At 35.7% G+C, this 144179-nt stretch overlaps 8 protein-coding genes and 3 long non-coding RNA genes across 18 annotated transcripts in view; 6 read left to right on the top strand and 5 right to left on the bottom strand.

The window, feature by feature from the left end:
• LOC110465557 (GON-4-like protein) overlaps positions 1–26558 on the bottom strand; it is a 47429-nt gene extending 20871 nt beyond the window's left edge. The window contains exons 1-21 of one of the 2 annotated variants that reach the window (XM_021521471.1): positions 26278–26558; positions 25026–25659; positions 24491–24731; positions 23122–23256; positions 21882–22001; positions 18745–18888; positions 18129–18215; positions 17747–17915; positions 16916–17038; positions 16358–16469; positions 16042–16150; positions 14350–14439; positions 12384–12636; positions 11522–11711; positions 9028–9178; positions 8094–8213; positions 7179–7304; positions 6379–6533; positions 4517–5986; positions 3729–3840; positions 2566–2703 (exon numbers count right to left, since the gene is read on the bottom strand). In XM_021521471.1, coding sequence (XP_021377146.1) covers positions 2566–2703; positions 3729–3840; positions 4517–5986; positions 6379–6533; positions 7179–7304; positions 8094–8213; positions 9028–9178; positions 11522–11711; positions 12384–12636; positions 14350–14439; positions 16042–16150; positions 16358–16469; positions 16916–17038; positions 17747–17915; positions 18129–18215; positions 18745–18888; positions 21882–22001; positions 23122–23256; positions 24491–24731; positions 25026–25450 — 4470 coding nt within the window. In that variant the 5' untranslated portion in view covers positions 25451–25659; positions 26278–26558. The remainder of the gene's footprint in view (positions 1–2565; positions 2704–3728; positions 3841–4516; positions 5987–6378; positions 6534–7178; positions 7305–8093; positions 8214–9027; positions 9179–11521; positions 11712–12383; positions 12637–14349; positions 14440–16041; positions 16151–16357; positions 16470–16915; positions 17039–17746; positions 17916–18128; positions 18216–18744; positions 18889–21881; positions 22002–23121; positions 23257–24490; positions 24732–25025; positions 25660–26277) is intronic. The other variant, XM_021521473.1, reaches the window with a different exon arrangement.
• An 8428-nt stretch (positions 26559–34986) lies between these two features.
• Positions 34987–39605, top strand: LOC110465553. The gene is made up of 2 exons (XR_002464623.1): positions 34987–35188; positions 36232–39605. It is a non-coding gene; the product is annotated as an uncharacterized LOC110465553 (long non-coding RNA).
• LOC110465552 (thiamine biosynthesis multifunctional protein ThiED-like) lies at positions 39021–45450 on the bottom strand. 3 transcript variants are annotated; one of them, XM_021521465.1, is made up of 6 exons: positions 45353–45450; positions 44021–44089; positions 43128–43263; positions 41701–41827; positions 41395–41581; positions 39021–40699 (listed from the first exon to the last, which is right to left on the bottom strand). In XM_021521465.1, the coding sequence occupies exons 2-6, from the start codon at positions 44069–44071 to the stop codon at positions 40511–40513; spliced, it is 690 nt and encodes a 229-aa protein (XP_021377140.1). In that variant the 5' UTR covers positions 44072–44089; positions 45353–45450; the 3' UTR covers positions 39021–40510. The 3 variants fall into 3 exon arrangements, with proteins under 3 accessions (XP_021377140.1, XP_021377142.1, XP_021377141.1); XM_021521467.1 differs by lacking the exon at positions 45353–45450 and adding an exon at positions 45233–45327; XM_021521466.1 differs by lacking the exon at positions 45353–45450 and adding an exon at positions 45229–45316.
• Positions 45451–45564: 114 nt separating this feature from the next.
• LOC110465551 (aminopyrimidine aminohydrolase-like) lies at positions 45565–57020 on the top strand. Of its 4 annotated transcripts, none has more exons than XM_021521463.1 (6): positions 45565–48508; positions 49357–49425; positions 50694–50866; positions 51451–51577; positions 51882–52068; positions 52593–57020. In XM_021521463.1, the coding sequence occupies exons 3-6, from the start codon at positions 50743–50745 to the stop codon at positions 52929–52931; spliced, it is 777 nt and encodes a 258-aa protein (XP_021377138.1). In that variant the 5' UTR covers positions 45565–48508; positions 49357–49425; positions 50694–50742; the 3' UTR covers positions 52932–57020. The 4 variants fall into 4 exon arrangements, with proteins under 4 accessions (XP_021377138.1, XP_021377137.1, XP_021377136.1 ...); XM_021521462.1 differs by having other exon boundaries at positions 50671–50866; positions 52593–57019; XM_021521461.1 differs by having other exon boundaries at positions 45565–49425.
• An 8813-nt stretch (positions 57021–65833) lies between these two features.
• On the bottom strand, positions 65834–72473 carry LOC110465547. The gene is made up of 6 exons (XM_021521453.1): positions 72432–72473; positions 72232–72298; positions 71681–71869; positions 71436–71577; positions 67654–67840; positions 65834–67269 (listed from the first exon to the last, which is right to left on the bottom strand). The coding sequence occupies exons 2-5, from the start codon at positions 72280–72282 to the stop codon at positions 67713–67715; spliced, it is 510 nt and encodes a 169-aa protein (XP_021377128.1). The 5' UTR covers positions 72283–72298; positions 72432–72473; the 3' UTR covers positions 65834–67269; positions 67654–67712.
• Positions 72474–76831: 4358 nt separating this feature from the next.
• Positions 76832–82442, top strand: LOC110465568. The gene is made up of 3 exons (XR_002464625.1): positions 76832–76918; positions 81966–82070; positions 82301–82442. It is a non-coding gene; the product is annotated as an uncharacterized LOC110465568 (long non-coding RNA).
• Positions 82443–90503: 8061 nt separating this feature from the next.
• On the top strand, positions 90504–96907 carry LOC110465566 (aminopyrimidine aminohydrolase-like). Its single transcript, XM_021521487.1, has 6 exons — positions 90504–90607; positions 91529–91593; positions 92422–92605; positions 93273–93399; positions 93977–94163; positions 96495–96907. Exons 2-6 carry the CDS (start codon positions 91543–91545, stop codon positions 96687–96689), a joined length of 744 nt encoding a protein of 247 aa, XP_021377162.1. The 5' UTR covers positions 90504–90607; positions 91529–91542; the 3' UTR covers positions 96690–96907.
• Positions 96908–99196: 2289 nt separating this feature from the next.
• Positions 99197–100300, top strand: LOC110465567. Its single transcript, XR_002464624.1, has 3 exons — positions 99197–99290; positions 99525–99875; positions 100071–100300. It is a non-coding gene; the product is annotated as an uncharacterized LOC110465567 (long non-coding RNA).
• A 1-nt stretch (position 100301) lies between these two features.
• LOC110465565 (WD repeat-containing protein 41-like) lies at positions 100302–116122 on the bottom strand. The gene is made up of 14 exons (XM_021521486.1): positions 116022–116122; positions 114863–114975; positions 114060–114108; positions 113491–113619; positions 112313–112375; positions 111238–111352; positions 110042–110110; positions 109003–109119; positions 107934–108088; positions 105379–105503; positions 104274–104405; positions 101693–101777; positions 101258–101326; positions 100302–100513 (listed from the first exon to the last, which is right to left on the bottom strand). Exons 1-14 carry the CDS (start codon positions 116082–116084, stop codon positions 100439–100441), a joined length of 1359 nt encoding a protein of 452 aa, XP_021377161.1. The 5' UTR covers positions 116085–116122; the 3' UTR covers positions 100302–100438.
• Positions 116123–118707: 2585 nt separating this feature from the next.
• On the top strand, positions 118708–133948 carry LOC110465549 (fructose-1,6-bisphosphatase 1-like). 2 transcript variants are annotated; one of them, XM_021521458.1, is made up of 8 exons: positions 118708–119026; positions 122934–123096; positions 125538–125630; positions 126356–126367; positions 130018–130161; positions 130871–131008; positions 131717–131833; positions 133120–133948. In XM_021521458.1, exons 1-8 carry the CDS (start codon positions 118854–118856, stop codon positions 133306–133308), a joined length of 1029 nt encoding a protein of 342 aa, XP_021377133.1. In that variant the 5' UTR covers positions 118708–118853; the 3' UTR covers positions 133309–133948. The 2 variants fall into 2 exon arrangements, with proteins under 2 accessions (XP_021377133.1, XP_021377134.1); XM_021521459.1 differs by lacking the exon at positions 126356–126367 and having other exon boundaries at positions 118709–119026.
• Positions 133949–139752: 5804 nt separating this feature from the next.
• LOC110465554 (myosin-1B-like) overlaps positions 139753–144179 on the bottom strand; it is a 52774-nt gene continuing 48347 nt past the window's right edge. Inside the window, exons 38-42 of the mRNA XM_021521468.1 lie at positions 143270–143361; positions 141930–141998; positions 141304–141506; positions 140605–140683; positions 139753–140158 (exon numbers count right to left, since the gene is read on the bottom strand). Of these exons, the coding sequence (XP_021377143.1) occupies positions 140111–140158; positions 140605–140683; positions 141304–141506; positions 141930–141998; positions 143270–143361 (491 nt within the window). The 3' untranslated portion in view covers positions 139753–140110. The remainder of the gene's footprint in view (positions 140159–140604; positions 140684–141303; positions 141507–141929; positions 141999–143269; positions 143362–144179) is intronic.

The following is a 144179-nucleotide window of genomic DNA, read 5'->3' as shown; positions in this document are numbered from 1 at the left end:
TTACAACCTAATTGTCTGCTATCATATGATGGACCTGTAATAAATGTTACAATCTTTGATAAAATTAAAAAATATGCAAGCTTCACCTTGACAATATGCTTCTCTTTACAAAGCTTATGAAATGATTATACTTGTATCATGTTGTATATTGACTGAATTTGTTCTATCATATATATAGGGAGTTTTCTTGCTTTTCTGTGATGCTCTTATACTAAATGGCCTTTTTGTGTATGCTATAAATAAACAAGATTGAATCAGTAGATTTAACAGCCTCCTGAGTTGTATTCCATTTTTTGCTGTTGACACAAGAAGCCAAAATAATCATAACTCTTTACACAACCAAAAGACAGTACATTACCAATAATGTCAACAACAAAAACATTTTTGTTATTTTCACTTATTTCAGTAAAGAAAACCTCACACCCAAAAGCCAAATGGTGGGACACAGGGGCATAGTATTAACAACATGAAGACACTACATGCCTCAATTATCATGCTGAAAACTTTATTTCTTGGTACTTTCCATCATAAATAAAGACACACAAAAGAATTATTTTCGTGTAAACTACACTATATAACACCCTCTGAAGGGGGAATTCGTTGACCTAGGGCTGGGGTTGAAATTAACACATTTTGATAAAGTAACATCAGATATTTCCATCCATAAGGGCTATTTTAGGTAAGCTGGCACGGTAGTCTAGTGGTAGGACGCTGGGCTCATGACCAAAGGGTTGCAGGTTCGAGTTACGGCACAGCACTGTGTTGTATCTTTGAGCAAGATACTCTACTCTGCTTGTTCCAGTCTACTCAGCTGTAAATGAGTACATGATTGGGCAGTGCTAGAATTGTTGAACGCTAGCTGTGAGCGCCAAAATGGCAGCACCGGCTGTATACTCTCCACGGAGTTGAGAAAGATATTGGCTGGTTGCAGAAGCCCTATAACCACGGATACAAATTTGTGCACCACTTTGAGTCTATGAGATGACCTATGAATTCGAACAAGGTTGTGATAAAGCGGTATATAAAAACCTCAAATTATTGTTTTTTTGGGTTTTTTTGGTCGAGCTAAAGATTCTTTTTAAATCAACAGCCAATTTCCCCAATTCATTCCCTGCCCCAGGTAGTGGTTGAAAATGTTTCCATTTTTAAATTTGAGGTTTTTGGCAGTGGTTCAGAGTTCTTATTAGAATCTATTCAAGTAATGACTTCAAATGGTAGACATCTGTCTTTTATGGGGTTTTTGTAGATCTATGTTAGTGTCATTCTGCATGTTGGTTTTGAGAACAAATTTTGATGCGAACATGTTTAATTTCAGGGTTTTTTCACAATTTTCAGTCCAAAAAAATACCTGTGCAAATTACACTGATTTTAAGGTACCATTTCACCTTCCTACGACAGCACTGGCATATACCCTGGTATTTACTAGTGGTGACTTAATATCCTAGGTCTTTTCAATTTAACACAGGTACATTTCTCCTTTATTTTGAAATGATGTTTACTCTCTCTATATATAAAGGTAATGTTAAAACTAAATCAAATTTTAACCTTCACCTGATTATGGAACAAGAATTACACGTAATTATATGTCTCGTCGTTACCGGATTTGTGTTTTCACACACAATTTATGCTTATAGCATTTTCAACTAAATTCTGTCAGAGAGGAGAATCTTCATAACCATGTGGTAAGCTGCGAATACAGGTTTTACCACTGGATTTAAGGAGTAAGACAGCAGTGTTTCCTATTGCTACTGTTTTTCATACCGTAATAGATATACCCAAAAAAAATCCATATGAATTTTAGTACGATGTATTTGATTCCAAGCTCAGAGGGGATTGGGTAAATTTGGTGAAATGAAATTAAGACAACTTTCGTAAGCATCCATGAAGATTATTGAATGGTAGCAATTGTAATTCCATGTAAGTTTGAACTCAAGTGTTATTTCCCTAGCTATAAGTAAAAAAATCTTGACTCCCTCTTCAAGTGACAATGGATCCCAGAGTTTAAGAAATTTACAATTCTGATAAAGCACCCAAGAACCTTGTACACCAATGAAGAATATTTGATTCTTGGACATCCGAGTCTAAAGAATATGTTTGGAAATTTCCATCAATTTTCCTCCTTTGGACCCCAACTTTATCTTACATTTTCAATACCTTTCATACCTTAGTTCCATTCCATCATAATTCGAACCAAGTCAAATGATTTTACCTAGACTTATTTCCATACTTAAATAATTATAAACTTTATAGTTCGTAAGAAGTCAAAAATGTAGAAAGTTTACGCACAACGGATGATGCACACAGCGAGACTAAAAATGTTGGCAACATGTTAGAAATACCAATTTGTAAGTTTGAACTCACGTGTTATTTCCCTATAAGTCAAGAAATCTTGACTCCCTCTTTTAAGTGAGAATGGATCCCAGAGTTTAAGAAATTTACAATTCAAATAAAGCACCCAAGAACCTTTTTGGCAACATGTTAGAAATACCAATCTGCTGCAACATGCTTTTGATAGATGTGATAATTCGAAAATTTTAATAAAATAGTAAGAACAAATGAGCTTACTTTGACTGGGGAGAAGTCACTCTTGCCGAAGTCATACAACAACTTAAGGAATGCCTCATACGTGTCATCATCTGTCTTCAGCACCTCCCGAGCACGACACAGATAAGCCTGGGCGAACGCCGTGTCCCGATCATCCTTCTGATAACAGGTAAAACGCACAGGTTTAATAGTTTGAATACACATATAGGGAAAAAACAATGTACTGAGAAATCTCAAAATTTCAGGGGATTTTTAATTTGGTTGATTTCGTATGTAATCTTCATCCACAAATTCAAAAGTCCACGAAATAATTATGATTTTGATATAAAGCAATTCTCCATTTGAGTAGGTCCTCAAAATCCACAAATTCATGTACCAATGAAATGTTGTTTTGTAGGGAAACCACGAAATTTGGGCCCCACGAAAATAACTGATTTCACCGTCGTTTACTTTCAGTTCTAACAACTCTTTTCTTTATTTAATGATCATGTCTTATATTGGGCACCACGATACATGTTATATTTGCCGCCCATAGACCTTATTCGTGTACAATGCTCTTTCGAAAGTCTCATCCATATTAAAAACTACCTGTAAGTGAGCTGTGTACTACTGACTTGTCTGGGATGAACTATGGTAGCTTTGTCAGGTGAGGGTACATATTTGCATGCTCATTTTGCATATTTGTTTCCACATGCATCCAACTGGCAGAATAGGACACTGCATGCAGTGTCTTAAAAAATATGGCATCGCCAATCTTGTTCATGAAATCAAAATGAGCCATGCCACATCATGTAAATATGTTTGCATGTGAAAAACTTCTCAATTATACCAGGTAGGCACTGATATCAACACAAAACAACATTCCATTACATCTCGATGTGGTCGTAGAGAGATGAAGTGAACATGTTTGTATATTACAAAGAAATATGGAAGGAGAATCACTGATTTTCTAGCAGATATGGTCTGTGTCAAATCTCTGTTTTATTTTCAACATTTTCTCTAATATATATTTCTACATAATATAAGACAAATATTGATAATTTCTTAAAGATCTCCTTGCTGACAATGTGAAACCTGCCTCACACTGTATTTTGTTACCTCGTATTGCCCAGAATATAGTAACTGGTTCACATGAAGTATGACTGGCTGAGAGGTCAGAGTTAACTGTGGAGAGCTGTGTTTACCTGGGGGTCAGTGTTCAGTAGGTCCGGAGCCAGCATGGCTAGCGCAGAGTCCTTCCTCTTCTGAGCTTTACTCCTATTTTTATCTTTCAGCCCTCCCTTCTTCTGGGCAAACCTGTTCAACGACAAGTGTTAGTCAATCAAATACAATCTTACTTCAGTCGTTTGATTCAGTGTTGTATTCATACTTTTTTTAGATCCTTAAATTCTTAAACACTTAGTTTCTTAAACTGCATGCAAAAATGAGCTATTTCTGGCACTTTAATTATTCATTGTTAGAACTTCATGAATAAATCAGGCATTTAAAAAGGAGGCCTAGAAATTGTTAATAATAATTTGGTATCCCAGATTTTAACACCAATTTAAATTTATTAGTATTACCGAGTTGAATTCTCTATCAACATAATTTGCTAGTTAGGAAAAGAACATTTTATAATAAGACCATAACAGAAAATAAGCTAGTGGATTAACATCCAATAAAATGGTGATGAATATTTCTGCAGTTAGTTGCAGAAATCAGAAGTTGGTTCTGGTATGCCTTTCGTGCCAGAATGTCATTGAATTCTATCCCGCCCAGTCTAGGACCAGATAGATATTTCTTTTTAAATGAAGTAAGTTGAAGCGAAATTTTGACAATGCTAACATTAAAATCATTATTACAGAATTTTCTGCATTTGAATGAGAGACTCCAGTCTTGAGCTGGAGTCATGACCTTACTATATTCTCTTTTGACACCTTCCCCATTCTGGATCTGACAGACATTAAACTGTCATTTAAATTTTGATACATACCCTATTCTGGAGCTGGCAGCCATTAGTTCAGCCATGTGATCTTCATCATCTAAATCCTCTTCATCATCATTCTGACTGTCATATAAATCATTGCCATCTTCATTCTCACTTTGAGTGTCATCACTTTCTGGCCGCGCCACTTTCTGTCTTGACTTCTGATTACTCTTATTTCCGCTCCTCCCTATCTTTCCTCTTGTCTTTTCACTGTTTACAACATCGTCATTGTCGTCTGACAGATCCTCAGATTCTATCATATCATATTCACCTTTCTCTTCATCAGAAAATTGGCTGGATTTCTTTTTACTGGAATCAGGAGACCGAATTTTGATTTGCAGTTCACTTCTTGGAGAGTTTCTGGGTAAAATCTTTGGAATATTTCTCTTTAAAACTCTGTGAACAATGTTTGTTGCTGCCTTTTTCGATGGCGAGACATAATTCTTTAATACAAACCCCTTTGGACAAATAGCCTGAGCTTTCTTGGCCAACTGTTTTCTACGAGGACTTTTGTCCTTCCCAAGGAATGGTGACACAGTCTTTGTAGGGGAGGAAAAGAACGGATTTGGGGCCACTGGGCGGTACCGGGGGACAAAGGCAGAGGACTTGGTAGGAGTTCTTTCCTGTGACAATTGGATAAGTTCCGAGAACTTTTCTGGAGACAGGGTGTCTGATTTGAGGGGAGAATAAATAAAAGGGGCATAAGATGCCACGATTTCCAGAGCTGATTTGGCTGGTGATTCTTCAGAGTGACGAACATTTTCTGGTGTAACATTTCCATGTGCTTTAGCCAGCAACTCTTGAGAGCTGTGAACATTCTCTGGTGTACTTTGTCTGAGTGGTCCAGAAGGCGATATTATTGTTGTAGGGGAATCTATGCATGATTGGTTTGATTTTAAGTTGCCATCTTGCTTAGAATCCCTTTTAGGAGGCGTTATGAGAAGTTTCCCACCACCAGAGAGTGGAAGTTCTACAATGTTTGACAGTGTTTCTGTTCTCTTTGGTGGGGTTCCAAGGGCTCCTGTTGTTCTGGCTTCCAGAACACTTGGAACTACCCTATCACGGCAACTGACCGTCTTGACTGGAGTTATTCGCTGACCAGCTACTGACACACTACCCACACTGTTGACCACCAGGAAAGTGGGCTTGGCACAGGTAACAGGGGGCTTGCCCTGCACAATCACAATGGGAGACACAGGTAGTGCCCTCACAGAGTCAGGTTTGTGCGGAGTTATCTGCTCCTGGACACCCTGACGGGACTTGGGTGTGCCAGGGTTGGATAGGGTTGGGTGTGCAGGACTTGCCACACTGTGTATCCCTGCAGGGCTGGGGACACTGTCAAGAATACGGATGTTTATAGGACTAGCAGGCTGTCCATCATTGTCTAATCCTGAGCACTGGTCAAGGGAGATAAATCCAGGCACTGGAGATTTCCTGGCACTCTGTTGTAATGACTTCTTCCAGCGTGGCTGGGGGCTGTGGACAAGAAACATGGCTATAAATATCTAAACAAATAAGATAAAATGTGACATTGTGAATGATAATGTCTATTCATTAACCCAACTTTGAGAATGGTAGGGCTAATAGAACTTAATGTAAAGCACGGAAACAGAAAAAAAATATATATAAAAAACTTCAAAAATATATAAAAGACCTCAATTTTGCATGAAGAATTCATAGTTGATACAGAAAAACATTCTTCTTGTCATAAATAACACACATGAACCTACAGCATACGAACGGAATAAGAGACACTTGTCACAGTTACATAAAACTATACCTTTATTAATTATCAAACATTCTGGGTGGTGTTTTTCACAGTGAAATATATTTGCATACCACTTTGCATACCACAACCAACAACTTACCTATTGACCATTACAATATCTCTGCTCAGTGTTTTGAATTCTGTATCCAATGACGAATCTTGTGTTTTACTCATGATGGCACTCATGGACAAGCTATCTACCAAGTCAGGATCCGCAGGCGTGGTCGGGGCAGACCGCGTCTTCTTCAGCTGTGACTGTGCATGTAAATCCAAAAACAATATCATGTTATTGCGTAAATATTTGTAGCATCATACTCAAATGTAATTTTCATAGTGATATCCTAATTTTCTAGTTAAGATTGGATATTGCCATTGTGTACTCTGGACAAACTTGATAAACATGGTTAGCTAACCATCAATCCTTTGGAAACCTTAATGTATCCACATGGTGGCCATATTGGATTTCAAATCAGTCAAAAACTGATCAGAATCATGCACTACAGTAGACCCTAGGTACTTCAAGAAGATAGAAAATATTTGTTTCTACAATAAAAACAATAATTTTGTATCTAGTGATAGATCGAACACTGCTTAACTACTACGCCTCGACTTAGTATAACACCCTATCAGTACAGAGTGTGGGATGTTCACATTGTAGCGCAGACAAAACAGGTAGAGTGTATTGTCATGATACTAGCATGCTTACAATTTGTTACTATCATCGCGACCAGGGCATCAATCACCGATTCATTAATCAATGAGTTACCTCTACAGCTGCAAAATAACAAAAAATTGGTAGAACCGTACGCTTATCATTCCCATTAAGGTTTTTGAAATTGCTTTAGTAGTATATGAGTTTAAATTCCAAACAGATTTTCAAAATGGCTACAAAATGTTTACCTTGCTTTTGTTTTCTTTCGTCCTAATAGGCAGGTTTACACTGCGAGCACGTCTCTTCCTCCCCACCATAGGTCTATCCACACTCACTTCCCCACTTGTGCCAATGATCTCCTTAATCTTCATCTCCTGTAAGGCAATGTATATATAGCTTCATTTAATTCAACAATTCAATAACTTTAATTATTTATAGTTAAATAAAGCAAGTCTATCTTTGGGTCTACACCAGTAAAACATCAATCCCACCGCAGGACTCCAGGTTTTGTTTTAGTGATACACTGTATGACCTATAGACTTAGAATATTTGTAAGTAGGAAGCCAAACCCTAGGATAGACGTGATCTATTTTGAGATCCTGGGGTCTGGTAGATTGTTTACTTGAATTATTTTCTTTGGAATTCTTTATTGCCTACGGTCAAAGAATATGAAACATTCGAACAAAAGAATGAATTTCAGGCAATAAATTTATTAGGGCAACCCTTGTCCATATTTTAAAACAGAAATTTCATACCTGGTAATATATGCATCTTTCTTTTCAATAAACATTTGCTCAACACTGTAACATAGTGTATCAATAAGTTAAGCTGGATGCTACTTACCTGTGTTACAAAAGATTTTAAATATAAATTTTATTCATAAACAAAAAAATTCAACTTGAATTCATCATTCTTGTTGTTGGCCCAGAGGAATCACAGAGGGTCTTGATGCAGATTTCATAGTAAAAGATTTACCACATGTGTATCGGCTAAGCACTACTTGCCAGTTTCAAGGATTTTTATTGTGTACATAGTAATTTATTTACACAACTAAAATGTCAACATGATAAATAAAAGGACTCTGAAACAGTAAACTATTTGTGTAAATCTGTCTTGTGTTGTCTGTTGTGGTTTTTTAAGAATAGACACTCCAAATAAGTTACCTTGCACCAGTAAGGGAAATTTCTGTTGATAAGTTGATCCTTTGGGGCCTTCATAAGACTCTCTTCCCAGTCAAGGCCATACTGGGGAAACTCTGGCAGTTGCTTTGTGCGTTTCAGTTGCTAAAATAATAATAAACAAAGTAAGGAAGGCCTCACATAAATATAACTTCCCCCCGTCTCCTACCACATCGCATTAGGATATCAAAATTGGTCAAGTGCAATATTTGACTCTGCAACCTTCCCCAATGACCACTAAAGTTTGTGTAGTCTAGAATTAAGTGATACCAAACTATTGTGTAGATATAAATAAAATTTGTTGAGAGGTTTGCAAGATCTTGTGCACAAGTTCCTTTCACTTAAAAGTGCTCAAATGTGACCTTTGACCCTCTAACTTTGACCGATGACCACCGAAATAAATTCCAGGTAACCTAACTATGGTACACTATAAATTCCATGTACCCTAACTATGGTACACTATAAATTCCATGTACCCTAACTATGTTACACTATAAATTCCATGTACCCTAACTATGTTACACTATAAATTCCATGTAACCTAACTATGTTACAATATAAATTCCAGGTAACCTAACTATGGTACACTATAAATTCCAGGTAACCTAACTATGGTGCAATAGACACAAGAATCTGTTGAGGGGTTCTTGACATATCTTTTCACAAGATTTTACTATGGAGAGATAGATGAGAAAATGCACATACAAAGCAAATATTATATATCCAGCTTAACTTCATAGGAGAGTATAAATATAGGGCACTGGGGTGTAAAATTATATATAATTAACTTGCCTGAGGTACAGGAACAACCCTCTTTTTCAGTTTGAACTAGTGTAGATTTTTAAACTTTTATAGACTAACCATTCAGGAAATACTTTTATCCCAATTTGATATTTATGAACAAGGTTTCCACTCTCACCTTTATAACATTATCACCAATCTTGCTTGCTGACAGGTTCTTGATTCTGATTTTGATTTGATCCGGTGTTTTACACGGTAGCAGAAACTTCTGTATCAACTCCCGATGGAGTGGAAACGAAGAGAACTGATCGTAGCCAAGGGCCAATAAACTGAAACAACAAACTACACTTGTCAAAGGTCATCAAAATCAAAATACTATGATAATACTTATTAAATATTATATAAATGCCACATGTCGGCCTACCAGGAGATAGAATAAGGAAGACTTGCTTTACTGTTTTAAAGATCTATATTCCTTGTTTCAATGTGCTTGAAAGAAACATTTCAGAGATATTTTATATCTTTCAATTTTGAGATGAGATTTAATGTTTCACTGTTAATGCCAATTACAAAGGAGTTAACACTCAAAAATCAAATACACATAATTTGTTTTTAATACTTCAGTCAATTTTATAAGAGTGATTTGTTTTACAAGTTGTATTGCTTGAAAAATTCTGCTCTGGAGCAAGTCTGTGTTTTTGCGGTTACAGTGGAGTAACATATCGTAGTACACTGAACATTCCTACAAATTCATAAATTTTGCTTAAGCTTATGGACACATGCCAAAAGTCTGTAAATATTAAGCTTATCTGTGAAAACATGCTGTCAAAGTACAAGCAAAAGTTTCCCATTAGCTGTTACTGTACAAATCACAGGGAATATTAATGACTTGACTTACTGAAGCTACAATTGAACCACAAATTGAAACCTAGTTATACTGCCAACATTTGTCAAGCCAATTCTTGGCATTATGAAGTGGTTAACCGATATATTAAGGGAGATGTACAAAGGAATTTTGCAAGGAAAAAAGAACATGAAGTATATGAGCTGGCACAAGAAACAAAGACTGTTACATGATGATGTTTTACTTCACACAAAACAAGGATTGTGTACAAATCATCTGAACATGTACTAGCCTGCTATGGATTTTGTTTTAATCTATACAGCATCATTATAATAGTTTGAAAATGTACCAGCAGATGTTTAAGGTTGTATACCGTAAAAACCCATGTAATTTGCGCACCTGTGTAATTTGCGCAGGTACTTTTTGAGGCTGAAAATCTGGAAAAAAGCTTCTACTCGAATATTTTGCGCACCCAAAAAATCTGGAAAAAAAAAGATGTTCATGCTCCGAAAATCGATCTCCGAATATATTTTTTTTAAATATATTTCTATGATTTTTTTTTCATTGATGTAAAATGATATTTAAAACCAAGAAGAAACTACGTAAAATGTGTATTTTGTTGCTTGTTTTCTTTGAATTATCTGATCACACATGACACACACGTGTGCGCATATCGGCATACATCAATTCATTTTAGCAATATTTTACATAAAACATTTACTTGCTTACAAAAACATATCAATTAATAAGTAATTCGATGTTTAGTAACCGCTGGTGCATATCTCCTGGTGAAAGACATAATTAGATACCTTTTATTGATCATAATTACGATCAGTGAGAAGGGCTCATCATGACGGCTTGGGTTACGTCACTTCAAACCAGGTCATGTCACAGTTCAGTTTGGCCACGGAATTAGATTATCTAAGTCCGTGGTTTGGCGATATTTTTTTACAAATTACAATGCAGTAATGAGCTAACACTATCTCTGTGATTACCCGTTAACAATAGCTCTACTAATTGAAATGATTTGCAGTCGCGATCGACGGACCGTGTTGTTGTTTTTTTCACTCGCCAACACGTGGCGTGAATTACGAAGCCCTACTGCATTGTCATAACTACAGACTGATTTGACTGATAAGGGATTATAAAAAATATGTTTATACTAGAAGCGTGGACAATCAATACATCCTTTTCAAATCTACTCCAAGGAAAAAAATTGGTTAACGCAGACTATTTTTACGATGCTTCATTTAATAAATATTGAAATAATTCACGAGGTTATTATCAATCACGTGTTTACGTAATGTTAGACGCGAGATCAGCATGAAAGTGAGCCGGAAAAAAAAACATGCTATACGTATACGCATAGGCGATTTGAAAAAACTTACAGAACTTAAATAGAACGGAGCTTAAATCGAACAACTACATTTTCGTAATAGTATGGGGAAACGCACCGAGATGTCGAAACGTAATGTCTTGAAGTTGATCGGCGATTCTCTGGCATAGGAATTTGGCTAAACTTTTTTTGTTAACGGTTACCTATTTATTAATACTTTTCACATAAACTCACATAACAACACATTATTTATCTTTTATTAATGTTTGACATAAATAAATTTGTTGATCGTCATTTGTCTTAGAGTTCCGTGTACCAAGGGACATAATCCAAGATGGCGATCCCTCAGAATCGTCGATCTTTTCCTTAAAAAAAACTTGAATTTTTCTATACCTGTGTATTTTACGCACCTCCCACTTTGGGTATTAAATTTCTGAAAAAAAAGTGCGCAAATTACATGGGTTTTTACGGTAATATAAACAAATAACTCACTTATCCTCAGCCTCTGTGAAAGTGATCCGCTGTTTGACCTTGGGAACAGAAAGGTCAAATCCGCCAATCGGAAGGAGGTTCGAGCAGAAGAAAACATCTGAGTTCCAGACTGTCTCTTTTTGTTGTCTGGTGAGCACAGGCAACGGAGACTTCGGACTGGGAAGGGTAGCTGGGTCATTCAAATCTCTACCTGTAAACATATTCAAGAATCATCACCACCCCGGTAACCATACAAAACCAATACAGATTTCATATCACATAGTACTATTTATGTGAAATAGCAACAAAATCTGCTGTGTTGAATTGTCAGTTTGAAGTTTGTTTAGCTTGTATTATATCATACCAGATATGTTTCATGAGTGCTGAATAGGCAGATTCACCTTTATACACAACAAAAACGATGAAACAACAGTTTACCTGTTTATTACAATTCGAGATATTTAAATGAGGCAGATAGCAAGATAAAAAGAAAATACAAACTTATACTTTGGCGTAACAGGGGCTACTCACTCAACACTATAAGCTAACTATATACAATACTACAAAAACAAACGTGTACTGACGAGGTAGCCTCCTAAGCAAAGAAAGAGGCCACAAGGAAAAAATATATTCTCAGCAAGAGAATATATAGTGTGTGTTTGGGGATGGGGGGGCAAATATAATCGATAAAAGTTGGGGTGCAGAGTGATGCTTATAATTCAAAATATAACAATGGAGAGAGAGTAAAATATCTGTCAATATTTGTATAGTGGGCTTCAGGGGATTAATTCATGTATTTATATATTCTAATCTAGAGAGGGAGGAAAATAAAGAAATTGCTACATTAATCATCACCAAAGTGACATACAACTGTACACTCTACCTTTTTGATCACTGTCCACCACCTCCAGTATACGGTCCTTCTGGTTGCTGCTGAGGTTGGTGTAGTGTTTAGCCAGCAGGCTAGTGAGTGACTTCTCTGGGGAAGGTATTCGTCCCTCAGGGAGTTGGCACTGCCCCCAATCCTTCGTCTCTGATACCAATCTCAAAGCCCCATCCAGGTTATGGGCATAAAATGCAGAACGTCGGTCAGGGGTAACCAGTGAACTACTGCTCGCAAAACATTTGATTTCCTTCTGCAAAAGTTCATTTAAAAAAAATTAAAACTGGTATTAAGCAATACTGTCGTAAATCCTGCAAAGAACTTATCCCCCAAGATTATTGTTTAGCTGTCTGATAGTTTCAGTTTATTACTTTACAAAGAATATATAAGAACATGGTCGGGACCAAACAAACTATTCAACAAAAAGGGGTATTCCAGTATATACGAGTTTAGGTAGGTGGGGTTTCACTGTAATATATACGAGTTTAGGTAGGTGGGGTTTCTCTGTATGTTGATTTTCAGATCTAGTAATATATACTAGTTTAGGTAGGTGGGGTTTCACTGTATGTTGACTTTCAGATCTAGTAATATATACGAGTTTAGGTAGGTTGGGTTTCACTGTATGTTGATTTTCAGATCTAGTAATCTATACGAGTTTAGGTAGGTGGGGTTTCACTGTATGTTGACTTTCAGATCTAGTAATATATACGAGTTTAGGTAGGTGGGGGTTCACTGTAATATATACGAGTTTAGGTAGGTGGTGTTTCACTGTATGTTGATTTTCAGATCTAGTAATCTATACGAGTTTAGGTAGGTGGGGTTTCACTGTATTTTGATTTTCAGATCTAGTAATATATACTTGTTTAGGTAGGTGGGGTTTCACTTTATGTTGATTTTCAGATCTAGTAATATATACGAGGTTAGGTAGGTGGGGTTTCACTGTATGTTGATTTTCGGATCTAGTAATATATACGAGTTTAGGTAGGTGGGTTTTCACTGTATGTTGATTTTCAGATCTAGTAATCTATACGAGTTTAGGTAGGTGGGGTTTCACTGTAATATATACGAGTTTAGGGAGGTGGGGTTTCACTGTATGTTGATTTTCAGATCTTATAATATATACGAGTTTAGGTAGGTGGGGTTTCAATGTATGTTGATTTTCAGATCTAGTAATTTATACGAGTTTAGGTAGGTGGGGTTTCACTGTAATATATACGAGTGTAGGTAGGTGGGGTTTCACTGTATGTTGATTTTCGGATCTAGTAATATATACGAGTTTAGGTAGGTGGGGGTTCACTGTAATATATACGAGTTTAGGTAGGTGGTGTTTCACTGTATGTTGATTTTCAGATCTAGTAACATATACGAGTTTAGGTAGGTGGGGTTTCACTGTATGCTGATTTTCAGGTCTAGTAATATATACGAGTTTAGGTAGGTGGGGTTTCCCTGTATGTTGATTTTCAGATCTAGTAATATATACGGGATTAGGAAGGCGGGGTTTCACTGTATGTTGATTTTCAGATCTTGTAATATATACGAGTTTAGGTAGGTGGGGTTTCTCTGTATGTTGATTTTCAGATCTAGTAATATATACGAGATTAGGTAGGCGGGGTTTCACTGTATGTTGATTTTCAGATCTAGTAATATATACGAGTTTAGGTAGGTGGGGTTTCACTGTATGTTGATTTTCAGATCTAGTAATATATACGAGTTTGAGTAAGTGGGTTTTCACTGGATATATTGATTTTCAGATCTAATAAACTGTATGTTGATTTTCATATCTAGTTCAAAGTCCATCTTGATTGGATATTTGACTTTTATGAAATCAAATGTATTCCTTCAGGATATTTGCTCATGGAAATAATCTGTGCAGATAATAAATAAGGAGTGATTCCAATGTCATTTTTGCTTCACTGGTGACACAAAACTATTTAACAGTTTAAAAGTAAAGCTGTGATGCACTCACCAGCAGAAAGGTACAGTCAGCAGCCACCGATCCGTGAGTCTCCTGGGAGCTCTGTGACAACACGTACTGCTGGGAAAGTAACTGCACATGCTGCAAACACAACACATGGTCCAAACTAAGTTATCACAAATTAAATATAACATTGTTTAAAGTCAGAAGGCTCAATGTAATACAGCATTCAAATAACTAGAAACATCTTGTCAAGAAATGTAGAAATGAAGGAAGAGTTATTGGGTAGTAAAGTTGTTTTTGAGTTCAAATGTGTGGGTTGTTCGTGAGACAAATTGGTTGATATGTACACAGTTACACAACTTAGATGTTATTGAGAGCAGTGAGTTATTGAGTTCAAAGAAAGGCTGTTTGGAAGACAGGTGAGTTGGTTGTTGGGAAGACAGGTAGGTGTTGTGTATATAGGTAGGCAATTTAACAAGAGGCCCAAGAGGGCCTGTATCGCTCACCTGAATATTTAAGCAGTCATAGCAAAATATTCTCATTAAATATTATATTGCACTAAAAATATTTCCCTCGCAAACTTTGTTGGCTCCATCTGTTAAAACCACGAGCAAAATATTATTATAAGATTCTATGCTTTTTGATTCTTCTTCAGAAGTTGCTCGACATATTTTTCCCTGTGACCTTGTAAGTAGGTCAATGTCATTTTCCTTTTCCAATTGGTTATCTCTATTCCTTAAAGCTACTATATTATATATTATAATTGTATGCCTTTTTATTCTTCAGAAGTAGTTTGAACTATTTGACACATTTGATTGCTGTGACCATGAAAGTAGGTCAAACTAATTTTCATTCTCAAACTTTGTTGGGCTCTATCCCAGGAAGCCACCAGCCAAATATAAAGATTCTTTATCTTTCAGTTCTTCAGAAGAAGTCGTTTGAAGTGTTTGACACATTTGACCCCTGTGACCTTGAAAGTAGGTCAAGGTAATTTTCATTCTCAAACTTTGTTGGGCTCCATCCCAGGAAGCCATCAGCCAAATATGAAGATTCTATACCTTTTAGTTCTTCAGAAGAAGTCGTTTGAAGTTTTTTTACATATTTGACCCCTGTGGGCTGTTTTAGAGACATGTGGCTCATTGGGTCAACACTTAATCTGTTTTAAAGACAGATGGATAAGGAGACAGGTGGATTATTGACCAGTGAGTTAGTGGGGAAACATGTGAATGTTTAGAAAACAGGTAAATTTTGAGGAAACAGTTGAGTTATTGAGTACACAAGTAGACAGATAGGAATACAGGTAAATTATTTAGGAGACAGGCAAGATGCTTGAATAAAAAGGTGGTAGCGGTGTAACGGGCAAACAGATAGGATTGCAGGCATATTGATGTAGAGATGGGTAGAAAGAAGGGGTAACAGGTAGCTAGTTGTTGATTGTAGTAGACAGTTGGATTAACAGAACAATTATTCGTTTGTTGGGTAAGCAGGTAGGTTTTTCGATCCATAAGTAGTTCTTCAGGATAAAGATGAGTTGTTGGGTAGACAGATGGTATTATTTGGAAGAAAGGTGTGTTTTTGTGGACACTGGTTATTGTGGGGACAGGTGTTTTGTTGTGAAGACATTTGTAGTGTTGTGGAGACAGGTGTAGTGTTGTGGAGACAGGTGTGTTGTGAAGACAGGAGTGTTGTTGCAGAGTCATGTGTATTAATATTGGAACACATGGGTTGTTGGAAACAAACCTTTCTCATTTGATCCTCAACCTGCAGTCGTTCGGATTCTGTCATTTTGAGTGCACCTGGGGCAGATGAGGTTACAACTGTCACAACACGTCTCTCCTTCTTGTGTGATCTGCAAAATACCGTTCTTTCATGCATTCTTTCATAATCACTATTTTAATATTAAATTTGCTGTTCAAATAGATTTTGCAGCATAAAATTTATCATTATGAATTTCAATAATCTGCCCTCCCCCTATATGATTGCTTCAGCTGTTAATATGAAGCAAAAGAATCAACAGATCTACAGTGATCTTCCCACAATTTAGTGTTCTACATACTTAATGAGGTTGTTTCTAGCCATTTTCTTCATCTTTTGTTTCTCTGCTTCCTCAAGTTCCATATCTTCATACACATCAAACAGCTCGTCCATGAGTTGGTTCATCTCCCGCTCTGTAGTACAATTACACCATATTCATGATAATAAAACCTAGTGATGTTAAAGTCATTGGAACCATGAAAAGCTTTCACCTAAATTCTACATGAACTTTGGCTACGAAATAACCTCTTGACTAGTAAAAATAGATGAATTGTAGAATATTTAACTTAAAAAAACCTTTATTCAGTTGAAGAAGTTTTAATGATAAAGGGATCTCAATAGTTTGGTAAAAGAGTTCTTCATTATAATATTTTGTCACTACAGATAAATCATATGAATCATACTTAATGCACAGTACCCTAACACATTGGCCTGTGCTTGTATTTTGACAAGCTGATCATGAATCTTTAAAACAAAAATATTATGAGCTATGGTATTAATAGCATAATAAAAGATCTTATAATCATAATTTAATGTAAATTTGGATAAGAGAGGTATCCCACTAGAAGTGCATACATACTTGAGACCTGGACGGCACGGTCAGAACGTAAATCCTCCCTGTCCACCTGAGACTTGGCCGCATCCTCCAGGTAGTCGTACTCAGGATCCTCCTCGTCACCGCCATCATTGGTGTCTTCTGTTTCTGAAACAATGAAAAAATATTAACACTAAAGTCAAAATCTTAAGTAAATCATATAATAATTGGATTAGAATAAGGATACTGACCACATGATAGACAAGTGAGGTGAGGACATTACAATGAGGCTTGACCAGTGAATTAAGGATTTGACCAGTTAATAAGAGTAAATGAGGATACTGACAACAAGGGTTACCATTTAAGGGAGGATAATCACAAGGCCTGACTTGTTAAGTTAAGATACTGGCCATAAGGTTTGACAGATAAAGTTAGGATATTGACAACAGGCTTTAACCAGTGAAACAAGGACAATGACCACAGAGTTAATTTTGACCATTAAAATGACAATGTTGACCACAAGGTTTGGTCAGTGAGATGAGAAAAATGACCGCAGTGGTTCAGCAATGAAGTGAGGATACGGACATACAAATTTTACAAGCAAGGTGAGAAAGCTCATTATTACATTTCATCAGTTAAGGATACTGACCACAAAGATTTGACTAGTGAAGTATAGACACTGACCACAAGGTTTGATCGGTGAAGTGAGAATATTTTTTCAGTAAAGTGTGGATATTAACCACAGGGTTTCATCAGGTAAATAAAGATATTGACCAAAAAGTTTTACCATTGAAGTATGAATATTGACCTTAAGGATTGACCAGTAAAGTATGGATACTGACCACATGGTCTGACCAGTAAAGTATGGATACTGACCACAAGGTTTGACCAGTGAGGTAAGGAAAGTCTGCCAGTCGTTGTCATCACACTGCGTGTCATACATGTCCGCTGTGATGTCAGGGGCCACAAATGTAGATTCAAGCTCTGTAAGGGTAGTTTCCGTTAAGGACAGCTTCGATCTTGTTCTCAGGGCAATAGTTTCCTCCTGCCGGATCAATCATTCAAAATTTAATGTAACATATCCAAAATGAATTCAGAAAATGAATTCAGAAAATGACAATTTATATTTAGAATTACTGCATACTTTAAAACACTTGTTAATAACATTCCATCTGTACATTATTTTTATTTCCTCAATGTTCGTAAGAGATGCCTGTTCTCTAAACTCTCTTGTTTTGAGATGTTTTTACTTCTATACCTCTGTTTTGTCTGAAGCTGCCATAGCTTCCTGGTATTTTCTTCCTAACAGGTGTTTCTGGCTTGGAGGTCCCATAGGACTCCACCCCTGTCAGCAACAAACACATTCCACAGTAGTACCAACAGATAATTAACAACAATTAGCAAGTACTGTTTCTTTCAAAATGATTTCATTGAAAAAATGCAAGGTAAGCTGTAAATGATGTGTAGTTGTGTAATGGTTCATCAAAGTTTGAATTACAATCAATTTATTTCGGTTGTTTCAGTTCTTATTGAGTATATTCTGGATTTCAATTTGATTTCTAGTTAAATATAACTAGCTTTAGAGTCAAATGTAGTACAAATTTTAAGTTTGGTGTTCCAACTTGTTTGTTCCTTTTTGTTTGGCGTGGTTTAAGTATAATAACCATTAAAAACTTCAACATTTTTTTACCTTATAGAAAAGTTTTGTGTTGCTCCATTTAACTTCTTTGTATGTTTTTAGGAGACAATTAATTTATTGAATCTGCTAATAGAAAAATATCATAAAGAACTGCAATAACAGAAAATCATATTGAATCTGGATCCATGTGCAATATTACAATCCCAGTATGTACTACAGAAGTAAAGATACTTACATCCCTGTTGGTGGGGGTGATGCTGAAGTCAGACAGCCGATCACAGGACCGTGGAGTTTTAGGAGTGGAGGGTGCTGGGGAGCCAGTGTCACTGACTTGGGATGATGTCATACTCTCAGCGTCCTCATCACTGACAGGATCAGGCTGCCAAACAAACAAGCGCATTCTGTACTGAGGCTATACTTAGGTGGGTAAAGCAGGGCAAAGAGTCAATTCTTTACACTAGAGGCTATACTAAGGTGAGTAAAACAGGACATAGAGTCGATTCTTTACACTAGAGGCTATACTTAAGTGGGTAAAACAGGACATAGAGTCGATTCTTTACACAAGAGTCTATACTCAGGTGGGTAAAACAAGGCATAGAGTTGATTCTTTACATAGAGGCTATACTCAGGTGGGCTAAAACAGGGCATAGAGTTAATTCTTTACACAAGAGCCTATATTTTGGTGGGTAAAACAGGGCATAGAGTTAATTCTTTACACTAGAGGCTATACTTAAGTGGGTAAAACAGGGTATAAAGTCGATTCTTTACATAAAGCCTATACTTAGGTGGGTAATACAGGGGATAGAGTTAATTCTTTACACTAGAGGCTATACTTAGGTGGGTAAAACAGGGCATAGAGTTAATTCTTTACACAATAGCCTATACTCAGGTTGGAAAACAGGACATAGAGTCGATTCTTTACACTAGAGGCTATACTCAGGTTGGCTAAAACAGGGCATAGAGTTAATTCTTTACACTAGAGGCTATACTTTGGTGGGTAAAACAGGGCATAGAGTCAATTCTTTACACTAGAGGCTATACTTAGGTCGGTAAAACAGGGCATAGAGTTATTTCTTCTCACTAGAGGCTCTACTTAGGTGGGTAAAACAAGGCATAGAGTCAATTCTTTACACTAGAGGCTATACTCAGGTGGGAAAAACAGGACATAGAGTCGATTCTTTACACAAGAGTCTATACTCAGGTGGGTAAAACAAGGCATAGAGTCAATTCTTTACACTAGAGGCTATACTCAGGTGGGAAAAACAGGACATAGAGTCGATTCTTTACACTAGAGGCTATACTCAGGTAGGCTAAAACAGGGCATAGAGTTAATTCTTTACACTAGAGGCTATACTTAGGTGGGTAAAACAGGGCATAGAGTTAATTCTTTACACAATAGCCTATACTCAGGTTGGAAAACAGGACATAGAGTTAATTCTTTACACTAGAGGCTATACTCAGGTTGGCTAAAACAGGGCATAGAGTTAATTCTTTACACAATGGCCTATATTTTGGTGGGTAAAACAGGGCATAGAGTTAATTCTTTACACAATAGCCTATACTCAGGTTGGAAAAACAGGACATAGAGTCGATTCTTTACACAAGAGTCTATACTCAGGTGGGTAAAACAAGGCATAGAGTTGATTCTTTACATAGAGGCTATACTCAGGTGGGCTAAAACAGGGCATAGAGTTAATTCTTTACACAATAGCCTATACTCAGGTTGGAAAAACAGGACATAGAGTTAATTCTTTACACTAGAGGCTATACTCAGGTTGGCTAGAACAGGGCATAGAGTTAATTCTTTACACTAGAGGCTATACTTAGGTGGGTAAAGCAGGGTATAGAGTCAATTCTTTACACTAGAGGCTATACTTAGGTCTGTAAAACAGGGCATAGAGTTATTTCTTCACACTAGAGGCTATACTTAGTTGGGTAAAACAGGGCATAGAGTTGATTCTTTACACAAGAGCCTATACTCAGGTGGGTAAAACAGGACATAGAGTTAATTCTTTACACTAGAGGCTATACTTAGGTGGGTAAAGCAGGGTATAGAGTCAATTCTTTACACTAGAGGCTATACTCAGGTGGGAAAAACAGGACATAGAGTAGATTCTTTACACTAGAGGCTATACTCAGGTGGGCTAAAACAGGGCATAGAGTTAATTCTTTACACGAGAGGCTGTACTTAGGTGGGTAAAACAGGGCATAGAGTTAATTCTTTACACAATAGCCTATACTCAGGTTGGAAAAACAGGACATAGAGTCGATTCTTTACACTAGAGGCTATACTCAGGTTGGCTAACACAGGGCATAGAGTTAATTCTTTACACTAGAGGCTATACTTAGGTGGGTAAAACAGGGCATAAAGTTAATTCTTTACACAATAGCCTATACTCAGGTTGGAAAACAGGACATAGAGTTAATTCTTTACACTAGAGGCTATACTCAGGTTGGCTAACACAGGGCATAGAGTTAATTCTTTACACTAGAGGCTATACTTAGGTGGGTAAAACAGGGCATAGAGTTGATTCTTTACACAAGAGCCTATACTCAGGTGGGTAAAACAGGACATAGAGTTATTTCTTCACACTAGAGGCTATACTTAGGTGTGTAAAACAGGGCATAGAGTTAATTCTTTACACAATAGCCTATACTCAGGTTGGAAAACAGGACATAGAGTTAATTCTTTACACTAGAGGCTATACTCAGGTTGGCTAAAATAGGGCATAGAGTTAATTCTTTACACTAGAGGCTATACTCAGGTGGCAAAAACAGGACATAGAGTCGATTCTTTACACAAGAGTCTATACTCAGGTGGGTAAAACAAGGCATAGAGTTGATTCTTTACATAGAGGCTATACTCAGGTGGGCTAAAACAGGGCATAGAGTTAATTCTTTACACGAGAGGCTGTACTTAGGTGGGTAAAACAGGGCATAGAGTTAATTCTTTACACAATAGCCTATACTCAGGTTGGAAAACAGGACATAGAGTTAATTCTTTACACTAGAGGCTATACTTAGGTGGGTAAAGCAGGGTATAGAGTCAATTCTTTACACTAGAGGCTATACTTAGGTCGGTAAAACAGGGCATAGAGTTAATTCTTTACATAGAGGCTATACTTAGGTGGGTAAAACAGGGCATAGAGTTGATTCTTTACACAAGAGCCTATACTCAGGTGGGTAAAACAGGACATAGAGTTAATTCTTTACACTAGAGGCTATACTCAGGTGGGTAAAACAGGGCATAGGTTATCAATGTTTACAAAAATTGTAAAGCTCTCTGTGACAAATCTACAGACTAGCAGCATAATATTACTTGATAGACTGAACCACTATGACTAAGCGTCAGAGATTAGGAAGGGTGGTTACCTCTTTAGATGGATCATATTCATCATCCTCCTCCTCATCATCTGAAAAATCCACCTCCAGGAAGCTGGCCCCAGAGGGTTTAGATTTCTTCAGAGGTGACAGTGGCCAAGGATGCAGCACCTGAATCAGGAGAAAGTTAAAATAAATGTTAAGGCTACAGAAACTGAAACAAATCAGATACCTGTTCATAAAATAAAGAATCTTTGAAAACATAGCTAGTACAACTATGAAATACCATGTTTTCCCTTCATTATATAGATCTGATGTAAAACCGACATTTTGCATGATGTTGTTCAGTGATGTTTGCATTGTGGTATTAAAGACATAGTGGTTCCTTATGTATGTTATGCAATTTACACAGTTACTGGATGTAAACTGGTCATGGTGTATAGTACTATATGTTGGCTCTTCACTAATCAAAACAACACATACATTAACATATAGGGTGGTCGGGTGGTGCAGTGGATAGCGCACTTGGCTTTCACCAAGGCGGCCAGGGTGCGATTCCCAGATCAGAATTGAAAAGGTTTAGGGTCACCTGCCCTATCACGTGGGTTTTCTCCAGGTTCTCCGGTTTCCTCCCACATTAATATAACACCACCCGCACGCTAACATGAGGGCCAACAAGAGTGATTAATATATGTTGAAATAACTTGTTTCATAATTGTTGTAAAATAAATAACGTTTATTTTTTTTACATTAACATATTGAATTTAAATATTGTCTGTGCTGATATTTCATCGTGAAAGATGCTGTAAGTTCTTTTTCATTCCAGTGATATTTTGACCAGGCTAATCCTTGACACATGCTTCTCCTGAAGACTCTACTTATATCTCTTTGTAATGTAATGCCTTGACATTTTGGTGAAAATGGAAATCGGGACTGGCCTAAAAACATTTTAAAAATTCTGCCGAAGATTTACTGGATCATTTGTCACTTCTATCACAGTTCCCTCGACCCCAGTAGCCAGAATAAGCACAGCTAATATTTTCGATTTTTCTGCCTGTAATATCGAGTTTCCGTTGCAGTTAAACAATGAGTAAAGAAAAAGACTGAAGTGCCCCTGGGGGGAAAATGTAAATATATTATGATGGAAATTTTAAATGTGTCTTGGGATAAGACCGATTCTTTCTTGAGTCTTAAATGAAAAACATGCCTCCTGAATGACGTACAGCAACCACCCAAAGACATCATCAATGCAGCAATTGTTACGTTAACCACAATTAATCTTTCAACTTACATCCCCCTCTTCTTGTATGATATGCTTGACCTTTGACCTCGTCATCTTGGGTTCATAGTGAGCTTCAACCTTCTCATTCTCTGCAAGCAGGGTGTTCTTTACCATGGCCACCACATGTTCGTTGGTAATGACTTGCTGGATAAGACAAAGTAAGAATAGTAATTAAGACAGATTGTTACGATAAAGTAAGCATAGTAATTAAGACAGATTGTTAAGATGATCTTTCTGTTTACAAATGAAGTTATACTGAAATTACATAATGGCATATGTGACGTTTATTTAGTATATTCTCCGACAGACCAAATGAACTAGAAGATTAGTACATTTAACAGAATAGAAAATCTTGTTTAATTCCACTTTAGTACTGATAGTAAAAAGAATGCCACTCAATATTTTTATTTGATAACATTTTGTTTTGGTATTGATACAAAGTGTCCATGATTACCAGTGGTCAAAGGTGGCAAACAGACACCGTCTTGAGGAAATATGATTGGTCTATTTCATTTGTAAACATACATATTTATACACAAACCAAAACATTTGTGGACCATAATCCATTTGTCTGTGACAATATAGAGCATAATTTTTTCAATCATTTAGTCATATTATTGAAAATTTCTCTTAACAATCAACCATTTACCATAAAATACCAAATTGTTAGTGCAACCCGGGTTTTTAGCCAGCTTTTTTCGGAAAGGGCCCTTGAACTACTATTGGGAAAATATCAACAACATTTGGCAAAAATAGAGAAATATCATCAGTGTTCCCACATTTACAGGTTTGGGAAAATATCATAAGTTTGGAAAAATTAAAACCTGCAATGTGATTAGCAAAACTTTTTCTCTGGCTGTTTCTCACAGTAAATATAGAGCGATAAATAAACATATAAGTTTTCAGAGTTTTTTTTTTTATTCAATTTTAAATGTTTGTTATCTATGTATTTTGAATGCTCCTTCATGGACGGTAATACTTTGAATGCTGCACATATAATGACTAGAAACTTGCAATTGTATAAACATGCTGTTTAATCCAATTGGGAAAATAAAGACTGACATTGGGAAAATACAGGGTCATACGTATACTTCAATATGGAATGGGTCCCTGTACCGGACCCTATAAACACCTGGCAAAAACGCTGGCAACTGGCAACCAGACCTATCTTTGATGAATGATTTTTGTTTCTTTTTTTATCAATAGTAGATGTATCAATTCATCTAGATCTAATTAACCATAAAAGACTTGACATTCAATTAAATACCCATGTTGCATCACTATTTTTAACATCAACACATTTAGGTCTATACTGACAGTTGCAAATGCCAGGTTCAGACACTGGATATATAAGAGAAATACAAAACTGTAAGCCTACATGCAAAAGTTTTTTAACATTGGATGCTGTGAGGTTACTTCGGAGCACATTTTCCTCAAGGGCTTCATTTATTGGTGCATCTGTATCAGACTCCTCCAAGATCATCCAGTTATTATCATCATCTGAACTTTCATCCTCATCCTTTGCATCATCCTTGTCATCCAGCATGTTTACTTGGTCCGATACACTCTGAACCTCCAAGCTCTGCCTTGCAACTTTGGGTCGGTTAAGTGTCAGCTTTCTGAAATCATTTTGTTTCACATAGAATATGATAAAACAATATTACATTAATTCCATTTTCAAATAGAATCAACTTGTATGAGAATGTGGATTTTGACCTTAAAAATAAGAAGTTATTTAAGAAATATTTTGATCTGGACTAAATGTTTTATAATGTTAACATTATGTCTTTTGCACCAGGAACTAGAGTTTTTTTTAAATTTCAATTACATGTACCATTTATTTTTGTTTCTTCCAGCACAAAATACAAAACTGATGTTTAATTGATGCTAAAATTGAGCAACTTGTTACATACCCAGGACTCCTTTTAACCCCTCGTCCTTGAATTTGGGCAAAACGTTTGGCTGGGGATTTGTAGAGTTCCCTCCTTCTCATACCTGAATCCCGGCTTTTTTTGGCAATATCCAGTCTGACCTGCTTGTTAGACCTGTGAATGGTGGTGGCAAGTTCTCCACTGGCTTCATTCAGGAAGCTTAACTGTTCATTGATAAAAGCTAAGCTCTCATCCTCATTCCTCTCAGATGGTGAAGTAAACATGTTATCAGCCTGAGGGGGTGTGGTCATTTTATCCTGGTCTGATTGGTCAGGTGGTGTTAATTTTGATGATTGTGACTGATTTTTCAAATCTTGATCCTGGTCATATTGGCCTTCATCAATAATTGAGCTACTACCATCATCAGACTTTGAATGTCTGGACTTGACGTCCTGATTTTCACTCATTTTGATTTAAAATATTGCTCATTAATAAAACACTAACAATACTTGATACAAACCTATCCCCCCAAATTGATATTCCAGTCAAAATCACATTGTTTTATCATATTTCACCACACATGGTTATTCTTCTTCACCATAGACATATTCCTGCTGCTTGGAAGGCCTACTTTGTGCTGTATACATCTTAAATCATGTGAGGTTCATATCCGATACTGTAGAAATAAACAAGATCACAAATTATAATCACTGTTACTTTTCAAATCACGTTTTTTCAAAATTACCTACACCAGCAACAGTTTTTTCTCCCGCCTCAACTGGGACTCAATCAGTTATTGTGAATTTTCAGGTATTTTTGGAAATATTTTGAAATTGTTATCTCGAGAGTCATATTACATGATAAACAGATAAATGAAAATTATTGTGAATTGATAGGGTAAAATAATTAGTCTAAATAATTCTTTAGTTCTCCGAGAACTGATCAGTATGCATCTGGACAAAATCAAGCAGAAATATTTAATAATAGCAGTTCAAATATGCTATTTCAAAACTGGCTTGGGAAAAGTCGCAGCAGTCCCTGGTTCTATGTTTTACAACGTAGTTTGTTTTAACGTTAAAATACTGTCATTTTATTGAAACTAGCTCTTAAGTAGCACCGAATTAAAACTACCCGGTACGAGACGTTTAGAAATTACTTGATTTAATTTTTTAATTTATGATAAATTCTATAAATTTCTCTGTTTATTGTCAAGCTATACAGAAAGTACGTTACCCGTGATTCATTTTTATTATAAAGAGGAGGGCGGATGGGTAAGTTCAAAGAAAAGCATCACCTTCGTCCCGGTACCGCTTCGTCCTTCGACTGCCATCCATTTTTTCATTTAATTTGCATGAATAATTGTGCACATGTATCTACAGTTTAAACACAACGATATTAATGCATGGTTAAATTGTTGACTCTGCGACTTGTTAAGTAATTATGGCGAAAACATCCCGAGCCCCGCTTGAATATCACAACAAAAACATTTCAGTCGGAGTCGGTTGTGCCTGCGGAACTAGCGCCATTTTCCTTCAAAACATATGGTTGAAAATATTTCGGAATGCTGTTTTTGTATGAAAACAAACGAAACATATTCGATATTATCGTCACAGCAAAACGAATAAAATCAACAGAAACACCTAAGTATAACACAGAAAAGATTAAATAATTTACTGCGTCGAAATATTATACAATGTATTACCGCTTACGTCATTTCATAAACGTAGATCTACTTATTATACCTTTGGTCTGTAATCGTAAAAATCGACATTAAAGCGCATTCGCTGATGTAACACGGGTTTAAGGATAAATGACTCGCAGAAATGAAGAGTAAACCAAACACAAAATCTTTCACTTTAGAGCTTGGTGAAGCTGTGAAATTTCACAATGGGTTCATTATCAATGACGATATTTTGATTTTATATGTTTCTGCAAAAGGTACTCAAAGTGGAACCCTCTTTTAAATAGAAAATGAAAATGAACTCTTTCCAGCTATGTTAAAATTACATAGGAGCCCGCGCCCCCTCATAACTTATGTTTCAGAAGTGATACGAGATTTTTGCTGCTGTTTTAACCTTTTTCAATCCCTTATACATCTAGAGTTATTACTTTGAATAAGTCTATTAATGATTTAGATTATTAATTATCCTAATTACAGCATGGGTGTCGGAAAATGGAATATTATCCTGAAAGTATTTTTCTGAAAAAAATCGTATTTTTTTGCATCGTCATACTTGGGAAAGAACATTTTCTTTCATGAAGTGCTTTAATAATATATTTATCATCCAGAATGTGAGTTTAATCAAACATTTTGTGAAAATTGTAACGTAAAATATATGATTTTTCATTCTTATTAATCTTGTATACCAAACATTTTCATAGTATGAATTTAGCAGTGGTGTTATTTCAAAGATGTATGCGAAAATTTAGTCCAAAAAGGTGATGGAAAGTATTCATTTCGCACAACAAAGTACACTGTGTACTCAAAAAGGTGAGGGCCTAAGACACCTCCCTGGCATCCACCAAAAGCAATGTACCTGATAACAGGTAATGAAATTCGACACAAGCCTACAATAAACCTTTCAGTTTATTTTAGGTCACAAAAATTCCAAATTCAAGTTTGCTTCATCAGTTAGCGTGATTGATAAAGTTTTTGTTAACAATCAATTTAGAGATCAAATGTAATATCCTTGTCACTTTTTAGAATTTGTTCTTATACATTTTGTTTTCATTTATTTTTTACATTTTATCATCAGACTTTTGTTTTTACATTGCTTTTAGGGGATATTTCATACTCATTTGTTAATATTCATCTCATAATGAAGAGTAAATGTATTGGTGAAGGTCACCATCGCATCTTCGCGAAATCTCGTAAATGTTAAGGTACACGAAATCTAAAATGAAAAATCCATAACAAAAATGGCTACTAATTAACAACCAAGGAGCTGTTTTACGGGTCCTGTTCACATAAAAAGTTTTTTTTATTAACAATTTTAATTCAAAGGGAAGCAAATCCACACTTCTGCAAAAATGTGCCAGGCATCAATTAATTTTCACACAAAAAATTGTGGTGTTCCGCGACATCACGTGTATGCTCATTTCATATTATTGGCAATGACCTGAACCCTTGTGCACAGGTTATCCTATAATGAAGAGAGTCTTTGAATTTTCAATTATGAAGTAGGTTATCCGAAATATTTGATGGCCTTTTAGAAGTGCCGTACATCTTATCAAAGAATCAATCAGCCTTCACCCTCAATTTTTGTCTCTTGGATGACACTGGCTGCAAAGCATGGACAGGTTGGTCAAAGAACAGTTTCTCAAACTCCATTCGTACTTGGTCCCATTTCTTTCTTCTTCAGTATATACCGAAACTACACAAAATGCTCTTTTACTGTTTTGGGTTAAGATGAAAACTGATATCTCTTGTAATTAAGTGTTCCGATCTTTTTGGTATTCCCCTGCCTAGTATTTCAAAAACCTTTCATTCTGTAGTACAAGCATTGAAGGTCCTGACCATCTGAGTAGGGGACATATACTTTCACACAATACTTTATTCTCAGAAACATTCTTTGGAGACAAAGTGACAGCCTTGATAGATTTTGGACACACTGTAAGGCCATAATCTGGAAGCCAAAATGATGCAAGCAGTACAAAAACATCATAGACAAGCTCACATGGTTGGAACAAGACGACAATGTAGTCGTTGGTCGTGGTTTTAGAGATGTCCTGCCAATGTTAGAGGCATCTGGTATTAATACCAGTGTGCACTCATATCTTAAGACTGGGCTGAGACAACACTCTGATCTACAGGCTAACATTGGCAGAACAGTTACTAAATCCCGATGGATTTTCATGGCCGTCATAAGCATTGGATATTTTTTAGAACTCAATCAATATCAAATTGCTTCAGTGATATAATTGAGGAAGTGTTAAAAATTGTGACTGCATGTCTCGATAGGATACAGGGACCAATTTATCAAAGATCACCCGGAAACTGACAGAAAATACAGAGAACTCGCGCATCAAATGAAGTTTCTATTTACAAAATTAACTTTTCAGGATTTTGACTCTAGTTACGAGGCTCTATTACAAAAGTCAAATTCAACTATGTTTAGACATATTGCGAAAAATAGCCATAGAAATTTTAAAAATTATTCATGAAAATTGTCCAACATATCTGACAGGTCTAATTCATGTTAATATTGATAACTCCTCTTTCAGAAACGGAAACATGCTGAAGCTACCATCGGTAAGAACAGAAAGGTACGGCCGAAACAGCTTTTCATACATACCAGCAAAACTTTGGCGAGATCTATCAGAAGATGAAAGAAACGCAGTTTCAAAAAGTGTATGGAAGGTTGGAATGGCCTTACCTGTAGATGTTCGTTCATCTTGCAAATTTACTAACAAAATATAGTCTGGTTTACGTGTATTGTGTACGCTTTTTTTATATATATATTAGTCTAGTGCTCGATATATGTATGTATGTGCTCTAGCAAATAAGTGCATGGTAGATAGTGTATATATGTGCAATGAGTTTATCAAAGCAGGAGAGCTTGCTGATAGGGATTGGTCCAAAAACTTATAAAAACATTAATATTTTATACATGTATTTTATATATGTGCTAACAAACTTTTTTTATTTATGCATGCTTGTTATGTTTCTCTAAAATGTTACAGCGTTTTTCTTTTCATGTTTAAGAGTCGGTTGTAAAAGCCTTTATAACAGCCTTGTGTTATCATGTTTAACTATGTACCCACTTATAAATAAAGCTATTTACCAGGGACTGTTCATTGATGCGGAACAACCTCTACGTCCGTATTTAAATGTGACATTTTCGTATATAAACACTGGCGGACCTGCAAACGTTTATACAGGCCTTGCGAGGCTTTATAGGTCAATAATAAGTTATCTGGGGGTCCGACCATGGGGTATTTTTTTCATTCTGGGTCATAGGAACGTGTCAAGTCCCCGTGTGTTCAACCGTATGGATTGCGATAAACGAATACGGCCCGTATGATTCCAACAAATAGATTTGTTTTCAGCGGCTTTTAAGAGAGCACGATGATTTTCGAATTAAACCTGCCAGAAAACCAGAAAAAAAACAAAGTATGTCGACGATATTTTGAGGATTTTGAATGGGGTATAAATAGGCAGGTGCAAATGTTTAAATGAAATAAATAAAAAATAAAAATAACAACTGGAGTTCTGTGACGTTCATATTTCCTTAGATATTCTCTTGAACACTTTTTTCTTCTATATACTGTCTAGTAGGGAAAAAAATGTTCGAAAGAAAATCTATGGAAGTATGAACGTCACAGTACTCCATTTCGTATATTTTTTAAATCTTAAATAAGCATTTTGATGAAGCAATATCTGCTTTCATTTGATGTATTTCTTTGGTATTACCATCGCGTAAGAGCTCATTTAACTATTCTATTCCGCAAGATATATCTGTTAAAACAAAAACATCCTAATTGGCCAAAATATTTCGTCCAGTCGAAACTCTTTAAGTAAAGTAATTAAACTGTTGCCAATTTAAGGCATTGTTTTTTCTTGTTACCCGGCCTTGTATCTCGGTAATGTGCCCTCTATGCACTAGACAATTGACTCTCTGTAAACCGGCGTCAGATTCCGTTCTGGTATAGTGCGGATGTTTATACATTGTTATACATGATCCATTTCAGATCCGAGGTACATGTATTTTGTGAACCTTAGTTTCTTTAATTAAATACATTTTATTCTATTTGATGAGCATTTCAGATATTTCAACTGTAAACCATGTTTAGCAACAAAACACTTTATCAAACTTGCCTAAACAAGGAGGATATAAATGTGCACAAGTGTAGCATTAAAAACTGCAAATCTTTCCATTTTGAAATATCAATACTCATCAAACTACTGGATTAATACTCGAAAATATTGTTCATATGCATCGATGTTGTCAAACATATTCTGATCAAGCAGAATAAGATGAAGTCATATTCTGAAATATAGTTTAAAACTGAATGCTATCAAACGGTAAATCAAAATAAGTCCATACGTTTTGCCTTATTTTATGAACAAATTACTAGCCAATAATACTTATAAAGTCTTATCTACAACTAATTTTGATGTATATGAAGTATCTTCATATTTTATAAGACAAATAAAATACTATACTTTACTGAATTGAACTTTTAACTACTTAATTCAAATGCATGTTTTAGACAGGATGCATTATTTCTGTCCGCCAAACAACGCGTGATCATCCATATGCATATCAGGCAGTACAAACCAGTTACATAATTTACCAGAGAAACTATGCGAGGCCTCTGTTTGTAATGGGTGCGTTCTGGGAAAAGTTATTAAAATTCCTCTGTAACTATTATCCTGAAATATCATATATTTGATTAATTCTTGACCATACACGAGAAAGCAATATTGATTTGTGACAGAGGGGAAGTTCACTAATATTAGTTTCAAATACCGTAAATATAACTGCATCAAGTATTTGTTATTCCACAACAATGTGCCCCACGTATTGCTTTCCTTTTTGAAGGAAAGCAACTTGTACGTGATATGACTGTGTTGACTCTGAAGTAGACGTTCAGCCTTGTAAATGGAAATGCAGGTCGCTAATTGTTCTCGTTGTTATGCAATAAAGTTACACACTGACCGGAAATGAACTTGCGAATGGACGCCGCATTCCCTGGACTGTCCTTTTGTCGTCTGCTCAATGCGAATGAAGAGTCACTAATTTTATCAGCCTATGCTCCTTTTGAAAATCCTTCGGATTACGTCCCCTGATAACACTGATATTAGGCTATAGACTAATCGTGACAAGTACCTTGTTGATTTGTATTGTTATAGTTTTGATTCAAATTATCTAGTAGTCAGTTCCGGAATGCCCAACTGGCAGCGTGTATTCCATTGGTGTTCTCTATGGCAACATCTGAAAATGGAATTATTATTTTTGATGTCATCTGTTTTCTGAACGCACCAGAAATGAAATGAATTTCAGGGGATACCCTAGTTAAACTTTCTTTACAAACTGCAACTGAATCAAAAGCATCTTCCAAACAACATCTCAATCCTCGTTATAAATGAGTAATCTGTTTTACGTTTAAGCCTTACGTTGAGCCCTCTCTGACTTTTCAGAATCGACCAGAGTACAACCATCCCAAACCTCACATGCATATTCTAAAACTGGTAATATATAAGTTTTGTAAATTCTTAAGAGAGCATCCCGCTTCAACATATATTTGAGTTTTCGCAAAATATTTATTTTTTGCATTACCGATTTATTGATTTCACTTACATGATCTGACCGTTTTGCATCTGAATTGAATGTAACTCCAAGGTGCCTATGCATACTGTTAAAATTCAAAATATTTCCATCAAAAATCAGTTCAAGATCTTCATCTATATCATTTGAATTTGATATGAAAATAACTTCCGTCTTATTTGGGTTGAAAGTAACAAGCCAAGTGTTAGCCCACCTACTCAAAGCTTCCAGGTCCCTATTCAAAACTGTTGGTATATCTAGACAAGAAGATGAAGTGCTTTTTAAAGACGTATCATCAGCAAAAAGACGTGTTGTAGATTCTAATACTTCGGCGATATCATTTATATAAATTAAGAAAAACAATGGTCCAAGAATTGAACCCTGAGGAACTCCAGCACATATCAAACCAGCCCCAAAAGAAGAATTATTTATAAACACTTTCCGTTGTCTGTTGCTTAAGTTGTTTTCGATCCAAGAAAGGAAATTTCCTGAGATACCATATGATTTTAACTTGACTAATAAACCATTATGCCAGACTCTGTCAAAAGCTTTTGAGATGTCACAGAAAACTAAACAAGTATGCTTCTTTTCTTCTAGATCAAGACAAATAGTATGATATAATTCGATTAATTAATACACAGCTGAGTGGCCAGGCATAAATCCTGATTGGTATTGATAAAATAGAGAATTTTCAAAAAAATAATTATGCAAGTACAAAAAGACAACCCTTTCAAATGTTTTACATACCGTAGACAAAAGAGAAATCGGTCTATAGTTAGAAGGAGAATGCCTATCACCATTCTTAAAAAGCGGCATGACTTTAGGAAATTTCCAAATATCAGGATAAATACAAGTAGATAACGATAAGTTAAAAAGAAGTTCAAGTGGTTTACATACAGTTTTTGCAGTGTACTTCAACATATGGTGGCTGATTTCATCCATGCCTGAGGCTTTGCCAAGTTTTAAATTCAACAAGACATCACATATTTCATTGTAGTTAATCATAGGAGATTCAAATGAACTCTCCGTTTTCGGTTCTAAAATAGGAATATCAGTATTATTATCATCTATGTTAGTGATACTGCAAAAATAATTATATAATAAATTTGATTTGTCCTTATCGTCAACTAATAAACGTCCCGATGTTGAATCAACTAAAGTAGGAATAGACTGCGAGGTCCCTGAATTTCCCATCAATCTCTTGATCAGTCGCCAATATTTTTTTAGGATCAGATGAGTAATAAAAATCAATAAGATTTCCAACATTTTCATAGAAGGATTTTCTAGCATGCTTTTTCATGTTATTAACTTTGTTTCGGTGTTTTTGAATTTAGATATATCCCGTGGATGTTTAGAATGCTTGGCTGTTTTTCGTAATCTATCGCGTAGTCTCATATTTTTTCTCAGGTCTGAATTCATCCATGGCTTATATTATCGTTAGGTCTTATAGTAACTTCTTTATGTGGTATTGTTCTTTAAGCAAAATCGATAAAAAAAAAAAACAACTCAGTAAAGCGTTCGCTAGCCGAATCAACAGAGTTACATCTAGCAAAAAGAGTATTCCAGTCATATTCCTCGATAAGGTGATTAAATAATACATTTTCACCTCTTTTATATAACCAAATTTTTCGTTTGTAGACGGGTTTAATAAATAACGGGACAGAAATATATGCGACACAACCTTCGTGATCAGTAAAGGAGTTTTCGGTAGCTATGACGTAGGAGTCGGTGCAAGACAAAGATTCTGACACTAAAATTGGATCACGTAAACTGGACCTGGTGGGACCTATTCGTGTAGGTTCATTTATAACATTTTAAAATTAAAAGTATCAATAATGTCAGCAAAAGCATGATTCTCGGACATGGTTAGCATGTCAACATTGAGGTCTCCTATCAAAATAATATTTCTCGATAATTCTACAGCATCGTTTATTGAAGCCCGAAGATTATCCCAAAAATGATTATTGTGACAAGCAGAACGGTATGCTGTCCCGATTATTAGACATTTGTCAGGAAGAAATACCTGAAACCATAATACTTCGGTGTCGGGGACTTCGAGGTCAACCAGCCTACTAACTTTTAAAGCCTCATTTACATATACTAAAATACTCCCGCCCGCAAAATTTCTATCGAGTCTAAAAGGAGAGTGGAAGTCTTCTATCAATAACTCACCTATGGGGACCTCAACATCAAGATGCGTTTCGGTGAGACAAATTATATCATATTCACCTGCAATGTTTTCTATGTATTCAATTTTATTCCTTGCACTCCTAATATTTAAATGAAAAATAGAAAGCTCGCCATCCACGGGACCAGGATTCGACTCAACATCCATATGCTGTAATACTAGCAACAGCAAAATAAACAGAAAATCGTTATTGTTCACGTGCGTTATAAGCGTAATAATCATTCAACAATTTACAAATTTTGCTATGTTTTTTAAAACTATGCATAAATAGGCAAGCAAAGTGAAATGTAATAAGAAAAAATAGAAACGGTACATTTTATATCCGTATGCTTTGGCATAGAAAGTTCCGATTGCCACCCTGTGTGACATATAATCATTACCCATTGTCAAAAATCAAGCAATTGTGTACAAATCTATCAGGGTGACAAATCAGAGTTATTACAATGTAGTGTGCATAGATCCAGTGGTAGAAAATGACTAATACGTGAAAAACGATACAAAAAGTATACACAAATAAAATGATCAATATATCTTCTTGGTGCAACATAATATATAATATATAAAACTGACCGTGGGGTAACTATGGTCAGAAACGTAGTTTTGTATTAACGTAAAGCCGGGATGTATCATGTTTAGACATGACAACAGGTGGCGCCGTACAAAACGCACTGCACTCTAACAGACGCTCTCAACATCGCTAGCAGACGACAAACAATTAAACTACAATGACCGGATAACAGCTTCAGGTAAGAGCTTTTATATAAAAAAAAAAACACTTACAAAGTAATTACAGGGAATTTATATCTTTCGAATACACAGACTATATTTTTTTTATATAAAACATCAGAATTTGTTTCACACGAGTTTAGGAGTACCGATAGGAAATAGCGAGAAACATCCCACATAACAACCCATACAATACCACTGGCTCGTCTATTTTAAAATAATGTGCGAGACAAGTTTTATTTTAACCTGCAAACAAACGTGCACGAATGAGTTGACGGGGATGGGTCACATAGTATGACAATTTAACGGTACAATGCAATGCAATAATATTGAATAATAATAATATTAATAATAAAAAACAACAACACCAACACAAACCCCAGTTAAACATAACTAAAGTTGTATAAGCCAATGATTACTATGTAGGTAAAGCAAACCATTCATTATATAGTACTGTACACTGCTAATGAAATAAAATAAATTTCATTTAACGTAGTACATTTTATCAGGTACAAGTATATTTCATTAAGTGATGTTGTCTCTAACTACACGTGATGAAAGCTTGGGGATGGTGTGGATAGGTCGTATATCAGGGCCAGACCATACCAAGTAAAATGTATAAAGCTTACGTGGATACTTTAACATGCGGTTGATGTGAGTGGGGATAGGGGGTAGCAATTCAGACATAGTGTAACATATGGTTTACATCCGTATTTATAAGCATTTGCTGAGAGTGACGGATGGGTGGGTTGGAAGTGAGGGTAATATAAAGTGTGTACCATGCATACATAATATAACATGTATGAAGTGTACATGGACACTTGCACCTGCGTTTGTTGGGGCGGGTTTAGGGTTAAACAAGCCATGCCTAGTATAATATCTGTAGCATGTATGTACAATTTTAACCGCTGATTGCTGGGGGTGGGGCTGAGGGTGTTTGGGGATTGTGTCACTAACCACACATATTATAACATCTGTAATTACATGGATATCTGAAAGTACATTGTTAATTCAAACATGCAAAGAATCACTTTAAACAAAACTCCAATTACTCATCTTGCAGCTGGGTGACAGCATAATCGTTCGAGATAAGGATCTTCTGATCATCACGAGACTTTTTGACAAAGATTGAACCGTCCCTGGTCCAGAACATGTCTATTTTCCCGGCGTGTTTGAGCTGATTTAGACGATTTACCATGGCTTGCCTCACCTTGGTCATGGCTTCAACTATCATAATGCCAGAGCCTCTCATCAGTTTTTTGGCACCGTACACTGATTGTCTGTCATAATAACGGACGAAGCGCACTGTCACGTTTGCTCGACTGTCCCGCATACCCCAAGGATGTGACAACGAGATATGGCTGAAAGCTGAACCTTAACTTTCAAAGTTTTGTTACAAATGTCAAGAATGTTCGGCGGGAATACTGTTCCTGCTGCTCGAGTATAGAGGCGTGCTCATCTACCCTCCTCTCCAGAGTGGCAATCTTAGATGAAAGAAAATCGATTTCTACTGCCTGTTCTTTGATTTTATCTTTCAGGGGATGGATAACAGCAGAACTCATAGCATCACTTATGATGTTTTTGAGTTTCTCGTCATTCGACACGATTTCTGACACTTTCTCCATAAGCATTGGCTTAATACAGTTTAATATGGTAACATTTACTGATTCTCTTACAATCACTGATACAGGATCCAAGAGGCGTTGTACAAGTTCCTTTATGAACGTATCGTTGGTAGAGCTTTGGGCCGGGGGGATACTTGGTCGCCGACAGGGGATTTGAATTGGAGAAGTTTTTTAGCGGCCATATCTATAGAAAAATCCGGTGATGTTTGGTCTAATGTCCGTTTATTTGATACAGGAGTGGTGGCTACCAAGGCTTGCTCCTCAGAAATTACATGGATAGGACACACACTGCTCACCTGTCCATTCTGGTCAGTATCGGCCATATTTAGTAGAAATCACGGTACACTATTTTGGAAAGTGTTAATTTACAGCAACAGCAGTGACTTAAATCTGATAAATAATTGATAAAGATGTTCAAAGAAACCTCACAAAGCAACGATCCAAAGCTCAATATTCAAAATTCAGAACTTACATTGAGAACTCAAAAAAATACCCCACAGTAGGACGACGACCAGTCTATCTCATCTATGACGTCATTTCTCCTTTATTGGATGAAACTGACCACACGTGACGTTGGCTTCAGGTCATGTCATTATCAACTACGTAAACTTTCGTTAGGAGATATGTGTTTTCAGTATCGACTCGATTTTTAGGATGTCATTTGACTAAATATCCCCTTGAACTATTCTTTTTCTGCAAGATACATGTTTATGTTAAAACAAAAACATCGATCCTAATTGGCCAACATATTTCGTCCAGTCGAAACTCTTCTTTAAGTATAGACTAGTAATTTAACTGTCGCCAATTTAAAGTCTTGTCTTTTGTTGTAACCCGGCCTTGTATCTCGGTAATGTGCCCTCTGTGCACTAGACAATTGACTCTCTGTAAGCCGGCGTCAGCTTCCGTTCTGGTCTAGTGCGGATGTTTCTACATGGCTATACAGGATAGCTAGTTTTTGAGTAAGCTTGATCTGAGAACGAAGTTATAAACAGACTGTCATCAAATAACTTCCCCTTCACAAATGTTTTAATTTCATATATTTATTAACTTTCTTGCAACAGCTAAGACAAATGGAGACTGGTGCCTACAGAAACAACGTCGAGAAAAGGAGTAAGGAAGTGAAAAAACGGAAAACAACTATACCAAGTGTTGCTATGGGGGCAGTGTTACTATGGGAGCAGTGTAACTATGGGAGCAGTGTTACTATGGGGGCAGTGTTACTATGGGAGCAGTGTTACTATGGGGGCAGTGTTACTATTGGGGTAGTGTTACTATGGGAGCAGTGCTACTGTGGGAGCAGTGTTACTATGGGAGCAGTGTTACTATGGGAGCAGTGTTACTATGGGAGCAGTGTTACTATTGGGGCAGTGTTACTATGGGAGCAGTGTTACTATGGGAGCATTGTTACTATGGGGCAGTGTTACTATGGGGCAGTGTTACTATGGGAGCAGTGTTACTATGGGAGCAGTGTTACTATGGGAGCAGCAGATCGATTCTGGAGTTCTTTAAATGTCTCCTAAATAAACGACACAGTAGAATGTTTTCCATTTCCAGTTGTTTATATACACAGGTATAAACGTAACTCTGTTATTGAGATATCATTTGTATTTTACATTAAGTTATCAATCCCCCAGATTACGTCACCTGCTATGCATATAGACTGCCCTTCGCGTGAATGACCCAGTCATACTGCGAATGTTAATGCATTTGCTTCATAGTATATCATATGAAGATTTTCTATTTGAAAATTATTATTTTTTCATTCATCAGCCCTGATTCTATTTGAACACCCCCACCCCCCACCCTTATCCCTTATAGCTTCGAATCATAATAGTGTACGTTCATGCGAGACCCGCACAGGTCAGGATTCGTGAAATTGTCTGCCTTCGCAATTTGTATATTAGTGTTACGTTTCGAATTTTAGTAATAAACTCAATCTATCAGTTTAATATTAAATATATTACAATCGCTAAAAGGCAACTTCACTGACTAACTAGCAATATGCCTACTCCCTACAAAAAGTCTCTACTGAGTATAGAATTCGTGCAGGGATGACAAATCATCATGACGTAACATACCATCCTCTAAATATGTATCAGAAGTGTAAATATATTAAGAGAAAGAAGTTTCTTACAACGACCCGTTGGAGCTAGGAATAAATTACCGGAGAACGCTGTACGTTGACATACTCTGAACTGTTTAAAATAAGAACGAAACAACTAAAGCCCAGGTAAACCATGATTTATTATGCAATAAAGCAGGTATATGAATATTTGCATATAATGGTAGTTATAATGAAGTGTACAAACGTAGTTATAACTGCGAAGAAGAGTTCCATATTCTTCATTTTCTTAGGAGATGAAGAAACTAAAAAGAACTCTTAGAATTACTGCATTCTACACTGATTTGAAACTACGGGGTTCAAGTGTTTTCATACCTGGTTACATATTTCCTGGAATTTACAGCAGACACCATGACGGATGGTAAATTGAATTTAGAAAACGTTGACCATTCAGCAGCATATGGTATCGTCACTTTTTTCCTTATCATGCTCTTGCGTATAATGTATGTAGTCTATGGTCGTTCTTTCTTCGTGGGTCGACTTTGAGTACCGAGTTCTGATTTATCCATTGTTGTTGGCTCTGCGGTATGTCTTGTGTGTTATTGTAGTGGAATTTGTGTGATAAAATCTACCTTAGATTACTGGACATCTTAAGAGGAGAGAAATGTTAATGTGTGAGTATATGCCAGTTAAAATTTAAATGAACACGACAATTTGGCTTTGTTGACATGTACTGAATGCGTAAAAAAACCCTATTGCGTTTATATGTTTGTCCTCTTGAATCCAAATCCTTAAACTTTACATGCGAAAGTAAAACCTCGTTATTCTTCCATTATCTGTTTAGAAAAAGTTAGGCTTATTAGAATATTTTGGCAATACATCGAGGAAGGTGTATAAGAGAATTTAAGAAACCAAGGAAAAGCAGAACCTTGAAATTTTCGGGCAGTAATCGAGACGGCAAATTCAGCGAGGGGTGTATATTGCGATCAAGGTTTTACTGCATTTCATTTGGGATATTCATCTTTTAATCATCCAGATAATATGTGATATGAGATCAATCACAATTATTAAAAATAATCAAATATAGGTTTGTGTACATTGCTGGACTCTATTTTTGATATGCCCTTACGACGTCAAAATATTGATGCCCCTAAATAATAAATTCGTTATTTATAGCTGATATTGATCTGTAATCGTATTGCATGGAACATATTTACTAGTAGTGTGTACAATCGTTATTGTTGTAGCTTATGAAATATGCAGATTACCGTAAACTTATGTGGTAAAATATCATTTAATATTTGTACATGGCATAACAATAATCATTACAATTAGTTTACTATAACAGAATCAAGCACATTTATAACTTTGATATCTAGATACCGTCACAAAGATGAAGCCAGCTTAGTGCTATAAAGATATGATCACTGCATACGTTCAATGTCCTTCTGTCATGCATATCACTACAGGGTGAAGGTCCGGTAAGCAGCATGGTCTTCTACCATTCGGAACACCTCGCCCGATTCCAGTTCCTTCCGTATCGGCCCATTCGGAACACATCGCCTTTGCTATCTTTGCTACCTAGCATAGTTTCGTAGAAAATGACGAAAGGGTATTCCGAATGCGTATCGGCCGACAAGTTCCGAGTGGGTCTTCTACATCATGAGTTGAGCCGAGTTGAAAAACTCGTATTCACCTTCCATGCACCTGCTGTACACTTTTAAAGCCGTTTCCTTATCAATAGTGGTCCCTGCGGTATCCACAAATTCGTCTAGCTGCTTATACCCGTCGTAGGTAGGATCAAAATTGGCGTTGTACCAGTCCGTATATACACCGTGATTAAACTGTAGTATTATACAAATAATCGTTTTAGTTGAAAAGTGTTAGAAAATACTTAAATGCTTAAATAAACTTTGTTTACATTATTTACCGTGATTAGCCTGTGGTATTATACAAACAATCGTTTTAGTTGAAAAGTGTAAGAAAATACCAATAAACGTTGTTAACATTATTTCCGAGAGCTTGGCTAACGAGCAAGACTCCTTAGATACTAAAATACAATACACAATCTAATGATGATTATATGAAGTAAATCTACGCATGGTAAGTTTTTGTACATATTTGCACGTATTGAGAGTAATGACGACGGCGACATCATTTTGATACGTACCTGCTGTCTGAATTAATAAATACAACTTATTTATATCATGAATGTAATGTAAGAATTCCGATTGGGGGAAAGAACACAGACATACTTGCCGATTGATTGTTTGGTTGATTGATTGAATGAACGAATGAATGAATAATGAATGAATAATGCACTTTTTTGACTTCATCAGTGTTTGTAAAATATACTTCAAATTCAATATTTTCTTTGATATTGAGACAATTACGTGTACTATATTTTCTATATGTCAAATTAAACAATTAATAATTAGATACTTGTTGATTGAATAAAAAAAAAAAAGGATTAAGATTTTGAATCTTATACAACGATATCTACGTGTTGATTTAACCAATAACTACAATATATACTTGCCGTTTGCAGTTGCTGTCCAAGCCAGGGCCACAACTTCATGCATGGAATCATTGCTACTATCATGTAGATGGTGTCCTTTGTAGAAGCGACCAAATGCTCGTACTCTGCGTAGGACTGACAGGCCGGATCGAGGTCGATACCTGTTGCGTCCTTGATGTGCCACTTTGTAAAGAGATCTTGGTAATAACTGCAATGATTGAGTGGTGATGCATCATTAGATTGTAGATAAATATTATTCATGAGTGTGTGCTTTTTATGCATTTTAATCTACATTCAAACTATTATTTATCGTAATATTATACTTACCTTTCATAACTCCCCGACTCTTTTTGCAGATACGCTTTAAGGTCTCCTTCCTGGGCTCTACTAGCAGCCACATCAATAGAGCCTTTGGCCTTGTAACAATAGACAGAGTCCTGTACCATGAATCCCCCTGTGGGTTAAAACATGTAATGATATGTGTAAATCATTTAATAGTCAATAATAACAAAAGGACATCAGTATCCAAGCAAATCTCATAACAATGAATATCAACACAACTTTGTTTTACCTGTAATGTGTGTATGTTTTACCTGTAATGTTTACAACAACATCAACTGTTTTCGCCGCTACATCGATTTGTGACTCATGAATGATCGCACCTTTAAAATTTATTGATATATAAAGTTTGCCAAAATAAGTAACACTGCATCATACAGCTGTTTTGTCCTTCTAGGTCTCATTGGTGAAGCTAGTGGCCGAAACATTTGAAATTGGTCTGAACTACTCGTGAATCCGGAGCAAGTGTGTAAATATCTTGATTGAAGAATTAAAAAATGTAGGTGAGTGATGGTAATTTTTAAATTAAATAATTTGTAAAATGTTTATATCATGAACAGTGCCACTACTCAAAAGATATTACTGTGGCTATCGAATTACGGCAAACCTCGAAGCAAAAACTAATAAATCCATCAGCAGAATCTACCTCCTTGTATTTTGTAAGACGAACGTAACACGAACAAGTGCCTGCACCTTTAAATTTTGCTGACATTATATAGTATGCCAAAATAAAATAAGCTGCATCGTGCAGATGTTTCGTACTTATATTACTCATTGGGGATTCTAGAGGCTAAAAGTTGGAAAACCAAATAGGTCTAAAACAAATGAGGTCGTTAATTCATTATTAGGACATTACAATATTTAAATGATACCTATGGTTTAAGTAGATGTTTCCGTTAGTTACAACTAAACACAAAATGTACCAGATTTAGTAGTTATGTCGGACATGAACGTTTCAATTGATGAAAATCCCATCAGCTATTTTAGAGGCTAAATTGTTGGAGTTATAAAACCTGTGCGGAAAGTATAATTAGTAAATTTTGATATTCGTGTAAGGGATAAAAGTATTTTCTTCTCTTCTAAGGCAAACTAAAAACACGATGTTTTGAGAGATTCAGGTTGATAACATATATGGACAGGTTTCATGGTCGCCATCACGTTCTCTGTGGGAAATATTCTATTTCCTTGTACGATATGAAGGTGTTTTAAACTATAAATATGCTCATTAGTGTGCCTGGTTGGCTTGTTGTTATAACCCCGTTCGTAATTTTAAGCAAATGAATGTACTTGAATTCGAAAAACATTTACATGACGGGTATTGTCAATGAAACAGAAAACGCCTACCATTCCATGTTTTTGCATTCTACAAATGAACAGGTTGATAGATCAAAGTTAAACTTCAAGACATAACTCACCAAAGGCTGTTGGATTCAAGTTTCCTTTGCCTACTCCCTGGACAAAATATGTAGCTAATGCTTTTTGTCTTGTGGACTCGGTCTGTTCCCAGAGGTACTGGGATAACGGTTCGAGGTCAGTCTTAACTACCTTTCTCTTAAATAAAACAAATGATAGAATTACTAGGAAGTTTTCAATCATGCAAGTAATTATTTCAAATGCTAAATGCAGAAATGCCTTAATGCAAGAACAAGCAGGTAATATGCAGTCGAATTTCCGTCAGTGTTTTTTTTTTTATAATAGTAATCATGATTGTTGCTTTAGTTTTAGGTTTAAATAATAATATCTTTCGATAAGTGTATCTGAATTATTCATTGATTTAGAGTTTTTCTAAAATGGCAGTACATGAATTTAACAATTTCATATATGCTATTCCATTTTGTAATTGTGATAATTGAAGTCACTTTAATTTTAGGATTTAAAATATTCTTTCCATAAAGGGTATCTGAATTAATAGTTGTGAGATTTTTAAAACTGGTAGTACATGAACTTCAAAATCACGAGAATCACGAATAATGGAAGTACCTAGTCGAAGTAGTGAGATAAACAATGTGAACATTTTTTATCTCAACAAATATAATGGATTTAATTATCGCATGCTTAAACAACCTTATAACGAAAAACCAACATTCAACTTCTTAAATATTTACTGCTTCATATGTGTATTGCATTACGTCCATTGAGGACAACCAAGTTGTTCTTAATACTAACAAAAATAAAAATGCATGTCAAGTGTTTCAAAACAAATGCAGAAATGCATCAAAATGGCAAATGTGCATATGAAACACTCATAGTGGAAATGCAGTCAAAATATAGATATACTGGAGCCATCATAATTATATCACAATTGTACCTTTGCTATATCATGAACATGGAGAGACAGTCGCGGATTCCGTAAAGCCATGGTACGTCAGTCGGTCTTCTGTTTAAAACAAAAAAAATCTGTAATTTTTACACTGAAAATGTTACTGCCACTTTTGAATAATTAGAATAGTGTATTGTATATGATGTAATAAATGACGTAAAGTAAAGATATGTTTACTTAAACCCGGAATCAATTTCCTATTGTATTATATATTGAATAACTGCAAAAAGTGTATTGAATATGATATGATGTTTGACGAAAAAAATCCGCAAATTAAGCGTCAAAACAGTTGGGCAGAGTCAAACATATAATCGAAAAGACAACATCGATTGATGCGGCATCATATCATAAGGAACATGAGACCAAAAACTTTACCAATCGTAAATTGAAGATTAAATGGAACCATTTATTATCTTATTCATTTTTCAACATGGCACATATGTCTCTTTAAAAAGCTGTCATTTCGTATATGTTCAGGATTATCTAAGCAACAGTAAAATGTAAACTTAATACTCAAGGCTGGCATGGTACTACAGAGGAACAGAGAAACGATCGAGAATTTACGTTTGTTATAGAGCCTGTTTGTAAGATAGACATTGTTGTGATATTGAAAATAAATGTCAAAATATGGAGCTATCGTTAAGTATCTGGTGCCGTCAATTTCATTTCAGGGCAAAACATTAAAAACACATTAACTGTATGCATCGTCGAAATCCGGGGGTTCCGCGCATATACGTTCTCTGCACCCATGAAAAATGTCATGGCAAAATCAGTGGTGCATTGGCCGAATTAGGTATTTGATTGGTTCCAGGTAAAAGAAAACCCTGACCAATCGCTAGGCTGATACCTGCCGTTTGAAAATAACAGAGGATCGAGCGACAACCGATTTCAAAGCCGATCAATATCACGTGCATACGACATAACGTATGAAAGTAAATGAAGTCAAATCAATCAACAAATTTTACAATCTTTGTTGTTACAGCTTCTTCTTGTCCTACATGAGTTTACACATGTTCTTCACGAAAAATGTACTATGCATTGTGATCTTTATTTATAAAAGTTCTACGGTCGTCTTGTGATAACATATATAAATTGAAAAAGAAAATGTTGTTGAATTATGAATGTTTGATTAATTATTTTTAGTTATTATGTTACATGTTTCATATCAATAATGTTAAAGAAAATGAATCACGTACTTACTTCATTGTTTTATTCCAAGGAGTGTGGCAATGCAAAATAAAACATTCAGCAAAATTACAGTCATGATTTTTTTTTATCAGTTATGAACAGAATTACATCGAAATAGAGAAAACTACTTGCGCTTTAGCAAATACAGGATGTCTGGCTGTCCTTGTTAACGCTGTTGTGAAGTACACTCATCCAAAGCAATTGTAAACTTTGTATAATCCTGTTTTATATACACACACCAACCAATGGCTGACCTACCTGGATGCATGAATGCACATCTGTGATGCTTACTATGCACATTTTTAATGCAAGTACGACATGACAAATCGAAGGCAATGGGCGAGCTTTTTTTGTTGGTTTCGACCAATTGCCAGGCTGATACATGCCGTTTGAAGAACACAGCATATTAGACACGATTAGGATGCAGCCACGTGTTTGCTTGATGTTATTCTGCACCATTTAACAATGTTATCAACTAACACGCATTGGTCTAGTAATCATTATTACTTCAGTCACTGTTTGCAGCGAGGTTGATTGTGTAACTCATTTTAGAAATTATGATAAATAAATAGCTTGTATTACAAATGTGATACTCTGCTTTCAAAACGTTACATATAAGATATATTTCTTAAAATGTCAAATATTCTATTCGTTCCAACGGTGTGCTGAAAACAGGACAATTTGGAAGTGTTTTTGAGGGAAAGCAACAATTACAGGTTTTCGAGATCGACTCTACATATACGTTCACGATGTTATGCTAGAACTAATGACACTATTTATTTGCAGGGGCTGCTAAGCTGACTGTCTTTTTATAAAATGAAAGAAATGGGTCTGAGTCATTTCACACGACGAGTATCCGGGTTCTTAAGATACACATTAACCGCAAACCTGTCAGTTCTCCTCCCTGTGGGTCAAGATAACGCAATAGCTTACACCGGTAATACCTCTCTTACGAAAAACTCCTTTACGCTAACAACAGAAAATGACTGTCACTGGTATAAATTATCAAGATTGTAAATGCCAAAACTAAGTTCAAGTTCACTCACGACAAGATCAAGGTCAAAATTTAATATATTGTTTACTACATTAGAATTTATAGAAGTATTATTGAAGATAAGAGATAAGAAAATTGCCACTTTCTTTGTATTTCAGTTTTATTTTAGTTTTAATTTTTAAGGGAATGCGGATTTTGAATAATTCAAAAAAACAATAGTTCTATCCTGGGCATATTCTTCCTTCAAAATGTTTCTTCAAACGGAATATTTGAGAAGTTCTTTATCAAAAAAATGCAAACGACGTGATAAATGTACTTATTGCGCATTACAAGGCGAATAACAAAACAAAAACCAATATAAAGTATCACTGAGAGTATTATTGAAATCGTCGTTGACAGTTTAAATAAGGTCACTCTATGTAACTTAAATAATTTAAAATTGAATATCTGTCGGCAATGTTACTTTTAATTATCTATTAACAAATACAACATATCACAATATATGTGAAGGGGTTCATACTTGCTTTTTAGTCCTCTGTTTATTTTCCATTTCCGTTCTCAGTAGAAATGTGCTGATGCTCCATATGACAGATTAACCGTAAAATCGACCATGAAAGGTTTTTGTTTGATAAAGGAAAAGGATGCAGTGCATCTACTAAAAAGTTTTTTTTAACTTCTCAACTTCTAAGCTATTACAAAATGCATACTAAATTATGTACAATACAGCGTGCAAACATACATGTATAACGTAAAAATAAATTGCATTTAAATTTAGGAAACTATATTTTATGGGTTTCTCTTGTTCACTAGCAGTTATCATTTGACATGTTAAAATCTGTGAACGTTTCACAAACCCACTATATATGAATTTAATTAATCTATCAATTCCGATTATTGCAACAAAGTTAACTACGCATTGTGCTCTTTGATTTCTAGTAAGAACCACATTGTTGTTACATTTTCACATATCAATTTAAAATAAAATATGCTGATTCACGTATTTATTTGTTTTATTCCAAGAATAGCTGTAGTAAAGACAGCAAAACAAAACGGACGTTCATTAAAATTCAACAGGGACGCAGAGAAAATTCCTTGCTTTTAACAAAAACAGGATGTCTGGCTGTCCCTTTGTTAACGCGGTTGTAAAGTGCACTTCGTGTTTTATAAACACGAGACAGCCGGTGACCGACTTTTACCTGGACTTCACATATGCACATATGCGATGCATACATTGTATTATGCACATTATGGGATGTACATTTGTGATACATCTTTGCTCATTATGCGTTATTCACATATGCACAGTCGTGCTGCACATATACTAAGCACATATGTTAAACATCTATCTAATTCATATATACGCATGAGGCCACACAAATCATCCAAACAACAATGAAAGTATATTTTGATGATTTCTAAGCGGTAGTGTGTTCAACTAGGCCAACCATGATATTTCTACCTGTATAGTTTTTATTGTCACAATTCACTGTTATGGATTAGAACATTACATTGGCGAACTATTTCGAGTTGATTGTAAACATTTAACGTTTAGATCAATGGTCAAAATGTATATAGGTTTATGATATCAGTTTTTATGCAAAGATGGCTAGGTGAACTAGAAAGAATAGTTCATTGTTGAGAAACATTTTCCGATTCAGCCTTTGGTTTAACAATATTATAGTTGGGTATTAGTACATCAATTATCGATAAGAACACATGAATCATAAAGTACGACCCAGAGTTTAAGTCAAAGAAAACTATTTGACTGTAGCACATTTAACAAATGTTACATACCACACCGAACGACACCATTACCATTACAACACTACACCTCCATCAGTGGTATAGTGTGACCATTACAAACACTACACCTCCATCAGTGGTATAGTGACACCATTACAACACTACACCTCCATCAGTGGTATAGTGCGACCATTACAACACTACATTTACATCAGTGGTATAGTGTGACCATTATCTCTTAAGTTGTCTATTTTGACCATTACATGGCTTCATTGGGATAGATTTTGATTTATTGTTTGTTAACTTACATCAACATTTGTCATTTTCCTGGAGATGTGAATCATGTTTCTCTCTCACGTTGGTGAATCAGAGGAAATCTTATGTTTTGGGAAAAAATACTTGATTCATTTTACGCCCGTTTTCTGTCATACCGTTAATCATAGCAATGTTGAGTGTTTCCAAGTAACTGTGGCATTCAGTTCATGTCAGACATATAAAAAGTTCGGCAATCGCTAAACGTGACAGCCAGCAGAACAGCATATTACGAAGAGGTAAGTCATTTTTAATATGTATGTATAGATCACAGCGATTGTAATGGTACTGTTTTTGAATAGTGCGTAAGGTCGTTCAAATTAGAATAGATCGTAGATGGCAAGTGTAACGATGAAATATCTTGTATAATTCGTAATGTGGTAGATATATTTAAAATATTCATGAAAAAATGCATTATTTTGATTTAAAATAATTTCTTCATGTCATTTGAAAAATATGCCGAATCGCAAATATTTCTAGCTTGAAAAAAACCACCATAACAATTGTTAAGTACGGTTTGCAAAACTTTGTTGTTTTATTGTCAATTCAAATTGAAGTGTTTAAACTCATGATAAAATTCATAATTTAGACTCCGATTGTGAACATTTCCCTTTCTTGATATTAATATTCCTGATTACCCAAATACGGTGTTTGCATGTCGCGGTCAATTCAATATTCATCTTATGGTTGCAATCTTGATCTTATTGGTAATTAGTTTTCCTTGTGTCAAATGGGGATCGCTTTCTTTCATTATGCTTACTGGTGTGCCGTGCTTTTTTCTGTCCCTACCAGAGTTTGTTCTTTGAGGACGTGACCTGGCTAAGATTTGATCTGGAATTTTTATGGCGAGAGTCGCCGATAAAGCAGACGACACTTGCCTTTCCTGATAATTTTGTCTAATTTTCCTTGTCGTATTCAAAGGTCTATGTCCAAGTTTCCTTTGTCCGTAATAACGGTTTCGTTAACTGATTGTTTTGTTGTTGTTTTATGATGCCTACTGATTGGGGACGTTTAACAATATGTAACAAAATTCGCTGTACAGATACATGTCATCGTAATGTTTAGTAATTATGTTCTATTTGAACAGCAAACAGATACTTGCACTATGGCACTACGGAACCCAAGACAGTCCACCAACTTGGAGAGTATACACGAAGTACAGTAACAATTTGTCATTTTTATTTCTCCGTCCCATTTTCTTGTATCCAACTTTGATAATGGCTGATAAAAAGTAGCCGCATTGTGACAAATTCAACCATGAAGCAAACTCTCTATGTGTACCTCGTAGTAGAAGTAGGTTTAATTCAATTAGTACAATTTCAATATACTAATCTTAACCATGATCTAATGCTTTCACTATCAGGAGAGTTTTTTAAATGCTGCAAATCAAACCCTTTCTTCTCCAACCTATTTTTTTCAAAACTATTGTTTTCATGTGTATGTTTAATTATAAACGGAGTCATAGCTGAGAGTTTGTTGTTTATGAACACATTGAATTATTCACTAATAGAAATATTATGATGGTAGAAAATCCAGTTAACAAACAAGGTACTAGGTTGTATACAATTTAAATAATGAAATTTACGTCTTTGAATCTAAATAGTTGCGTTCTTGTCAACACAAGACAAATGCAATTTTCCGAGAATTTCTTTTTACATTTTGAGAAATGAGCAAGCTTTTCACCAAACATTTTGCATGATAAAAAATTAATTTCAATTTTCAATGAATTCCTTTCCGACAATCGTCCGAACTTCCATTCCTTCGGAAACCATTTTGAAATTTCCTAAAAATCCAACCTGCGACACTATCGAAATGAGAGAGTTCTAGCTTAATTTATGCAATTATCAGGTGTGCTGTATCTTGTTTGTATACATCAATAACAATTTTAGTTTGTTTGCTTACATACAGCGACTACAACGAAAATGTAATATTGTAACAAAAACAAAATAAACAATAACTATGCATAATTATGTGTAAACCTCATTGAGTCTTGAGAGAGATCTAATGTGTGCAATTTTTATCCTAGTAAGATGAATATCTGTTTTGTATTGTTTACAAAGTTATTACAATCAATCATTGATTACAATAAAACATTTTAACTCATTTTATTTCAATCGGAAACATCTGCAAAAATAATTTGAAAACAATCTATAAATGGAACTACTTATCGGACGTATTCATACGACAACTGGAAAGTTTATGGAAAAGTAACTCTTTCATAGGTATACTGAGTCCAAGCTCAGTATAAATGTTAATATGACAGCGTGAATGATAATGACGGAGTTAAAGTTAGTCTGTTTGTTTAAATATGCAATTACAACCGCTATCATTAACCGATTTTATGACTAGGTGATTGCTGTGTCTATTTTCATTTTCTTAGCATATCTATTTATACTTAAAGCCTACATATATATCTACTGCAAGGGTGCTAGCAGTATGCCTATGGTTATTATGCATACAACAGCAGATAAACATGACCGGCGCCGAACCGCTATCTGAGTACCTCTGGAAACAGACCGAGGCCATTAGGAACAAGGCATTATACACAAATTTTGTACAGGGAATTGCAAATGGAAGTCTGAATCCAACAGCGTTTGGTGAGTTTTATGCTGGGGGGAATTTTGACCCGTTAGCCAATATTATTGTGCACATGGTTTTGTAAATTATAAATTTATCAAAATTAGCACAAATTTCCAACCCATTAAACAGTTTTAAGAGTCCTTTTGGTTTACCAATGATTATTGCTTCGCAAATAAATAGAGATTCATGAAACTGATACAGACAGAAATATAGATTTGTTTTCTTTTATATATATTAAGGTATTAAACAGAAACACAGTTTACATTGTATGTTCAAATTAAGATATGAAAATGTGTCAACATGTGTCGAAGCATGACGTTTTATACCGTTCGATATTGTACTTTTATCTACATTTTGCTGGCTCATTAAGACAGCGTAGCTTTAAAAATCAATAGTATGTCTGCCATATATTTCAAATCACACCATATCATCCACTTAATACAGTTTCCGTTTCCATTGGATTTTAAATTATGTCCTGATTATATTTTGATGTTGACATCGTTTCACATTTTCAAGAGAACACTGTATGTAATTTTGACAGATAAGATACCATTCTTACGAAGTTTCTTTAGTTTTATCCATGACGGTCTTTTATCCATAGGGAGCTACATGGTACAGGACGCTGTCTACTGTTACAAGGCCAAACAATCTATCGACATGTCTGTGAGTCGAGCACCTGACGGAGAACTCAAAGATTATTTGCGAAAAGAGTCGACCAATTATGAAAGGTATCTTAAGATTATTACAACTTGTACACGATCACACAATTTGAAGCAGGAACAAAGGGATTCTCTTCAAAATAACATTTCCCTTGCTTGCTAATAACGCAAATATGGAAACTGAGAAGTGTACACTTAACAATATTTAAGATTAAGTGCAAACCAGTCGCTCACAAAATATTCTTCAGATACGCTACAACTCGGCATAGAATATGTTTGTTTACTGGACTATATACCATCCTTAATAAACTGTATTTCATTATAGTTTTTATAGAACTATAAACGATAGTTCCTTTTTTAATATATATTGCAGATACTACCAAGTGTTATTTTTAAAATGGCACATTATTGACCCAGTGGGTGTCAATATGAGCGAGGCCTGCGAGTCGTACGCAGACTACGAATACCAGATCGCTGCTACAGAGGACACCATCTACATGCTTGTAGCGATGCTTCCGTGCATGAAGTTGTGGCCCTGGCTTGGACAGCAAATGTCATCGGTAAATATATCTCGTATTCATCGGCTAATTCGACATCTACATATCAAATAAAATTATTATGTTTTTCAATATTGTATTAATTTATTCAATGGTCAAGCATTTACTTGATTCCTTAATTCATTCTGCGACTATCATTGATCTTAATGATACCATTGGTGTTCTTGTTTTGATTCATTAATCAAATCAGCATTTTTCATTAATAGGTTAACAAGTTAAATTGTTTACAATTATATTCAAGCGACAATTACTCTTTAACATAATTAAGCTTCCCATACCCAAAAGACGGACCGTCGCAATACCACTGTCGTATATGCCTAATAATGCGTTTATATGATTATACTCAGGGGCAAGATTAGAAAAGTTTCAATGTACAATGATTCTTTTCAGAATCGCTGTTGCGATCATTCCTAGCTAATTTCACTGGAATTTGTATGGTATTATTGGTTGCCTTCCAACGAATTATTGTCCTATTTTGACGAAGTTATTATTAAAATTGAAGTAATATACCGTGTTTTATGCTACAGTTTGACCATGGTGTTTACACAGAGTGGTACAACGCATACTTCGACCCTCAATATGACGGTTATAAGGCGTTGGACATTTTTGTTGATGAAGCTGATGCCAGTAAGACTATCAACCGGACGAAAGCTTTACAAGTGTTTACGAGATGCATGGAGGGTGAATACGAGTTTTTCAACTCGGTACAACCCATGCAATTACCTACCACGTCACTTCCTGTAGATGACCACGTCACCTCCGGTTCTGTTTCCTGTACTAGATGGACATTAATAATCTCAATGTACATTGTTTATGCTGTTATGTTTTTCACCAACTGTGTTTTTGAATTGTCTGCCTTTTTGTAATTGAGCATATGTATCGCTTTGGACAGATAATAAACCAATCGCGTCCTCGTATTAAAAATATGATTTCATTTAACACAATGATTTTTATATAACAACAATGATGTCAATGCATAACAAATGCCGTTCGCAACACAAAAGCAAAAACAAAAAATAAAAACAAAAATAAAATCGATATGCCATTTTGTTGGTTCACTTGTTGCACATTAAATACTATTCCACCTTCTATCTTACTTACGTGTAGGCATGTCAAAAAGTAGTGTTACTAAGTTAGTTCATTATTAGTAGACTACAGACTAGTTAACCTGTACTTTTCTTATTTATATTGGTGTTTTTCTTTTACATGTACATTATTACGCCATAAGCTAACAAGTCAGTTCACTAGAAGTGTACAATTTTACACGTATCCTTGTTCACACGTTTCCAGTCATGTCTTAAAGACAAATCTTAACATGAGTGATTTTGTTTATGAAAGTAAATTGTTTTAAAACACTAGGTTTCCATTCTGTTTTACATAAGACAAAAGTCCTCCGCCAATAGACAGACTTTGTCATATTACCAGTTTGGGAACAACTGCGATATTATAATGTGTAATACGCGTCAGTGTGTGTTTACTCAACCAGTATTAACATTTGGCACTTGTTTGCACACTTAAAATATTCAATTTTCTGTACATCATTTTCCGACTTTTTCACAGTACTTGTTTCTATATGTGAAACTTTAAAATGATTTAATAAGAAGTAGTTTCAATACATGTTGATAACTTTGCTTACTTAATATGATGTATAGTATATCATTCATGTTTATTACTGTGCTAGATTTATTTTTGTTACAATATGTTAAGTGATAAAGTTTATCGCTATTACTACAACAGAAGTGTAAATGGAGGAGTCCGAGACATATTTACTGATAACTTTTTACTATAACGGAAATATGGAAGTTTTTGTTTCGAAAGATGTATGATTTTTTCCTGAATTTTGTAAGATCTAATAAATGTTATTTTGAATTAAATTACATTTCTAATTCAATGTAGCAGTATAATGGGAGTAGTATTACTCAAATAATAATTGTCGAAACTCGCCTCTCTCGTTAAATTGATCATGCGCAAAATGCATTCTCTTTCAATCTACATGCTTATTCAGACTTCAGAAGCTCTGCACATATTGATTTTCTAATAAAACTTTGAGAACGAAGTTTAATTAGAAATTTATTAAGGGAATTTTTTTGTCTTTCATTATGTTTTAATGAAAAGCTGTTGAAGCCGTCTGAAAATCAGAACATTTAGCGAGCTCCTCCACCTTATAAGTTGTTTAAGAATTGGAGGCAGACGCCATTTTCACGAACGTTACTCAACTAAAGAACTTGAAAAAAATTCTATTTTTCTCTGTTCTATATTTGTTATACAGCATATTAGATATATTATACAGCATCTCATTTAATTTCTATATAAGATATCTCATATACTATATAAGATATATATATTATATGGTTTTATTAAATTCGGGAACGACAAAGCTCTTTGAATAAATGTTAAGTTGGCTTGCATATACCTATTCTGTTGGCTTTCCTATTTTACTGTTTTACCAGTATTTGTTTGTCATAATTTTCTTATTTGCTACTAACACAGACCAAGTTAAATAAACAATGTGCTTTCTATAACGAATACTATAAATTCATATAAAGTGCCTCCATTATATACCGGTATATATTTGGTTACAGATAACATCAGTTGCATTTCTTCAGTTAACAGACATCTAGTATAAATCTAGTATTATTAATTATCGATAAGCATGTGTAAACGCATTAAGCATTATTATATTTTCTTTATATGGACATTGTGGACATATCTATTTTCCAGGTTTAAGATATTCTACAGCATCAATTCACACGAACAAACATTTTATACGCAAAAAGAAAGTACAAAATATTTGAAATAGTAATAATAGCGTTACTCAAATTATTATGGTCTTGCAAGTCATGTTCACCTTTTTCTTTAAGAAAGGTAAGAAGCTTCTTGGCAGAAAGCACCCCACCACACTTTAACCGTCTTAAAAACACACTTGTAAAAACTGTCGCGGATCTTAGAATGTCAGAAAGGCAACTAAAATGATTTATCTTTTACAGAATTATTTAGGTGAAAGATAAATCAACCTAACTGCCGTTCTGATATTCTATGATCCGCGACAGCTTCTGACCTTTCTTAAAGAAGTGAACAAAATGTACAAGACCAGAATAACTTCAGCAAATGTAAATTCATGCAAGCACCTATGCTGCCTACTACTCCGGTATCCTCTAATTAGCCAATTTTGCAACATACATAGCTTATTTAAGCTCTCTGCTGACAATATGAACAGTACCTACACATGATATTTGTGGTACATATATATTATCTTCTCAACTTAAATGACATTGTTTTTGATCATTTTGACAATATATCAACGAATTATTACAATCCTTTTACGAGAAATGCCATAATATTAGTCTGCTTTAAAAACTGGAGGCTAACACAGACCAATTTTCCATACGTTCAAGCCTGCATTTAACTAAAAGACGACGAGACCCGACAGTTGATGCATTAAACATGTATATGTATAAGCTTAAAGTAATTTTGGTGCATTTTGACACGTTGATGGATGAAGGGGTCTAACATGCGAAATTATAAGCTAAGAATCATAAGTAAAACGATCTTATAAATAAACTAGTGTTTCTCCAATACAACTCTGAACCGTCTCAACAATATTTAGATATCTATCCATATTATCGTTTCATTTTCTTCATGTAAAGAAGAAATAAATAGAGAGTTGTCTTAGATTGGAATTAAATAGATTTGAGCTCCAATTACTTGCAGAATTTCCCAGCTGGCAAATCGCTATATCATTTTTTAGACATATTATGATATGAGGGTTGAGCATCAGTATCGGATAAAAGTAGACATTTCCTTTTTGAACTCGAAGAGAAGTTAAGATAGGATTGTTCAATTCTGACATAGTTTTTGTAAAAAAAAAAAAAAAAAAAAAGTGTATTGTATAAATGCGTTTTTGGTATTGGACATAAAATAGTAAATAGTGTTATCGAACATTGTAATTTTAAATGTTACTGATATAAGGTTGCATTAAGTCCGCTAAATGAGATGGGAGCTTATAGGTAGGCCTACTCCCAAAAGCCAAATGCCACTTCTGTATGGAGGATTCTTTCACGATTGCCTCCACCGCAGGAAAATCCAAATGCATGCGAAACGGAAATTACAAATCCGATGTTAGAGGCGACTTCACCTCATTTAGCGTCACAGTCCTTCCTGAAGCATTTAAACACCTGAACAACAAAACATGGTTTGTAAGACATCATTTAGTTTCTATTCACTAACAGACCTTCCTACAGGTTTGTACCTATTAGTGCATTTAATTTGTTAGCTATCATATATCCTTAACAAGTGCCAATTATCATTTATTGTTTTCTATTACAGGAAGAAATATTGCAATTTAATATTGTATTTTGATTGCTTAATTTAAATTCAACATGTTTTAGTGTCAGTTCTCGTTTAATATATGTTTACTGTATCCTATGTCTCTGGAGGCCCACATTTGTTAAATATGACGGTAGATACGGTGACCGGTCCTATGTACCGTGGTATCGCTATTGTTGTTTATAATATTTTGTACTTTCTTTATAAGATTTTTGTTCGTGTGTATTGACGCTATTGAATAGCTTAAACCTTGAACTTATATATGTCCGCAATTTTCCTTTGATGAAATTGTAATTATGCTTAAAGCGTTTACACATGGAACAGATAAAACTTACCCTTTTTATATTTTAATTGCATTATTTATCATTCCTTGATTTCTGTTGATTCAAAAAATGTTACAGATTCTTATGTGATATGTTACCAAATAAATACCTGTATATAATTAAGGCAGTTCTACGTCGGTTCGTTATATTTTGCTTATAAAAAATACCCTTACATGGATTTAAACTATGTATAGAAACCACATTGTTTATTTAACTTGATATGTGATTGTAGCACATGGGAAAATCATTAAAAAAACACCTGGTGCAATAGTTCAATAAAAATCCAACAGAAGAAGAAGCCCTATGTCCGCTTACATTCCGTAACCTAAGATCATTTAACTGAATTTTTTTCATTCGAAATTAAGTGAAATTTTCTTAAGATTTTCCTTAACTTTGCAAATGTTTTCCCGTGAAAAAAAGTCAGTTTTGATTTTTTTTCAAGTTCTTTAGTTGAGTAACGTTAGTGAAAATTGCGTCTGCCCCCAATTCTTAAACAACCAGTAAAGTTTAGGAGCTCACCAACGCTGTGGGAGATATTTTTATTTCATATTTATTTACAGATATACACACAAGTGTACTGATTTGCTAACGGTTTAACATCTTTTCATTAAACATAATTTTAGACATAATGAATTTCCAATTAAACTTCGTTCTCAAAGTTATATTGGATATGTGCAGAGCGTCGGAAGTCTGAATAAACATGTAGATTGGAAGGGAATACATTTTGTGCATGATCAATGTTACGAGAGAGGCGAGTTTTGACAATTATTATTTGAGTAATGCTCATTCTATTCTACTACTGCTTTGAATTAGAAATGTAGTGTAATCTACACATTATACTATACGAGGCAGTCAATTTCAATTTGTATTGCCTCAATAACCAGTATAAGTATAATGCTATACAGTCGAACCTCGTTATCTCGAAGTCGACGGGATCGTTGGGAAACTTCGAGTTATCCGAGTATTCGAGTTAAGAGAGTTCCTATGTTTGGCATAAAGATTGGTAAAGTGTATTTATACAATGACAAGCGAACGACAAGCAAGTTTAATCTTTGATTTATTTATCTGAGAAATATTGGTAAACGGCAAAGTCGTTTGAATTTGCAAAATTACATTTCGTAGGTTATGCAAAATACAGGCAAACAGTAAAACATCTATCGAAACAAAAATTTCCATATTTCTGTTATAGTAAGAAAGTCGTCAGTAAATATGTCCCGGACTCCTCCATTTACACTTGTAGTAATAGCGATAAACTTTATCACTTAACATATTGTAACAAAAATCAATCTAGCACAGTAATAAACATGAATGATATAATATACGTGATATGAAGCAAGCAAAGTTATCAACATGTATTAAAACTACTACTAATTCACTGACTCAAAGTTTCATATGCAGAACCAAGTACTGTGAAAAAGACAGAAAATAATGTACAGAATATTGAATATTTTAAGTGTGCAAACAAGTGCCAAATGTTTATACTGAATGAATGAACACACACTGACGCGTATTATAAATTAAAATAGAAAACTGTTCCGAAACTGGTAATATGACAAAGTTTGTCGATTGGGGGAGAAATGTTGTCTTATGTTAACAAAAACAGAATGGAAACCCAGGGTGTTTAAACAATTTACTTTTATAAATAAACAATACTCATGTTAAATTGTGACTTTTAGACAGACTTTTCAGACTAGTGAACTGACGTGTTAGCTGTTGGCGTAATACTGTACATGTTATGAATAAACACCAATACAAATAACAAGAATACAGGTTAACAAGTGTGAAGTGTACTAAACTTACCCAATGACACTACTTGTTGACATGCCTACACTTAAGCAAAAGTACAGGTAGAATAGAATGCAACAAGTGAACCAACAAAAAATAGCATGTGGTGCAATAGTTCAATAAAAATCCAACAGAAGAAGAAGCCCTATGTCCGCTTACATTCCGTAACCTAAGATCATTTAACTGAATTTTTTTCATTCGAAATTAAGTGAAATTTTCTTAAGATTTTCCTTAACTTTGCAAATGTTTTCCCGTGAAAAAAAGTCAGTTTTGATTTTTTTTCAAGTTCTTTAGTTGAGTAACGTTAGTGAAAATTGCGTCTGCCCCCAATTCTTAAACAACCAGTAAAGTTTAGGAGCTCACCAACGCTGTGGGAGATATTTTTATTTCATATTTATTTACAGATATACACACAAGTGTACTGATTTGCTAACGGTTTAACATCTTTTCATTAAACATAATTTTAGACATAATGAATTTCCAATTAAACTTCGTTCTCAAAGTTATATTGGATATGTGCAGAGCGTCGGAAGTCTGAATAAACATGTAGATTGGAAGGGAATACATTTTGTGCATGATCAATGTTACGAGAGAGGCGAGTTTTGACAATTATTATTTGAGTAATGCTCATTCTATTCTACTACTGCTTTGAATTAGAAATGTAGTGTAATCTACACATTATACTATACGAGGCAGTCAATTTCAATTTGTATTGCCTCAATAACCAGTATAAGTATAATGCTATACAGTCGAACCTCGTTATCTCGAAGTCGACGGGATCGTTGGGAAACTTCGAGTTATCCGAGTATTCGAGTTAAGAGAGTTCCTATGTTTGGCATAAAGATTGGTAAAGTGTATTTATACAATGACAAGCGAACGACAAGCAAGTTTAATCTTTGATTTATTTATCTGAGAAATATTGGTAAACGGCAAAGTCGTTTGAATTTGCAAAATTACATTTCGTAGGTTATGCAAAATACAGGCAAACAGTAAAACATCTATCGAAACAAAAATTTCCATATTTCTGTTATAGTAAGAAAGTCGTCAGTAAATATGTCCCGGACTCCTCCATTTACACTTGTAGTAATAGCGATAAACTTTATCACTTAACATATTGTAACAAAAATCAATCTAGCACAGTAATAAACATGAATGATATAATATACGTGATATGAAGCAAGCAAAGTTATCAACATGTATTAAAACTACTTCTAATTCACTAACTCAAAGTTTCATATGCAGAACCAAGTACTGTGAAAAAGACAGAAAATAATGTACAGAATATTGAATATTTTAAGTGTGCAAACAAGTGCCAAATGTTTATACTGAATGAATGAACACACACTGACGCGTATTATAAATTAAAATAGAAAACTGTTCCGAAACTGGTAATATGACAAAGTTTGTCGATTGGGGGAGAAATGTTGTCTTATGTTAACAAAAACAGAATGGAAACCCAGGGTGTTTAAACAATTTACTTTTATAAATAAACAATACTCATGTTAAATTGTGACTTTTAGACAGACTTTTCAGACTAGTGAACTGACGTGTTAGCTGTTGGCGTAATACTGTACATGTTATGAATAAACACCAACACAAATAACAAGAATACAGGTTAACAAGTGTGTAGTGTACTAAACTTACCCAATGACACTACTTGTTGACATGCCTACACTTTAGCAAAAGTACAGGTAGAATAGAATGCAACAAGTGAACCAACAAAAAATAGCATGTCGATTTTATTTCTGTTGTTGGTTTTGTTTTGCAAACGTCATTTGTTATGCGTTTACATCATTGTTGTTACATAAAAATCATTATGTTAAGTGAATACCACTTCTATGTCCACATAATCTAAATCAGTTTTCAATGCAAGGTTGGTTCATTATCTCTCCAAAGCTATACACATGATCAATTCCAAAAAGGTAGACAATTTAAAAAACACAGTTGGAAACAAAACATAATAGAAAAAAACAATGAACATGGAAATGATTGATGTCCATCTAGTACAAGAAACAGATCCGGAGTTGACGTGGTCAACTACGGGAAGTGACGTGGTAATTTTTTTCATCTCGTAAACCCTTGTGAAGCTTTCTTCCGGTTGATAATTTTCTTGGTCTCAGCTTCATAAACTTAAACGTCCAACGCATTATAACCATCATATTGAGGGTCGAAGTATTCGTTGTGCCACTTAGTGTAAACACCATGATCATACTATAGCATAAAACGCAGTATATCTGCATCAATGCTAATAAGAATTTTGTCAAAACAGGACAACAGTTCGTTTGCAGGCATCCCATAATACCAAAACAAATTCCAGTGAAATCGTTTCTGGGAACTTTGCCATATCTGTTAATAATGTGTAATATCAAAGCACTTTTCACCTGCACGTTTTGCGCCATACCGAATGAGTTATCAAGTAAGTTACCATATACGTTTAACTGGCTAAGAATAATCTAAGATGTGATTCCGTAAGTTATTATCGTACATGGAAACTTCTCTAATCTAGACTGAGTATTTCGACGTCCTGTTTAATCCATCATAATCATATAAACGCATTATTAGGCAAATAAGACATGGGTATTGCGACGGTCTGTGTTTTGGGTATGTCATCTGTAACAGCGATCTGGCATTCGTAGTCTGCGTACGACTCGCAGGCCTCGCTCATATTGACACCCATTGGGTCAATAATGTGCCATTTTAAAAATAACACTTGCAAGTATCTGCAATATTAAAACCTTTTTATATTTATCAACTAAAATAGGATTTTTTCGTGTTTAGTTCTATAGAAATGATAATGAAATACAGATTATTAAGGATGTCATATAGTCCAGTAAGCAAACATATTCTATGGCGAGTTGTAGCGTATCTGAAGAATATTTTGTGAGCGACTGGTTTGCATTAAATTTTAATAATTGTTATGTGTACACTTCTCAGTGTTTATATTTGCGTCGTTGTTAGCAAGCAAGGAAAATGTATTTGAAAGAAAGTATCCATTTGTTCATGTTGCAAATTATGTGGTCGTGTACAAGTTGTAAATTAAATAATCTTAATATAACCATTCATACCCTGTCGACTCTCTTCTCATATAATCTTTAACTTCTCCATCACGTGACCGACTGACAGACATGTAGATAGATTGTTTAGCCTTGTAACAGTAGACAGCGTCCTGTACCATGTAGCACCCTATGGATAAAAGACCGCATGAATAAAACTTTGTAAGAATGGTATCTTATCCGTCAAATGTACACAAAGTGTTCTCGTGAAAATGTAAAACGATGCCAACATCAAAATATACTCAGGACATAATTTAAAATCCAATGGAAACGGAAACTGTATTAAGTGGATGCTAATGCGAGATTTGGAATAGATCGCACACAGAATATTTATTTTCAAAGCTACGCTGTCGTAATGAACCCGTGTAAATGTAGATAATATTACAATATCAAGCGATATAAAACGATTCAGATTAATCAATATCTATTTTGCGAAGCAATAATCATTGTAGACACACTTAAACCAATTTTTATCTCTAAAACATTTAATGGGTTGGACATTTGTGCTAATTTTGATAAATTTATAATTAACCAAACAATGTGAACAATAACATGAGTTAACCTGTCAAATTACCCCTAAGAATAAAACTTACCACACGCTGTTGGATTACGACTTCCATCTGCAATTTCCTATACAAAATATGTATATAATGCCTTGTTCCTAATGACCTCGGTCTGTTTCCAGTGGTACTCAGATAGCTGTTCGGCGCCCGTCATGTATATCTGTTGTTGTATGCATAATAACCATAGGCATACGGCTAGCGCCCTGGCAGGCAGTAGATATAGATGTTAGCTGAAAGTATAAATATATATGCTAACTAAATAAAAATAGACACAATAATCACTTCGTCATAAAATCGGTCAATGATAGTGGTTGTAATTGCATATTTCAACAAACAGACTTATTATAACTCCGTCATTATGGTTCACGCTGTCATGTTAACATTTATACTGAGCTTACCTATGAAGGAGTTACTTTTCCATAAACTATCCAGTTGGCGTATGACTACCTCCGATAAGTAGTTCCATTTATAGACTGTTTTCAAATTATTTTTGCAGATGTTTCCGATTGAAATAAAATGAGTTTAAATATTATGCTGTAGTCAATGATTTATTGTTATAACATTGTAAACAATACAAAACAGCTTTTAACCAGGATTACATCACACACGTTAAGCCTGTCTCAAGTCTCAATGAGGTTAACACATAATTATGCATAGTTATATATATATAAATATATCTATAAAAATATCCGGCTGATTTTTTGTATGTCCGTTGTTTCAATATAACATTCTCATTGTAGACGTTGTGTTAAAGCAAACAAACTAAATTTGTTATTGATGTATACAAACAAGATTCAGCACACTTGATTATTGTTTAATAACTCATTCAGTTTTCGGTTAGTCTTCTAACAATTCTCTCATTTCGATAGTGTCTCAGGTCGGATTTGTACGGAAATTTCAAAATGGTTTCCGAAGAATGGAAGTCAATGGAATCCATTGAAAATTGAAAATGTTTTTTTCCTGCAAAGTATTTGGTGAAAAGCTTGCTCAATTATCAAAATGTCTAAAGCAATTCTTGTAAAATTGCATTCGTCTAGCTTGTGTAGATGAAATCTTGCGAATGATTGAGTTCCTGGTTGACTGCAGGTATCCCTTTGCCCCTTTTCTAGTTTTCGTATGATGCTGTTTTTAAGAGGTAATCAGTTTCAATTCTAAATTCAGATACGTACTGTACGACGTGCTGTCAATCAATTCAAAAATAAAAATGCATTGGCCATGTCGATCAGCATGTCAAACCAACAGTGATGGCTAACATATAAGCTACACGGCAAGCGCGAGGATTTCGGTTTTCCAGATCTTGATCTTTCTCCCTATTGATAGTAACATCACCGCTTTACCAACATACACTTTTAGTATGCCGCAATTGATTCGGTTTTTATTAACTGTTTTTTTAATTTTTATTTCCATTATTGATGTCGACTGCTGACAAAAAAACGTACAGCACATGGTTTCCGTCGATGCAGGCTGATAAAGACTTTTGGAATGCTTTATGGTCAGTATCATGATATCACCCGGAAACATCTTACATCATTGTGAGGTATGAAGGTAGATGTTTTCGTTTTGCGCATAAGTGTGTCTTGTTCGTTTCATTGTCACTGCGGCGGCTATCCCTTTGTGGACGTTTGTTTTGACCTAGATTTATATGATGGTTGTCGTCAGCTGCGCCTACCCTTTCTGGAACATATGATTTTGTACTTTTTCAAGGGTTTCTGAGTAAATTTGTCTTAATGATTTTTATAATCTATATTCATCGGTTTTGAACTGTCATTTTGGATTCGTTACCACTGCGGTAATCTCTCGTATTTTTTTCTATTTTGTTTTGTTTGTTCTATATATATACTATTTTTAACGAAATCTGACTAACCTTTAGTGAAGAGACTTAATATATTCTTTGATACAAAATTTCCAGATAATAAACATAACATCCATTAGACCATTATTAAAAGAACAGATAAAGTTTGGGAAAGCAAAAATCAATATCTTAGTGTCAAGATGATAGATATGCAAAATAAAGCAACACGAATTCTTATTCAAGGCACTCAATTACGGAATCTCGTCCATCATACTAAGTACAAATTTGCAATTATCACTTAACAGTCAGAACTGTTCTCCTTAGATGATAGTACAAACCAAACGAGTTAGCATCCGGGATCGCAGAATTTTGCTTTTTGGAATAGTAGAAAAAATATTAAGAGAATATACTACATTATCGTTCGGATTTGTAAACGGGTTCATTCAATTGCTTTTATAACTTTCAATAGCAAATGGAATTTTGATGATAATATATTTTTTGATAGCACTAATAAGTCGGCATCAGATCCGCGCTATCACAAGGAGGCAAGTACATCAATATACAGTTGTTGCGGCCGAGAGAAACAGTTCATCTGGTGGGTCCCAACTCCGAGGGAAAATGGTTTTGACTGTTGACTGATAAGGCATGAAACAACTGTTTTGTTACTTGATCAATGAAAAACTTAAAGTTGAGTAAGTCACAAACCAACATTTAATAAAAAAAACACTTATTAAAACCTTTGAGGTGCTCATTCAATGTTTGTACTTCTGCCGGCTCAAAGTCGGTTATTGGTATTTCCTTTGCGTCACAGTATGCGGTTAAAATTCTGACGGCCCCCTTTATAATATTCTTCGTGTTAGCAGAGTCACGGTTCTCAATCAGTTGAAGTAAGGATTCATCACTGATTTCTTCAAACCAGTCCATGTCGAATGAACCGACAGACGACCGTCAACAATCCAGTACCAAAAACGCTTGATCATCGGGGTGCTTGTAATTATAGGTGCGTTCGATTACCTAACACGTGACCAGTCAACAGTCGTAGGGTAGCAATCACTAGTTAATCACGTGACCAGTCAACTGTCGTAGGGTAGCAAGTACCGGCTCATCACGTGACCAGTCAACAGTTTTTTGGTAGCACACATTAGCTATAGTTCGTTTGGTGAATTGTCTGGGAAACAGTCGAAATTGATTAATATGTATTTACATAGTGAGTCAGGTAACAACAAACTCTGTCTCCAGCACACATGCACACATGCAACTTTAAGCATCACACATGGAGGCATGTCTTTAAATGGTCTTATCTGTTAATAGAACGCTAAACAAAATAATTCTTTTTTTTTTTAAATCCTTCCTCGTACATTTGATTGAACATTATTGATGTTTAAAAGTAAATAATTATTTTCAAAATGTGATTTGAGTACATGTAGGTGCTAGTATTTTCTTCTCACGACTTGATAAAAATTGTGACATTATGTTGAACTTTTCGTTCACATTTTCAAAACGTAAGAACGTATTATCTCGGTAAATGTTGTTTAAATCAGTGGCATTTTCAACATTTTATTACGTAGTTCAAACATATTTATGGTTAGTAATACCATGTTTTAAAAAAAATGTACCATGAAAATATTTCAGTATGTGCAGATTTCATTATTGAAGTTCTCACACTCTAAATAATGCTTCCAAAACATCATTATTGTTACACATAAATGTACATACGCTTTAACGGTGACGAATCAACTTATCAAATTGACTTTAATCTCGTACATTTTAATATACATCCGTTTGACTGGTCATTTCCATGATGAAGGTGACAGAGAACGTAATGTGATAGTCATCTAAACATTACACATACACAGTTCACTGGTTGTGCTGTATGAATCTGTATAAAATAAATTAATAGTTCAGCAAGCATTTGACGAAATTGGTGGTGGCTGTTCAACCTGTAAAGGGGTGTACATGCAGAATGCGCCCTATATCATTAGAATGTCCAAATATATTTAAAAACAAATCAAAAACAGAACTTGGAACTCATTAGTCTTTTTTGCAACTATATTTATTTTCCTTCCAAATGTCTGAGTATACAAAATTATACTTGGTATATATGTGGGTCAAAGACGTTATATTGACAGTAGCTTCCGAAATAACACTGGCTCTTTGCAAACGTATGTGTGTAGGATAGGAATTACTTAAAATTGGTATATGGTACAAGGAAGTTATTCTAACAGTGTAGACAATATGAGGTTGTCGAATTTCGAACAAGTTTTGTTTAACTATATCCTATTATAGTTCTAAATAATGTTTTTATTTATTGTAATTGTTTTGTGGGTTTTTTTCTGTCTCGATAAAGGAGCGGAATGCTCCGAAAATTCAACGTCATATTGTCTACATTGTTAGAATTATTTCTGCCATATGCCTTTCAGACATGTCGTGAAAGTTTGGCTCCAGATTATAATAGAATTTATCAAGAACATGTCAAAATGTTTAACATGTCACTTTATTTTTCAAAATATATCCTCGACAATTTCCATTGCATTTATAGAACAAATTAAACGGCATCAAATTGTACAATATATGTATAAATATATATATATATATACATGGTTTTGGCGTGTATGTAGTAAACAAAACAACCTTGATACTTGCATTGAACCAATATCACTATCTTTCAAATATTTTAAAAATGAAGTCCTTTATACAAAGTCTGAAACATATTCACTAAAATATAAAAGAAGCCACTTTAATTTGAATCCAGGCAAAGTTACTTTAATTGATGTAATAACATGCTAATACATGTTTCTACAAGGTATATGTACGATTTTGTCAACAGTACATTTTTGGAAATAATAGAGTAGCTTAACACTATTTACTGTTTTATGTACGTTTATCTTAGTCAGGAATAAGCACCATTTATTTTTTTTGTCTAAAAAAGGTCATTCTGTTTAGCATTTGCACTTATTTCTGTCACATGTACAAATCTATACAGCCAAGTGAAAAGCACAAATCTGACATCCAGATTTCCCCAAAGGAAAATCTAAAATATTGGTTTGATATAAGGATACAATCTTTATACTTTTCCTATAGACGAACATATTATCAATATTGTCAATTCAGTCAACAGGTCCGGAAGCGGAAGTGACGTGGACATATACATAATGCGGCGCTGTAATCTACTTCATGTGTTGTGCCGAGTTGAAAAATTCGAATTCACCTTCCATACATCTTAAAAACACTGAGGATGCCTTCTCCTCATCTATAGAGCCTTTGTGGTATGCCTCGTTTATGAAGGCGTCCAAGGTTTTGTAACCTTCGTACGTTGGATCAAAATTGTTGTTGTACCATTCTGTGTATACGCCGTGACATCCCTGTAGCATTGAATAAACAAAGTTGCTTTCCCTCACCTCATTTAGAGAATAAAACTTCCAGTGCTAAAATTCGTCTATATTTTAGTTAATTATATGTAGGGCGTGTGTTAAAAAACATTAATGAATTTATAATATTTATGGTTAAAAGAGTAACTTTACTTTAAGACATTAAAACCAATTTAATATTTAGAGAAAATCGTCAAACATTTCCAACAAAACAGTTTATTGCATTTGAGCTGAAAATACAAATATGATATGCAGTTACATTTTGCATCAAAGACTGTTCACACTATATAGGTACCGATTGAATAAACATTAACCTGCCGATCAGATCAAGGAGTAATGTATATACACAGTGTATCAATTAATGCAAAGTATACTTGCCGATTGCAACTGCTGACCAAGCCAGGGCCACAACTTCATGCACGGAAGCATCGCTACTATCATGTAGATGGTGTCCTGTGTAGCAGCGATCTGATGTTCGTAGTCTGCGTACGACTCGCAGGCGTCGCCAAGCTTAATACCTGCTGGATCTTCAATGTGCCACTTTGAAAACAGTGCTTGGTAATACCTGTGACAAGAAGACGCTGTCATCAATATCCATCTCTCAGTAGGCATGCCAGGAAAAGATGCCCAAGTTACGACATAGTATACTTAACAATTGTAAATGGTATACAGCGGTATAATTGCTCTATTCTAAAAGAAGCATTCAAACCAACTGTATACAGCGATAGTACAAACATAAATAGTTTTTTGGCGTTGTCCCGCTTAACACACAAATTCAGATTTACTAAATTCCAGAGAACAAAGGGGAACGATAGATGGTGAGTTATGGTCATTTATAATGTACTTCGATTTAACACATACAAAAAATTACGTAAATATTTTCTGAAATTATTTTTTTTGGTATGACTTTTAGAGTAACATGACAATAGTCTGAAGAAGAAATGTTCCAACTATGTTTCTTGTTATGTCTATAAGCACTTAATTACGTATACATAATCGATGTTACTCAATTAATAATGATTTGTTTATCTTTACCTATTTGTAAGCTACTTTATACTTATCTTTCTGTGTTGGTTAACGCATACTTTCCTATGTTTTACTGCATGTATATAGCTTATGCTACGCATAAATGATTTTATAAGTGTTAGTTGACTCCATTAATCTATACTTCATGTATTTTTCGAAATGAATACAAATTGCACACAATTTAACCATTTTACAGTAAATTTATTGGAATTAAGAAAAAAGGTTTAAAGATGGTTTAGATAAAAAGCAAAAGATAGATAACAAAAAAATACTTTAATCTAAATTCTTAAATCCAATCAATTAAATAAGTTTAAATCTAAATTAATATCACTTCACGTTAATACTTAATGTGAAAGACACTAATATACTTTTTGAAGAGTCTTCCCTTTAACTTTTTTTGCCATTTATGCAGTTATCAGTATGAGGGTAGATAAAGATCTTGACATTTAGTATTATGTTTCCTGTTCAACATTATGGACGTTTCAGCCTATTGCTCGAACTCAATTATTGTGTTGGTTAAATAAGTAAAAAATCTCTTTTGCATATTATAAATGGCACATGACATGTAATGTGCAGCCATATTTAGAAAACAAGAATTAGATTTTGGACTTTTATACACTCCAATGGTTTCGTTTTTGGAGGGCAGATCTCATTCAAATCTAACAGCACCAAGATAAAAATGTTACTAGTATTACGTCCGATTCATTATAAAAAGGAATAACTTATTAACTTACGACAATCAGTCATGTTCTTTATATCTAAAAAAACTTTGTATATGAGCAGGTTTCAGTACACTCCTTCTAAACTTAAAAAGTACCAGAAAAGTTAGCTATGTGAACTTTACAAATTCATCTACAATGTATATTTCCATATTTTTAACATCACGTTTCGAAATTTCCGCAATGTATTTCATTATATGTGGTAAAAGGAACAATACATGTGAATTCTAGTATTTAAAAAGTGTACATCTTCCAATTGATTTTCCAAATAAATTCAGAATTTTATTTTATTTCAATTAAAATTCTAGTTGAACGTATACGAGTACAAGACAATCAACTTGCAAACATGAAACTCATCATATAACAGACGATTTGTTTTTAAGCGTGATATGAGGGGGATATTAAGGAAGTCACTGATGCCTAAAATAGGTCGAGTTCACCGTTTGCTACATGTGAGATAAAAGCGACCCTAGCTGCATCATCGATGCAAGTGTTATCTATGTAACACCTATAAATTCGTTATGCGATATGTGAGGGAAAATTAATGGAGTCACTGAAGCATAAAAATAGGTAAAATACAGCATACACAAAAAGCCATCATGGATGCAAGTATCAATGATGAAGCACATATTATTCCACAAATATTTATATTTTTCTTATGTGCACGGACGGACGGACATCAAGTCCACATCAAGTATCAAGTGATTCCCCAACTGACTTGGATAAATTATGATCCAGTAGTAATACTTCAATGACATTTTAAGTATCCTTCAATGTTAACAGCTTAACTTTTATTATTATAGCTATTTTTATATCATTTAACAAGAGGCCCAGAGGGCCTGTATCGCTCACCTGGATATCTAAGCAATCATGGCAAAATATTTTCCAAATAAGATCAAAGGGAATGGGCCAGAACCCTTGGCCAATCCTTGTAGCATACATGTATCATATTTTTCATGCCCAGTAATTTTATGTATGGATATGAGGTCGGGACCTAAACTGTTTCCAAGCTGTTACTCACAAACTAGGTCCCTAAGGTTTTGGCCAGACCCCGGGGTCTTTTCTAATATCTTGACTGCGTTCGTTTCTTTATGCCCAGCAATTGTATATATAGTTTATGGGTAGGGATCAAAACCATTTCAAACTTAATACCCTGGGGTTAAGTCTGCAAGGGTGGGGCAGACCCTTGGGTCAATTCTAGTATCATGATTGCATCTGTCTCTTTATGCCCAACAGTTGTATATAGTTATACGGTGGAGATCTCAACCATTTCCAAGTAATAAACTATGTTTGGCCCCAACCCTTAGCCCGGGGGGTCTACCCCACCATTTGTTCAATTTTGAATCCCTGCCTTTCATGAATGCTTCCAATCAAAAATGATTGATATCCAGTGCATAGTTCTACAGAAGAAGTCGTTTAAAACAATATAGCCTAATCACCCACTTTTGGCCCCGCCTCTCAGCCCCCTGCGGGGTCACTCCCACCATTTGTACAATTCGGAATCCCACAACCTAGAGATGCTTCCAGTCAAATATGGTTGATATCGATCTCTTAGTTCCAGAGAAGAAGTTGCTTAAAGCAATATTGCCAAATAACCCTTTTGGCCCCGATCCCCAGCCCCCTGTGGGTTAGCCCCACCATTTGTACAATTTTGAATCACACTACTTAGGGATGCTTCCAGTCAAATATGGTTGATATCCATCACTTAGCTCCAGAGAAGAAGTCGTTTAAAGCAATATAGCCAAATTGCCTTCTTTTTGCCTCGCCCCCCACCTAGGGATGCTTCCAGTCAAATATTGTTAGACTCTAATCAGTGGTTAAGAAGAAGAAGACGTTTGAAGAAATTGTTGACGTACGAACGACGGAAGGAAAAAAAGACATTTTCCAAATGTCTCGTGTAAAATCCATGCAGGTGGATTCTAGGAACTGAAACTCAAGCTAAAGCCAAAGCTGGAAAAAACTCTACCCAAAAGTTGATGTATCACATGCTATACAACTCCGTTTCCTAATATGCGCTATCGTGCATAATGTAATATGTTTGAACTGGGCTGTGAGGCATAACATACTAATGTTCAAATAGTTGAATGAGAATTATTAAATAAAATGTCATTATTTCTCCGCTAATCGTATGGCTGTCGGACAGCTTACAATCTCTCGGAATGAAATAAAGTACCTAAAAATGCAATGGAATTGCCTCATACATTAAACTTGTAAACTACAATGTATATTTAGCCATTTATCAAATAAGAACATAAGAAAAACAGAGTGAAATGCATTGATGTACCATCTATAAGCGTACTAGTACGGACATTTTTTTTTCTCATTTACCGACATTTGCTGTTGATTTAAAAAGAAAAAGAACAACTTTACAAAGATAGGTCTCCAGGTTACTATAAATTTAATAATTAAACTTACCAAAGGCTGTTGGATTCAGACACCCATTGGATATTCCTTGAACAAAAAACGTTGACAATGCCCGCTGTTTAATTTCATTGGCTAACGGCGAATCCCAGAGAATCTCGGATAACGGTCTCGCGCAAGTACTTTGAACCACTGGCTGCAAACATATATATTATGAAACACATTATTTAGAAAACATGAGGCATAATGTAATTATTAAGACATGCATATGTAATTCTGTATAAAAACATCAGACATACACAAATTACTCCAGCAGTAGTATTTGGGGCTGCGTCGGCCGAGTAGTTAAGGCGTCTATGATCACTAGCCCTCCACAACTTGGTCGCAGGTTCGTGGCCTACGTGGGGCAGTTGCCAGGAACAGGTCGCATATTGGTTGTTTTTCTGCGAGTACTCCGGTTTTCCTCCACCACCAAAATCTGTCACGTCCTTAAATTACCATAGTTGTTTATAGGACAACAAACAAAACAAACCAAACGTGTTGCAATTAAATGTGTAAACAAAAACAAAACAAAAAAACAAAAATTATTTCGATAGGATATTTCACAAATACAAGGTAAAAATGTGAATTTATAGAAACAGGAGGCACACAAAAACTACTAACCTCAATAGATTTTATTTTTGCACGCTATCGATATGTAAAGAGACAGCGAATGTTACGTACTAGTAACTCCTCTGTAATGATAGAGATATGTGGAACATCTGGTGTGATTTGATTCGTTGACCATCATTACTCGTATGCACTGTCTTCGATTCTAATATTTAGAGTAAATGACAAGTTACTATTGTACCTTGCTTAAGCCGTGGACATGGGCAGACAGTCTCGGGTTCCGTAGAGTCATGGTTTGTTCGTATGCTCTTCAAAAGAAATAGAAAGCGTATCTTCAATGCAATTAGTGGTTTGTATCTAACGCATCGACCTAATATTCATTTTAAGATTTCGCCATAAAGTACTGTAGATTATCACACAAAGACTTATAAAATTATTTACCTTACTTTTCTGTACTTATTCACGAGGAAATTGTTTGCACTTCGATTGAATTTAATAGAACAAAAACAAAATTTAAAAATCTTTATACATTTGCATCATCACAAACCACAAATAATTATATAATAGCGTCAACACACAATAATTTAAACCTTAATTATAACATAAACTATTTATCAAATAGCGTCACCTATCAACTTAAATTTGAAAAAGTACATATAATAGCGTCAGCAGTCAATTATTTGCATTTTAATGAAAAAAATCAATGAAATATATAATAATATATTTATATATGTAAATATACATAGAAAGGACACATAGAGTACTAACTTCTCTAGTACTTTCACACCTTTAGAGGTTCATCAGGGGATGTGTTTATTCATGTTGACAGGACATTTATATACAATTGCGTTAACAATCAATATTTTACTGCCTCTCCTAAGTGATGATCGGCCTTTTATATGCCCCTGCAGGTAGTTCTGTGCAGGTGTTCATTTTCGGAATTTCCACAACGATTATTTAGTCTTACCTGAACGATCTAACAAGGTCCACTGATCCGCTGCGGAGGCGACGTTATCTTTCTCCGTGTCCGGGTTCGGTGCATTACTAGTTCTGTATCTTTATTTTGATCATGTCATTTTTTTATGGCGAATGGCCAAATAATGTGGTAAACTAAATTCTGTCAAACCAGCCAAGTGGAAACATCTTTTTGGCTCATTTCAGTTTTATCTTATTTACCTATTACAAATTCTGTTCAGGGTTTCGCGAGTATCAGATACTTCCTGTTTGGCAATATCTTTAGTAGATTTAGGCATTCCTAAGGGACCAAACTGTGCTCCTCGTTTGGCACACTTACATTTTTATTTGAGGCTGAATTTATTAGAGAGCTTGTCAGCACTGCTAACATACACCTATCCAACCCTTTCAATGTCACACTCGACTATAAGTTGTCTTTAAATAACAAGTAATGTATTGACCTCGTCGATCATACGAGTTTATATCCCCATGAGCTTGAAAATGAGGACACTACAGACTTCTACTGCATCCGCTATCGATCTTCATTTACAACATGGCCAACGGGGACGGATTACTACCAAGCTGTACCATAAGCGGGACCATTTCGAATTTCCGAATGTGATATTTCCCTTTCTTGATAGTAACATCCATGGCTAACGGCGAATCCCAGAGAATCTCGGATAACGGTCTCGCGCAAGTACTTTGAACCACTGGCTGCAAACATATATATTATGAAACACATTATTTAGAAAACATGAGGCATAATGTAATTATTAAGACATGCATATGTAATTCTGTATAAAAACATCAGACATACACAAATTACTCCAGCAGTAGTATTTGGGGCTGCGTCGGCCGAGTAGTTAAGGCGTCTATGATCACTAGCCCTCCACAACTTGGTCGCAGGTTCGTGGCCTACGTGGGGCAGTTGCCAGGAACAGGTCGCATATTGGTTGTTTTTCTGCGAGTACTCCGGTTTTCCTCCACCACCAAAATCTGTCACGTCCTTAAATTACCATAGTTGTTTATAGGACAACAAACAAAACAAACCAAACGTGTTGCAATTAAATGTGTAAACAAAAACAAAACAAAAAAACAAAAATTATTTCGATAGGATATTTCACAAATACAAGGTAAAAATGTGAATTTATAGAAACAGGAGGCACACAAAAACTACTAACCTCAATAGATTTTATTTTTGCACGCTATCGATATGTAAAGAGACAGCGAATGTTACGTACTAGTAACTCCTCTGTAATGATAGAGATATGTGGAACATCTGGTGTGATTTGATTCGTTGACCATCATTACTCGTATGCACTGTCTTCGATTCTAATATTTAGAGTAAATGACAAGTTACTATTGTACCTTGCTTAAGCCGTGGACATGGGCAGACAGTCTCGGGTTCCGTAGAGTCATGGTTTGTTCGTATGCTCTTCAAAAGAAATAGAAAGCGTATCTTTAATGCAATTAGTGGTTTGTATCTAACGCATCGACCTAATATTCATTTTAAGATTTCGCCATAAAGTACTGTAGATTATCACACAAAGACTTTTATAAAATTATTTACCTTACTTTTCTGTACTTATTCACGAGGAAATTGTTTGCACTTCGATTGAATTTAATAGAACAAAAACAAAATTTAAAAATCTTTATACATTTGCATCATCACAAACCACAAATAATTATATAATAGCGTCAACACACAATAATTTAAACCTTAATTATAACATAAACTATTTATCAAATAGCGTCACCTATCAACTTAAATTTGAAAAAGTACATATAATAGCGTCAGCAGTCAATTATTTGCATTTTAATGAAAAAAATCAATGAAATATATAATAATATATTTATATATGTAAATATACATAGAAAGGACACATAGAGTACTAACTTCTCTAGTACTTTCACACCTTTAGAGGTTCATCAGGGGATGTGTTTATTCATGTTGACAGGACATTTATATACAATTGCGTTAACAATCAATATTTTACTGCCTCTCCTGAGTGATGATCGGCCTTTTATATGCCCCTGCAGGTAGTTCTGTGCAGGTGTTCATTTTCGGAATTTCCACAACGATTATTTAGTCTTACCTGAACGATCTAACAAGGTCCACTGATCCGCTGCGGAGGCGACGTTATCTTTCTCCGTGTCCGGGTTCGGTGCATTACTAGTTCTGTATCTTTATTTTGATCATGTCATTTTTTTATGGCGAATGGCCAAATACTGTGGTAAACTAAATTCTGTCAAACCAGCCAAGTGGAAACATCTTTTTGGCTCATTTCAGTTTTATCTTATTTACCTATTACAAATTCTGTTCAGGGTTTCGCGAGTATCAGATACTTCCTGTTTGGCAATATCTTTTTTTTGCCATGGTTTTATCGATTTTGAGTTCGATTTACGTGTTTGGTGACCCTCTGTATTATCTTGTATCATTTCATCATTCGTAAGATTATATTTAAGCGATTTTTTAGCACTTACTGCACAAGTAAGTCGGTAGAATACAGATTAATGAAATACACGATTCTAGATACATACAGTGACTGAATTCCTAATTACACTAAATCGAGAGGGAAATCGAAAATCGACCGCGAATTAAAATGTTCAAATCTTTATTCGAACACAAGCTAACAATTGCTGCCCTTTGGAAAAGAAATCTTCGGGAAAATGACTTTGGGGTAGTTGTGAAATAAATTTCGGAAGTTAGTGTCAGGTATACCGGATTATGTGAAAGCGACAACCGTTTCAGTGTTTAGTGGAGGATATATTACGAGCTGTACGGCTTGTGACAGAATGATGCGTGTTTCATTGATATCAGATTTGAAAAGCCACAACAACACTATGCAAATAACTCAGTAGTAAAGATAAATATCAAGCCGCAACCGGTTTTTACCGAATCCATTTACTTCCACGCCTACATATAGTCGCCGAAAGAATACAGGATTTACCGTAGCAGTATTTGTCTCGTCTATGTATAGATTCAATAGTCATTTCCGAGAAAAGCAAACATCTTTCTTACGTATGTTAAGTACACTATATAAATATATGTGTATACGTATGGAATAGTTTAAGCGATCAGACTTGTTCAAGAGAAATGTTGAGATTTTATTGATAGAGTGCATCCTGTTTTCTGACAAATAACTCAACCATGATGTTCTACTTGAGAGACTGTAATATGCGCTTAAGAAGTTTTATTGTCGTAATCATAACTAATTTTAGCTTCTTTCTGAAAAATAAAGAGAATATGCCTATTTGTGCTGTTGACTGCTAACCTGTCTTGTGGGGGAGGCGGGGGTTGAGCTTATCATCCAGTGCGAAATTCTGCCATTTGCAATTATGCACATATATTTTGTAGGCTTCGTTATCTGCTCTGCATAGTTTTTGGTTTCCATCTGACGAATATCTTTCGATTAAGTTCATTAAAGTGACAATGACAGCATCTGTCAACAGTCACTTATATATCTGCATGCGTTGTCAGATGTGCATCGTGAGAAAAAAAGGCACAATGCAAATAGACACTGTTCAATTTTATTTGTACATCAAACTAAATATTTCTTCATAAATGGAAAGGTAAATATATATACCAAAATGATCGCAGGATACCTCCTTCGAGTAATGCATATGCTTTTCAATAGTTCTCGGTACTGAGTGATACTAAAATGAATCAATTGCACAACCTTCCAGAAAAAAATGACTCATCTTGAATACATGTATCTATATTTAAAGCGTTATGCTAAATATATCGCTGTTGACTATCCCCGACGTAGAAAAAAAAATATTCCGTAATAACAACAACAACACATTTCACTTACAAGCTGTTTCTTAGAGAGAAAAAAGATATATTAAGGATCGTATATAATAGAGACATGTCTGCAATTATTATATATAGGTTGAGGTTGTAGTAATATCTACGTAAGTCGATATCTAGATAGCTAATTCAAGGGGAACGACACTTACTCGTTAGGCTGCAGGTAACGTACACCTTGTGTTAGTGATTGTGTTGAATTGATATTTCATCAGATATATTTTTATAAGGGACAAACATATCATGTGGACCATAGGATGTTAATTCGTGCCAAGTCCCCCTGCCAGGTTCAATAATTTGAAAGTTTAGATAACAAGGCTAAATTCGCTAAGGTTGAATACATGAATATGTGAATACAAAATGAACGCTTGGCTAGTAAAGATGAGATGTTACAGGCTGGACAGATAATGACAACAAAAACTGGCTGAAAACATGTATTGAATGTGTATTTTTTAAGAGAGGCTGTATCAACACATTATGAATAAGTAAAATTAAGAAGGCCATTTTACCCGAATTACCTGACGTTATTTTCAATACCTTCAGTTCATCTATATTTCCACACTGTTCTCTGTATAAGGAATAGGAATCAGTTTGTTTTTTGAGTATTATAAATCCTCGCAACCACTTTTAAGTCATACATGTATGTATTAGAAATGTCTGCCAAATATCTGATTCTTTGACAACTTTACTACAAATATATAGCAGGAATTGAGCTTTCTATATCCACTGCATTACACTTCATATTATTTGTTGACAGTTTTCTGCTACAATACATGGAGTTTCCTCAAAAGATGCTGATAACCGAAAAGAGTCTGAAACCTTAATCATATCTTTTAGAATACTGTGTTTAAAAAAAGGTTATACATGTATCTCTTCGTTCCACTAAACATCAACAAACAAAATATAAACCCTTCATTCCCAAAATTATTTGAATCTGGTGTAGAAGCATCTTAAAAATAGCAGAAATTCAGGGCTGGATTTTCACGAACATAAAGAGTTGTGCCCCTTTGTTTGCTTTATCATTCATATTTTTATTTTTCCATTTGTTATGTACTTCTATGGCAAGCCAACTTAACCTTTATTCAAGGAGCAATGTCGATCCTGTATTTCATCGAATTATATAAGATATCTTATATAGCATATGAGATATCTTATATGCTATATAAGATATCTTATATCGTATATAAGATATCTCATATAGTATATAAGATATCTCATATAATATATAAGATATCTCATATACTATATGATATATCTTATATACGATATAAGATATCTTATATAGCATATAAGATATCTCGTCTCTGAGATATCTTATATAGAAATTAAATGAGATGCTATATAAGATATGTTATATGATATATAAGATATCTTATATCGTACATAAGATATCTCATTTAATTTTCTACATAAGATATCTTATATAATATATAAGATATCTCATATAGCTATATGAGATATCTTATATAATTGAAATCTCGTTGCTATATAAAAGATCTTATATAGGAACGAGATTTTAACAAAATGTCGAAAATGAAGTCTCCCCGTCCGGCATATCTCGAGGATCTACGTAGGGACAGTAGGTTTGTTGTAACAACACGTGTTCCTGTCGCCGCCATTATGTCTGAGCCCACTTCAAGATTGCAGGAAATGGCAGCCTCTGCTTTGGCCGCTATAAGAGAGACAAGGCGAGCTAGGCCTAGGGAAAATACAGCATCCGTACCATCCCTGTCCGCCATTGCGCCCAATCGATCCTGAATGTGCTCCGAAAGATTCTCGAGGAACAAATTAGTTTCTGGTTTTTAATGCCACGAAATCTCATTCTATATCAGATATCTTATATAGCAACGAGATTTCAATTATATAAGATATCTTATATAGAATGAGATTTCGTGGCATTAAAAACCAGAAACTAATTTCTTCCTCGAGAATATATAATATATATATAATATGAGATATCGTATATATAATATGAGATATCTTATATAGAAAATTAAATGAGATATCTTATATGCGATATAAGATATCTTAAATAGTATATATGATATCTTATATATTTATATATAAGATATCTCATTTAATTTCTATATGAGATATCTCACATAGGATAGAAGATATCTTATATATTATATAAGATATTTCATATAGTATATAAGATATCTTATATACCTAATGAGATATCTTATTTAATATATAAGATATCTGATATCGCATATAAGATATCTCATTTAATTTTCTATTTAAGATATCTCATATTATATATAAGATATCTCATATAGCTATATAAACCCTGTGTCAATATTTCGTTTGTTGCTGGAGTTATGGCCCTTTGCACATAAAAAATTATCAAAATTAACTTCTTTTTTTTTTACTTTTTTCGCTATACCGCTTGCCATATTAATTTGAAAATTTGTTTGTGGCTTTATCATAAAAGATTACAGAGTTTGAACCATGTTTTAATATTCCATTTCTGACTGGAGTTATGGCCCATTTGCACATAGGAAATTCTCATAATTAACTGTTTTCCATATTATTTGTAACTTAGTATACATGTATGATGGATTACAGTTTGAGTTAGAATCCAGCGTCAATGTTCTATTTGTTCTGGAGTTAGAGCCCTTTGCACATAGGAAATTCTTATTAGTAACTGTATTTTTTCCGGCAACACATCCACTTCCTTCGAATTGTAGTTTTCTTCTATAGGTGTCTCCTTGACATCCGTCCTCATATGACCCTGGCTGTTGCGAGGACATAAATCACCTAATACAGTACATCCCTTGAAGTCCTTCTGTTTGGCTTGATGATGTTTTCAAACCAATGGTCTGGAACATTACTTGGTTGAGAAGACTGAATGTCGTTTAACAGAGGGTCTCTATCATAATACTCTGGCTCCCTAGGGGGAGGAGTGGGATCCCAAAGGGGGATTCTCCAATTCAATTACACAATTTGTTGTTAGGACCCCTGCACATCTTTAGTAATCAGGTTTTCCGTCTGTCTGTCCTTCTATCTGTTTTTAGCTCACCTGCCAAGGACAAGTGAGCTTTTGCCCTGGTGCGCTCTCCGTCGTCTGACCATTGCTCGGCCCTCGGGCGTCAACATTTCCTTAAACATCTTCTTCTCAATAACCTAGAGGTCCAGCGACCTGGTATTGGGCCTGTAGCGTGCTGGGATGAAGGGCTATCAAGTTTGTTCAAATGAGTGACCTTGTCCGACTTTTCCAGGTCACAAGTGTTTAATGAGGTAAAATGTTTAAACAACTTATTTTCAATAACCAAGGGACCCATATACCTGATATTGTGCCTGTAGCATGCTTGAATAAAGGACTACCAACATGGTTCAAAAGAATTATCTTGCCTGCCTTTCAAGGTCATAGAGGTCAAATGTGCTAAAATCTTACAACAACTTCTCAATAACTAAGAGGACCATGATAGTGAGCCTATAGCATGCCTGGATGAGAGGCTACGAAATGTGTTCAAATGAATGACATTGACCGACTGTCAAGGTCACAGGGGTCAAATGTGCTAACATATTTAAACAACTTCTTTTCGATAACCAAGAGGCCCAGATACCTGATATTGGGCATGTAGCATGCTGGGATGAAGGGCTACTAAGTTTGTTAAAATGAATGACCTTGATATACATTCAAGGTTACATGGGTCAAATGTGCTATATTTGAATAAAGTGGTAAAGAGCTTAGCATCCACAGAAATGACCTAGATCAGCTTCAAAGTTGCATTAGAGGCAAGTGAGTGACACAGGCCCATTGGGCTTTTTGTTTAATTTCTGCACAATATCTTCAATAATGTTGGTTGAATTGCTTTCAGACTTTATCCAGTGCTTTTTTGAAGAAAGTGCATGCTTTGAATAGCTGTTACCATGAATAGAACATTTGTTTAGGCACAATATTTCCAATTCTGTTCGGATGATCACACTCAGGCTTTATCAAGTGCTACCTCGGAGAAAGTGCCTGCTTTGGTGCTTTGGTGGTGAAAGGTTAAGGTCATTGTTACTTTAGAAAGTATTTGCTTAGGATACAAATTGTAGCTTTTGAGGCATCGATGTCAAAGTTCAAAGTTAATGTTACTATAAATAGAAACACATTTCATGCACAATATTTGGAGCTCTTTTGGGCCGTATGCACTCAGACTTTATCCTGTGTGATAAAATGTTTGTTTAAGCTTTCGGATAGCTTTTCAGCCTTTGATATCAAAGGTCAAGGTCACTTACTATAAATAGAACATCAGTGTATGCACTGTATTTCGACTTCTGTTGGACTGATTACACTCAGATTTTATCGAGTCCTTCTTGAAAGAACGTGCCTGCTTGGGATAACTTTTCAGGTCCAGTGTTCAAAGGTCAATGGGTCACTACAAATAGAAAATCTGTTCAATGCACTAATGCACAATATCTTGATTTCTCTTGGACTGATTTCACTCTTGACTTTGTCCAGTGCTTCCTTAAAGAAAGTGTCTACTTGGGATACCATTCCAGGCCCGGGGGTTAGGTCTCTATCACTGTTACTATATGAATAGAAAATCAGTTTATAAAATGCACTACTTACATTTTGAGTTCTGTTGGGCTGATTACAATCAACACTTTATCCAGTGCTTTTATAAAAGAAAGCACTTGCTTTCACTAGTGTTTGCTACATGTATACCTAACCACAATTTCTTTTAAATATTCAATAAACATATTATGGAGAATAGTCACGGCGGCATTTAAAATATAGATGTAAATATAAATCTTATTACCGGTTAGCTTGTAATAATAATAATAATAATATCTTTTATTTAAACAGGTTTACATATTAAGATTAACATCTAATTTACAATATGGCCCTGTAAATTGTATTATTGTAGCAATATTGCCAAAAAACAATTATGTAAAATTGTCAATCTTTTGCTATTTTTTTATTATATATTTGTGTATAAATGCAAATATATAAAGGATCTTACATGAGTTTCCATTTCATATGAGATTTATGAAACGAGTCTAAAAAAATTTCAATTAAGCAAGCCTCTGGCGAGTTAAAATGAAAAATTCGTGATGAGTTTCATGTATGTATCAAAACAAATCAGTGAAAAAGTCATGTTAAGACTCCATTGAAGTTATATCATTTACATGTATGCATTCCTCCAAGTTATGCGTTATTTAATCAAATACGTATCAGTTCAATTTACAACGAGATTTAAAAAAAAAAATGTATTTTCCAGTTTCCTGACAGAACTGACTGATTTACCAAAACTGCAAGATGTGATCTAGATTTAGCACGAGGAATGGTGGTATCCCTGTGGAAAGTCAAAAAGATTAAACAAGAGGTATTCCAGAAAATATTGGCGTTTAGACACTCTTTAGAATTTTTCAAAATTACCATTTACTTGACAGGAAAAGCTGTACCCATCTCTCTCGGCCGACTTGTTTTTAGCTCTTTATACTTTTTCAATTGTCTTTTCCCTATCCCTCCTTCCATTTCTTATATTTTGCCCTTATTTCATCGATTTCGCGTCTGAATGGAGCTTTGTTCACATTTATGTATTCTGTTTTTCAGTGATGACAAGTTGATGACTGGAAGTTTGGAGGGAGTGGCAATGATTTTGGATTGGTCACTTGAAGTTACCAGGAAGTAGAAATCGTACGAGCACATAGGATTAACAGTGTTTTATTTTTTTTTCTGGTACACTATACTTAATGCCAAGAAACTATTCTTTTCGTTACAAATATGTAACATTTAACATTCAAATAACCACAGAATCTAAATGAAAAAATCACTTATTTGCATAATCGAATTAACAGAAGAAATTGTCAATTTAGATATGGAATTTTATTTTTTGCAAATTAGTGAAAACACGTTTCCTATGTTAACTCTGTAACTGTCAATATTGAATGTTTGTTTTAACATAGTTACGTTGCTTATTCGTTCCGAGCAAGACAAAATGCCGCAACAGCATTTATGTTGACCCTTGCTATGGTTTGAGTCTCGTTCCATCAGTGGCAATATAGTTCAGTTATGACTATTGTCCTTACCAAGTATGTAAGCAAGTATAAACAAATCCGTTCTTGCTTTTCCTTGGCTAGATTGCGGATTTGTGTATTGATGGTACGTGAATAGGAGTGGGCGTAGTATTACGTTTATCCTCATTAATAGTCTAGCATGCTGAAGTGCATGTCATTAGGAGGAACCGGATACACAACGCCTTTCAGAGTGAAGAGTGTTCTTAATCAGGATGAGCTAATTGTAGATGTATAAACATGGGAAAAACCCATACCAGCCTAAAAATAACCTGGTCCCTCATCCCCAACAGGTCCCTCACTGATCCATCCCGCCGTCAGGGAGGGATTTACTATAAATATAGAGAGAGGGGCGGATTTTATGCAGAACCCCCATTTCCTATTCATCAAGGGACGTGATTACACGCACTGGAAATAATGCAATCTTGTTTTGATTTTTATTTATTGAATCGTAAATTTAACTTTCCCATAATCTTACGGGACAATTTTGGTTTGCATGGTAGTCTGGTCAAGGTCACTTTTACTATTTTAAAAAAATCATTGTCTGCGCTGTAGCAGCTTCATTCCTTGAAGGATTTCCATCGATTTGAAACAATAATTAAGAACCATAATATCAGAGAAGTTTCAATTGTTTGCTTGTTATATATTTATTTTTTTATTGAAAATTAGGATTAAGGGATGGGCTATTATGACCCTTACTCAACAACATGTTCTTTATTATTTACTGCCATTCTGTACTGATATACCACCTCCTTTATTCCATTATTTGAATCCTCCATACACAGCCTCCCTGAGTGCCCTCGGCTCTTTGATTGAATTACAGTATAATATAACTCTTGGAAAGGATTACTGCCAAAGATTATTCTTTTGAGCTTTTCTAGATTCAATTTCATGAATCTCCTCCGTCCCCTTCAAATGAAGTATATAACGTGGAAATCGAGCAAGGCAAGGAAATCGACTTTGATTTTTTTTATATAAAAAAGTAACAATAATAGATACAAAAAATAACGTTGAAAGTATGATATAGGGAGTAAATTTATATTTTCAGGGTTTTTTATGCTGTGTTAGATCCGGGCATCAGCGATGAAAACTACAATTTTAACAAATAGAAAGAGGGTTCAAGATAGCAGTGTTACCAAGCGAGATTGTTCTATGGAAATACTTAGCGTTTGTACAGTTATACCTGTTTATTAACTGGTCGTTTAGCCAGACTGACCTCGTGTATTAAAACACTTCTCTTTAAAGTCCTATTACACAAATTGGTTGGTACTTGTAAAATCTGATAAAGATTCTAGCTTCTTATTTTATTTCAATTATATATCAAAACGCTCTAACGATGATATGATAGTCCTTATGGTTGTAACGAGTGTAGACGAACTACTTTAAATGGTTAAGACCCGCTAGTCAACATCAATGTCAATAGTTAAAGGGCTTGCCTTCCGGTTTCCGTGTAAAACTCCTGGCCTCTATTTTGGAATTTCTTTTAAATATAGTAAGGTTGAATGATAACATTCCTAGTATATGTACGCCAACATCAAATCGTGACTAATTGGAAAGAAATACTTCCTCGTGATGGTTTTGGGGAGCGACACTGGTCCATTTCAAGAGGTAAAATGAGATTAAAAAATATCAGAGTTGAATTGGTTTCAACTTCACAATTTTAGTTTTAAAATTAAAGTGGCAAACGTATATCAACCAAATCTAATTATATACATTTTTTAACATTACTGTCGTATTTTCTCAAGACAATCATTTTGACGATGACGGAACAAAACAATTGTGATAACAACAAAAAGGACAAAAACGGTACTTGTGATTTTTTCTAATTTAAACATTATAGTACGGTTTTTTTCTCGTGACCTTTCCAAATGTATCTTATCGTGGCTTTTATCGGATCGATTAAAAACCCGTGGTGGCTGCCATGCCTTACTTAAATCCCATGTAAACTCTTTTTAATACAAAAGGATTGTGGGCCAATTTAATTTAACCGCTTGTGATTTCATCAATAACCAAAAATAAATATTTATCAAGAATGTAATGCATTCCCCAAATAAAAAAACCCACATCTTTATACAGAGATGGGTTCTCGATGTTTGCTGACTAATGTGTCGAGCGCTTCACAAAAGGNAGTCTCAGTACCTTGCCATCGGCGGTCAGTTTCAGTACCCTGACATCGGCTGTCAGTTTCAGTACCTTGACATCTGCTGTCAGTTTCAGAACTCTTACATCGGCTGTCAGTTTCAGTACCCTGACATCGGCTGTCAGTTTCAGTACTCTTACATCGGCTGTCAGGTTCAGTACACTGTCATCGGCTGTCATTTTCAGTACGTTGACATCGGCTGTCAGTCTCAGTACCTTGACATCGGCTGTCAGTTTCAGTACCCTGACATCGGCTGTCAGTTTCAGTACCTTGACATCTGCTGTCAGTTTCAGAACTCTTACATCGGCTGTCAGTTTCAGTACCCTGACATCGGCTGTCAGTTTCAGTACTCTTACATCGGCTGTCAGGTTCAGTACACTGTCATCGGCTGTCATTTTCAGTACGTTGACATCGGCTTATTTACTGCCATTCTGTACTGAGGCTGTCAGTTTCAGTACTCTTACATCGGCTGTCAGGTTCAGTACCTTGACATCGGCTGTCAGTATCAGTACTTTGACATCGGTTGTCAGTCTCAGTACCTTGACATCGGCTGTCAGTATCAGTACCTTAACATCGGCTGTCAGTTTCAGTACTCTGACTTCGGCTGTCAGTTTCACTACCTTGACATAGGCTGTCAGTTTCAGTACCTTGACATTGGCTGTCAGTATCAGTACATTGACATCGGCTGTTAGTCTCAGTACCTTGACATCGGCTGTCAGGCTCAGTACCTTGACATCGGCTGTCAGTTTCAGTACCTTGACATCGGCGGTCAGTTTCAGTACCCTGACATCGGCGGTCAGTTTCAGTACCTTGACATCGGCTGTCAGGCTCAGTACCTTGACATCGGCTGTCAGTTTCAGTACTCTTACATCGGCTGTCAGTTTCAGTACCATGACATCGGCCGTCAGGCTCAGTACCTTGACATCGGTTGTCAGTTTCAGTACCCTGACATCGGCTGTCAGGTTCAGTACCTTGACATCGGTTGTCAGTTTCAGTTCCTTGACATCGGCTGTCAGTTTCAGTACCATTACATCGGCTGTCAGTTTCAGTACCTTGACATCGGCTGTCAGTTTCAGAACTCTTACATCGGCTGTCAGTTTCAGTACCCTGACATCGGCAGTCAGTTTCAGTACTCTGACATCGGCTGTCAGTTTCAGTACACTGTCATCGGCTGTCCTTTTCAGTACGTTGACATCGGCTGTCAGTTTCACTACCTTGACATCGGCTGTCAGTTTCAGTACCTTGACATCGGCTGTCAGTATCAGTACCTTGACATCGGCTGTTAGTCTCAGTACCTTGACATCGGCTGCCAGTATCAGTATACTGACATCGGCAATCAGTCTCAGTACCTTGACAAAGGCTGTCAGTTTCAGTACCCTGACATCGGCTGTCAGTTTCAGTATCTTGACATCGGCGGTCAGTTTCAGCTCCATGACATCGGCGGTCAGTTTCAGTACCATTACATCGGCTGTCAGTTTCAGTACCTTGACATCGGCGGTCAGTTTCAGTTCCATGACATCGGCTGTCAGTTTCAGTACCATTACATCGGCTGTCAGTCTCAGTACCTTGACATCGGCTGTCAGTTTCAGTACTCTGACTTCGGCTGTCAGGTTAAGTACCCTGACATCGGCTGTCAGTCTCAGTACCTTGACATCGGCTGTCAGTTTCAGTTCGTTAACATCGGTTGTCAGTCTCAGTACCTTGACATCGGCTGTCAGTATCAGTACCTTGGCATCGGCTGTCATTCTCAAAACCTTCACATCGGCTGTCAGTTTCAGTACCTTGACATCGGCTGTCATTCTCAGTACCTTGACATCGGCTGTCAGTTTCAGTACTCTGACATCGGCTGCCAGGTTCAGTACCTTAACATCGGCTGTCAGTTTCAGTACCATAACATCGGCTGTCAGTATCAGTACCTTGACATTGACTGTCAGTATCAGTACCTTGACATCGGCTGTCAGTATCAGTACTCTGACATCGGCTGTCAGTATCAGTACCCTGACATCGGCTGTCATTATCAGTACCTTGACATCGGCTGTCATTCTCAGTACCTTGACATCGGCTGTCAGTATCAGTACCCTGACATCGGCTGTCAGTTTCAGTACCATGACATCGGCTGTCAGTATCAGTACCTTGACATTGGCTGTCAGTCTCAGTACCTTGACATCGGCTGTCAGTCTCAGTACCTTGACATCGGTTGTCAGTCTCAGTGCCTTGACATCGGCTGTCAGTATCAGTACCTTTACATCGGCTGTCAGGTTCAGTACACTGACATCGGCTGTCAGTTTCAGTACCTTGACATCGGCTGTCAGTTTCAGTTCCTTAACATCGGTTGTCAGTCTCAGTACCTTGACATCGGCTGTCAGTATCAGTACCTTGGCATCGGCTGTCAGTCTCAAAACCTTGACATCGACTGTCAGTTTCAGTACCTTGACATCGGCTGTCAGTATCAGTACCTTGACATCGGCTGTCATTCTCAGTACCTTGACATCGGCTGTCAGTATCAGTACCTTGACATCGGCTGTCAGTTTCAGTACTTTGACATCGGCTGTCAGTATCAGTACGTTGACATCGGCTGTCAGTATCAGTACCCTGACATCGGGTGTCAGTATCAGTACCTTGACATCGGCTGTCAGTATCAGTACCTTGACATCGGCTGTCAGTATCAGTACCTTGACATCGGCTGTCAGTATCAGTACCTTGACATCGGCTGTCAGTTTCAGTACCTTGACATCGGCTGTCAGTTTCAGTACCTTGACATCGGCTGTCAGTTTCAGTACCTTGACATCGGCTGTCAGGTTCAGTTCCTTAACATCGGTTGTCAGTCTCAGTACCTTGACATCGGCTGTCAGTATCAGTACCTTGACATCGGCTGTCAGTCTCAGTACCTTGACATCGGCTGTCAGTTTCAGTACCCTGACATCGGCTGTCAGTTTCAGTACCTTGACATCGGCTGTCAGTATCAGTACCTTGACATCGGCTGTCAGTTTCAGTACCTTGACATCGGCTGTCAGTTTCAGTACCTTAACATCGGTTGTCAGTCTCAGTGCCTTGACATCGGCTGTCAGTATCAGTACCTTGGCATCGGCTGTCAGTCTCAAAACCTTGACATCGGCTGTCAGTTTCAGTACATTGACATCGGCTGTCAGTATCAGTACCTTGACATCGGCTGTCATTCTCAGTACCTTGACATCGGCTGTCAGTATCAGTACCTTGACATCGGCTGTCAGTTTCAGTACCTTGACATCGGCTGTCAGTTTCAGTACCTTAACATCGGTTGTCAGTCTCAGTGCCTTGACATCGGCTGTCAGTATCAGTACCTTGACATCGGCTGTCAGTCTCAGTACCTTGACATCGGCTGTCAGTATCAGTACCTTGACATCGGCTGTCAGTCTCAGTACCTTGACATCGGCTGTCAGTTTCAGTACCTTGACATCGGCTGTCAGTTTCAGTACCTTGACATCGGCTGTCAGTTTCAGTTCCTTAACATCGGTTGTCAGTCTCAGTACCTTGACATCGGCTGTCAGTATCAGTACCTTGGCATCGGCTGTCAGTCTCAAAACCTTGACATCGGCTGTCAGTTTCAGTACATTGACATCGGCTGTCAGTATCAGTACCTTGACATCGGCTGTCATTCTCAGTACCTTGACATCGGCTGTCAGTATCAGTACCTTGACATCGGCTGTCAGTTTCAGTACTTTGACATCGGCTGTCAGTATCAGTACGTTGACATCGGCTGTCAGTATCAGTACCCTGACATCGGCTGTCAGTATCAGTACTTTGACATCGGCTGTCAGTTTCAGTACCTTGACATCGGCTCTCAGTATCAGTACCTTGACATCGGCTGTCAGTATCAGTACCCTGACATCGGCTGTCAGTTTCAGTACCCTGACATCGGCTGTCAGTTTCAGTACCTTGACATCGGCTGTCAGTCTCAGTACCTTGACATCGAAAATTTTGTTATTTTACTGCGTGCTGTTATGATTGATACTTCACTTGATTGTAAATAAATTATTAGATTTAAAGACAGAAAAGAAAAAAAATAATAATATGTGACTATAGTATTGTTTTTTCTTTTCACTGTTATATCATACAAACTAAGCACCATTTTCCTGGCCGCACGTGTTTCGCGGAATACACCTACGCACTAGGGTGTACAGTAAATACACAGGCAAAATCAGTAAAAACATGTATCCAACACATAAAAATCAAATACTTCAAGATGTTGTATCTGTAATAATATCATAAATATATAAGTTTAACGATAACAAAGATAAAACACGGAATAGCTGATTTTTTAATGCAAAAGTACTTATAAGTACCGTATTATTTCAATTTGGTTTCAACTTAACAATTTTAGTTTTTAAATTAAAGTAGCAAACATATATCAACCAAATGTAAATATATACATTTTTAAACATTACTGTCGTATTTTCTCAAGACAATCATTTTGACGATGACGGAACAAAACAATTGTGAATAACATTTAAAAAAATAACGTTCTTTCTACAAAAAGGACAAGAACGTACTTGTGATTTTTTCTAATATATACATTGTAGTACGTATTATACTGTTTTTCTTTTCATTGTGATATTATACAAACTAAGCACCATTTTCCTGACCGCACGTGTTTCGCGGAATACATCTACGCACTAGGGTGTACAGTAAATACACAGGCAAAATCAGCAAAAAACTTTCTCCAACACATAAAAATAAAATACCTGAAGGTATTGTATCTGTAATAATGTCATATATATATAAGCTTAACGATGACAAAGTACTTATAAGTACCGTATTATTTCTATTTAGTCAACGCAAGCTGCCGAATAATTATTAGAATTGCAATTCTATATGTTTTGTTTGTTTAATGATTAAAGTAGTCTGAAAGCCATGTTCGTTTTTATCTAAAGTAGTCCAAGCATAACACATAGTTTGTAAACATATGTGCTCTTACGAACTTAAAGATCCATATCTATGATAACGTTTTCATGCCTACGCATGGATTCTGTGCTCAGACCAATTTTCTCGTAAATCGCTTAAATCAGATGAAAGACAAGTGTTAAAACTGAAACAGTACACGAATTAACGTTCTCCCAATTCTTTAAAATTATAGACAAAAAGCGATTAATTCATCACCGAAACAAGAAATCTGGTTTGAGCACTGATTCAGAGTTTTAGATAAGAATCATTTTATGAATACGGCACCAGAACTCAATTTTCGCGTTGACTAAACACAAATACTTGCATTTTAACCCATACGGTTTTACAATTGCAGCTTGTTAAAACAAATATCAGCAATTGACAACTTAGTTTAAGAAAGGACAGCTGAAATAAGACTTGAAATAGAAAACATGCTCTCACTAATGTAAGAAAATTAAAACATCATATTTAAACATATACTTTCATCCATTTGATGAGCAACAGATATAACCTTTAATCTTGTAATTGTAACATATAAGAAACTTATCGAACTTTGATTGCTTTGGTGATTTAAATGAGTTCTGGCATTACCAATATTGTATAATTAGTACAAATACTAAAATCAACATTTTGTATGACCACTTCCTGTTAATTTGAAGTGACCGTTCCACGAAACGTGATGATCACCACTCCCTGCACGCTCCCAGTAGGTGTATAAAAGGACGCTATGTCAAATTTGTCAGCACTGGAAGCTGACCGCCAGTCTAACAGCCTTTTCACAATTTTGTAAGTATTTGTCTAATAGGTCAGTAATGAGATCTGTATCTGTAATATTATTATCCCCCGTTCGACAAGTTGGCGGGGGATATAGAAACGGGGTCCGTCCGTCCATGCACCTGGTTAAGAAGTACTACAAGTGCTATGTTGATTATACTTTTTACATCAATTGTGTATCTAGGGTTGCTCTACTAAGTGCATATTGCGGATGCTGATTTCAACCTATATTTTACGCTTCATTGACTTGGTTAAGAAGAAGATCTGCTCTTATCTTCATGTAAGGTTAAGAAGAATTGCTTTCATCTATATCGTGTCTCCGACAAATGCTATGGTGATTAAACTTGTATCAATTGTGTATTTAGGGTTGCTCTACTGAATGCATATTGCTGGTGCTGATTTTGACCTATTATTTACGCTTCATGTTTTAATGACTTTTGCACTGCGAGCGAGGGATATCGATGACAGCGTCTTCTTGTTATTATTGAAAAGGTCATTAGAGCCAATAAAAAGTAGATAAAACATATCTACATCTATAACACATTATTTATACATTAAGGTGTAGATAAAAAACAACTTTTCATTGAAGTGGAACGTTGCAAAATTCCTCGTAAAAGATAGCAGATTTGTACGAAATTAGTCTGAAATTTTAAAGAATAATTTAAAATCAATTGATAACATATTAAGGTATACAGACAAGAATGAGAGCATCGATTAACTAATCGATTGATTACATGAACACTAATGTTANGGGAAACTCTAGTTACAGGTACAATATACAATGTACATATCCCCTGAACTGATTCAGAGTTATTAATTTAGAATAATGACCGGCTTTACATAATAGTGAAATAGCATAACTCAGGTCACAAGATGAACTAGAAATCCATTATAAAATTAATCCATGTCGACAATTTGTTTTTATTTAAACAGTGCAAAACCAAACAATGGTTCTACGACATCTACGACTGGCTACAAACGTGCATGGCTTACACAAGGTACAGTGAAACTTTCAAGTCTTCTTTTTCATACTGTAAACGTATACGTTTAAGTGGTAATTCTATCTTGGCGCTTTGGGATCTTGAAATATTGCGCTAAATAAGTATTGCCTCATTTTAGTTTCTGTATATTGAGTCCTACTTCATATATTGTTGGCGAGTCAATTCATCTCTGCATTGATTTTGTTTTATACACTGATGCGCTAAAATTCGAGTGCGTTCAAGATTGTCCACTTACATCGTCACCCTTAATTCGATAGAGGGTTGGGTGAGACGGGACGCTCTACTTTACTAACGCAGGCAAAACGTTCATGGATGACTCCACGACAGCGTCGTCTTGCTTTAAGGATTAGAAAACAATAGAAACATTGTATCAGGAAAAACTCGAAATAATAAGACTGGGCTTCTTATCGCACTATACTCTATTATTCATATAAAATATACACAAATGGATGACAAGTCCGTTTACTTCCGAAGTTTCGGACCATAAAAAGCTCAATTTTACAAATCAACCTAGATTTGAGCCCTTAAGTGTATTTTAAAAAAATGTAGGTATACATACTACGAATCAGTTTATATTATCTTAAATATGTTTATTTATAATTATCTATCTACCTGCCGTTTATTCATTATTCTTTTCTCTCGGTCTACAAAAGGATACAATTTTGGTTAATTAATCCATTTTATCGAAATAACACTAAGTGTGTATTTCATCAATACGTTTGTATTATTGAAACCTACTGTGGTAGTACAGTCCGTAACCTTGCTGTGTACGTAACTGTAGTGTGTTATAACCGAGTGATATGTGTCTATTATTTGTATTTACAGCCTGTAACGAAATCTACAGCCGTGGTGATAGCTGTATGCCTATTACTACTAGTGGTACCAAAGACTGATGCCGAATCGTTATCAGAGTACCTCTGGAATCAGACGGAGTCGATACGAAACAATGCATTATCTACATATTTTGTTCAAGGAATAGGAAATGGCACTCTAAATCCTACAGCTTTTGGTAAGTTATAGATCGATTTACCATTATAAATAAAATATGTTATCCATTTCTTCGTTTTTCAATTGGTTACAGTAGGAGCCACATTTTACAATAGAATTAACTCTTACGCCAAGAAAACACGCAAAATACATATATAATGATATCTTATATCCTATACCGTTTTATCTCTATCTTGATATCCTAAATAAGATTAAGATATCACCCCGTTTTTTTTGGTCAGATACCTTTCTATCTGGACATCATTCAACTTGAAGTTAAGATATCACACAGTTTAATCAGATACCTGCCTTGATTTCTTTTTCTATAACTAACCACAAGTTTGGTACTATCTAGACCTCAATCAACTTATAGAACTTGAAGTAAAGATATCACACCGTTTAACAGATACCTGTGAAAGGTAGTCAAAATCTTACTAAAAATAATATACGGAATTAAAAACATGTTATATTTTTCTAGTAGGCTAATAATGAACTTGGCCTCTGCGCCAAGAACTCTTTTATGACCAGGGGCCCGTATTCATGAAACCGTTCTCATGCTCAACAATAGATTTTGTTAAAATTTAATTAATTAAAATCGTTTCGATTTCATTTTGTACAAACGGTGGATACTAAGCAGTATAAGCATTAAATGAATACATGTTTTAGCAATAAACATATGTCCTCTACAGGGAGCTACATGATACAAGACTCTGTCTACATTTACAACGCCAAACGCTCTATTGATAGCGCTGTATATAGGGCACCCGAAGGGAAACTCAAAGAATTTTTGAGGGGCAAGTCAGCAAGTTTTGAAAGGTACATTATCATTATTTGTAAGACAACATATACATGTATTATTTATCAAGATTACGCAAACATTGAACACAAACCACAGGTCTAAATTTATCTGTTTACCCTGCACCAATTTTGCATGCTTATAAAACAGAATTGATATGAGGGGTATTGGGGTATTATAAAAGGGAGACATTATATCTGAAAAATCGTATGAGGGTATATTGATAATGATTAATTTTGTTCTTAAATACCAAAAATTCCCTTGTAGAACGTGAAAACAAAATGTCAGGCTTTTCTTCATCGGCACATCATTTAGGCGGCAATACTATTCACCTCGCTAGTAAACTTGAGGACAAACGTGAAGGTTTTCTTTAAGGCCAAGAATGCTGTCTCTCCTTTTGTTTTGGTGTATCGTCATTAACTGATGTCTATTCATATCAACTGAATTACGGTTCTGCTCTTGTGGGTTAACGCTGGGATAACTTATTTTCTGTTCTATAAATTAATTTCAACAACACCACACTAATCCGATTTAAGTTCTATAAATACGTTATCATTCATTGACAAACTGACTAATTGTTGTATTGATAAAATACAGGTACTACCATGCATTATTTAAAAAATGGCACATCAAGGACCCAGCAGATATCAAGGTTTGTGCAGCCTGCCAGTCTTACGCAGACTACGAACATCAGATCGCTGCTACAGAGGACACGATCTACATGATAGTAGCGATGCTTCCGTGCTATAAGTTGTGGCCCTGGCTTGGACAGCAGCTGCAATCGGCAAGTATATTTTAAATCCATTCATGGATGCTAGTATGTCTTGGTCTATATGTTGGTTTCAAAGGTACTAGCCTCGTCTGTCAATACACCCATACGATTTATATTATGGGTGTATTGACGGAGGAGGCTAGCACCCGTGATTCAAGTGGCATTCACATATCATTGTAACAAGGATTTACATAATCGTCTATTAATGGTATCTTACACTCATTAATTTTGAAATGCCTATTTAAACTGATCTGATAACAATGAGTTGGTCCACGTATATCGGCATCAATCACATAGCGGAACTTTTTAAACTCCGTAACGATTATTCGATCTCTACCTGCCAGTAAACCCACCTGCTCACTTATTATATAATAAGTTATCGAAACGTATAACTTGCTTCTCGTTGAACGATCAACATACGGTTTTCCTACTACTAAATCATAGAAATTGATTTTACCATCAATTACAATTATTATTATCTTTAATTAATTTAGTCATATCTTTTACGCAATGTTGAAAATAGGTACACGGCTAGTTCAGGCTTATAACCACTTGCATAAAAATGTTTAATTCTGTAAAATATATTTCTTGTTTCTTCTGACAGTAAAGATATTAGAACTTTTTTTTTTCAAATAAAGATCTATTTCGTCAAATATAGATTTTAATCAAACACAGTTTGTAAAAACCATTTGCTGTTTGTATTAGTAACAGATAATATTTAACAAAACTTCAATTAGTCTGTTTGTTAATTATGACCCCTCCAACAAAGCCTCTCGCTTTGTTGGAGGAGTCATAATTTATACTGGAATCGTCCTGTTTATATATGTTTGTGGTTTATGACTTATCCGGACAACATCTAACCATCTACATCAATTTCAACAATACTTGCATAATCGGTACACCATGCAGTTGCATGTCTCAAAGTGGTTGTTCAAATTCAACAATTTCCTCCGTAGATGGTCAATTACAATGTGGTAGTAATACACAGGGTACAGCGCAAAAGTGCGTGAAACATATCTCTACCCAACACTCGTATGTGTTTATTATATGGATTGGGATCTCGGGTCAAACAATCCATGTATTATATTATATGGATTGGGATCTCGGGTCAAACAATCCATGTATTAGAGGATACACTTTGCGTAAAAAGACCAACTTTAAAATGTCGAACATTTAAAGACAGACAAATTTGCCTCTAAATGACTGAATTGATTACAGTTATACGTAAAGTCATATTGGACCAACCTTGATGTTATTGAATGTAACATAGTCTGACCACAAGGACCAGCGTCCTCGATACTCATGGAGTTACGCTCCAGACCATTGGCTTGCGAGTTGTTTTCATTTCAATACTCTTTGTAAGATTATGTTCGATATAAAAAACTCGTAGAAATTATTATTATCAAATCTTTATTCACTGACGGTAGTATATTTATCACAGAATTAATAGTACAAAAAATGAAACTTAACTAAACTTAAACCTCTCACTCTCAGATTTTAACTAATACACATACAAACAAATCATAAACGTACTCAACATTTCATTTAACAAATATGATTGACTAAAATATTACCAATTAAGTGCAAGTTATCAGCGCAGTTCAGGTTTTACATTAAGTTCTTACAGGTAGATTAATCTTATTTTTCGCAAATATGTTTTAAGAAGGACTTTCCCTACCTTGATTCTAAAGCCTTCGACTATTTAACTATGAGCAATGAAAGTGTATTCCATTCCCTAACACATCAGAATCTTAACCATTTTTAGACCATCTGAATCTTAGGTCGTAAGAGTTAATTATATAACCAGGTGCTGTGTACTGTGCGAACAGGTACACTGTTATAATATCTTACTCTATAAAACAAGGGAGATCCTGACAATTTCATTGAGAAAATCTAGATGTCAAAGCTGTTTTGTCGCGAATATTTTGAAGTGCCTATTTTAAACATTTTGTATGTATTTCGTGTCTTGATATGAAATTGCTCATTACAACTGATGCATGATTAAGAAAAGGTAAATGATAAGAGTTTTGATTAATCATTTTTGCTTCTCCAGTTAAATATTACAGTAATCCCCTGTATATGTAAATGGTGGAAGAGGAATTATATGACTTCATCTACCCAACTAAAATTCTGATGAAAACTCAAAACTTCCGGTTAATTTGTTGATTTTAGAATAATATGTAATAACTCATAAGTTATTAATCGTACAATCATTTCTTTCATTTAAGTCAAAGTACACATGGACACAATTTCAGTTCATGTTTCATGTAATTTTTGATGCTGTCAGTTTAGTAACTTACACAGCTACAACTACGGATTTTAATTCCTATTTTCATTTTTTAGGCCAATCATGGTGTGTACGATGACTGGTTCAACAGCAACTTTGACCCTCAATACGAAGGGTACAAGGCCTTGGATGCTTTGGTTGATGCAGCTGATGTAAAACAGACTATCAGCAGGAACAAAGCCTTAGAAGTGTATACCAGATGCATGCTGGGTGAATACGAGTTCTTCGACTCTGTACAAGAAACTCAGTAGACGATCATATCAATTATCATCCATGTCAACATCCCTTCCTGTTGGTGAACGTTTTGCTTAATTGTTTGAAATTAAAGTTTATCAAAAAAACGTTAAAAACTGAGAGTATAAAAACCTAATTATATTTGATGAACAGAATTTTGACAATACGTACTGGTACCATGGACAAAGCCATGATAACTATGTGAATATAGAACTATTAAAAACGTGATAATTAACATATGTGTTTGTGGTTGATTTCCAGTACTGACAAAGGACAGTACAGCACTGTCACTTATTGAATGACAACAATATTGGCAACGAGTTTGTTTTAATTGTCACAATTTACCAGTGATGTAGGTGTAGTGTTGTAATGGTCACATCATACCACTGATGGAGGTGTAGTGTTGTAATGGTCACACTATACCACTGATGGAGGTGTAGTGTTGTAATGGTCACACTTTACCACTGATGGAGGTGTAGTGTTGTAATGGTCACACTATACCACTGATGGAGGTGTAGTGTTGTAATGGTCACACTTTACCACTGATGGAGGTGTAGTGTTGTAATGGTCACACTATACCACTGATGGAGGTGTAGTGTTGTAATGGTCACACTTTACCACTGATGGAGGTGTAGTGTTGTAATGGTCACACTATACCACTGATGGAGGTGTAGTGTTGTAATGGTCACACTTTACCACTGATGGAGGTGTAGTGTTGTAATGGTCACACTATACCACTGATGGAGGTGTAGTGTTGTAATGGTCACACTTTACCACTGATGGAGGTGTAGTGTTGTAATGGTCACACTATACCACTGATGGAGGTGTAGTGTTGTAATGGTCACACTATACCACTGATGGAGGTGTAGTGTTGTAATGGTCACACTATACCACTGATGGAGGTGTAGTGTTGTAATGGTCACACTATACCACTGATGGAGGTGTAGTGTTGTAATGGTCACACTATACCACTGATGGAGGTGTAGTGTTGTAATGGTCACACTATACCACTGATGGAGGTGTAGTGTTGTAATGGTCACACTATACCACTGATGGAGGTGTAGTGTTGTAATGGTCACACTATACCACTGATGGAGGTGTAGTGTTGTAATGGTCACACTATACCACTGATGGAGGTGTAGTGTTGTAATGGTCACACTATACCACTGATGGAGGTGTAGTGTTGTAATGGTCACACTATACCACTGATGGAGGTGTAGTGTTGTAATGGTCACACTATACCACTGATGGAGGTGTAGTGTTGTAATGGTCACACTATACCACTGATGGAGGTGTAGTGTTGTAATGGTCACACTATACCACTGATGGAGGTGTAGTGTTGTAATGGTCACACTATACCACTGATGGAGGTGTAGTGTTGTAATGGTCACACTATACCACTGATGGAGGTGTAGTGTTGTAATGGTCACACTATACCACTGATGGAGGTGTAGTGTTGTAATGGTCACACTATACCACTGATGGAGGTGTAGTGTTGTAATGGTCACACTATACCACTGATGGAGGTGTAGTGTTGTAATGGTCACACTATACCACTGATGGAGGTGTAGTGTTGTAATGGTCACACTATACCACTGATGGAGGTGTAGTGTTGTAATGGTCACACTATACCACTGATGGAGGTGTAGTGTTGTAATGGTCACACTATACCACTGATGGAGGTGTAGTGTTGTAATGGTCACACTATACCACTGATGGAGGTGTAGTGTTGTAATGGTCACACTATACCACTGATGGAGGTGTAGTGTTGTAATGGTCACACTATACCACTGATGGAGGTGTAGTGTTGTAATGGTCACACTATACCACTGATGGAGGTGTAGTGTTGTAATGGTCACACTATACCACTGATGGAGGTGTAGTGTTGTAATGGTCACACTATACCACTGATGGAGGTGTAGTGTTGTAATGGTCACACTATACCACTGATGGAGGTGTAGTGTTGTAATGGTCACACTATACCACTGATGGAGGTGTAGTGTTGTAATGGTCACACTATACCACTGATGGAGGTGTAGTGTTGTAATGGTCACACTATACCACTGATGGAGGTGTAGTGTTGTAATGGTCACACTATACCACTGATGGAGGTGTAGTGTTGTAATGGTCACACTATACCACTGATGGAGGTGTAGTGTTGTAATGGTCACACTATACCACTGATGGAGGTGTAGTGTTGTAATGGTCACACTATACCACTGATGGAGGTGTAGTGTTGTAATGGTCACACTATACCACTGATGGAGGTGTAGTGTTGTAATGGTCACACTATACCACTGATGGAGGTGTAGTGTTGTAATGGTCACACTATACCACTGATGGAGGTGTAGTGTTGTAATGGTCACACTATACCACTGATGGAGGTGTAGTGTTGTAATGGTCACACTATACCACTGATGGAGGTGTAGTGTTGTAATGGTCACACTATACCACTGATGGAGGTGTAGTGTTGTAATGGTCACACTATACCACTGATGGAGGTGTAGTGTTGTAATGGTCACACTATACCACTGATGGAGGTGTAGTGTTGTAATGGTCACACTATACCACTGATGTAGGTGTAGTGTTGTAATGGTCACACTATACCACTGTTGTAGGTGTAGTGTTGTTATGGTGTCACTTTACCACTGATGGAGGTGTAGTGTTGTAATGGTCACACTTTACCACTGTTGTAGGTGTAGTGTTGTAATGCTCACACTATACCACTGTTGTAAGTGTAGTGTTGTAATGGTCACTCTATACCACTGTTGTAGGTGTACTGTTGTTATGGTGTCACTTTAGCACTGTTGTAGGTGTAGTGTTGTTATGGTGACACTTTACCACTGATGGAGGAGTAGTGTTGTAATGGTCACATCATGCCACTGATGTAGGTGTAGTGTTGTAATGGTCGCACTATACCACTGTTGTAGGTGTTGTGTTGTAATGGTCACACTATACCGCTGTTGTAGGTGTAGTGTTGTAATGGGCACACTTTACCACTGATGGAGGGGTAGGGTTGTATTGGTCACACTTTACCACTGTTGTAGGGGTAGTGTTGTAATGGTCACATCATATCACTGATGGAGGTGTAGTGTTGGAATGGTCACACTATACCACTGATAGAGGTTTAGTGTTGTAATGGTCACACTATACCACGGTTGTAGGTGTAGTGTTGTAATGGTCACACTATACCACTGTTGTAGGTATAGTGTTGTTATGGTGTCACTTTACCACTGTTGTAGGTGTAGTGTTGTAATGGTCACACTATACCACTGATGGAGGTGTAGTTTTGTAATGGTCACACTTTACCACTGATGGAGGTGTCGTGTTGTAATGGTCACACTATACCACTGACGGAGGTGTAGTGTTGTAATGGTCACACTTTACAACTGATGGAGGTGTAGTGTTGTAATGGTCACATCATACCACTGATGTAGGTATAGTGTTGTAATGGTCACACTATACCACTGTTGTAGGGGTAGTGTTGTAATGGTCACACTATACCACTGATGGAGGTGTAGTTTTGTAATGGTCACACTTTACCACTGATGGAGGGGTAGTGTTGTAATGGTCAAACTATACCACTGATGTAGGTGTAGTGTTGTAATGGTCACACTATCCCACTGTTGTAGGTATAGTGTTGTTATGGTGTCACTTTTCCACTGTTGTAGGTGTAGTGTTGTAATGGTCACCCTATACCACTGTTGTAGGTATAGTGTTGTAATGGTCACACTATACCACTGATGGAGGTGTAGTGTTGTAATGGTCACACTATACCACTTGGATTAAGAAACTGTTCTTGTATAATTTGGTTCCTCTTCATGGCTTGTAGTTCAGCATTCTACAATGTAAACAGATAAACATTCACAGCGATAATATACTTAAATTGTACTTGTATTACAATACCGGTATATCCTATTGTATTGAACACTTTATATCATATGCAAATATTATATAATTTTGTAATGCTAAGGAATACATATTAATTATATGAACTTCTATACAAATGTTTATAACAGGGTAGGAAGTGAGACTACAGTTAATTTACAGAAGAAAAGTTAATACAATGTCATCTGTTAACATCACAAGCCTGTATAAACTGTCTCCAATCTAGGCTCGCATTTGTGTGTACCGGTTGAAACAGTTCAGGTGGCGCAGAAATATTCCATGAAAAACCAACGTATTTGGACTGAACTAATACGCAGAGCTACAAAATGCACAGTTTCGGAGAATAAAACAATATATCAAGAATAATATGTCCTTCTTCCAAGCATCCACTAAATTATATAAGTTATCTTAAAATCTACATGTGGCTTGACCTTGTTTTATAAAGCAACAGCGCCAACTAGCAATAGTCAGCATTTGAGTTTCGATCAGGCACGTCTGGACCAATCAATCTACACGTGCCGAATATTCCTGAGGTCAGCCTTGGTTCAGATCTGTGTCTGTCGTTTTCTTTCAGGTTCAACCGTTTCAACTGGTTGAACCGGATACGCAAAAGGGGCCTAGCGACTGGCAGAGCCATCAGGGCAGACAAATCAATGAAGGGCAGGAGAATAGGAGTTACATATATAGCAGCACTGACCTTCCAAGCTATGACCAATCCGTCCACTCCACAAGACAGCATGCCCTCCAAACCGCAGTCCACTACCATCTGTACACAAATATACATAAATCCTGCTAGAGTAAAACTCTGATGTGTTGAAGAACTCTTCAGGTCTTTTGGTTGTAAATTATATTAACCTAGCCTTTGTAACTTTCCTTCTTCAAACTGAATGTTAACCAGATTAAAATGTGTGACATTTGACCTTAAAAGCTAACAGTATATCATAACCACTTGATCAAAATTACAACACAAGGAATGCATACAGTGTGGAAGATAAGGTCAGATAACTTTAACCCTTTCACCACTGTAAACCATAATAGATGCATCCATATCAATGTATGGTAGAGCCTACTTAAGTTACATAGGGGTGCAAGGGTTAACAATTTTCAAAAAAAGATCATAGAGACTACTCACCTGTACAGCTCCAGAATGGGCTAGACACTCGCCTATAAGGACTGGCGCAGGTAAAACATCTTTGTGATGTCGAAGCTGGTCACAGCTGGAACACACCAATACAGAAATATACATATCTGAACATCATCAGTACATGCACCACAAAAATGTCACACCTGAAGTAGATATTCACTAGTCACAGCTGTAACACACCAATACAGAAATATACATATCTGAACATCATCAGTACATGTACCACAAAAATGTCACACCTGAAGAAGATATTCACTAGTCACAGCTGGAACACACCAAAACAGAAGTATACATATCTGAACATCATCAGAACATGTACCACAAAAATGTCACAACTGAAGTAGATATTCACTAGTCACAGCTGGAACACACCAATACAGAAGTATACATATCTGAACATCATCAGAACATGAACCACAAAAATGTCACAACTGAAGTAGATATTCGCTAGTCACAGCTGGAACACACCAATACAGAAATATATCTAAATATCATCAGGACATGTACCACAAAAATGTCACACCTGAAGTAGGTATTCGCTAGTCACAGCTGGAACACACCAATACAGAAATATACATATCTGAACATCATCAGGACATGTACCACAAAAATGTCACACCTGAAGTAGATATTCGCTAGCCACAGCTGGAACACACCAATACAGAAATATACATATCTGAACATCATCAGTACATGTACCACAAAAATGTCACACCTGAAGTAGATACATGTAACCAGCGAGTCACAGCTTGAACACACCAAAAAATAGATACACATATCTAAACATCATCAGTACATGTACCACAAAAATGTCACACCTGAAGTAGGTATTCGCTAGTCACAGCTGGAACACACCAATACAGAAATATACATATCTAAACATCATCAGGACATGTACCACAAAAATGTCACACCTGAAGTAGATACATATAACCAGCGAGTCACAGCTGAAACAGACCAGAGTTGCTCACAGCTGGAAAATCCCAAAGCTAGTCACCGTTGAAGGAACAGATAGTCATCAAATCTCAACATCCCGGACACTAATAAGAACTGTTGAAATCACAGACATATAAATACCCTCTAGCATTAAAGTTTTTAATGTCTCAACCAGCAAGAGGCCATAACAGTCATATTGGATCAAAAATTAAACAGTTGACCTTTAAAGTATATCTAACTAAATTGTATCACCAAAGTCGGCCCCACAGAACTAAATTGTATCACCAAAGTCAGCCCCACAGAACTAAATTGTATCACCAAAGTCGGCTCTACAGAACTAAATTGTATCACCAAAGTCGGCCACACAGAACTAAATTGTACCACCAAAGTCGGCCACACAGAACTAAATTGTATCACCAAAGTCAGCCCCACAGATCTAAATTGTATCACCAAAGTCGGCCCCACAGAACTAAATTATATCACCAAAGTCGGCCCCACAGAACTAAATTGTACCACCAAAGTCGGCCACACAGAACTAAATTGTATCACCAAAGTCGGCCACACAGAACTAAATTGTACCACCAAAGGCGGCCACACAGAACTAAATTGTATCACCAAAGTCAGCCCCACAGAACTAAATTGTATCACCAAAGTCAGCCCCACAGAACTAAATTGTATCACCAAAGTCAGCCCCACAGATCTAAATTGTATCACCACAGTCGGCCCCACAGAACTAAATTATATCACCAAAGTCGGCCCCACAAAACTAAATTGTATCACCAAAGACGGCCCCACAGAACTAAATTATATCACCAAAGTCGGCCCCACAAAACTAAATTGTATCACCAAAGTCGGCCCCACAGAACTAAGTTGTATCACCAAAGTCGGCCCTACAGAACTAAATTGTATCACCAAAGTCGGCCCCACAAAACTAAATTGTATCACCAAAGTCGGCCCCACAGAACTAAATTGTATCACCGAAGTCGGCCCCACAGAACTCAAGTTTTAACCAGTATTATTTCAGCCAATCAGAGGCCATGGTGGTTTTCTTGAATCCAAAACAATAAAAGTTGTTTTATTTATTGTGAAGTATATCCCCCATGCATCACTATCAGAAAGCTGCACTGCATTTGGTCACCTTTATCCTTAACATAAATGTCAGGTGCCAAACCACATGAAATTGATTTACCAATCATACATGTAAAGTTTTGTTAAAATTGGCTTATTTTTTAAGTCTATATAAACTTTATTTATTTTACCAAAATTATGAAAGAAGTTATTACAACTAATATCATTCACTCTTATTGGCTTGGATGTTAGTGCAAAGGGGGTCTTAATGTGGGAGGAAACTGGAGTGCCTGGAAAAAACCCACGTGGTAGGCAGGGGATCCATACTTTTCACATCTGATTTGGGAATCGAACCCCGGCCGCCTTGGTAAAAGGCGAGTGCCTCATTCACCGCGCCACTCTACCACCCTTAATCGGCTTATGAGATTAGGAGCAGTTTTGCAGACAAATTTTTACCATCGACAGACAAACAAACAAACTGATCCCAGTACAGCCCCTAACTTTGTTGCAGGGGGTTTGATAATTGTTTGGAATGGATAAGATTTCAAGTGAACATTAATATTACCTGATGTCTAGGAATCGTTCAATTGGTCGAAGATCCATGTCTGATTTATCCTCTGTTCCTGAACTGTTAAGGTGGGGGGCGTGGCCCCACAAACGTATACTACCATCCTCTGAACATGTGGCAAGGTATGCTCTGGCAGGCAGAGAGGTAAAACCAATTAGAAAACAGTCAGGTAATTGTTACTTAAATGTGCTATATACATAAAGGTAACATGTTGGTTATAGCGTTCAAACATAGATGTCAACCTAAGAAACCTCCAATGAGGCAGTTCTCCCTCATTCCACTTTTCGTGCGTGAAACACAATTGAAACTGTTTAACTTAATTTATCTTTCCCTTTTTATGTATCAAAATAACAATCCTTTGATTCAGACACACCCTACAGTAACCGGGAGATCATTTGACCACAGGATGTAGTTTAGGAGTTTGTGTGAGTTTGGACTTGAATGAGAGAGTTTCAAGGGCGACTGGTAAATTTTGGTCAAAATGAGGGAGACTTCCTCCTAATGAGGGAGACTTCCTCCTAATGAGGGAGACTTCCTCTCTAATGAGGGAGACTTCCTCCTAATGAGGGAGGTTTGATAGCTATGTTCTAATTACCCTGCTTTTAATTAACAGGAAATAAAGTCTTGATAAAGAACAGGATTGGCTTACTATTTTGTAGAGATGTTTTAACTGATGACTACAGTGGAGGATGCACATAGTGTATAAACTGCTGAAAGTGTTCATGATCCATTAAAGTTAAAAGCCACTCATTATATTAATAACATTATTTTTGTTGATTTTCAATGAAAAGTCTACAAAACACCACATAATTAATATTCATTTTATGATCTCCATGAAATGTGTGACCTACAGTTTATCAGAGAAAAGAACCCATCTTGAATTTGCACATTGAATTTATATTTCAGCAAAATATATTTTTTATGATGTTAAAAGTTGCAATGTCATTAAAAATCCTTCCCACACGTACTGGTGGTGTCACTGACTTTGTCAAGTTTCAGGCTGTAGTTATGAAGTAATAAATCTACTAGACTTTAACACCGTTATCAAATTCAAAATTGTACTTGTCGTAAATATGAAGAAATAATACATACATCCACTCACCCGTCACAAACAAAGGTCATATGTAGGATTTTGGAAAAGTGAGCACAGGCTTTTTCACATATAAGTTTCCTTGTTGTTATATCAAACAGTCCAAAACCAGAACCTATTGCAGCCAATAGGAACCGCTAAAATAAAGATTAAAACATAATCTTAATAATTATATACCAAACAAGCTTTTCTTAATTTTTGATTTCAGGGAATGTTAATATTTTTAAAACACATAGATTAACTCATTCACCCCTGAAATTTCATAATGAACTATTCCAAGATTTGAATTGGGAGAGTTCAAATGTGACTTCAGGGGAAAATGAATTAACAAAGTTTTCTTTAAAATCAAATTTAGTCCATTTGTTTAACCTCTATTAACTTGGGTGCTACATATCCCTCATCCCTCCTCCAGACAGAGGATTGGTACAATACATACCTCCTCCAGACAGAGGATTGGTACGATACATACCTCCTCCAGAAAGAGGATTTGTACGATACATACTTCCTCCAGACAGAGGATTGGTACTATACATACCTCCTCCAGACAGAGGATTGGTACGATACATCCCTCCTCCAGACAGAGGATTTGTCCGATACATCACCCCTCCAGACAGAGGATTTGTACGATACATACTTCCTCCAGACAGAGGATTTGTACGATACATACTTCCTCTAGACAGAGGATTTGTACGATACATACCTCCTCCAGACATAGTATTTGTACGATACATACCTCCTCCAGACATAGTATTTGTACGATACATACCTCCTCCAGACAGAGGATTTGTACCATACATACCTCCTCCAGACAGAGGATTTGTCCGATACATACCTCCTCCAGACAGAGGATTGGTACGATACATCCCTCCTCCAGAAAGAGGATTTGTACGATACATACTTCCTCCAGACAGAGGATTTGTACGATACATACTTCCTCCAGACAGAGGATTTTTACGATACATACCTCCTCCAGACAGAGGATTTGTATGATTCATTCCTCCTCCAGACAGAGGATTTGTACGATTCATACCTCCTCCAGACAGAGGATTTGTACAATACATACCTCCTCCAGACAGAGGATTTGTCCGATACATCACCCCTCCAGACAGAGGATTTGTACGATACATACTTCCTCCAGACAGAGGATTGGTACCATACATGCCTCCTCCAGACAGAGGATTTGTACCATACATACCTCCTCCAGACAGAGGATTTGTCCGATACATCACCCCTCCAGACAGAGGATTTGTACGATACATACTTCCTCCAGACAGAGGATTGGTACCATACATGCCTCCTCCAGACAGAGGATTTGTACCATACATACTACCTCCAGACAGAGGATTGGTACAATACATCCCTCCTCCAGACAGAGGATTTGTCCGATACATCACCCCTCCAGACAGAGGATTTGTACGATACATACTTCCTCTAGACAGAGGATTTGTACGATACATACCTCCTCCAGGCAGAGGATTTGTACGATACATCCCTCCTCCAGACAGAGGATTTGTACCATACATACTACCTCCAGACAGAGGATTGGTACAATACATACCTCCTCCAGACAGAGGATTTGTCCGATACATCACCCCTCCAGACAGAGGATTTGTACGATACATTCCTCCTCCAGACAGAGGATTTGTACGATACATACTTCCTCCAGACAGAGGATTGGTACAATACATGCCTCCTCCAGACAGAGGATTTGTATGATACATACCTCCTCCATCCTCCAGACAGAGGAGTTGTATGATACATACCTCCTCCAGACAGAGGATTTGTACCATACATACCTCCTCCAGACAGAGGATTTGTATGATACATACCTCCTCCATCCTCCAGACAGAGGCGTTGTATGATACATACCTCCTCCATCCTCCAGACAAAGGAGTTGAATGATACATACCTCCTCCAGAAAGAGGATTTGTACGATACATACCTCCCCCAGACAGAGGATTGGTATAATACATACTTCCTCCAGACAGAGGATTTGTATAATACATACCTCCTCCAGACAGAGTATTTGTACGATACATACCTCCCCCAGACAGAGGATTGGTATAATACATACCTCCTCCAGCCAGAAGATTTGTACGATACATACATTTGTACGATACATACCTCCTCCAGACAGAGGATTGGTATAATACATACCTCCTCCAGACAGAAGATTTGTACGATACATACCTCCTCCAGACAGAGTATTTGTACGATACATACATTTGTACGATACATACATTTGTACGATACATACCTCATTCAGACAGAGGATTTGTACGAGACATACCTCCTCCAGACGGAGGATTGGTACGATACATCCTTCCTCCAGACAGAGGATTAGTACGATACATACCTCCCCCAGACAGAGGATTGGTATAATACATACCTACGATACATACCTCCTACAGACAGAGGATTGGTATAATGCATACCTCCTCCAGACAGGGGATTTGTACGAAACATACCTCCTCCAGACAGAGGATTTGTACGATACATACCTCCTCCAGATAGAGGATTGGTACGATACATACTTCCTCCAGACAGAGGATTTGTACGATACATACCTCCTCCAGACAGAGTACATGCTGTATGCTGTAGGGGTAGAGGTGATCCTTCCCCTGGTAGCTGTCCACAGTGTTAAATTTATACGTAGGTAGGAACGTCTGGCATGACCAGATCACAATGGTACCGTCTAATGATCCACTGGCAAAGCACTGATCTGTTATACAGAACTTACAATCAACATATTGCCTTCATAAATTGTGTCATAGTTTAGTGTAAAATACATATCTGATCTTAAATAACATCACAGAAACGCACAACAACCATAAAACACAACCCTGTGATGTGATATCAACTTAAGAACCCTCGTATCACTGCTAAAAACTGTAACTTAGTACATGTATTGGAAACTGTTCTTTCACATGACGATAGCTTTGATAATCATTTTGGAAGAAAAAAATCATACATTGCGGGACTTTAACAAAATATAAAAAAATGAGTGGCCCCAGAATGGTTTTTGAATCCTGGACTACAGATTGTTATACTTTCGCTCTAACTGACTGCGCTAACTGGTCTGAGGAAGTGGCCTAGCCAAACTTTTCTACAGTTATATCCAATCGGAAGTTAAGGGGAGGTAACTGTATACAGAGAATACCACACTGCAGTGGGACAGGGATCCTTAAAATCCAAAATAACTTACACTGTGCAATCTCCATAATTCAGACACAACTTATCTGATTGTCTTACTATCCAGCCAGTGTTATAGGGAAAATATTGAATACTTTACAGAATTGTCTCAGTGATCTAGCTGTCTCATTATCCAGCCACTCTTGGCATGACCGCGGCTGGACTATCAAGCCCCCAACTTAAAAAGTAAATCCTTGGAAAAAACCAAAACTTAGATAAGTATAATGAGATGTATAAGTCTCTGTAGAAAAAAATGCACATACATGACTTAAGATTTGAGAGAAAAACAGACAAATATCATTGAGTATAACACCTGTTCTTACAATACAATATCTAGGGACATTGTGAGCATGTTAAATTCTAGCAGTTAATCAAATACTAATATCATATATAAAAGTATACTTATGCAATAACCCCTTACTAATTCATTAGAAAATGTAGTACCTGATAGATTGGTGAGACTTCGGATAGCTTCCAGATGCGACGGCAAGTTCTTTACAAAGGCAATGTCCCCGGTTACTATGACAACATCATCTGTTGTAGTGTTCACCTGGTACACACCTGTACAAAGATATTAAACCAGGCAAGTTTTGTATATATCACCTTTGTTGTAAGTTTCTGTGTTCAAATTTCTTAAAGATGTTGATGGAAAATATAAAGTATTAAATTTTGCCTACTTTGAATTTATAGTCTGAGGCAGTGAAAACTTATGTGCCTGTTTGCCTGCGGCTGTGATCACTTACCCACCTTTTTGACAAAGGGTTTGGCAACTTAATCAATTGTTTGACAGAGACTTTGACAAATTATCAACTTGTTTGACTGAGGTAGTAATGTCACTTTCCCAACTTGTTTGTATAAGGTTGTGATGACTTACGACTTGTTCGACTGAGGTAGTAATGTCACTTTCCTAATTTGTTTGTCTAAGGTTGTGATGACTTACGACTTGTTTGACTGAGGTAGTAATGTCACGTTCCCAATTTGTTTGTCTAAGGTTGTAATGACTTACGACTTGTTCGACTGAGGTAGTAATGTCACTTTCCCAACTTGTTTATATAAGGTTGTGATGACTTACGACTTGTTCGAATGAGGTAGTAATGTCACTTTCCCAACTTGTTTGTATAAGGTTGTGATGACTTATGACTTGTTCGACTGAGGTAGTAATGTCACTTTCCCAATTTGTTTGTATAAGGTTGTGATGACTTACGACTTGTTTGACTGAGGTAGTAATGTCACTTTCCCAACTTGTTTGTATAAGGTTGTGATGACTTACGACTTGTTTGTCTGAGACTTTGACACCTATTCATTTATTTGATACTGTGACATTTACCCACTTGATTGAGACTGTGATAACTTGCCAATCTGATTGCCTGAGGCTGTGACAACTTACCAATTTGTTTTTCTGAGGCTGTGACAACTTACCAATTTGTTTGCTGAAGGCTGTGACAACTTACCAATTTGATTGCCGGAGGCTGTGACAACTTACCAATTTGTTTGCCAGAGGCTGTGACAACTCTGTCTGTTTGTCCACACACGTGGATCATCAAGTTTATATCTGAAGGAAGAAGGAACTTTGTCAATTCAAATTGAGGATGTCCCTATTCATATATACATGTAGCCCCAGCCTAGTTCCTTACTGATTGTTCTGAAAACATGCACAGTCACTTACAGAAACTCATTTGTATACAAATCAACAGCAGAATTCCCAAACTCTCTAAAGAAATGTGAATTGTTTGCTGTTTTTAAGAATTCTTTGAAAACCAATACCTTTAAAACCACTTAGACCTTTAAAACCACTTAGTCATTCCCAAACAAGTTGATGGTGTTGCTTTATTGATATTTCTTCACCCCAAAACTGGAACCCAAATGCTATCTACATATTAATTGGTGCATGTGACTAACACAATAATGAAATGTAAATATAGCTATTACCGATACATATATTATTTTCCTCTTATATAAGTTTGAGCTGCTAGAAGGTAGTTAATTTAGCACAAAACAAAATACAATGTGGATTATAGATTGAATAGCTAGTAACTATGTAGTATGTTTCGATTCATTACAACAATTTCATTGAGAACTGCTCCACAAAATTGCATTACCATTGATATTTTTGGATCTCTTAATTGTGAATAAAGAGAAAAACTAAAAAAAGAACTTGATAGATTTGCAAAACAAATTTCATGCAGTTTGCACATTCACTAATCAGTTGTTTCCAAGACATCTGTTTATTCTCAAATGCAATATTAGAGAAACAGAGATTTTATTCTAATGTATCAGGATTTTACAATCCTTAGACAAACAACTCTGAAATTAAAGTTACCTTAAAAAAGTTGCAATATTTACAGTTCTTTTATAAAACAGTGTTTTTGTGTTTTTATTTTCCAGTGTTCATTTAATTCACATTCAAGCTGCTTAAGAGTATTTTCATTTATAACATTTGATGGAAGATTATTCCATACACCGAAGGTCCACTGGGTAAACAAATATCCTTCTTACCGTGTGCTGCAAACAAACTTTAATGTACAGTGGAAAATCCGAGGGGTCTAAATGAGAGAGCAGGCAAAAAATAAAACTTCAATTTAACCTTTGGATCTGACAAGCTAAGTATTTGACAATGAGTAAATAGAAACACATCCCTGTAGATATAGATGTGAATGAAAAACACATAAATGGGTGTACCTTCAATTTCCTTTTCTGTGCGATGATAACAGTCCAGGAGTTTTCCAGCACCAGACCAGAGATGGAGAGATTGTCCAGCTGACAGAAACAGGTCATCATTGATGGACAGGAGACACTAGAGGGAGGCAACTCATATGTATTCAATACAGAAGACCATTATCTTAGGGCCTGTTCGTTTATACGGAACAACTGGTTTGACCGTTTATAAATGTAACAATTTTGGGTATAAATCCTAGCGGACCTGTCAATGTTTATGCAGGCCTTGCAAGGCTTTGTCAAGGCTCGCCTGAAAGCAGCGTTAAATTACTAGGTCCGACCTTATTTTATAAACGAACAACTGTGGTCCGACCGGTTTGACCGTTTAAAAGAAAACGGCCCTAGTCTTATTTTCATGTCATGTTAGCTGTTATCCCTAAAGGGAAGCAACTCATACATATAGCAGATCTCTCTTCTACAAGCCTGTCTTAAAATTTTGTTTCAAACCCAAGTATAAATCAGTTTATCAATGATGTATATATTACCTTGATTTGAATATGAGATGAAGATCATGAAGTAATAGAATTCATCACCCCTGTTTGAGGTAGACAGAGAAATCTCAAGCAGAGGGTATTTTTTGTTAAGTTTAACACGAGCCTACCTGAAAGCTAAACTTAAAAGTTCTTATCATGAAGGTTGAGATTTTCCCTGACTCAGGAGTGACTGATTATTTTTCTCCCACACTTTCCTACCATAAAAATAAGTTGTAGATAATGGTGAACCCAATGAACTTTACCATCATCAAGAGCTCATGAAATGTGTGACAAATTTGATTATGCTACCCTGGTTACACTACATAATGTGATGAAGCAATGGTGACGTTTTCAGATTAAAGCATGTGTGAGCTGTGTTTCCCTAGGTAGGTAAAGACAGGTTTATCTCTTCCCCAGCAAATTAGGGAATGTTCCTGTGAGGTAGGGGAGAAATGTCTTGTATAGAAAGGCTCCATGAAAATGACTGTCTTGTCTAGAAATGTCTATGACATTGACTTACTTGATTTTAAGTTTCCATAACCATGACAGACGTGGATATGTCTTACCTTGACTGAGGCGCCGTGCTCTGTCATAGTCTGCAGACATTTTCCTGTATCTAGGTCCCATACCTGATCATTATTTTGAAGAAATACAGTGCTTGAAAGATTCTCTAACCAAGTCTAACTATACTAAGATGAATACATAACATGTAGTTAAAAACATATGCAACACTCTATAGGCAATATACAATTAAATATAACTGATTTGCTATATATATAGAAATAAAATACATTACTCTTTTGCAACCAAACTTCAGTTATAGATCTAAACTTAGGTTATATTTTGTTAAGGAACTCAAAAGCGATTACATTCTTAATACACATGTAATAGAAACATGTTATGGGTAAGATGCCAAAAAAATAAAAATATACAGATTGATGGATGGACAGACAACTTGATTTCAGTAATGACACACTTACTAGGTACATTAATATTTTTTCTATAACAGTCTCTTAAATCTATAGTACAGTATACTACACAATTGTGAAGGGGGACTCTGAAATCTTGTTTGGTATACAACTGTTCTACACAATAGGGAAAGTGGTCTCTAAACTTTGTCCTGTTAGTCTCTAAAATCTTGACCATTATACATGATCATGGAAACATTGAAGATTATAAGACCCTTTAATGCCAAGGGGTGTAGGATAGGGAAATCCAACCCAAGGGGTTTTCAAATTTGGTAAAACCTGAGGCTTTGCCGAGTGTTTTGTCAAATTTGAAAATCCAGAGGTTGGAATTTCCCTATTCCTACATCCTTCGCGGCATGAAAGAGTATTTTTCTCTCATTCCAGCCACCAAAATCAGCTCAGAGATCATGAAATGGGTTTGGACTGGCCACCATTTTGAAAATATCAATTTTCCCCCCTGAGCTTTTTAGATGAAAACGAATCTGTCAGCCAGATTAAGCATAACCCATATTTGCAAACAAAGTTTGCGCAGAAAAATTAATCACATCTTTCTAACGTATACGGTAAATATATCGTGAAAGGTTTTAATTTCATAATGTCGCCTTTTCTGCATTGCGCAATCAGAGATTCCAAATTTGTGACGTCACGTCATTGTTGAGCCATTTTGACGTCACGTCACATGAAATGGGGTGTAAAATAGAAATATCTTACACCCTATTCCTACTCTGGAATGCTCTATCTTACACACAGGGAAATGAGAGAAAATGTTACCTTACCTTTATAGTTTTGTCAGATGACCCAGTCAGGAGCCAATCAGAATCTGAGTAATTGGCATTTGACCTCAGGAGAAGCAGTGATGTGATTGGTCTGGTATGACCACTTAACACAAACAATTTTAAACAGAGCTAAAAAGGAAACAGAACAAAACAATAATTTTAGGTTTAAATCTGTCATAAAGACCACCTCAATATAAAGATCCACTTACTAGAAGAAAAACACATACCGGGTACCATATAAATCGCCTAGCTATAACAACTATTTCATATTCTTAAAATGATTTTAGTAGATCTTTATACCTACTAAAACATCACAAGTAATTTTATAGGGTTATGATGGGAGGACTTCAGTAGTTCTGTTAAGTATAGCCTTATGTGCCTTTGACTCTTGCTTTTGACTCTGATTGTTAAGTTTTCACTCTAGCTAAGGTACGACTCAAAACCATGTAGATGTACATGTAAAGATAACTTTTCGCTGTCACCCAGGTATACTAGAGACTTGGCACCATACCATGGTTAAATGTGTTCAGTTCAGTCATGATCAGTCAAAGTAGAAAAAGCTGTGCTACCTGTATGTCCCATACCACTGCTAGGTTGTCATCCCCGATGGACACGCATCTGTTTACAGAACAATTGTACATTATTGGCATGTTTAACAGTAATTCCAGAGACACTCCAGAATTAACATCATTATCACAAAGATCGTAGAATAGTTATCTTAATTAACAAATTTCAAAACCAAACTATCAGATTACAATATTTTCAGGCATAGGCTTCACCATATGCAATTCAGTTCATCTCAGTTTCCAATATATTTTTTTTTTAGAAAAGTGCTAAATTTAAATAAGTGAAAAAAAAAAAATTATGAAGTTAATTAGTCTCTTATATTTCCTTTTTTTAACAGATATAAAATCATCAATGAATAAATATCAAGAGTTCACTACCATAATTAAAAGTGTTGGAATCTGATTGTTCTACAATATGACAGCTTGTTGTTCTGGGCCTGTATTCTTGAAAAAGTTAACATGCTCAACCATGGATTTTTTGCTCAAGTCTAATTTCTTGTTTCAGTTATCAAGTAATGAAAATTCTTATTTTTTCTATGATTTCAAAAATAATTGTAGGGACTTAAAGCTGGATACTGTTTTCAATGTTTACATTTGACTTTTTTATTCTAAGTGAGTTAAAAGAAATCTGGTTAGAGCACAGAATCCAAGGTTGAGCATGAGAATGGTTTTATGACTAGGTGTCCAATTAATCAAAGTATGCAAATTGAAAAACTAATTGTAAAAATTGTAAGATTTGCTACTTTTATCAACACAAACTGACTGGTGGGGTGGATTTAGATTGATCATTAATTCCAGATGTAGACCTTTTGTCCCCCACAGGGTGAAGTTGTCTGATGATGTCACTGTGCTGCTGCAGAATGAGGACCTCTGTAAAGGGATTCAGTATCTGGTCTCCCTCTATCTCTTCCACCTTCACCTGTAAATAGGGGAAATTCATAATTACACAATTACTAACCAATTTAAGATAACCATCATCATGAGGATCCTACCAAATTAGTGTGAGTTTGTTAACATTCTGAACCTTTCCTCATGTGGTGTATGCTGTTTTGATTCCAGCTAACATTGCTGTTGTTTGTTTTATTCTATTTTGAAAAAAATATCAACAATTAAGCCCTTGATTAAGTCAATATAAGTGACACTGACAATGTCTAGGAATCCGTGTGACATATAGCTATATATAGACTCCAACAATAACAAATGTCTATAGTTTACATGTACATTTAATTCTACCAGTTACATCTTGAATTATTTGGCCTAATGACGCTCTTATCCTGATTATTACTAGCTCCTGGTACGTCATAACGGTTAAAAATGAAAATAATAAAAAGAAATAGTGATTAAGGATACCTGTAACACTGCCAAAAACTAATTAGCTATTTAAAAAAGAAAATATGGTGTGACTATAGGCCTGATAAAAATATTTCTGATAAGAAAGCTATTCATTCAGGAGTAATGGGAAAAAATGTATAAACTAAAAGACCAGTGTACGCGTGAATCCTAAATCTCAAAAATTGTTATCCATCGTCGATACCCACGGCTACTCACTCATCAGTTGGTATCTGACGATGATGGTTACCCTGTTACTCTTATCAATCGGGCTTGCTGGTCAACAGAAACGCCCAGCCCAATAGCATTACAGTTATGTCCACATCGAAATAAGGGGGAGGTTAGTACTGTTTATGCGGAAAACCTGAGTGGAATTGCAGTATGGGACAGGGATCCTTAAAAATATAAATGTGAACAATTTGAGTTTGAGTTCAGTACGCCAGACTACGGTAACAGAATTAATCAAAACATTATGAAAATCACAGGACGTTCTGATAGCCCTTGATGTACTAATCTCAATGGCCTAGCTCAGTAGCTGTTCGAAGAAGGGTGCTATTTTAACGGGCACCTGCATTGCATTTCTTAATAAATTCAGTCATAAACGTGATAAATCCAAGATCTAAAGATCGGTGTTACCTTTGTAATTTTTGTTGGTAAATCGCCGTTTGTTCGCCACAACTTCTGAAATAGTACTGACATCCTTTTCAGTCCAGACTCTATCGTCTATTTACCTTCATTTCCGGAAAATCCCCGGGAAACACCATAGCTCGAAAAATGACGTCATCAATCGATTACGAATTTTCCCGCGAAAATGTCAGTGGGTTTGACCATAGACTTAGAGTGTAATCTAAGTCTATGGTCAAATCCACAGACATTTTCGAGTGTGTTTTTTCAATTAAAATGTTACGTATTTATAAGGCTATTAGCTGGGTTGCACTTTTGAAATTGAGCATGCAATTGTTATACAATGATTTATTCGTCTGTTACGTAACATTTTAATGGAAAAAATCACACTCATGTCCACAAGTACCTGGGCCCACTTGTATCAAACATCTCAAAGTTAAGGAAAATCTCAAGCAATGTATTGGCTATGGGAAATCTTAGACTGGAGGAAATCTCAAGAGATGAGATGTTTTAGACAATCTAATGTAATCTAATTCCGTGGTTTGACAGAATATCACCAAAATATATATAATCAGAGACGTATATATTATCACGGAATTAGGTTATCTAAGTCCGTGATATTACATATACGTCTCTGATATAATTTATCCGTAAGATTTTTTTTTTTAAATATGTTGATTTAAAACGGTTCTGTCAAACAAACAATTCATGTAGAATACACATGTTAAAAAACGACTTTTTCAGTGATAGAAAGCAGCGTGTAATAAGGTAATGGAACGGCCTCAAAACAATATCCAGTAATCAGCGGACTCCCACAGGGAAGCGTACTAGGGCCGATCTTATTTGTCATTTACATCAATGACTTGCCAGACAATACAAAATCTAAAACATTTTTATTTGCAGATTATACCAAAATATTCAGGGATATTAAAGGTAACGAAGATTACAAATCACTTCAGGAAGATTTGAAAAAATTACAAATATGGTCCGATAAGTGGCTGTTAAAATTCCATCCACAAAAATGTAAAGTACTTACAATAAACGGGAAAAGCAGAAGGCAGTACTACATGAAGGGATCTCGGGAAGGAAGGATAAATCTAGAAAACGTTTCACAAGAAAGGGACATAGGGATGTTGGTAGATGGGAAACTTAATTTCTCGGCTCATATACAGAAAGCAGTAAATAAAGCAAAGATCATATTGGGACTCATTAGGAGATCATTCGTTTATTTGGATAGGATTTAGTAAGACCTCATCTAGAATATGCAGCCAGTTTATGGAGTCCACATAAAATAAAGGATATTGAATGCATTAAAAAGTACAAAGAAGAGCCACGAAACTAGTACCAGGTTTGGAAGAGTTACCATACCGAGAGCGCTTGAAAAGTATAGGCCGTAATTCAACCCTGGCATACCGGAGATTGAGAGGCGACATCATAAATGATTTTAAAATATTGAACAACCAACATGATCAGAAGGTAATAAAAGGAATCTTCGAGTTAGACACATCATCTAGAACAAGAGAACATACACAGAAAAAATCAGGAAAAAACGTTGCAAGCATGATGTTCGGAAATATTTATTTAGCTTTAGGGTTGTCGATATCTGGAACAGTCTCCCCGAATATGTTATTACATCGCCAACGATTAAGGACTTTGAAATTAATCTTGATACTCATTGGACAAATTTGAACTGAAATACAATCATTTGGCAGGTCATAAAGAAATCTCAGGAAATGACAACTAATGAATAATATTTTCTAAATACGTTAAACATATGTTAAGATATGAATATATCCCTAGCTAGAGTGTCTGCCTGCATCCATTATTTATCCTATATTGTATCCTATTGTATGCTATGTATAGTAGCAAGTATTATTTTGTGGTGGTGGTAGTGGGTGGGGGTTAACCATATATATAATAGTCTTATTCATCGAATATCGAAGGCATTCCAGGGGCGTTTCTAGTATATTTTAAAGAGGGGGCGTAGAATCACATCTTTCGCCGAAGGGAGGCGAAAAAAAAATTTGGACCTTTTTTTGGCTAAAAAACATAAAATAATTGTGAAATGCACTAATGTAACGGTTCCTGACTTGGAGCATATATATTTTATAGTTATTGTGTCAGGGTGTTTATGTGTTTAATTAATGAATATGATAAATTGCCATATTCAATACAATATTAGCAGATTACGATAGTTTTTTTTTTTTTTTAAAAGGGGGGGGGGGGGGGAGGGGGGCGTACGCCCATTACGCCCTCACCTGGACCCGCCCCTGTATTCAATATAAATTTGATTCTGAAAAAAGTAAAGTACAGGAATTTAGAACTTTCACATGCTTGAATTATTCGGTTTTTTTCGAACAAATATATATTACGTCAGAGTTACCAATCTCTGGCTTTATATGTCTCTGATCACGTACATTTTTTTTCAAAGAAAATACATTAATACAGCCACACACAGGAGATTTCTCTGATCAAGTTGTGTTATGGTCGAGATCTGTAGTGATATTTCTTTTTGGGGGCATACATGAATTATTTAGTTAGCAATTTTTAAATTGTGTTTTAAATTTTGACAATATGCTGTTATGACATTGCTGACAAAGTGACCTGGCCATAAACAACATTTGTTTACAAACAGGATACAAAGGTTAACGCGTCAATGCCACGTGGAGGTGTGTCCCTCTCGTCCAATCAAAATGGTCGGTACAAAATGTAGTTCAAGGCTGGGCTTGACAGATAAGAAAGGCACTTGGCACTGACGCTGTGCATGATAATTTGTGACAACAAGTCGGTGTATATCAGCGGTTTTAACGTTTAACGGGAACTTTTAGCATATATCGCACAAACATGAGTGGGGACGCTCCTATTGATACAGAACCGATTACTCTGACGCGGTATGTGCTAGCCGAGCAGAAAAAGCACCCAGATGCCACAGGCGACTTCACACAGCTGATCAACTTTATTCAGACGGCCGTGAAAGCTGTGTCCTCGGCCGTGAGGAAAGCTGGTATACATAAACTGTAAGTGTACCCAAATATTTTTGCCAAAGTGACTTCATCAAACCAATAATGCTGACAATTAGATATAACAATTTACTGGGATATATGACACTATCAAAAAGGAGTTATTCTCTGTCTGGGTAGGAAATGATGATCCCATGGGTAAGGTTATCTTGATAATGACAGCAAAGTCTGACAACCAATTAGATAAGTAAAATGATACATACATAAGAGAGAAGGTCGCAGGATGTATCATTTCCATATAATGACAAGGATGACCCCCCCCCCCCCCCCCCATTCTTATATACTGTGTCCCTAAGAATATGTACGTTTAACTAGAACCTATATATATAGTATTGCATCATGTTGAACAGTACAGCTGTAGGGGTTACGTCAACTAATTAAATTGCATTGAGCTCTTACCTGTATTATGAGGTTGGTTAATACAAAAGTATAATAAGCAGGTTATAAAGGCTGGGATCTAGGGTTACACCGGAAATGGGTAGTCTGTCTGTAGACACAACTTTGGTTGCGATACTCCTAAAGTGAAGCATCGATTTCAATGACACTTAGTAATACAGACTTTAAACTGGAAATACCTCCCCTATATTTGGAGTTATGCCCCTTTATTGAATGCACCAATGTGAATGATTCTTGGTTTGCAATTATGAAACAAGCTATTTCAACTTATATTAATCACTCTGTTGACCCTGATGTTATAGCAAGCAGGGGGTGTAACTTGGTGAAAGACAAGTGCCCTATCCACTGTGCCACCCGACCACTCTACCTCCCCTTTTTATGGAGTTATGCACCTTTGTTGAAAAAAATTGTAATTCCCTGCATATATTATATACACCCACCGTTCACCAAGATTGCAGAGGTTTGATACACCAATAAGACATGTAAAGATATGGGAGTCCCCTAGTAGTGCCCAACCATGCTGGATATTTAAAATATTCTGTTTTTTTCCCCATTATTATGTCTCCCCTTCGAATGAAGGGAGACATATTGCATTATGTAGTACTGGTTCTTCTAATCGCAACTTGTCCGGGCCATAAATTTTAAACCGTTAAAGTTATCTTGATCAAACTTGAAGCATACCTGCATTACCCACAGAAGGTGTGCAGTGCACTGGAATTAGGTCTTGTGTCCCACCATATACAGAGTTATAAGGCCCTTTGATTATGTTTGGTACCGAAGTTTGTCCGGAGCATAACTTCCATGTTATTTCACCTACTTTGACCAAACTTACCATATTTAATGTATCTTGGGAAAGTGGAATCTCTCTCACTGAAATTAGGTTTTGTGCCCCCCACTATATACAGAGTTATGGCCCTTTTTTATATCGAAGTATGTCCCAGGCATGTTATTTCACCTATGTTTGACCAAACTTGCTATAGATATGTATCTTGGAAAGTACGAGTGCTGCATTCTAAATTCGAATCTTATGCCCCAATATATAAAGCGATATGGCCCTTTGTTAATTTTTTATACCGAAGTTTCACTTTTGGCTAATAAGAGGAGACATATGCTTTTGTTCACAAAAATAAGTTTCTAGTACACAAGTTAACATATATACTATTAAAAGGTAGGATAAGTTTCATAAGCTTTTTTTTTAAATTTTGTATAATAAACCAAGTTTTTAATTTCTCATAATTGATTGATTTAGAGGTATATTTACAAAAGTGACAAAAATTACAAATGAAAACCAACATTATTATTGAAAGGTGAACAATTTTTTAACTGACATTAAAAGTATGTTCATTGGTCAATACAAACTACATTCAAAGAAAAAGGATGAAAAATAGATCTAGCCATTTATTCACCCATGTACAGATCTAGAAGAATCCCAATACACAACCATGTAAATTAATCAAAAGGTTGATAGTCAGTTATTGAATTGGTTTACATTATAAAACTCTTAGGTTGGTATATGATAACCTATGTTTCACCTTAATGAGGTATGTATATCAATTTACAAATTCTTCATACACACTCGCATTATAGGACAGGAAAAATCCCTCAGAAAATTTATATCTAGCATGATATTGATATATCTAAATAGGTGTATTTTATACTATAATTACAAATTTACACAACATCTGGATCCTGTTAGTCAGTCATGCATTGAAGAGGTCATATGCTATAAAGTGTAGGGATGAGCCTGTAACAGGATGCCGACTGAAGTGGTTATATATTTACCTTTCAGTGAAGACATACTGATCTTAGTATGTATAGCTCATAGTATGAAATAGTATTTAGAACTGAGGCCATCCACAAATAGTTTGAAGTGCTTTGAAAACTATAAAGAAATCCCCCCCCCCTCGAGCTCCCCCCTTTAAAAAGTCATAAATTTCAAAGAATTAATAACTTATTTGCACTTTTTTTATCTGTAAATTCTGCAATTATGTAATTTATTGGCAGAATTATGAAGATCAATTTCATGTCATTAATAGGTATTGTTAATAATAATAGTTTTAGCCAATATCTACAGATTTGTTTTGTTCCATTCAGTAAAGATAACATTCATGTTAAAACTGTTTTAGGTTTACTTCTCAGTTACAACAAATGTTCATACATTAATGTTTGAGATAAGTCAATGAAAATGTTATCAAAAACAACCTGACCCAGTTTTTGACCTACTTTCCCAAGAACGCTGACTTGGCACATGTGAATTTTGACCCCATATTTAAATATGTTGGAAGACAAATTGAGCTAGGGATTAAACTTTTCTTAAATAAGGCTGTTTTGAAAACAGTTTCATAAGTACATGTATATGAGTTGTAAAATAACTTTATACAAATGTACATTTCATTAAATTGGATAGTCAATTAGTATCAATAAAGGCAACCACTACCCACCAGATCTAGACAAAGACATATCATAGGTTTTTGTTACCTGCTGTGTCTTATCAAAATGAATTGTAGTGTCCTACATTAGACCCCTGGATATTCAACAGTTAAAGCATGGGGAATTAAGTACCACACTTATCAAACTGTCAGTATATCTTACCACTCTTACCAAAGCTTCCTATAATGTACCTTAAATTCTTTCTGTGGCATTACTGGTTAACCTCAACTAGTACCAAGCGGGGCTGTAGGCCTTAATTTGGTCCCCCCAACATGCCAGGAACTCTGTTTTCCTGTGAGTTTCCTCAAGATTCCAAGAGTTTTTGTTTACTCAGGACACACATATCCTGTGTTACAGCAGATATCAATCATCATAGACATTTTAACATGTTACAGGGTCATTTCTTAGACTTGTGAGAAACCAGTCTTATGATGGACTTTGACCTAAAGCACTACCCAAAATATGAGAAACCAGGGGAAGATAGTCACTGTTTTCAATTGATAACTACACAAGTAGCTTTGACCATGATTTCATATCCAAAAGTCACCAGGAGTATGTACCCTGGATCAGTATCTCAGACTTGCATAGAGCCATGTGACCCTAAGACACTATACCAGACTTGCAAGGAGTCTTGACCTTGTGCCACTTCTTCTGAGGGACATGCATTGCGCATGCTGAACAATGAAACTAGGTCATTATCCAGAGGGACATGATGTGTCATTGGATTACTATTGTATACCTCAACATTTTTGCTGCAGTTCAATTTTTCACCTTTTTTCCCTCCGTAATAAGGGCAAATGTATCATTACATCGAATATAAGTGAACAACATCATCTACATGGTGATTGAATGTGAAGGGCGAAATTTGACTTCATGGGTGAAAGTTTGACTAGACAAAAATGTCCTGATATACGCAAGCTCTTTGGAGTCATGACACTGTTCCCCTAACTACATTTAATACCTGTTAATAAAAATCAACCTTTGGCCTTTGCAATTAAATTCATCTGCAATATGTTGTTGTTGAGATTTGAATTCCAAATTATTACTAAATATAGCTATTTATTGTTGTATTGAACAGATATGGAATCTCAGGATCAACCAATGTTACGGGAGACGAGGTTAAAAAGCTGGATGTCCTGTCCAATGATTTGTTTATCAACCTTCTCAAATCCTCTTATCTCACCTGTCTACTGGTATCGGAAGAGAACGACAAGGCCATCATCGTGGAAACAGAAAAGCAGGTACAAATTTAAAATTGATTGATAAAAACAGAAGGAGGAAATTAATTATATATAAGTGTTTAGTAATAATAAAACAGGAAATTTGGGTGGAAACAATGGTAGGCTGTACACTTGTGTAATTAATGTCCACAGGATGCAGTGTACAGTTGTTTGATGGTGATTTCGGGAGCATCAAAACTATTTGTACAAGGAAATCCTGGAAAAGTGTTGCCGAGGCGACTATGTCGAGGGCAGCTGCAATTTTTAAGGTCTTCCATGGCAATGAAAAGCAACAGATTGACTGTTCCCAAAACAGCCATGAAACAAATGAATTGTTATCTAAGCAGTACTGTAAATGTACAAGTCTTCATAACAAAAAAATTAAAAGCAATTTTGGAATTGTTATAATGATAGTTTCATATACATGTATTGAATTTAATAACAAAAAGGGAATGTAGAACATATTCCCTTCTGCTTCTCCAACATTAATGAACTGTCGTGTCGCTACAATCAAAATAGTTTTTTTTATTGACAGCAATTATTATGTTTTGAGTCTGGTGTAGAGGATGCAAAATCCTGTTCCAGGAATCTATCGTTAAATATTGCTAAATCACTGAATTAAAAGCATTAACGTCAAATCATCTAGCCATGACTGCATATAAACAACTGTCGTCTGCTCAGTCTCGATCAATAAAAGCTTACGGTATGTTTACAGGAGCAAAGCTTAAAGTGCCCTCGTCATGAGCCATTGGAATAAATCCAGGATTTTATAACTTATTGTTTGTGTATATATGTAGTTCATGATGAAATGTTTAACTGTTTAAAAGAAAGCATTAGATAGCAGATTTACCTGTTGCATGCAGAAAAACTTTAAAAACAAGCTGATGAACTCAGCCGGGTTAACTTTTAGCTCACCTGGCCCGAAGGGCCAAGTGAGCTTATGGCATGGTGCGGCGTCCGGCGTCTGTCTGTCGTCAACTTTTTACTTTAAACAACTTCTTCTCCGTAACCAAAAGGCCTAGGGTGATGATATTTGGCCAGAAGCATGCTTGGATGAAGGGCTACCAAGTTTGTTCAAACAAATGACCTTCATCAATTTTCAAGGTCACTGGGGTCAAATGTCTTAAAATCTTGAAACAACTTCTTCTCAATAACCAAAAGGCCCAGGGGACTGATATTGGGCCTGTAGCATGCTGGGATGAAGAGCTACCAAGTTTGTTCAAATGAATTACCTTGACCCACTGTCAAGGTCACATGGGTCAGATGTCTTAAAATCTTCAAATCAAAAGGCCCAGGGTACTGATATTGGGCCTGTAGCATGCTGGGATGAAGAGCTACCAAGTTTGTTCAAACAAATGACCTTCATCAATTTTAAAGGTCACTGGGGTCAAATGTCTTAAAATCTTCAAATCGAAAGGCCCAGGGTACTGATATTGGGCCGGTAGCATGCTGGGATGAAGGGCTACCAAGTTTGCTCAAATGAATGTTCTTGATCCACCTTCAACCTAATGTCCTTGTTCGCTATTCAAGGTCACAGGCGTCATATGTTTAAATCTTTTAATAGTTTCTTCTGAATCAAACACTGATATTCTGCCTGTTGCTGTATTTTAGTCCACTTTTAAGATAACAAGTGTGAAATTAATACCAGGTGAGCGTTGCAGGCCCATTGGGCCTCTTGTTTATATGATGGTGCATGCAAAACATGTACACCTTCATACATCTTAATCCTTTAAAAATATCAGTGATTTACTTTGATATTGGGTACATTAGGAATCTATTTGAATTGGTAATGAGGCTTTGAACTCATCACATGTTCCATAGTAGATCTTTATACATCAGTGTGTTATATTTTGTGACTTTATTATTAAACATAGTTACCTAGCTTAAGATTAGCTACCTAATGAAATGTATGGGACAAACGTCAAAGGTCAATCACTTCATATCAATGAACATTATCACAACACTTAACATACCTGTGTAATTTCCACCTGTATCTTCTCTGAGGCAAAGCCAACCATGAAATTTAATATATATCAGATGGACATTTTTTGTATAGCTATAATGTTACCATTACACAGAATGAGTCATCGTGACTACTGACACAGATCGTGTTCCCTTTTTAATTCCCTTCTGGTGTTGTTTATTTTACTCCTTGCAACAATATTTTGTTGTACTTGGTACTATAAGAGATACGTTCTTGCACTTTTGCTTTGAAAGGGCAAAGATCAAGGTCACAGAGTCACATCAAGCGTTGGAGAAAGGGGATAGAGGGGAATATCTTATTAGCATACAGTTTTACAGCTAATTAACAGTGAGGTAATCCAAGGTGACGTTTCCACCGAGAATATTGTAAATCTACTTTCTCATAAGTGATTGTATTTTTATTGTGTTGACATTTGTCATCGACTGTGGTCACACATCTGGTCTGGGTCACCTTGCTCAAGTCATCTTTTATTTTCCAGGGAAAGTACATCGTGGCCTTCGACCCCTTGGATGGATCATCCAACATTGACTGTTTAGTATCCATTGGATCCATTTTCTCCATTTACAGAAAGGTATGGTATAATATTATGATATATATGTGCATCCATTCCAAGCTTAATACAACAGAATGGACTTTTTTATAAACGAATGTGTTAAATCATCGACTACTACCTGGTAAGTCAAACAATGTCAAAGATAGTTGTCATGACATTTAGAAAGCCATCAAGGCATTTTCATCTTTTTCTCCAGAAATCACATTTAGATATTTTTCTGGATGGTAAAAATTGTTTGTTTAATGATCCAAAACTTTACTAAAGATAATTCAAAATGCAATTTGTTTAATGATCCAAAACTTTACTTAAGATAATTCAAAATGCAATCTGCCTATCATTAAGGAAATTGCGTGCAACAACTTAAAATCCGGGTCATGGATGACTGTTCAGATTTTGAAACATAGTTTATATTTACTTGTTTACTGTAGAATTGGTCCACAAATGAACTGTAATATAAACCAGGTGTATCACTTGTTATGTGAAACTGAAAGTTAGAACTTTCACATGCTTGAGTAGGTTAACGTTAATTTTTGTCAAGTAATGATTACTTAAAGTAATCTATCTTTTAAATTCCTTGTGTAGGCATATTATGTGTACATGTAAGTGCATTATGTCATATGACCTAGCTAATACTGTCAGTAAGCTTTTTAACTGAAATATTGAGAAAACAAGTGAAAACCTGCATCTGGCTTAAACATAAGTACACATGTGTAAAGGTATATACATTGTGTTCATATTTTCAGATTAGAACTGATGTAAGTGCTCTGAGAAGAACACAACCATCCTGAATGTATTTTCTTACACTCGTTCAGTACAGTGAAACCTATCTAATATGACCCCTGAGTATTCTGACATTCTTTCAAGCTCCAACAAAATCATTATGTACAACAAACACTAAATCCCATTTTTTACAAATACCTCCAAACAAAACCTGTACATTCTGACATTCTTACAAATACCACCAAACAAATCCTGTACATTCTGACATCCTGCTTCAATTGACTATTATGTCATGTTCAACACTGTGTCAGATAAGCCAGGTTTCACTGTAATAAGCATGTATACCAACAATTCCTGAGCTGTCAGTTTTATTGATGCTGCTTCGTAGTCCATAATGCAGATGACATCATAGGTTATAGTTCCGGTAGCATGACGTCTTAGTTACCATGACTTTATAACCACCAATTAAATATCATATTTATTTTAAGTGATTACATAACTTGTATTAAGTTGTGCTTTGGTTAAGCATTCTTTATCTTTTTTTTTGTGTCTCTCACTTTATAAACAAAAAAGTGTATTTCAGACAGAAAATATAGAAGAAACTGAAGAACGTTTCACACTTAACAAGAAATGTAACAAAAAAATGTCAGAGGATATTAACTTGTTAAAAACAAAAAAGTGATATAAATGTGATATTCTGTTACCCTTCTCTGAAAAAAATGATTTTGTACAATACTTACTGTTTTAAGTACAGCCTGATGACACACCATTTGTTTTGGGAATTCTGTGTTCTCATACATCAAAAAAAAAATAGTAAATTAAATGGACCTTTAAGTTAAGGTTCCAACAGCTTCATTAGAGCATGAAACCTTATATATATATGTATTGTTTTGCTGCTGTGGTGTTTGTTTCTGTTTATAAATTTATTATTTTAAGTAATTCTTTTGCCCCATGGTGAGATCTATCACATTGCACTTCATATATAACTTTTTACTGGAAAAAGTCTATATTCAAGTGTTTCATATTTAGGTAAATAAAATTAGAACCCTGAAACTGGTATATTTCCTTGTATATTCTCTGTTCAAAGATGAAGCAGTCTTGATTAATTCCAATTTGGCATTTCTTTTGGCATGCTAGCAACCATTTTGTGCATGTTCTTTCGCCTTATTGACAAGTCCTTAGCTATAAATATATAAAATATTCCTTGTATCTGTATAACAGTTGTATAATCGCTCATTAGGCCTATATACACACTTGTAATTCATTTGTGTGAAGAATAAATGGTTAGTGATTGTAGAAATATTGAATATTTAACTTATTTATCTTGTATCAGCTTAACCACTGTGTATGCAGGTTTCCTCACTCCCGCCTCATTGGCAGGCTAAACCTGCTGGGAGTTGGAAAACAGTTTTGGTAACCCACTATAGTGGGTAACACCCTTGACGTTATTTCATTGGTCAATCATCCAATTATGACGTCAAATAACAATGCTCTGTAACATTATCTTTCATTGTGACGTCATACTTCTTTGTGACGTCATACTTCATTGTGACGTCATACTTCATTGTGATGTCATACTTCATTGTGACGTCATACTTCTTTGCAATTGTTTCCCTGATCAGAAAAAAGGAATAATATATTCCCAAGAGAAATATTTTTTCTGGATTCCAAATGAGATAAAAAGGTCCCCATTCTTGTGAAGTTTAAATATGATGTTTATCTAACTCTTGTAAGTTAAATTTCATACTGTTGAAGACACTTGTAAACCTATTGTCTTTATACAATTTGAAAATTAACCAACTTGAGTTAAACATACATGATAACTGAGCATTATGAGTTTTGGGAACCTCTATTTTACCTTGGTTATCACGCTTGTTGAATTGGCCCAGATGGAAAAGCACAAGTGGACTTAATTTGGGAAACCTTTCAGTATTTGTACTAGAATGTTGATATATGGCGTGGAGGTTCCCTGACGGTTTAACATTACTATAGGTGAATAGAAACAGAAAAAAAATCTTCAAAAAGTATTTTGGCTTGATATTATTTCTACCAAAATTTGCAGGCTAAGCTTTATTTTTGCATAAGTGTTGAATTTCATTGATACAACATTCTGTATTTGTATTGTACTAGGATGTTGGTATTTGGCTTGGCTTGGGCGTTTAAGAAGGTCCAAAAAAAATGATGTAGCACAAATAGAGGGGAATGTTTTTTAAGAGGTCCTCATGTATTAGACCGAGTTATTCCTGCAAAGAAAAATCTAGGCTGAGGTTATGGTGTAACAATTCACATTCATTACTAAATATTTACATTCTGTATGCTTAGACCCATTGACAAAAATTACATTCATAAATGCATAACACAGGTGTTCATAGAATCTCAGCACGTGGGAACTGATAGTAACCTGATCACACTGCGTAGTAATACACTACAAAAACTACTCACTCGGAACGACCGACCTAGATGCTTAATTCTTACATCTTAAAATATTATTGAACTGTGCTTTGTGAAATATCCACGTATTCACGTGTCCTGTGCTACAAATAAACATTGAATATGGAACTACATTTTGTTGTGTTATTGTTGTTGACGGTTGCTAAGATCTCTCACGATAGTGTCACATTTCCCCGCGAAAAAACACTGTTCTCGCCACTGCGTTGCACCCGTGTATAAGCAGGAACAAACCCTGTTTATTTGTTTTATTCGTTGTTATATCGATCCACTGAAAGGATTCGTCAATGTAAATATAAGGAATGATATTTATTTTTTCAACATTTATGAGGTCATAACAACAATGGGTTTTTGGACATATTTTACATGAATCGCTAACGCGATTCATTCAATATGTCCATAAACCCATTGTTGTTATGACCTCATAAATGTTGAAAAAATAAAAATCATTCCTTAAATAATAACATTCTGTATGCTTAGACCCATTGACAAAAATTACATTCATAAATGCATAACACAGGTGTTCATAGAATCTCAGCACGTGGGAACTGATAGTAACCTGATCACACTGCGTAGTAATACACTACAAAAACTACTCACTCGGAACGACCGACCTAGATGCTTAATTCTTACATCTTAAAATATTATTGAACTGTGCTTTGTGAAATATCCACGTATTCACGTGTCCTGTGCTACAAATAAACATTGAATATGGAACTACATTTTGTTGTGTTATTGTTGTTGACGGTTGCTAAGATCTCTCACGATAGTGTCACATTTCCCCGCGAAAAAACACTGTTCTCGCCACTGCGTTGCACCCGTGTATAAGCAGGAACAAACCCTGTTTATTTGTTTTATTCGTTGTTATATCGATCCACTGAAAGGATTCGTCAATGTAAATATAAGGAATGATATTTATTTTTTCAACATTTATGAGGTCATAACAACAATGGGTTTTTGGACATATTTTACATGAATCGCTAACGCGATTCATTCAATATGTCCATAAACCCATTGTTGTTATGACCTCATAAATGTTGAAAAAATAAAAATCATTCCTTAAGTAATGCATCCTTCAGTACTTGTACTATGTATTTTGATTGGTCCAACATTGGTTCTCAGTGAAGTCAAAACAAAACAAAAACCTGTTTCGTACGTTACTTTCTATGCCAAAATCTCAGAGGTACGTTTTGGTGCAAGTGTTAAAATACTAAGATCTTGATATTTGGCATTATAGGAGGACGACTCACCTGTTACCGAGGCTGATGCTCTAAAACCTGGAAACCAACTGGTTGCTGCAGGCTACGCACTGTATGGTAGCGCCACCATGATCGTTCTGTCTACAGGAAATAACAGTGTCAATGGATTCATGTTAGATCCTGTAAGTACACTATTGCTTAAGGATTTTACATTATTACACAATTATAAAACGCTGGAACCTTGTATAATCAATCCAGCATTATATTTTTATCTGTCACATCAAAACTTGTTATGAAAATATCAGATAAGAACCATGTATTACCACCTATCATGTCTTATGTGATGAATATGTTGTGTCCAACAGTTTGTCACTCTAGACAGGTTTCACTGTGTATTCTGACATCCTGTACAGGATTCACACTATGATTGATCGTTTATTATGATATATCGGTTATTACAATATTTTTCTCTGGCATTGTATTATCATATGTGCAGGCCTTGTATAGTGTACAAGTTATATTTCCAAATTCAGTTACTTATATATAATTGTCAGCATAGGTAATTCAATTATTGACACGTGATGATAACAAATTGACTGAATAAAATGTTTCGGAATATTTGAAAAATGGTTTGTTTATTAATATGTGATAAAGAAATAAGTCCTGAATAAAGAAATAAGTCCTGAATAAAGAAATAAGTCCTGAATTGTGTCCATTTCTCATGAGACTGGTTACATTTATTTCATTTTTTTTGCTGTAGCTTGTCTCCAAAAAGTAAATATTTCTCAGGACTATTTCATCAATCTTGTATAAAATATTGTAAAGTCTTCTGTGTATTGCTGTAGAGGTGACGCCAACAGTGTTTGATTGGTTGTTACTTTATTACTACAGGCTATTGGAGAGTTCATCCTTACCAACCGTAACATCAGAATCAAACCAAGAGGCAAGATCTTCTCCATCAACGAAGGGTATGCCAAGTTCTGGGACGAGCCTACAACCAAGTATGTCCAGAGGAAGAAGTTCCCAGAGGTGATAACACGTTGTACTTCTAACAGGACAGATTTGTGTATAGCCTAGGGATCCCTGTACCAGTGGCAAAGTCTGTAGCTTTGAATCGGAAACGGTTTTTCGCTGGTGTGACAAAAACCTTTTATACTTTATGAAAAAAGATTTATGATGAACTGAACAAACAAAAGAAAGCAAGTGTTCTGAAAGTAAGATTGTAATGAAGCCAGTCTTGAATTTGGAGACTTGTACATTCTCTCTATCCAGCTCATGAGCTACCTGATTAGTAGCAGATCCCTGGCTCGAACCCACTACAGTTGTATAATATGAAAGATCTACAGAGAAGTTCTTTAGGGTTTGGCTTGCAGTGGGACAGGAACCTTTAAACCAATGATCTTTCTGGAGAACAGCTGAAATATAATATTTCAATTGTGATTTTTTTTTCAGAAGTTTTGAAAGATTGAAATGCATATTCTAAACCTTTTTTTTATGATAAGAGACCCAATCGCTTACAAACCCATTATATGATGCACATCTTGTAGAATTTTGTTGCAGATGGAACTGGTGACTTTACAGACAACTTGATTTTGATTAAACATTTCTTAATTCAATTAAGATGAAGGATGAATTCCAAATTTTGAAGCAAGAATTTATTCTTTTTAATTTGTGTTTGATTACATGAGAATGTTTATGTTTGTGTTTTGGTCAATAATTTCATGTTGTATCCCGTAGAATGGTAAGCCTTATGGAGCTCGGTACATCGGATCCATGGTAGCAGACGTTCACAGAACACTGGTGTATGGGGGAATATTTATGTACCCAGCAACCTCCGAGGCTCCACAGGGAAAGGTGAGAGTCAATAAAAATCTTAAATTCTGTAAAGCCTAGATTAACAGAACATGTTGGGCAATAAATGACATAACATTTTGATAATGTCTAAGAATTCTTATCCATTTGACCTGGAACTCTTTCCGTTTTGGTGATAATTAAACATTTTGGCATGTGTTAATGTTATGCTTGCTTTGAGTAGTGGCAACTGAAGGATTCTTTCTGAATGTTCAAGCTCTTATGTATGGGAGTTATTGCTCTATCTCATTATGCTGCTCATTAATATATTTATAAATAACACCACAATGTATACATTCCTATGATGTCACATGGTTGACGGTCTGAGGGTTATCGGCACTACCATGAATATGACAAATTTGTCAAAAACTTCAACTTTCGCTCTTGTTGGTGCATGAAGTGTCATGGCCATTATTGGCTGGAACGGTAACAAGGAAGGCAGTTTAGTTCTAGAGCCTATCAACTTTAATGTATTTGGATAGTAAGCATGTCACCATGGCAAAATAAAAGTAGTGCTTTCCACTGTTTGGGCTATAAAATGTTAGTAATGCTTCCCACTGTTTGGGCTATAAACTGTTAGTAGTGCTTCCCACTGTTTGGGCTATAAACTGTTCGTAATGCTTCCCACTGTTTGGGCTATAAAATGTTAGTAATGCTTCCCACTGTTTGGGCTATAAAATGTTAGTAATGCTTCCCTCTGTTTGGGCTATAAAATGTTAGTAATGCTTCCCTCATATTGGGCTATAGAATGCTAGTAATGCTTCCCACTGTATGGGCTATAAAATGTTTGTAATGATTCCCTCTGTTTGGGCTATAAAATGTTAGTAATGCTTCCCTCTGTTTGGGCTATAGAATGTTAGTAATGCTTCCCACTGTTTGGGCTATAAAATGTTAGTAATGCTTCCCTCTGTTTGGGCTCTAAAATGTTAGTAGTGCTTCCCACTGTTTGGGCTATAAAATGTTAGTAATGCTTCCCACTGTTTGGGCTATAAAATGTTAGTAATGCTTCCAACTGTTTGGGCTATAAAATGTTAGTAGTGCTTCCCTCTGTTAGTAATGCTTCCCACTGTTTGGGCTATAAAATGTTAGTAGTGCTTCCCATTGTTTGGGCTATAAAATGTTAGTAATGCTTCCCACTATTTGGGCTATAAAATGTTAGTAATGCTTTCCACTATTTGGGCTATAAAATGTTAAGAAATTCAATTGCTGTTTTATCGTAGCTTCCACTATATTGACAAATTTACTTTCGAAATTATCAATAACTCTTTGTCTGTTTCTCTGTTGTTCAGCTGCGACTGTTGTACGAGAGTAACCCGATGGCTTTCATCATAGAGCAAGCCGGAGGTTTGGCCATTACAGATAAAAAGAGGATCCTGGACATACAACCGACCTCCATTCACGAAAGGTGTCCAGTCTTCATGGGGTCTAAGGAGGACGTCCAGGAAGTGGCAGACCTCTATAATATTCAACTTGCTTAGACTAACAGTGACAAATTTAAACTGATCCACATGCACACCACTTTGACCCTTTCACCCCTCACTCACCTCTACCATGCATTGATCTGGATGAGTCCATTATGGTCTACAGTGGTGAAAGGGAAATGTATTTCAGACAGTGTAGGCTGGTTGCTGTACAGTGGAAGTACGTGGATCTAGCTAAGATTAGGGGACAAGAAATATGTATCTCGGGATAGAGAGGGTAATTATAATGTGAAAATATCAATTTGTCAACCCTGAAAATGGTACAGTACTAATTAGGTTGACTTAGAGTTATATTATAATTGTTGATTGAGTAATAGTAGCTAGGAAATATAATAGTTTGGGTTTTTATAATTTAAAAAGGGTACTCATTTAGTTTGGGTAAATGTATGATGTTAGGGTGTAGCTTTAGGGCAGTACGAATAATAATGAAAGTTTTTTTTTGTAGATATCCCGGGTTTAATAGTTAAGCTTTAGTGTATGGGTACATTCCTGACTACAGATGTACATGCATTAGTCCGTATGGTGATGAAAGGGTTGATGAATGTATCCCTTGCAATATGTTCATCTGTTAGGCTAACACCACCTGACTAACACATACTTTACATAGATAGACAAAAACCAATTTATTGGTACTTAACATGAAACATTGGCATCAAATTAGCAATCAAATTTGCAATCTTCTGCAGCATTTACCTGGGCATAGATTTCAATATCAAGTATCTTACCAGGTAGGAACAACAATTTCTATACAATGGAAGATGATGTACTTATTGAGTGAAACAGGTTATTAATGTCTCTGCATGTAAGTTAAGAAATGGAATTTTATAAAAATGAAATGCACACAAAGTATGTGTATTAAGACATGTGTTCAAAATGAAAGACGCAAAACTTGTGCCATGATTTTGTAATATTGCTTTTTTGCCTGATTGAGTTAAAATGTTGAAATATTTCTCATATATATACATTGTACATGTGAAGATATTTTTGTGTAAAGTTGCAAAAAAGTTCATTTGTGAATACATATATTGCTTAACATTGAAGCATGATTTTTAGAGTGACCATCACAAGTTACGATAGGAAAGGAAGAATCTTTTGTGACGAATCTTAAAAAGAAATGTGATTTTTTAGGTCACCTGAGCTTTAGCTCAAGTGACCTATTGCTATCCGTTTTCGTCCGTCGTCGTCCGTCGTCCGTTAACATTTTACATTTCAAACTTAAAGTCAAGTTCTGCTGGGCCGATTGAACTGAAAGTTGGTAGGAATGATCGCCTCATGGTCCTGACAAAGTGTTGTTATTTTTCGGGTCGATCAGAAATCCAATATGGCCGCCACGGCCACCATTTTGAAAACCTATTTCAAACTTAAAGTCAAGTTCTGCTGGACCGATTGAACTGAAAGTTGGTAGGAATGATCGCCTCATGGTCCTGACAAAGTGTTGTTATTTTTTGGGTCGATCAGAAATCCAATATGGCCACCACGGCCGCCATTTTGAAAACCTATTTCAAACTTAAAGTCAAGTTCTGCTGGACCGATTGAACTTAAAGTTTGTAGGAATGATCGACTCATGGTCCTGACAAAGTGTTGTTATTTTTCAGGTCAATCATAAATCCAATATGGCCGCCACGGCCACCATTTTGAAAACATATTTCAAACTTAAAGTCAAGTTCTGCTAGGCCGATTGAACTGAAACTTTGTAGGAATGATTGACTCATGGTCCTGACAAAGTGTTGTTATTTTTCAGGTCGATCAGAAATCCAATATGGCCACCACAGCTGCCATTTTGGTAAACTATTTCAAACTTAAAGTAAAGATCTACTTGGCCGATTGAACTGAAACTTTGTAGGAATGATCGAATCATGGTCCTGACAAAGTGTTGTTATTTTTCGGGTCAATCAGAAATACAATTTGGCTGCCATGGCCGCTATTTTGCTACTAAGTTCTAATAGGCCGATCTCACTTAAAATTGGTCTAGGAATGATCAGCTCATGGTCCTGACAAAGTTAAGTTAACATTATACTATTTTTTACTCAAATTGGTACATATTTCAACAACAAAAATAAATACTATAGACTCAGGTGACCGTTAAGGCCCATGGGCCTCTTGTTTAAGAAATATGCGGCTAATGAGAGCATGAAAGGCCTTCACTATAGACATATATATAAAGACATCTGCCATACATCATAGGTAATTCTCTGAGAAATATATAACTGGAAGAAAAAATACTGGAGACAAGTTGAGGAACCATTTTTATAATCTATCTATATTATTGCAAGGTTAAAGTTCACATATCAAAAGGTGACATCATTGAATTGGCCAATGAAAATATTTGTAGTTTCCTAGTTGAGGCTATAACCAGAATAAGGCTATTAACACTTTCACCCCTATGTAACTTAAGTAGACTCTACCATGCATTGATTGGGACGAGTCCATTAGGGTCAACAGTGGTGAAAGGGTTAAGAACCATCAGTCATGTGCCTGCATTTCCCTTAGGCTTGGTCATATACCTGGTTTGTTTATGGTATAAATAATTTCACTATGCACAAAAATGATGGATGTATTATGATTCAGAGAGTTAGGAAAACCTTACAAACAAGAATTGCTGGCAAATTTAATGTTTTGAGAAAATAGTTCCAATTTAATTTTGATTAGATTGGTTTCATTTTGTTTCTGTTATGTATTATATGTATATAAAAACTTGGTGTTTTCTTCATGAAAAAATGCAAATGTGTTATATCTGTGTATGTCACAATATCATTTTCTCTCATTTTCTCAGTGTGTGTTAAATGCATAATGATGACTTTGAAATCCAAGTGTCCCACGATATATTAAATCTGAAAACCTTTTTTTCTCTCTCAACAAGTGCATTTTTGTTGCCTGTCACGTTACTACGACAAACTTTTATTTTTCTGAGAATTATTAAATTCTAATACATATACAGTGTACTGGTGAAAAGTTCAATTCACCTGAGAATTTTTTCAAGTCCCCTAAACCATTATCCATGGATGAAAGTTTAAAAGTATGAATATCATTAAGGTCCTAATATATATATTTTTGTTATAAAAAAAAAATATGAAAAAATGGTATGATGTAGACAATTAGGGAATGTTATTGCTTATTTTTCTTCCACATTATTTCAATGTTATGAGAGAGTATTTGTATCCAACAACAATGTGTTCTAGGAAGACCGATTTGGGGGATTATGTAGGAACAATTGCTTAGAGGATATCACTTAACTGTTAATATATATTCAAGATTTTGTTCATTTTCAATAAATATTTAGAAACTTAACACACAATGCTCTGTTATTTTTGACCTAGTTAACTTATATTGAGGTTCACTTAGTATCACCATCTAACATTTCCCTCTTTATAAAAGACTTTTGCAAGGCCCAATGTCATACCAAAGACATTTAGGACATCTTTGACATTTTTCCTCTAATTCAGCTTTGGCCCTTCCTCACTTCAAGTAACTATACTTCCTTTCCTTTTAATGGCCTTGAAGAGCTTGTTCAATTACAGCAGAACTTAGTAAAGGCAAATTATCATATACATAAACTCAATGAAAATTATGTACTTATTTGATACATGTACTAGAGGTGAAGGTCCTAGTGATTTTATTGCTGAGCACTGCACACCTGTTGGTGACGTTGGTATACTTCAGGTTTCATCAAGATGTCTTAATGGTTTACATAGAAGTAACAGTTATTGCACTGAAGGTTTCACACTCATTTGACCTTTGAGGTCATCTAGAGGTTAAGGTCATGCTGACCTAATTACAATGCTCTGCTCACCTGCTGCGGGTAATGCTTTTTTGTATCCTTCAAGTTTAATCAAGGTACATTTGTTATGTTACACATTTATACCGATACAAAAATCTCATGAATTGATATCCACTTGGTCCAGAAATGCTAGTTACAATCCATTTAGCTCTTCTGGACTTGTAGTTTTGTCAAGAAAATGTTGATGGTCATATATGCAACACTATAGCATATGCTCACTGGCACTCTATGCAAGGTGAGTTAAAAATAGAACAAATACATATATTTAAGAGATTGCACTTTATTAGAAAAGATTAGGTGAAAGTTAACATTAGTTATTACACATTATCACATGACCACATGTCCTGCAGTGGGTCACTCAGGAAAGGATACCAAACAGAGGACGGAAATAGTGGATCAACTCTTCTTGTATTCACATAACCAGTACTAATTTTATATAAATTATCACATGAAATGTACATGAAATAATGGTTAGTTTTTAAACAAAGCTATTTTTGTATTTTAAGGTTAAGAGTCCCAGTGCTTTTTGTCGTATCTCAACAAAAAAGAGTTCCAATTTATTCAGCATCGCCTGATCTGAGAGCTGCTTGCCTGTTTGCTAAAAGATGAGTTGCATAGAAAAAAAATATACATAAATCATTTTCATTTTTTCACATGAAAACATTTTGGCCCCATAATGAGGTTTCGATCCTCAGACTTTGATTTTAAAGCAGGGGGCTTATAATATCCACTGTATTACAGTTTATTATACTTTTTACAATAAAAAATGTATACAACATTACTGGAAGTCCTAAACATGGCCTGCAATCTAATGGCTTAATTTTAATAAAGAGAAAATAAATAATTTAAGTGGAAAATAAGTTTTCAAGGCCTTTAAAAAGTAGAATAGTGGTAGGACTCGAAACTAATTCCTTTAAACTAACGAACACTATAAACTTTATTTTTATTACCGAGAGTTTATTGACAAGAAGAGTTGACGGTGCATATACTACATACTAATTATATCAAATGATAATCAAACATCACTTCATTGATAAGGGCCAGCCTTCGGGTAAATATAGGTATACATACATGTATGCAATAATGTTAAAAATAACTTTTTATATCACATTTAAAATATTAAACGGCTAAAGTACTACATAAATAGTAATCCAGCAGAAATTTGCATACATTTTTTTTTAACATTTCATCAACTGATGTAATTCGAATTCCCAGTTTGTAGAATTGATGTATAATTTTATTTTTTTATGTGAATATGATTTGTTTGTTTTAAAAAAACACTGCTGTACATTGTGCATGGTAAACAAATACAATGTGGTTTGTGGACACGTCTGATATGGTTGAGCAGGTGAAAATTTAAAACACGGAAAACTACAAAACTAAATGATTTTCTAGAGTACATTGAAATATTTAAAAAAACAAAAAAAAAACAAAAAAAAAACACCAAACTTTCTACGATACACGAGTTTTAGATCTTGAGTTGTATTAATTTGGGGTGGGAATTAAAATAATAAAATCTGAACAAATCCACTGATATGAAGATATATTAGTTTCATACCATATACTGATTATTCTACAACATAAAACATCATCTCTTATAAATTGATGCAAAACCAACAGTATTATTCTACTCAAATGGATAGACAAAAATTTGTATAAAATTTAAGACAAATAACATTAATCAAATGGAATCACATACATGTACTTAATGTTCATGAAGTTGCATTTTACTTATAATGCATTCAAACTAAAGGAACATTCCTGAGCTCAATAGGAACATATCTGTTAATAGGAACATATCTGTTAATAGGAACATATCTGTTAATAGGAACATATCTGTTAATAGGAACATATCTGTTAATAGGAACATATCTGTTAATAGGAACATATCTGTTAATAGGAACATATCTGTTAATAGGAACATATCTGTTAATAGGAACATATCTGTTAATAGGAACATATCTGTTAATAGGAACATATCTGTTAATAGGAACATATCTGTTAATAGGAACATATCTGTTAATAGGAACATATCTGTTAATAGGAACATATCTGTTAATAGGAACAGCTCGTTCCTATTTCTGTCCCTAAATGTGCAAATGATATTGTTTAATACAGAAAGCAAAAAATAAATTTGGAATCGGCCTCAATGGTGCCGTCATAATGATCTATTAAACAATGCATATTGTCATGTTAATTAGTACCAATAGATGGAACACATTGCTAATGTCTTTGCAGAAATAATTGTCCACATGATACTTGAATGCAAATCTATAAACAAAAATTAATACAAGACGAAATAGAAGCTGTCTACAGGACGGAATGACAATAAATTAGCATAAATGTGTAAAGGACGGAATTACATTAAATTGATACGACTGCATGTATTAAGGACGGAATGCTCGACATCAATTTTAACAATATCTGAATATAAAAATACAATCACGTTCATATACCATCAAGTAATCACAGAGCTTTCTTTGTCATATATTTTTGCATTCGGCAATTTGTTTGAATAAAATTTAATATTAACAAAAATTCAAAGAATGATTGATGTGTTAGTGTCAAGTTAATTCTTATACATGTATCGAAATATAAACAAAATCCCATTGGTAACATCAGCTGTTAAAAAAATCATAACTTCTTATGTACAATCAAATTATCAAAATGAACAATTTTTTTTTCAATAATAAAATTATTCAAATTTAATCAATTTTGTAAAATTGACATAAACAAAAACCTACCACGTGAAAGTCTTCATATGTATAAAATCATGCCTCATTAATCCAGGATAAATTATATTTTTATTCCACTGTTTTTGGTAAAGAGTGGGAAGATAGTTTTTTTCATATGTAATCCAGGAACTTTATCTGAGAACAAAATTAACTTGATTAAGAAAGGGCCATGGTATATAATGTTTTTGTCCTTGTTTTTCTCCAAAACTTATCCAGACAGAAACTGTGCTGTCCATTTTGTAGTTGAGGGTACACGACAGCCTTCAGTGAGCAATAGTAAAGGAATTTATTCCACTTCTTCAACATCTTCTCCCTTCTTCAACTTCGCGATGATCTGAAAAGACATTTAATGATTTAAACAAGATGCAGCTATGAATATTAAATTAGGTTCAACTTTTAGATATTGAGTGCATGTATGTTTGTTGAACTGAATATCAAGTTGCTTAATGTCAATATTATTTACATAGTTTGTATTACCTGGTAGACTCACAAATAAAGCCCAGGTAATTCATCTAATACACATGTCTATACTTCTTAAATTCTGCCTATGAAAACTACATACACTCTATAGGTTTAATTTCATTCCAATTGTATAACCATCACTAGTTTATTTAATACAGGAGTTCCAGAAATTTGATATCTTCTTGAAAATATAAAAAAAATCAATATACATGTTTGTTTGTTTGTGTTTTACCACCTATTACAATCCACTGTATAAAGGGGGTGGTATGGATCTTTGTATAGTAACATAGCCTGAATCAGAAACACTTGTATACTTACGCTCTTCAACTTGGAAATCTCTTTGTTGTCAGCATTCTTGGATGCATCATTGGTGATGAGTTTCACTCTGGATGCATACCTGTCAAAGTATCAAAGTGAATCTGTGGTCACACTTCACATATCAAACTACCATATCTGTAGTAATCTAGATTGACCTGTCAAAGTATCAAAGTGAATCTTTGGTCACACTTCACATATCAAACTACCATATCTGCAGTAATCTAGATTGATCTGGCAATAGGCATATTACAACTTATATGATTTTTATCATTGAGAGATGAAGGCTTTTTAATGTGGGGGAGGGTGTGGATGGAGGAGGGCATACCAGGTAATTACATATTTAAATATGAGTGACAATGTTCTCATCCTGGGGAGGGTGTGGATGGAGGAAGGAGCATGCTCACATGTGCATTGAGGGTCAGGATCGGGGAGGACCATAAATACTTACATGAGTGGCAATGGTCTCGACCTTGGGAGGGTCTGGATGATGGAAGAGTACAATCCTGGAGAGGGTCAGGATGGGGGAGGACCAAAAATACTTACATGAGTGGCAATGGTCTTGGCCTTGGGAGGGTCTGGGTGATGGAGGAGTATAATCCTGGAGAGGGTCAGGATGGGGGAGGACCATAAATACTTACATGAGTGGCAATGGTCTTGTCCTTGGGAGGGTCTGGGTGGGGAAAGAGTATATTTACTTACATGAGTGAGATGATGGTTTCGTCCTGGTTGTAGTCTGCGGGGGAGATGTTGACAAACATGAGTGTCTTAGCATTGCCTCCAAGGGAATCCTGCATCAACATGGTGAGTTTGTTGTTTCTGTAGGGAATAAACTGCTGGTCACTACTCAGGGCAGAAATCACGTCGCCCAGGGCCGACAAGGACTTGTTGATGGACATGGCTTCCTAAAACAGAAATAGAAATAACCTGTAAGAGAGATACTGCTACCCTCAATCATATTTACCTTTTGATAAGCACAAACAAATGAGGGTCATTTTGGGGGAAAAAATTCTTTGCATGTATATAAACGCTAAAATGTTATATAATTAATTACTTGTTTTTTAATTGACTTGTGTATTGTACACATGACAGGTTGTGGGGTGGGGCTGGATACTGTACTTCTCCATAAGCTCCTATGGAATAGTCATTCATTGCACACTGTACTTAGTGTTGAGAGAATAATTTTTGTTATACATGTAGTCCATTTGTGTTGTGTCCATTTATGCTACAATTAAGACAGTGCCAGGAACACAGAATCACGATATTATAATTCTCAATCATTGAGACTGTAAGGAAGTTTATAATATATTCATACAACAGTGTCTTACTTTGAGCTGTTCTGCACCGGCCCCTGTCTTAGCCACACGCTCACTACCAGCCAAATCCACCAGACTCAGCTGTAACATAAAACATATTCTACATAACATCTATCACCAAGTTCCTACAGGCAGTGTAATAAAATAAACATCAACAGTCACACTTGTTCCAAAAAATAGATTCAAAGCTTATCCCTACATCGAGGATTGAATGGTCCTCATCCTTATGTCAAAAAATAATCAAGAGTGACTGTTGATATCTATTTTCTATGCACACAACACCCTTCTAAACAAAACAAGTCTAATAATATGAAATCATGATTTGTATGGCAGACTATATTGAAAGGAAATACAAGTCTAGATTATTTGGCTTAATTTGGTTTCTCAGATTGTAAAACTACAGAAATTCTAATTCAAATCAATTACGAACATAATTCAGTTAAAAACTACTAGAAAAGTCTGTCCTAAATGCCATTTGCCTCATATGTTTGTATAGCTGATGATATGCTCCAACTCTCATGGTTGTATGTTCTTTTCCTAATCAATTTAATGATATTTCTTTTCCTGCTGTTATGACATGGCAATCATATATATATAGTAAAATAAGGCAATAATAGTGAAAATTAGTTAAACATCTTAATCAAAATATCAAAAACTGGAAAACTATGTTAAGTGGAATATACAATAGATCTTGTTGCCATACTTCAGCCATCAGTAACTTGTTATTTTAGGTCATCATCAATAACTACACCCTACAATAACTGTGACAGCACTGAGAACTTGTTCGTACAGTGAAGCCTGTCTAATTTGTCACCTGAGTAATCCAACCTCTCGTTTAATGCAACATAATTCTGTTCTATTCTAATGACATCTACAAAATTTAACTTGTGTAAGTTGTGTATTCTAACATTCCGACTAAAATCTAACAATGCTGTAGTCCCATTTCTTATGAAATCTACCAAATACAACCTGTGCATTCCAACATCCTCTCTCATCCGACTTATATGTTGTGTTGGATTAGAAACTTTTCACTATATATTCCCAGCCTGAGTATTCTGACATTCTCTGTCCTAATCATTGTATTAAACAGGGTGTCAGATTAGACAGGTTACACTGTATATTCCCCAGCCTGTGTATTCTGACATCCTCTGTGAGTTACAGGATGTCACATAAGACAGGCTTCACTGTATATTCTCTGCCTGTGGGACCTGTACATTGTATTTTACAGGGTATCAAATTAGACAGGTTTCACTGTATATTCTCAGCCTGTGTGACCTATACATTGTATTTTACAGGTTGTCAGATTAGACAGGTTTCACTGCATATTATTCCAAGCCTACATGGTTGCTTACCTTTCCCTTGAGAACTTGTCCTGTAGCCTTGTTAGTACTCTCCAACATGATACCAATGATGAGATGGGAACGTGAACTCTCATCGTTCATCTCTGTGGATAACAACAGTTAGAAATTATTGTTTTTTTATATCAAAGACATGGTCTATATAGCCATGTCTTTTTTATAAGCATCTCTTCTTTGCACTTCTAATTACAATACATGTATAACAAGTTATACCACTGCATAACAAGTTATACCACTGCATAACAAGTTATACCACTACAACCTAGTATTTGCAGGTTAAAAAATTTGGATTAAATTTTGACATTTGAGATTGAATGTATTTTCGATGGTCGGGTGGCGTAGTGGATAACACACTTGCCTACACCAAAGCAGACAGGGTTTGATTCCCTGATCGGATGTGAAAAGGTATGGGGTCACCTGCCCAACCATGTCGGTTTTCTCTGGGAACTTCAATTCTCTCCCACATAAAGACCCCAATCTCGCTAACATCCAGGCCAACAAGAGTGATTAATATGTTAAAGTTGTAATAGCTTGTTTCATAACTGTTGTGAAATAAATGAAGTTTATTTTTCGTACAAGGAATTATTTTAATTTGTTATATAACATTGTTATAATGAGAGCGTATATTGTTTTACATAAGATTGTAGTCTCAGTATTACCTATAGTTTATACCGTTACCTACTAAATGGAGTGCTATCTTGAATTTTCTTTGTTACTGATAAAAAACTTAAGTCATCCTACCTTTTCAAACTTCAAAATATCTATATTCTAAAATCACCTCTACCATTTAAGTCATTACATGACCTAATATTGTACTTCACTACAACTTAAAACCCCTGCCAAGCTAACAAATCATATATCTTAACCCTTTCACCACTGTGAACCACAATGGACTCATCCAGAT

Source organism: Mizuhopecten yessoensis, unplaced genomic scaffold, assembly GCF_002113885.1.
Source record: "Mizuhopecten yessoensis strain PY_sf001 unplaced genomic scaffold, ASM211388v2 scaffold11091, whole genome shotgun sequence".
Classification (NCBI taxonomy): Eukaryota; Metazoa; Mollusca; class Bivalvia; order Pectinida; family Pectinidae; genus Mizuhopecten; species Mizuhopecten yessoensis.
This window is presented reverse-complemented; position numbering and strand designations above follow the sequence as displayed.

What these genes read in the sequence shown, in the direction of transcription:
- LOC110465549 (XM_021521458.1), top strand. Translation starts at nt 118,854, where the DNA reads ATGAGTGGGGACGCTCCTATTGATACAGAACCGATTACTCTGACGCGG. An exon ending in TCGTGGAAACAGAAAAGCAG is followed by an intron (nt 123,097 to 125,537) that starts GTACAAATTTAA and finishes TTTATTTTCCAG; the next exon opens with GGAAAGTACATCGTGGCCTT. An exon ending in CCGAGGCTCCACAGGGAAAG is followed by an intron (nt 131,834 to 133,119) that starts GTGAGAGTCAAT and finishes TCTGTTGTTCAG; the next exon opens with CTGCGACTGTTGTACGAGAG.
- LOC110465565 (XM_021521486.1), bottom strand. Translation starts at nt 116,084, where the DNA reads ATGTCAGTACTATTTCAGAAGTTGTGGCGAACAAACGGCGATTTACCA. An exon ending in ATGTACTCTGTCTGGAGGAG is followed by an intron (nt 105,504 to 107,933) that starts GTATGTATCGTA and finishes TCTTTATTTTAG; the next exon opens with CGGTTCCTATTGGCTGCAAT. An exon ending in GATTGGTCATAGCTTGGAAG is followed by an intron (nt 100,514 to 101,257) that starts GTCAGTGCTGCT and finishes TTTACATTGTAG; the next exon opens with AATGCTGAACTACAAGCCAT.
- LOC110465552 (XM_021521465.1), bottom strand. Translation starts at nt 44,071, where the DNA reads ATGGCTTTACGGAATCCGCGACTGTCTCTCCATGTTCATGATATAGCA. An exon ending in ATGTTCATGATATAGCAAAG is followed by an intron (nt 43,264 to 44,020) that starts GTACAATTGTGA and finishes GTTTTATTTAAG; the next exon opens with AGAAAGGTAGTTAAGACTGA. An exon ending in CTTGAATCCAACAGCCTTTG is followed by an intron (nt 41,828 to 43,127) that starts GTGAGTTATGTC and finishes TTTAACCCACAG; the next exon opens with GGGGATTCATGGTACAGGAC.
- LOC110465566 (XM_021521487.1), top strand. Translation starts at nt 91,543, where the DNA reads ATGGTTCTACGACATCTACGACTGGCTACAAACGTGCATGGCTTACAC. An exon ending in ACGTGCATGGCTTACACAAG is followed by an intron (nt 91,594 to 92,421) that starts GTACAGTGAAAC and finishes TTGTATTTACAG; the next exon opens with CCTGTAACGAAATCTACAGC. An exon ending in TCTAAATCCTACAGCTTTTG is followed by an intron (nt 92,606 to 93,272) that starts GTAAGTTATAGA and finishes TGTCCTCTACAG; the next exon opens with GGAGCTACATGATACAAGAC.
- LOC110465547 (XM_021521453.1), bottom strand. Translation starts at nt 72,282, where the DNA reads ATGACTCTACGGAACCCGAGACTGTCTGCCCATGTCCACGGCTTAAGC. An exon ending in CTACTGCTGGAGTAATTTGT is followed by an intron (nt 71,578 to 71,680) that starts GTATGTCTGATG and finishes ATATGTTTGCAG; the next exon opens with CCAGTGGTTCAAAGTACTTG. An exon ending in TCTGAATCCAACAGCCTTTG is followed by an intron (nt 67,841 to 71,435) that starts GTAAGTTTAATT and finishes TTCTTGTCACAG; the next exon opens with GTATTACCAAGCACTGTTTT.
- LOC110465551 (XM_021521460.1), top strand. Translation starts at nt 49,327, where the DNA reads ATGTTTAGTAATTATGTTCTATTTGAACAGCAAACAGATACTTGCACT. An exon ending in ACTTGGAGAGTATACACGAA is followed by an intron (nt 49,426 to 50,670) that starts GTACAGTAACAA and finishes TTATACTTAAAG; the next exon opens with CCTACATATATATCTACTGC. An exon ending in TCTGAATCCAACAGCGTTTG is followed by an intron (nt 50,867 to 51,450) that starts GTGAGTTTTATG and finishes TTTTATCCATAG; the next exon opens with GGAGCTACATGGTACAGGAC.